This window comes from Lissotriton helveticus, chromosome 5_1, assembly GCF_964261635.1.
Source record: "Lissotriton helveticus chromosome 5_1, aLisHel1.1, whole genome shotgun sequence".
Lineage (NCBI taxonomy): Eukaryota > Metazoa > Chordata > Amphibia > Caudata > Salamandridae > Lissotriton > Lissotriton helveticus.
This window is the reverse complement of record NC_136065.1, coordinates 876,267,169-876,411,347: the sequence shown is the minus strand read 5'-3', so window position 1 is coordinate 876,411,347 and position 144,179 is coordinate 876,267,169.

Genomic DNA, 144,179 nt, shown 5'->3' with positions numbered 1-144,179 from the left:
AGAGGAACATCAAAGAAGATATTGATAAAGGAGTGTATGCTGTAATTGGAAGTGAGGGATGTCTGGTCAAGCAAAGAAAATGCCAATTGGTAAATCATTGGAAATTGAGTGGTGAATCTCCTGAAAGAAAAGAGTTTTTCTATTTAGCTCTTTTGCAACTTTTCAAGCCTTGGCGTGCAGAAGAGGAACTGCTTGGAGATTTCCTCTGTTACGAAGACTCTTTCAATGCCGCCAAGGAGACCATAGAATATCCTGTCTTTCCCAAATATCTAGAAATGTTGAATGCGGAAATCGAGCAGGAAGCAACGATTGCAGCCGAGATTGCTAGAGACAGTTCTCAGGACAGTCAGAGTTCTGTTTCATTGAGTCAGGATCCACTAGGAGGACCAGTTATCGAAAATGAAGCTGCCACTGCTATGATTGAAGTGGAAAGAGCCATGGCACATGCTCAGGAGGATGCGGTTAACTTAGAAGACTTGGAAAGACAACTCAACGTTGAGCAGAGGAAAATATATGACGAAGTTACCAACCAAATTGATCATGGATTAAGTCATGAGAAGAAAGAGTGCTCATGTACGTCGTTGAAGCCTGTCCGACTGTACGTGAGTGGAGAAGCGGGAACTGGAAAAAGTTTCCTCATTAAAGCAATTTCATGTTATTTGCAGAAAAGGACTGAGTCATCGCTGTCTTGTGTTGTCACCGCTCCAACTGGACTGGCAGCACATAACATTAAAGGTATTACTTTGCATCGTCTACTGATGCTGCCAGTGGAGCATGATAACAAATTACAATACCACAAGTTATCTGGAGATGCTTGTTGTGAAGTTTCAAGAGTCTTGAGGAAAATGAAACTTCTTATCATTGACGAAGTAAGCATGGTTTCCAATGTCATGCTTGCCTTTGTGCATTTGAGAATGCAAGAAGTTCTCAAAACAGAGTATGATGTGTTATTTGGTGGCAAACACATCATTGTTTTTGGTGATCTTCTGCAGCTGACACCAGTGAAAGGACAACCTGTGTTCAAAATGCTCACGCATGAAGATACCAGGAAGTGCCTAGGGAGCATTGGCAACGTCAATATATGGTTAAACTTCAATTATGCTGAACTGCGTGAAAATATGCGTCAAGCGAAGGATGAAGATTATAAGAATATTCTACAAGATGTTAGAATTGGAAAAGTGACCCAGCATGGGAAAGAAGCTTTACATGCACGATTACTGTCAAATTTGTATCCAGAAGAAGACGTTGTGCCTGAGAATATTTTTCGGAAAATTACTGAGAAGAAATCTGGAATATGTTTGATGCCAACTCTTGCAGAATGTGCCATCTTCAACAACAAAATGTTGCATTTAGAAAACCAAGAGATTGTGAAACTGGAAGCTATTGACAGAGTAGAGCATATGGGAGCAACAATTATTTTGTCTGAGAATTTGAAATCAAAATTGGATTCATTAGAGAAGACTATTGGTCAGAACTTTATCGGGATTGTACTTGATTGAGTGTGATGTCACAAACATTTGTGCGGATCTAGATTGTGTTAAGGAATACAATAGGTTAAGAAGAGAGTATGCGGAGGAGGAGCTACGCTCGCAACCAAGATGGCCGCATAAGCTCCCGGCTCCGTCGACCTCCGCCAGGGGTTCATAAATCCTGCAGATAATTCTGACTTCCCGCCGGACTCCCGTATTGGTGAACTGCGCCTGATTCAAAAGGTGCAACCCCGAAAGTTCTGGCGGCCCGGACGGCGAAGATCTGCCGTTCGTTCTTCTTGGCCTGTCCCTGCTTTGACGCCGGGGCCTCGAGTTTCGCTTTGGCCGGGTCGGAGTCGAACAACATCGGCTGTGAGTAGTGGGTGGATCCGGTCTCTCGCAGTGGTCTCCACTTTTTTTTTTTTCTCCCTAACTGGAGGGTGCTTATCCTGCAACTACGGTGGCCTGTTGGTATCGACCATTTGCTCGGGGAGCCGTCCCCCGGAGGCCTCCGTTGAGCTCCCGGCGGTTTTCTGGGCTCGGTTCCTCGCAGGCGGCGACGGTGCATTTGAGAATGCAAGAAGTTCTCAAAACAGAGTATGATGTGTTATTTGGTGGCAAACACATCATTGTTTTTGGTGATCTTCTGCAGCTGACACCAGTGAAAGGACAACCTGTGTTCAAAATGCTCACGCATGAAGATACCAGGAAGTGCCTAGGGAGCATTGGCAACGTCAATATATGGTTAAACTTCAATTATGCTGAACTGCGTGAAAATATGCGTCAAGCGAAGGATGAAGATTATAAGAATATTCTACAAGATGTTAGAATTGGAAAAGTGACCCAGCATGGGAAAGAAGCTTTACATGCACGATTACTGTCAAATTTGTATCCAGAAGAAGACGTTGTGCCTGAGAATATTTTTCGGAAAATTACTGAGAAGAAATCTGGAATATGTTTGATGCCAACTCTTGCAGAATGTGCCATCTTCAACAACAAAATGTTGCATTTAGAAAACCAAGAGATTGTGAAACTGGAAGCTATTGACAGAGTAGAGCATATGGGAGCAACAATTATTTTGTCTGAGAATTTGAAATCAAAATTGGATTCATTAGAGAAGACTATATCTAAAACTGCAGGTTTTGAAAAGACTCTGAATGTGTGCTTAAATTGTCGTATAATTTTAAGAAGGAATTTACATGTTGAAAGAGGTCTGGTAAATGGATCAATGGGTAATGTTGTTGATTTTCAGAAATACAGAAATAGAGATGGAATTGATTTTTTCAAAATTAAATTTGATGGCATTGAGGAAGTACAGCTAATTGGTCGCTGCTCTGCTAGGTTTTTGCTTGTAAAAGACTTATATGTTCGCCGTAAGCAGTTTCCTGTTTGCTTGGCATATGCGGTGACAATCCATAAATCGCAAGGTTTAAGTGTAGACAGTCCATTGGTGAATATTGGCAGTTCTGTGTTCAAGGAGGGTATGGCATATGTGGCATTGTCACGAGTCAGAACTTTATCGGGATTGTACTTGATTGAGTGTGATGTCACAAACATTTGTGCGGATCTAGATTGTGTTAAGGAATACAATAGGTTAAGAAGAGAGTATGCGGAGGAGGAGCTACGCTCACAACCAAGATGGCCGCATAAGCTCCCGGCTCCGTCGACCTCCGCCAGGGGTTCATAAATCCTGCAGATAATTCTGACTTCCCGCCGGACTCCCGTATTGGTGAACTGCGCCTGATTCAAAAGGTGCAACCCCGAAAGTTCTGGCGGCCCGGACGGCGAAGATCTGCCGTGCGTTCTTCTTGGCCTGTCCCTGCTTTGACGCCGGGGCCTCGAGTTTCGCTTTGGCCGGGTCGGAGTCGAACAACATCGGCTGTGAGTAGTGGGTGGATCCGGTCTCTCGCAGTGGTCTCCACTTTTTTTTCTTTCTCCCTAACTGGAGGGTGCTTATCCTGCAACTACGGTGGCCTGTTGGTATCGACCATTTGCTCGGGGAGCCGTCCCCCGGAGGCCTCCGTTGAGCTCCCGGCGGTTTTCTGGGCTCGGTTCCTCGCAGGCGGCGACGGTGCACCTATCGTGCTGTGACGCGTCCTACAGTGTTTTTTACATTGACTTTGACTTCGCCCTGTGCCCCGGAGAAGTCGACCTCTGGGGTTCGGATACCCACCCGGTCGCTCATTGAGGGGCGATGGAGCGGGCTGAAACCACACCGTCGCTACGCACTGTAATGGCCGCCATTTTGCAGCTCCACGAGCGATTCGCCACCAACATCCAGGGATTGATCGCAATTGCAGACCGCGTTAGTCTGAGACCGGATTCCGACTCCTTGTTGCCAGAAAGCCGAGCGACTCCACCCACGGATACCGTCTTGCTTGACACCGAGGACCCTGCGCAGGTCATTGTTTTGGAGCCTCCCAGCTACCCTAAGATGGTGGCGATCGGAGCAGAAAGTCTTGGATGTGTGGCTCGCCCTATATCGACATCGCCCATCTTGGATGTGTCTACCCTTCTGGGACCCTGTGCCTTCTCCTGTGACTGGCGTTCTCGCCAATTGTATCTTTCTGGGAACGATCGACATTTCTTGGACGCTCTCTTGCTATTGGGAATTGGACTTGCTCTGACTCTCAATCTCTGTGAACGATTCTCCTGCTTTCTCTCTCCTCGTTTTCACTTTGACACTTTCCTGTTTTTGGACATTCTTGTTATGAAGGCGGTCCGGATGGGTGTATTCAACGTAGAGAATTGTGGCGATCTGTTTGTACCGGAAAGGCTTTTCGTTATGGACCGTGAGGGTTTGGGCTGAACACTATTAAGCTCCGATGCGATGTTTTTCTTTTGTTTTTGCTGGGCGGTGTCTATGGGAGAGGGGCTGGCTGTTTCCTTGATCAGCCTGGGCACAGTTTTCCTAACATATCTGGCGGGGTTTGCTCTCTCTGTTGAGTCGGGGTCGGGCGGGATGTTCTCTTTCCTCTCTATTGTGCGGCTCCCCTACAGGCTATTTCTTGATTTGCTATTCTTTGCTACTTTGATGTTAGGGGGTGTCTGCCTCTGGCGGGGGGATGGGAGTCCGGGAGCTCGTATCGTATCGTACTGTACTGTTCTCCTCCTCCACCTTTTTCCCTTCCTTGGGGTCCAGTTATGGGGCGACAGGCACACTGCTAGTGGGGTTGGGTCGTAGCCATCGGCAGGGGTGTTGGGTGGAGGGTAGTGGGGGGGTTTCTTATTTTGCCTTTTTATTTTCTATGACCTTTCTATTCCCTTTTCCTTCTTCTCGCAAGAGCTGTGGCGTATTCTCCTGTATTTCTCATCATATCTGGGTGTCACTTATATGCATCGTGAATCCTGTTTTTCTGGTGGATGGGTGGTGCCGGGGACGGCCTGCGGTCACTGTTGTTTAACTGCTTTGCCCCAGCCCTCTGCTGGAACTGATTTTCTTGATATTCGTGACTGTCTGGTGTTTTTGTGCTTCACCTGCCCACCCGCAGCTGTGCTGTGTTTCGTTTACTGACGCCTGATTTGTATATTTCTTCTCTTGTGTTATAATAATAAAAATAAATATAAAAAAAAAAAAAGAAGAGAGTATGCGCCACATTTGCCTCAATATCCTTTGTTTGAGAAACGTGTGGTAGGCCGGAAACGAAGAAATGTGACCAATAGTAGGGAGGTTGTAGCAAAAAGACGAAAAGTCGATGAACCTGAAATTATAAGCAGAAAGAAAAAGGATTCTGTTGAAGATGTTGTTGGTTTTCAATTTGAAAATAGTTCTGGTGTCAACTGCTATGCTAATGTAGTCGTTAATGTTGTCTTTTCTCTAGAAACTTTAAAAGAACAGATTGTGATCAATTTGGATCAAAATTTTTGCTGCTTGCTGAATTCTGTGTTAGAGAAATGTAGCACTGATAGAACAAAAATAGAAAGTGTGTCTGAAATTCGAAATCTGTTAGACAAATGTTCAGGTCAAACGCAATTCTCTCAAAATATTCAGCAAGATTGTCAGGAGTTTTTAATGTATATGCTTGATGTATTGCAAGATGAAGGTGTAGATGTAGATCATCTGTTTGGCCTTTCTTATCAATGGCAGCATGACTGCGAGAACTGTAGGATATCAAGTACTAGTAGTGTAGACTCAGAAAGATTTATATATTTAACTTTGCCAGACAGTAAATCAGTGTCCTTTAATAAGCTAGTAAAATCAGCCGATCAAAACATGGAGTGTAGCCAATGTAAGTCAGCAATGCTGTCCACATTATTTATACGAACATATGGCCAGTATGTCATTTTAATGTTCCAACGATGTAGGCCTGATGGAACAAAATTGACAACTTTAATTAAAAATGTTGTGGCTTCGCAGTTGTCAATATCACGAAGGACTTTTGTAACTGCAGCAATTATATATCATGACGGTCCTTCAACAACATCAGGACATTACACAGCTTATTTAAAGTCTAGAAATGGCTGGTCATTCTGCAATGATTCTGTTTTAACTTTAAAAAAAAAATTGCCTTTTGACCTTTAAAATTCTTACCTGGTGTTTTTAAAAGCAAAATTTTAGGGAAAGAATCTCGGGATGTGCTCTGAGGAATTTCAAGAGGTTCTAATGGCTCCTACACTATTTGGCGTTGAGGATAAGTGTAGTACAGAATCAAAAGTTAAATGTGGAAATGTGGAACATGAGTGAGCAAGAAGGGTGAGATATTACTAGTACAGGATTGTGAAAGTGATCTTGAACGTTTTCTTTCTAAAAGTTGCGGAAAAAGAAAATGACGGGATATGCTTAGAAGAATTCCAAGAGTTATAAATGGCTCTTGCACGATTTGGCCTTGAGGAAATGTGCGGTAGAGAGCGAGAAGTCATTTATTGTATGTAAAATAGCAGCACAACAGAGTATAAGCTGTTCATAGGACATCCTTTGACCTCATGGAAAGTAAGTTACTTTTAAGGAGTTCTGATTTCTGATTGGTTATGTTATATGGGTTTTTTAAACACAATCATTTTGATTGTGGTTTTTTTCCCCGCTGTTATATGATGAATACCTTCAACTCACTGTTTTTAGTGAAATTTGATACATTCTGAGAACAGCAAAAATAAACCATTTAACATGTATAATTAATTCTGTACTTTTTGTATTTATGATATACATTGAGAACTGTGTAGGAGGCATGGAGAAACTGAGGCTTCTGTAAGTGTCAAGGGAGGTGAGTAATGTACATTGCTCTGTTGCATACAGTCCTCACCTTCTCCGTACTCTTGGATATGCTAGACTACATCTGCACAATGAGATACCTAAGCTGAGGGAATACAGGTGATGTGATTGTGGAATGAGCAAAAAAAATTGCATGTTTTTCAATTACATTACCTGTGTTTCCTAACATTACGAATCACATTGTGCAGATGAGGTTTAGGCTTGTCCAGGGACACAGAAGAGGTCTGGCCTTTGTTCAAGAGTGCAGTGGACATGACTCACTTCATTGGTAGGCCTGCACATGTATTATCTCCTCTGTACTCTTCAACAAGCCTAAATTTCATCTGCAACCCTGAGTGGGCCTCACCTCAAAAAAACTTCTGGATAAGCCACACCTTATCATCATCCTGAATCAATCATTTAAAATGTTAGGAGCAGATTCATGATGGCCGTGCGCCTCTTTTGCGCCACCGTTGCGTCACTTTTGTGACGTAGCAGCAGTGCAAAAGATGCACCATGTTGCAACATGGGCCTCACTTCATCTGCAACAAGATACCGTCAGTTTAAAATGTATATATTTAGGACTGTGTAGGGGGCATGGAGAAGCTGAGGCTTCTGTAAGTGTCAAAGTTGTTGCATACAGTGCTCACCTTTTGCGTAGTCTTTCATATGCTAGACTACTTCTGTACAATGAGATACCTAAGCAAAGGAAAAACACAAGTGATGTGATTGTGGAATGAGCAAAAAAAATTGCACGTTTTTCAATTACATTACCTGTGTTTCATAACATTACGAATCACATTGTGTAGATGAGATTTAGGCCTGTTCAAGGAGATAGAGGAGGTCTGACGTTTGTTCAAGAGTGCAGTGGACATGACTCCCTTCGTTGGTAGGCCTGCTCATGTATTATCTCCTCTGTATTCTTCAATAACTTAAATTTCATCTGTAACTCTGAGTAGGACTCACCTGAAACAAATCTGTGGATAGGCCACAACTTATCAGCATCTAGAAAAAATCATTTAAAATGTTAGGGGTAGATTTATGATGGCCGTGCGCCTCTTTTGCGCCGCTGTACCGTCACTTTTGTGACGCAGCAGCAGTGCAAAAGATGCACCATGTTGCAAGATAGGCCTCACTTCATCTTCAACAAGATACCGTCAGTTTAAAATGTATATATTTAGGACTGTGTAGGGGGCATGGAGAAGCGGAGGCCTCTAACTTTATTTCTTTGTAAAATTGGATGATTGTCAATCTTTTCCCTTGTCTTTTCTAATTTTTAAATACATGTTTTAATATTTTTTTTGTTCTTTCTTTCACAGATTGAAAGTATAAAAATAACAAGTGACTAAGTTAACGACAATTATAAGGTAAATGTTTTGTACTCTTTTCGTTACGTTTCTATCACATTTAACTTCTATTAGTTCCACTGCTTCATTTCTTTAACCCTCAGTTTTCTGCCTTTGCTACTTACCTCATTCCTTTCTCTATTACTTACTTACTCTACTCCTTCCACTCCTTTTCTCAGTCCCTCTGTTCTCATAGTTACTCACTCTTGTTCACTCACTCCGTCTCTATTACTCTCACTGTCTCTGACTGATCACTCTTTCACTACTTGTTCATTATGCTTTCTCCCTGTAGTTCAAGCATACTAAGGGTCATATTATCAACACAGGCAATAAAATTATCGCTGCTTTTCTCGGCAGAAAACTGCCGCAAAAGCAGCTTTAGCGGCAGTTTTCTACCGCAAAAGCGGCTTTAGCGGCAGATTTCTGCCGATAAAAGCAGCGATAATTTTATCGCCTATGTTGATAATATGCCCCTATGTTATTTACATTTCTTTGCTGTTTCAATCATTCCTTTTCTCTTACTTCTTCTTTTCTGCTTTCTGTTTTTTCTCTCTGTTATTCCACATGTTTTAATCTTATTTTGAACATTCACTCACATTCTCTAAGAAACTCTTGTTTATTATTCTTCTACTCTCCTTTTTTTCTTTCACTTCCTTCTCTATTTTGTTTTTCACAATTATACCCTCTTCCATCTTTTCTTTGGTAAATAGATCTATTAAACAGTATCTCTGTGTTACTCCCTACAGCTGTCTTTCTTTTAACATTACTCTCTGTTTCCTTCCCTTATACTTACTCTTCTTTTTAAAAAAAAAAAAAATTTTAGTTCGCTTCCGGTTCGCGTACCGGCGAGCGAACCGGGAAGCGAACCAAAAGAAATAGAGGTTGCCAGAGTGCTAAACATTCTAGCAATTTTTTATAAATGGGAGGTAGTTCTGAAAAGAACTTTTTTGTTATTGTTTTTGTTGTTTTATATTTTTTTTATTATTTTTCTGAACATTTTTTTTTTGTATTTTTGGAACAATTTAAAAAAAAAATTTTTTTTTTTTAGGGGGAATAACGAAAAACAGGCATTAGAAACGGCTCAACAGGAGAAAAAAAAATAATAATTTTTGGGGCGTTTAGAGCACTTGTGATTTTCATATGCCCTGTTCATTAAAATGACACTCATCTCCCCGTGGCAAAGTAGTCCCCCACAATAAATACACACCAGCTTGATGTGCTGAAAATTGCTTTGAATATTCAGGACCGTCTCCCTCGCCTCTGGTCCCGAAAAACCTTCCTGTGTTGAGGTGGTGGCTACAGGAGTTCGCGGGTTTTCACGCAAGTCACGCACCTCAGCCACGCTGTAATTTATTGGATGCCACCTTAGCATGTGGCGATGCGTTGTATAGTTCCCAAAGCTATATTTTTTATCTGTGCCTCGGGACAGAACCTCTTTACATATCAGGCATGTGACATGACTGGCATTGACTTTTTTTTGCCCTGCTGGAAAGGAAAAATTTGCCATATGAAATGGTTCTTATGGTGGGATTTCCGGGGCTGTTCAGGCAAGAATACTCTTTCCTCTTCCTCTTCTTCCTCCTCTTCCTCAGGGTTGGGAAGGAACTGGGTAGGTGGTCCTCTCTTCCTAGGAGGTGGTGGTGGTGGTGGGGATGCACCAGCTGAAGCTACAACACTTGCCATTGCTAAGTGATGAAAAAAGGTCTTCCTCTCACAAAGATGAAAGTCAGAATGAGGAAACAAGCAGGGGTTTTCATCATTTGGGAAAAAAAATAGTTCTAAACCAATGAAAAGTGTTATTTTTAGGTCACATTACCTAGCCTTACATCATTAGGAAACCAAAAGTGAAATGAACCAATGAAAAGTGCTATTTACAGGTCACATGACCTGTTACGCTTACGTTACGCGATCCGCGCCGCGTCCCGGATTGCTTCCGGGAAGCTGCGCTTCGCGCCTCGCTTCGCGCACCGGAGCGCTTCCGGGTGCGCTAACGCGGCGCGTCATATGACACATTACGCGACAACGCGATACGTCGCGCTTATGCGACACGTCACGATATTGTTTTCTAACGCGGCAGTTGCGCAAACGGAACGTTTACCGGTTCGCGGACCGAGGCGTGGCACCAAATTGAGCTAACGGGAAGCTGCCCATTTGAGATGTCATCAGTGATGTCATCAGTGATGTCACTGACCATGTCATGAATGATGTAATATGTGACATCATCAGCAGTGGATTGCGGGTGCGCGATATATAGTTAGTGCAACTAACTATATATGGAATTTCAATGGTTTTGTGTGAGTAAAATAAGGTTTTGTAAATGCTAATTCCTAACTATATATGGTCTATAACCTATGTTTTTTTCAGTGAATATATATATATATGTGTGTGTGTGTGTGTATGTGTATTTATATATATACATATACACATTATTATATATATATATATATATATTTATTCATTTTGCAATGAAATAAAACAAAGGTTACTAGTATTTTATAGTTGGGAATTAGGATTTAAAATACTTAGACAGGGCAGGCATGAGCCCCATAACGCCCCTCTGTCTCCCCTTTGTGAAAGTATATCTAGTACTTGGGTCCCCCAGAGACCCTGCCAGGGCCAAATATAATTTTGAAAACAGATTTGTGAAGCCCACGAACAAAAAACCTAATGTGGTCTCCTTCCTTTGTTTGTATTAGAGCCCCAGATGGGCCTGGTGCCAGGGGTTTGTTTTTATGTATAATATGCGGAGGGACGCATGTGGCCCCCCTCCAAATGGCAATCATGGCCAGTGGGACTGCCACATCCATGGGGAAGGCCAATACTTTTTTTTTACTGGAAGGGGGCCACACATCTTCTCTCCTGATGCCCTTAAGAGCCCTGGGGACCACCACCTCCCCGGAGTTATGAATACAATTTAAATGGGGAGAGGGCTGTGCAGCCCACCTCCTGGACCATAATCGGCCCTAGGTACCACCACCTCTACAGGGCTTGGCCAACTTGTATAAAAGGCAATAATGACCGGATTTCAATAATGATTTAGCTGGGTCCTTGGAATCCAGTAATGATTAAGTGGGGGTCCACAGAATTAAAAAGGTTAAGAACCACTGTCCTAGACCTTGAAGAGGCTTACAACACGTCTTGATGCAGGGCCATGCTGTTCCTTCCTCCTGTTGACACTAGCATCGCTATAATGTGTAGGTAGAAGGGACTTATTATTGAATTGACAAATGGGAGCCAGGATCACTGACTCCACCCTGCATGTAAGGCATGGGGAAGTTGGCAAAGTTCAGTAGTCGTGAATTTCTGTGTGAATGTGAACTTGCATGTGCATATATCAGCTTGTGCCTGTCTGCCACTTTGCGAACATTTGAATTTGTGTACGTATGTACTGATAAAGCTTTTTAACATTATCTCTAGTTCTTTCTGAGGCCGAATATACAGTGAGATGCAACTTTCCTGCTTTCTAAATCTGTTATGTGCCTGTAAATTGAGAGATAAAAGTGCCAAATAACCTTGTTTGATTTGACTTAGGCTGATGTTTATGGCCTGTGAATATGAAATTTGTACAACTTTTGATTTTCAAATCTGCTGTTGACAAGTAGTTCTGTGACATAAATATGAGACTGATAATCCACGTGCATGGAAAATTATAGGAAACGTGAAATAGCAAAGGCAGATTTGTTTCAATGGCTGTAATACCAACAAATATGTAGTTAATTTTTAGGGAGATTATGCTGAAAGTCAACTTAACTGGCTTAATTTTTTCACAGCTTTTTTGGTAAAGTTAAATGGCTAACGCCAAATACAAATATTTTAATATTTAATCATGATATTTTCCATTACATTTCAATTTTTAACCAATTTATTAAAGATTTTTGCAGCAAAATCCACCTTTCGCCCCAGTTTTCATCCCAAAAATAGAGCCCATCAGGTTTTATTCAACAGTGCGTAATTTTTAGAAATGAAAATAAAAAACGTCTCTGACTGAAAAACACACGATCCAATCACTGAGCTGCACTCAATACACCTCCTATCACGCTTGCTCCCTTCAGGCTGGGGGCTTATAAATGTGCTTATTTATGTGCCTGTGCACACTTACCATCCTCCTGCAAAAAACATTTGCCGGGCTGACGATCAAGTGGTTTGTGAGGTCATCAGCTCAGCAGAGCTAAAGGCTCCTGGCTGACCTCCACAACCTGATGACGTGGAGTAAAACTTAGCAGGCTCAAGCCCTGCTGTGCTAGCGGATTCACGTCTCTCAGGGAGTGGATATAATTGTTAACCCTCCCTTTGACAAAACGTCACAAGGTGGGGTGGAGTCCATGATCTTCAGGTACTCCTCTTCTCCCCACCCTGTGACTAGGGCAGAGGCTTCACAGGCACCACCCCACTCTGTGGCATGGGTCAGAAGTGCAACCCCCATAGGGCTAAAAGGCCATTAGCCACCCCACCTTTTGTGTGTCTCAGCCCGGGCTCCTGCAGCTTGAGCTACTGTGGGGTTGGCTGGGCAGTGTCTGGAGTCTTACCTCCAGCACACCAGTGATTTTCACAGGTCTTTTTAAAAACCATTTACATGCCTTTGTGAACTGGTTAATGAGGCTATATGTTTTTTCACTGGTTTCATTACCCCCTGCGTCCGCACTCAGCCTAATCTTATATTTGTATTTTATTTTTACTGCCGCAGTGGGAGCATGTATTTCATGAAAATGAATATGAACAGTAGGGATTCCACCTTTCAATGAGAAAATGACAGGCCATTTGTTGTTGTTTAAGGAATCTGCAAAGGCCTCACCTCGACACTAAAAATAAAATGGTCTGTATAAACTTGTGACATTACTCTTCTGTCTTTGTTTCCTGAAATTATTAGTCATGGATGATCAATGTAGCCCAGCCCTAGAACACATTTAAAACTGCTTTTGTATTTGCTGTTTGAAGTATGCACAAATAAGTTCTAAAACTACTGGGTTTACGTGATATTGCCTATTTTTGTACTGGCAGGGTGTGAGCGGGACCTCGGAGGCGCTTCCGATGCTGCCTGTGGTAAACCCCAAAGTGTGGTTTGGACTCCTTACCAATATGAGGAGGAAAACGCTCATGGACTGACCCAGCTAATGGGTGACTGTTCCCTCCCGCAGAATACAGTAAATTACCCGGAAGAACATCGCCACTCGGGAGGCGGAACACAATTCGCCAACAACTCACGAAACAGAAGCAAGAGCCCGGATTCGCAGAAAAAGGAGGAGGACACACCGGATGGCGCGTCAGCCAGGAGGATTCCGGAAAAAGATTGCCGAATCATCGGGGACGCCGCAAGGAGCAACAACTGAAGCGAGAGACCTCCCAAAGGCGGAGGACGCTAAAGGAGCGGAAGTGCTTGAAGAAGACAGACCCGAGACCTGGTCAGAGGACTGTTGGATCCCGGAGGACGCAAGAGCCGCCACAACTCAGGAGAGTTGTGGCCTCCAGCAGTACGTGTCAGAGAACGAACGGGACTTAGGGAGGGGGTGGGGAGTATCACGGGCGGTGGGTTGTAAGCAGATGGGTTGGGAGGTGGGAGACCGCTTCACACTGTTCTGCCCGACTCCTTAATATCTTTGTTTCTACCTTCGCTTGAAGGGGGGGAGAATAGGTGATATGAGGCCAACTCCATACCTCCGTCTGGCTGTATAAGCTAACCATCACGCCACCTTTAAATGCCCGAATACCCTCACGTTATCCCCACCCTTAACAAGACAACCCGCACTTGTTTCTTGGTTTTCTTCACTTGGTTTTGGGTGACGGTATCCCCTTTAAAAACAGAGCTGGTTCCTAACCGCTACTTTCTTTTTATTTTGAGCAGCTCCGGGAACCTGAACTCCTCAGAAACCCGTAATAGGTTTCATACCTCGGAAGGGATGACCCCAGCAAGCTGCCATCCTGCCAGAGAAGAATTTGATGCATTGTCCTTGGAACCAAACCTCTTGTATCCTGTTTTGGACTCACAAAACTGTTGTTTCTTCCACCCCACTTTACTTTTACCTAAATAAACCTCTCACTATTCAACCTATTTGGCCTCCTCGCTTCAGCTTCCGACCATCCCTCTGACACAGGGACAACAAAAAACCAGTGGTGCTGGTATACATCTGATCAGCTGGGAACCCTAATACGGAGACTGAAAGTTTGTTGCATAATCAACACATTATCTATTTCCTCCACCCTCTATCCCTGATTGATGACATAATAGCAACAGTTTAACTTATATCTGTAACCCTACACCTGTCGTCAATACAATGCTGAGTTACTGAACTCACAGCGACCATACAGCACTTATGCCCCTTACCATGCACTCATGCCGTTCTCCCTCCACATAACCTGTGGTCATAGGAGCAAACCACTCACCCTGCAGTCACAGTGATCACACGGCGTTCAACCAGTTATCATGCACTCACTCATGCTTTTCACCCTGCACTTGCACATGCCCACTATTCACCCTGCACTCATCTGACACTTCACTCACCTATCACTCTCACTGCACACTCTGCAATCTTACACAAAACAAGCACTTCACACACCATGCATTCAATCCTCCCAATCTCCACTTTCACCAGCACCCAAGCTCATATATCACATCACTCAACTGGCAGTCAACTCTTCTCACAGTGATCTCACACTGTCACACTGCTCACTGTGCAGTAACATAGGCACTCTTTTCACTCACATAACTCACCCTTAACTCACCTGTAAACAAGCACAGCATTCACACTGGTCACATCACTCACCCTACACTTCCTCCTCTCACCCTTGGCTCACACAGACAAACTTCTCAGCCTGCATTCATACATGCATTCTGTTCATTCGACTGCACACAGGGACAATAGTCGGTTAGAAATCATAGGTTTACACCACTCACTCTGCACTAACTCCTTTCACCATGCACTCACCAGTCACTCTCACTGTTCACCCATCACGTTTGCCACTCCCCCTGTACCACACACAGGCACACCACTCACTCTGCATTTACACCACTCACACCACTCTACACTCACTCCTCTCAATCTGCACACACTCCTTCAGCCCACACTCGCATGGGCCAACCTCTCACATCGCATTCATGCAGCTTACCTAACACTCGCATCAGCAAATTTTTCACCCTACATTTGTGCCACTCTCGCTGAAGTCACTCACACTATTCACCAGCACTTACATGAGCACACCTCTTACTCTGCACATATAAAATTACACAACACTTATGAATATAGACATATTTCTACAAAGGCACCCACAGAATTCCTGCTCTTTCCGGAGTTCTAGTTGCCTAATTAATTCAATCTGCAACAGGACTGGTGCAAGAGGGGAGAGTGGACTAAGAATGTGGGATGGCATGAGGAGGGAGACTAGAGCTGAGGCTTTCCGATATGGTGATGAATTGAGGATTGTGTGACACCTCCAGTTATTTCTTACTTTCCATTCACCACATTGCTTGGTTCCAGGACTTTTCAGGTTTTTTTTACATTGTAAGTCGGGACTCAAAAACCCCAAGTGGCAAAATGTTACTGGATAAAATCCATGGTTGCCGAAGAAGTCAAGCATTTCATAAGATCAGCTGGATGCTGTGATATTACGTGTTGAAATTCGGATCAGTTCTTTTCCAATGCTGTAACTGCTTGATCTACATGTCAAACCAAATATAAGCCCCGTACAACTATATTAAGGAAGTGCACTTTTCATTCACATCATACTCGTAGCAAACATTGACTAGGTAATATATTATTATTTTTTAATAGCGTTTAGAGAATATGTTTTTATTAAGCTTCACTAAATTAGAAGGCAGGTAAAGCAGAAGCAGTCGGGCAAGCTTTTCTAACACAGTAAAAGCAGATTGACTACTAGAAGTGTGGGTGGCAGTGTATCTATGTGTGAGTGTGACAGAGTACAAATGTACGAAAGAGTACAGGAGATATGGTGAGAATGTTTGTGAAAGAGAATGTGTGCGTGTTATGCGTGCAAGTGTGCTGCTGGCCTGTCATACTGGAGGTTGTTCTTGCCTTATGTGGGGTTTTAGGTTTAAACCTATAATAACTGATAAAACCCCACTGAAAGATAAATAGCCCTCCCCGGTGAAAACATATAAGCACTAAAAAAACACCTGCACAACCACAAACTAAATGCCATTCAAAGAAAGGAAAAAGAGAGTGAAAGAGTCATTTTATTCTTCCTGAAGGTGTCAATACAATGTAACTTTGTTATACAAGCTAGCAGTAAGGAAGACTGGCTAAAATCATTCTGCTCGAGTTTTGTTCTTTAGGGATGCCACTAAAATATGATTTCTTCTTCCTTTTACTTTTTTCAGTTTTGTGGCCTTTGGTCTAAAGATGCAGGGTTTAGTTTCATGTTTTAGGTCTAGTTTAATTATTTTAAAAACTATAGAGAATCAGAAAATATCAAACTCATATTTGATATTTTGGCTGCATTTGATTCTTTCACTGATAGGTGAAATGGCTGGTTTCGTAAAAATCTTTCCTAATATGTGTCATCACATTTACCCACAGGCAATGGGTAAAAATCCTTAATACATTAGACCATAGTTTCTAGTGGGTCAGTATTGGGTCAGTATTGATAGTAGGTGAATTGCCAACACCTCAGGCTTTAAACATTTAATGCAAGGTATAGTGACAAGTATATATATCACCAAGCATCTGGGATAGAGGTGAAAACGTGACACCAGACACTTGGAAAGCATTGAACTCAGTGTCACTTGTAATGCTCTGCAAAAAATGTACTTTCCAAGTTCAACAAAGATTGGAGTGATATTGTTTGCATTTGCAGTGATTCAGCCACATGTTAGAAGGTATGCTGAAAGCATCTTTACCATCTTCAGAGTTAATGAGGGATGCTATTGACTTTTTAGTCCATTCTGGTGCACTGTTTTCTTATGCACAGGAACTAAAACGCAAATATTTATCATTTCGTGCTTTATGTGGAATCAAGGAAAGAGTCATCCCAACTGTGTCCCTTAGCTGATGGTTCTCAGCCCAAGGGGCTATGAATGCTGAGAGGGGCTTTTCACGGAAGATTACATGGGAAGGAAAGAGCGAGCGCACATGCCCCAAAGACTCACTGAAGAAGTATTGTATGGTGTACTACAATAAGATTAATTTGCAAAAATCTATTTGGACCTCATATACACTATAAGTACACTGTCTATATACCATGTTCTTTAAGTGCAGAAAGCAAGCAATAATAAAAGCAAAACTTTCCATAAACTCCGGAAAAACACTGTTTCTGTTGTTTTCAGTGACGCGAAAATGTGTAATCACTGATAACAACTGTTTTTTAAGATATTGAAAACACTGAAAAAATAAACACCAGAATTTACCAAAAATAGAAACTGAAAACAGGAAAGCCTAATAGAATATGGACCCAGGGCAAACTGCAGGACCTGACTTGCTACTATGAAGACACCATCATTAGCTGTGGGGACTCAAACTGTTCAACTTAGCGATGTTTGCGTTGTAAGAGTCGGCATGCGTGGCTGCTCTGTCCAGGCCAGCCAGAAAGGAAAAGCAGAAGGACCTTGAGCCTGAAACAGTGGTTTAAGGCCTGCCAAGATAAAGGGCAAGGGAAGCCACCCATAAAGTTCCCACAGTCCAGGAGGAGGCTGACCTTTAGGGGAATGCCCTGGAACCTACAAGGGAATAAGTGGTTGAACAGGGAGACTTGTCTGATCTGACCCTTTGGAAGCAAGAAGGGGGTCCCCTGCTCACCCCCTTGGTAGCTTGCCACGTGCAGACAGGCTTATCTCAGAGGCAGTGTGTTAAGCATTTGTGAATATACACAGTAATACAGTGAAAATACTACAGATGGGCACAACATCGGTTTTATAAAAATAAGTATTCTTTATTTAGACTTAACCCTAGACCAAAAATGACAAAAATCCACAATACTACACTTAAGGTTACTTAAACAATGATTAAAGTCTCTAAGTTCAAGTTGTTGGTAAATGCGACAAAGTTCTCAACAAAGTACATTGATGCGTAACGCAAAGGGAACAAAAGGTTTGCAAATGGGGAGATACATCGGTTCCGTGACCCGGGGGAACGGTTGCGTCCTTCCTCAATGCTTGCAGAGATTAGGGGACTCATCGTGAGCCTTACCTGTGCGGAGGTGATGCGTAGATTCTCGGCCTGCGGGCCCGTTGCGGTGCGCAAGATGGCGCCTTGATGTGATGCGACGACCCGGTTGCGATGCGGGAAGATGGCGCCGTTGATGCGGCGATGCGATGACGATGCGATGACGCCCTGGCAGCCTTGCAACGACTCTGTACTATGGAGCTGCGACAGGCTCTGCAACATGCCTCCCCGGTGATGCGGTGGCGACTCTCTCGATGGCGTCATGCTTCTCCGGTGATGCGAAAGCAGGCAGCTTCGATGAACACACGCTTCCAGGGAGATGCGACGAAGGCTCGCTTCTCTGGCGTTGCGATGTTTTCAGCTGCGGCGGCGACACATTTCTTCTTGATGCGTCGTGCTTCCAGCTCCCCGCGGCACGCAAGTGTCTGGAGTCAGAATTCCCAGCAAGGAAATTCAGGAGGGAGCTGGAGGTGCTTTAGACCGTCGTGAGACAGGTTAGTTTTACCCTACTGATGATGTGTTGTTGCAATTTTGTCCCTGAGACTTCAGCAGGAGGCAAGCACAGTTCAAGCCCTTGGAGAATATTCTGTAGATGAAAGTCCTTACAAAGTTCCTTCTCCTTTCCCTTGGCAATGAAGCAACCACTGTAGGGCAACCCAGCAAACAGCACACTGGCAGAGGGGCAGTCCAAACTCCTGCAGCTTCCTTGGTTCTTCTCCTTGGCAGAAAGGTTTCTTGTTCCAGAAGTGATCTAATTTCTTGGGATCAGGATCCCAATATTTATACCCAAACATCCTTTGTTCTCTGAAGGCAGAGAGGCCCCTGCCTAGTCCAAACCAGTTCCTGAGCACTTTGTTTACATGACTCTCTTCTTCCTTTCACTGTGCAGGGCAGAGACATCAGCCGCCTCACAGGAGGTAGAGCCAGCACAGGGGAGGGAAGATACAGCTCTGGAGCACTCTGTTGACATGATTCCTCCTCTCCTTGCACAGTGCAGGGGAGAGTCATCGGACAAGCCACAGGGGGTGGAACCAGCATTGTAGAGGGAAGGCTCAGCCCTATTCAGGTCCCAGGTGAAACTCCTCCCTCCCATCTAGATACAGATCTCTTTATTCACAACTAGGCTGCCTCAGCTGTCCCCCTGGTCTTCCACATTTTCAAAGAGCTCCCAACACTGTGGTCGAGCCCACCCCAACTTATAGGCGTCGGGTGACCCGATGATGAAGCATGACAACACTAGGGTGTGTGAGGGTAAATAAACAAATGGGAATTGCTTCCCTGCTCACTGGTACAACCAGAATGTCACTCTGGTGGAGTTTAAACCTGACCAGGTTTTATGGGTCATAGCCTCAGCAGAGCCTTGTGCTCTGCATGACAAGTGGACTGGGCCTTTTGAGGTGGTGGAGCGCAAGAGTACTATCTCTACCTGGTGAACTTGCGGACTCCCAAGAACCCTTTGAGCTTCCTACATGTAAAGGGCCTCAAACCTCACGTTGATAGGTCTGAAGTGAGTATGCTGTTGGTGACAGATTTTGGGGTGGGAGCGGAGTGTGAACCGCTCCCTGAAGTCTTGTCTACCAAGGAGCACGATGGGTCAGTGGAAGGTGTGAACCTCTCCCCTACCCTGACCCCAGAGCAGGGGAGTAGTTGTCGCCAGCTGTTGGGGTAGTTTGCCATGCTGGTTTCCCTGACACCCGGTGTCATCCACTAGTGCTCCGATGATGGGACTGGGCAAAATCCTCCTGTGAACAGTCCTTGTGCCAGCCCAGTGGATCTTGGTCCCAAAGGCTGCTGCACCCGGTGCCACTCTTGAACTTTGGTTCTGCACGGATTACTGCAGGCTCAATGCCATCATCAGTTCTGATGCGCACCCCATCCCCAGAGCTGAGGAGCTCATCAATCGGTTGGGAGCTGCCAAGTTCTTCAGTATGTTTATTTTAATGTCTGGGATCTGCCAGATTGCCTTGACTGATGGGTCCACAGAAAGGTCTACATTCTCAATGCCAGAGGGGCACTACCAGTTCCTGGTGATACCCTTTTGGTGATAAAGAATACCCATGCCACCTTTCAGAGGTTGGTGTATCAGGTGTTGGCTGGGCTGGAGGATTTCAGTGCCGCCTACCTGGATGACATCGCAGTGTTCAGTTCCAGCTGGGAAGATCACTTGCACCACCTCTGGGAAGTGTTGAAGGCTCTACAGAAGGCAGACATCATGATCAAGGCCAAAAAGTGCCAGATTGGGCAGGTGTCTGTGGTGTACTTAGAGCACCAGGTAGGCAGCTGCCAGGTGGTGCCCCTACAGCCTAAAAGTTACACCATTCTGGCTTGGCAGCCCCCAAGACCCAGACAGAGGTGAGGGCCCTCCTAGGTGTCACCAGTTACTATAAGAGATTCTTCAAGGACTATGGCACCATTGTTCCCCCCTTGACTGAGATGACTTCCAGGAAGCAGCCCAGAAAGGTGATCTGGACTGATGGCTGCCAGACCACTTTTGATGTCCTGAAGACAGCCATGTGCATGGCACTCATTCATTAAGGTACCCGACTTCTTCAAGGAATTTGTCAATCAGACAGATGCTTCAGAGAGTCATGTGGTACGGTGCTCGCACAACTGAAAGAACAGGGCCTAGCACAGCCTGCAGTCTTCCTTAGTAGGAGACTCCTCCCCAGAAAACAGAGGTGGAGTGCAACTGAGCAAGAAGCTTTATTTTGTGGTCTGGGCACTGAAGATGCTAAGGGCCTTATGTATGTAGATAGCATTTTGCGATTCCCAAATTGCTAATCACAAGGATTTGCAATTAGGAAATCACAAAATGAAATGTATGAAGGGATAAAATACACCTTTTGCTATTTCTAGGGAGTCGCAAATGACCTACATCATGAATAGTAATAAGGTAGGTTGCAATTTACGACCCCCTAGGAATCACAAAAATCACGAGGATGGTGCCCTGCTAAGATCAGCAGACCACCATGTCTGTGATTGCTTTTCGATAGAGCAATCTTATTTTTTTGTAAGGCAGGCCTTTTTCCATAAAGGAAAACGAGATGATTTACAACATGAAACGTTTTCTTTTCATATTTTAAGAGCAGGAAGTGGTCCGTGGGACCACTGCCTGCTCTTAGAATTGGCTAAACCAGTTGGGTTTTACATTTAATTCAAGATAAGTTAAACGCCAATTTAACCAAAAAGTAAATCCAAGTAAGGACCGTACATTGGTTGAACAATAGTAGAGAGAATCGTGTGGCTCTCTTTCGATGAAATAAGCACAATCTAAGGTCTGGGAGGCACTGTTTTGTGGCAACTTAATATTGATTCCAATCTCACCAGTCAGTAACCGAATCACTCCCCATTAGGAGACCCTTGTGTGGTTAGACGCTGCAGGTGGGAAGCAGAAATACCTAGTCTATACATTGAGGGGCTTATTTACAAGACCATTGCGCCACTGGTGCGTCACTTTTTTGAACCAACAGTGTACCTGCTCAAATTTATAAGGCCACGTAAAGCCACATTTTGTGGCTTTTCATGGCCTTGTAAATATGGCCTCCTATCACGTATCACTTTGCGTGAAAGGGGCACTCCATGAGTGTTGCTGTGGGTGTTCCCACACAACATTCATGGAATCTGACACATTCCCAGATTTACAATGTTTCGTAAACCTGGGATATGTTAGATTCCTACGGAGGCATAAGAGAGGTGCAACAAGGAGAAATACCTTTATTTCTCCTCATTTTTCTTTTTTATGTGTGCTGCATTTCACAGCACACATAGAAAGAGGACAACGCCTCATGTAATCACATGAGGAAGGCCTATGTCCCTTCCTGCACAAAAACAATCACCTCCACAACACAGATACCCATACACCATGGCGCAAGAGTGCCCACGTTGGCGCATGGCAGCCCATTGTATGCCAGCGCAGGAGAAAAGGACAGGAATACGCCGTATTTCATAGATAGGGCGCTTTCCTGTCATTGTTTTCTTTGGTGCAGAGCAAGGTGCAAAATCCCTTGCAGCGATGCCCTAGCCAAAACCTCGTAAATGAGGCCCTATATCTTCACCAATTTTGTTGATACACTGCGCCGACTTGAGTTGCTCGCATCCCGCGCCTCATTTTGTTAGTCTCTATGATAGTGGAGTGGGAGACGCTGAGGAGAGTGTGCACCGCGGTTGCACGGGTCATTCTGTCCCAAGCATCTAGCGATTTTTGCTCAATGCCCTCCATTTAACCACGAGTGGACCAGGTAAGAAAAAATATGTTTATATTGTAAATTGATATTAAACTTATCATGCTTCTCTTTGTTCACAGAATGTTCTCGTCAGCTGTGCTGTTCTCTGAGCAGGGGCTGGATCCCTGGTCCGGCATAACCAGCCCCCCTGAAGTGAAATAATTCAGCAGGCAGACTGAGCAACATGAACCTTTTGTTAATTGCAGAGTGCTAATGAGGTCATTAGGAATCTCGTTTATAAACCAGCTGTTAAAACACCCTGCGAAAATAACTTTTGTGTCCGGCCAGGTAACCATGTAGATTGCTTCCACCTGTTTTATTCGAAAAACCCCTACCCTAGCGCCACCATTCCAGCACTAACCTAACTGTACAGCCTTTGAGCTTGCTTCTTATGATATAGAGACCAGAAGATCTGTTTGAGTTTTGTCATTTAAAGCAACTCTTTGGGTTAAAGTTTTTCTTGACCCGACCCGTCCCAATGCATTTTACATTTCATGACAAACTGCGACACCGCCTCCAGCTTTGAAGCCGAGCGTCTGAAATCACACTGTTTGTCAAATGTGCCAGAGCTCGAATCACAAACCGTAAGCCCGCTACTGTCCGCGTTCCTATCACAGAAACTGCAGCTTCAGTGATTTTTAGGGGACCATTTTAAAGTTTCGCTGTGAATTAGAAGATGCTATTTTGACACAGAAAAATGTGTCAATCATTCACTGTAAAATCAATTTCTCTAGGTTCACTATGTAGCGAGTAACGGGCACCACAGTGCGGAATCGGGTGGAATAACACCAACACTCAGCTATGCATTCCATGCAAAGACCGACAATAAATACATGTGTAAATTCATAATTAACAGCACTGAAACATTGTGCTTCCTCTACCAACATCCCCCACAGACCGCCTCGCAGCACTGTGCTAAATTGATTACCAATAGCCCTGTGGCCTAGTTTATTCTGTTTAGGCCTCTGGAAGATGAACTTCGGCTGCACACATTAGATTAAGAACACATGGTCTTGGACTGCCGGCCACCTCCCCCCTTAAAACACTGACTGAATTACCCAACTCAACCAGTCAACACATGGGGGTCTTTGGAAGTCAAGGGGGGGTACAGGGCCCCCCCCTGGCCGTATTTATTAAAATATAAAAACAAATCAAAAATTTTAATCAAATAAACATTTCTGACAATTATTAAAATGCACACTTTTCAGAAGATTAGATTGACATCCGTTTCGACATGGTATGATGGGCTAACCTTAACAAATAGCTAGTACAGCGTGTTTCCTAACGTAATCTAATCATCCTGAAAATTAAACTGCATTCTAATATTTTTAATAAAGTCCTACGGCAAGGTCGCCAACCGGTGTCAGATCCTTTTACAGCTGCGCTCTCACGTTGAAGATGCGCATGCGCAACCCAGGGCACGTTACACCCACGTGCGCTCCCTGAACTCCATTTAACCATAACAGGAGGGCCCAGACACTCGCGCACCTTAGTGACGTCATAGTGTTGTGAGGGGTGGCTACCAGCCTGAGGAAAGCGTAGACTCCCTCCCCCGCACCCTTTAAAACGGGATATCATATCCTGCCCCTGAAGTTCTGAGAGAGACCAATGGCCCCTCCCGCGGGCGGCCCCTTTCGTGAATGGGTCCGCCCCCCCGTAAGGACCTTAAAATGCTGCTCACCGATTAATGACCTTACCGCCAGACACACATAATAAATACGACATTGCTATTCTAAAAGGAAAAAGGCCTAAGGAGAAAATTGTTAATACACAGCAAAGCACAAAACATATACATATACAGATACTCCTGTAAGCGGGAAAAAAGGCCTAAGGAGAGAATTAGTTAAATATCACGGCACTGCACAAAATATTTACATCTGTTCTACCTTCCAGTAAACGGGAAATTCAAGGCCTACTGGATCAAACCCCCTAACCTATAGTCCGGCACATTGACAAACCTGATTCTTACCATTTGCCAGGCCCCAAGGTCTGCTAACAAGGGATGGAGGGTGGGGAAAATTACACGGCCCCACGGTGGGGCGAGGAGCGAGCCTGGGAGCGCGGGCACAAAGAGGCCGCTTCCCGCGCTCCCCAGGCTTTTAACCCTTTCGCCGCCGCGACCCCGCCCCCTCGCCCCGGAAGCACACAAGTACTTCCGGGGCGAGGGCGCGGGGCAAGCGGCCCCGAAAGGGACGGGGTGTGGGAGGGGCCGGGCCCCGCCATGCTTGCGTGGGGGCCTATTGGCCCCCCCTTGTATCATGGTCTTGGACTGCCGGCCACCTCCCCCCTTAAAACACTGACTGAATTACCCAACTCAACCAGTCAACACATGGGGGTCTTTGGAAGTCAAGGGGGGGTACAGGGCCCCCCCCTGGCCGTATTTATTAAAATATAAAAACAAATCAAAAATTTTAATCAAATAAACATTTCTGACAATTATTAAAATGCACACTTTTCAGAAGATTAGATTGACATCCGTTTCGACATGGTATGATGGGCTAACCTTAACAAATAGCTAGTACAGCGTGTTTCCTAACGTAATCTAATCATCCTGAAAATTAAACTGCATTCTAATATTTTTAATAAAGTCCTACGGCAAGGTCGCCAACCGGTGTCAGATCCTTTTACAGCTGCGCTCTCACGTTGAAGATGCGCATGCGCAACCCAGGGCACGTTACACCCACGTGCGCTCCCTGAACTCCATTTAACCATAACAGGAGGGCCCAGACACTCGCGCACCTTAGTGACGTCATAGTGTTGTGAGGGGTGGCTACCAGCCTGAGGAAAGCGTAGACTCCCTCCCCCGCACCCTTTAAAACGGGATATCATATCCTGCCCCTGAAGTTCTGAGAGAGACCAATGGCCCCTCCCGCGGGCGGCCCCTTTCGTGAATGGGTCCGCCCCCCCGTAAGGACCTTAAAATGCTGCTCACCGATTAATGACCTTACCGCCAGACACACATAATAAATACGACATTGCTATTCTAAAAGGAAAAAGGCCTAAGGAGAAAATTGTTAATACACAGCAAAGCACAAAACATATACATATACAGATACTCCTGTAAGCGGGAAAAAAGGCCTAAGGAGAGAATTAGTTAAATATCACGGCACTGCACAAAATATTTACATCTGTTCTACCTTCCAGTAAACGGGAAATTCAAGGCCTACTGGATCAAACCCCCTAACCTATAGTCCGGCACATTGACAAACCTGATTCTTACCATTTGCCAGGCCCCAAGGTCTGCTAACAAGGGATGGAGGGTGGGGAAAATTACACGGCCCCACGGTGGGGCGAGGAGCGAGCCTGGGAGCGCGGGCACAAAGAGGCCGCTTCCCGCGCTCCCCAGGCTTTTAACCCTTTCGCCGCCGCGACCCCGCCCCCTCGCCCCGGAAGCACACAAGTACTTCCGGGGCGAGGGCGCGGGGCAAGCGGCCCCGAAAGGGACGGGGTGTGGGAGGGGCCGGGCCCCGCCATGCTTGCGTGGGGGCCTATTGGCCCCCCCTTGTATCATGGTCTTGGACTGCCGGCCACCTCCCCCCTTAAAACACTGACTGAATTACCCAACTCAACCAGTCAACACATGGGGGTCTTTGGAAGTCAAGGGGGGGTACAGGGCCCCCCCCTGGCCGTATTTATTAAAATATAAAAACAAATCAAAAATTTTAATCAAATAAACATTTCTGACAATTATTAAAATGCACACTTTTCAGAAGATTAGATTGACATCCGTTTCGACATGGTATGATGGGCTAACCTTAACAAATAGCTAGTACAGCGTGTTTCCTAACGTAATCTAATCATCCTGAAAATTAAACTGCATTCTAATATTTTTAATAAAGTCCTACGGCAAGGTCGCCAACCGGTGTCAGATCCTTTTACAGCTGCGCTCTCACGTTGAAGATGCGCATGCGCAACCCAGGGCACGTTACACCCACGTGCGCTCCCTGAACTCCATTTAACCATAACAGGAGGGCCCAGACACTCGCGCACCTTAGTGACGTCATAGTGTTGTGAGGGGTGGCTACCAGCCTGAGGAAAGCGTAGACTCCCTCCCCCGCACCCTTTAAAATGGGATATCATATCCTGCCCCTGAAGTTCTGAGAGAGACCAATGGCCCCTCCCGCGGGCGGCCCCTTTCGTGAATGGGTCCGCCCCCCCGTAAGGACCTTAAAATGCTGCTCACCGATTAATGACCTTACCGCCACAGGCCAGGTAGTTTACCGACTATCTGCCCCCCCCCCAAACCGCCTACACTGAAAGGTCATAACTTCCTAATCCAAAAACCCTCTACCCCTGCTATTTAGTTCCCTATCCCTAGGGCATCCCCGACTCTGTCCACTGGACCCCCCACCCTGTGAGTAGAGCCTCTAATAAACGTCAACCCCTCATTATCAGCCGACTGTTAGTCTACTTGGTCCTGAGATGACCCCCTGTGGGATATTCTGCGATTAATGTGTATGAAATAGTTTCTCAAACCAAGTGTTGATCCTCTTTATCGAGTGATTCTTCACCGAGTGACTCCTTGCACTCGCCTAGTCCCCCCCCCCTTTTACGTGCAGCCTGGGGAAAACTGAGCCCCCCCCTCTATGGTGCAGTCTGGGTCCTATCATCGTTACCCCATGTCCTAAAAATGAATGAGGGTGTGGGGGCACGCCTCTCGAGGCTCCCTGCAGATGCTATGACCGGGGGTATCCTGGTACTACCATTCTACCCTTCCCACTGGCATACTGTACAGTCCGCTAACCATCCACACCTAGCCACTACGTTCTGGAAAGTGTCAAGTGTATGGTACTACTTTTACGATGGAAATCCCTACTTCCTGAACAGGGGAAATGAGGCGTTGCAGAGGCCTATCATTCCTGGGGTTTCCTAGGCCAGGAATGCACCCCCTTGTGTACTGTCCCATCTCTACCGTTGTCACTACCAATTGTTGACTATGCATATACCATGCTGACACTGGTGGCCCTGCGTGCACAGGCGCCGTTACTGGAGGTATACAATATCCTGTTAAGGCAAATACTGCCATTTTTGTGAAACAACATCCTGCTACATTACTGCCGCCAGCCCAATTAGGGGCTTACACACTGAAACAATCAACTCTGTGTTGGCACCTCCTGGGTCTTTTGATCGCTCGCCCATCACACTTGCGTTGTTGTTTGCCATCCTCTACCTGACGTAAGCATCCCTTGGGCTGTCCACCTGTAGCAGCTGTTGTGATGCGGAGCACTCCAGATATCCACCATGGACCCGGCCATACATAAATGAAAAAGATAGACACAAACCATTAGTGTTTCTGGCGATAACTGCTGTACACGTGCTAGTCTTACATTGCCATCACTTGCTACGTTTGAGATACAATTAGCGTCAGATGCATACTCCTAAACACTTCCGACTAAGTGTTGAGCATAACCTTAGTTTGTGTCCCCTGTAGCGTGACTGTATAAGTGTTACGAAGAGTGCCCTGTAAAAATGGCCTTCATTAACGAATACTACCCAGTGTGTAGTGCAGTGACACAAAGCATGGAGTCGCCAGTGCATACCATAGCGCCCTCATGACTCCTTAAGGATGATTAGGATATCAGTTTAAAAGGAACAGTCAGTTTGTATTGGCACCCACCCACCCAATCACAACTTGATGAGATATACGTATTCTAAGTATCGAACCCCTCGCGCCTGACTGTTGGCTACGACCGTGGCTGACAGTGGTAACGCGTAATATAACTAAGGGGCAACCATCACATATATGTATTATTCTTATGATACCAGACTGAGCATCATTCCCTTAACAAGTTGCAAGTAACAGGTGGCCCTCGAGCTGCCACACATGATTTTCCAATCAATTCATAGTATACCGCCACCTATTGAAAATCATGATGCAACATTAGTTTCACAGATCAGGGTTTAATGTGTTACCGTTCATTAACCCATTCTGCCTCGGCCCAGTTCAGGCCTGGTCATATGCAAATCTGTCCGACCCTCCTGCCCATATAAGAGCACCAGCAGTATCAAAGATGGGAGACTATGGTGAGTCCTTTGCGTGCTATATGTCCTCTGAGAAAATTGCCTGAAACTAACAGGCCTACTATGGCATGGCAATTCCCTGGCTGACATTTCGTGCGGCTGCCTTACTTAGGCAATCACATTTGGTACGGCTGCCTTACTTAGGCAATTGTACGGCTGCCTTACTTGGCAATCAAAACAGGGGGGGGAGAATTAAGTGCCACATGCCGATAAGTCAACCCGCAAATGCACACAGGAGACCCAGAAGTGCACACAGGAGACCCAGAACTAGCATTGTCAATATTCCCGATAGATATATCCCTTACCTGGCCACTTTACCATGTTACAGTTGGTAAGTAGCATTAACTTGTGCTACACATTTCCTAGATATGGCTCGGTCAATGTTTAAAGCATTTAGCACTATCTACAGAGCATCTCAATGAAAAGGAGTACCACTATAAACCAACTGTAAGTAATTCACCTTGTGTGGTACTACTTTAATTTCCTCACTCGTGGGAATTTTTAGACTGGTATACCAGCTGCTTTACCTCCCTAGCCGCCTGAGTCTGACGGCTGCTCTCCACAGCTACCACTAGGATAGCTTACTACTAAGGTTGTCTTTAACCTACCGTCAAAGGGTCGCCTAGACTGGTGCAGTGCGCCCCCTATACTGTCAGTCAACTCTCTCGCACTATGCTCACATAATCTGGCTCCCCTGATCTGGCTATATCAATGTTTAAGGCCTTCTGAACCATCTACAAATCCTCTCAAGGAAAAGGAGGAACACTACAAACAAAATCTAAGCAATGCAGACAACAAGAGTGGCAACACCCCAGATTCCCCTCAAGATTCACCAAAGAATGCACTTGCCAAGCCCTGGACGTCATAATCACCTGATATTCGTCGCATTCAGTAATGCATAAGGTTCAGAAGAGCAGAGTTGGATGTCCATGAGATAACCACAGGACGCCCCCACCTAGGAATGAGCCAGCTAACCACCTTTGAAAACCTTGTAGGTATGATGCTACTTGTTGTAGTAGCATATATCTGGATGCAATGGCAGAAACAGCAAAACACAATTTAAGGCAGCACACCATGCTGAGCCCGGATGTTTAGCTTACGTAATTTTAAAAACGTAACATCGAAGTTCCTGTTGTCCCTACAGTCTTGAAAAACAGGGCACCTGTGAATAGGGCTCAAAACAGAGTCCGCTAAAGGCCAGTTTAGACTGCCGGTGCCTAGACCCAGCCCGGCGCCTGCGACAATGATTCTCGGTGTGTCCTGCGCTCACCTCCCTCAATAAAATCTCCTTGCTATGTTTTCCATCTTTACCCATAGCCTAAATCTAAATGGTATTTTATCAAACCAACCGCTTAGAGTAATGCAAACACCATCATTAGTGCAGATTCTGGCATCCCCATGTGAAGAAAGCCCCCCTTAATCATGCTAGCTACCCCTCTATCTATCTCGTCGGACCATCATGAAATTACAAATGATTCCGCACTTTTAAACTGGACCACTAGATGGTATCGCAGGCAGCTAGATATTGCTTCATGCATGCCAAAACAGAAACCCTATTCCAGGCTTTCGTCCATGCAATCTTCATTTTTCCCCCCATACATGCACGCGTGCACACACAGATATACTACACATATGCATCTAGACATAAACACACACCCTGTCCCTAGTCCCCACTGGACATGCACACATGAAAAGAAAGAAAGGAGCTGACCAACCCTGGTGCAATGTTGTGCTCTGAGGTCACAAGTGGTGGTACGGCTACATACATACATATACACGGTGCCACTAAGCAATACACCGAGTTCACCAAAAGGCAATGAGAACCCACCCGTCCGGCTCCATAATGAGGTGCAACCGCACACACAGAGGAGCACATTCAGAAGCAGTCCACTGCTAAACCTGCATCCCATACCTACGCATTGGCGAAATCCTAGAAATACCTGTCCAGCCACTTACAATGCTGTAACCCTAATATGCACACAGATAACAGTGTCCCGCCTCCATATCTATGCAAAATGTTTTATGGAGCAGACGAGTAGTTCATGAATCTTGCAAAAGACAGTGCAAACTGTGCTGGGTTAAAAGTTATCCTTCCCCCCCTATGCGAGAAGAAAGAGGGAAGTCGCTTAATAAACAATATGCGGCTGTGAAACATTCCTGTATCTCATTAAACAAGAGAAAACAAAGTACACTCTGACGTATAATACTGCACAATGTGCTAAACACAAGAACAAGCGCCACGCAGGCCATGGTGGCATAAATTTTTTCCTCTGAAAAATGTCGCGCCCTATTATGGTCGCCCCTTTTAATAGAATACGAAACTGAGCTACATCCACTCTAATTTGAGGGTTTAATGGCATTAAATAAATAAATGGTGGCTACTACTTTGTTTTCAAATTAAATACGTACAGGTACTCGGAACCCAGTGGCCCATTTAAAGCACGGACTCGGCCCTCTGTATTATAGAATAGCTAATTAAAATTCAATTTGAAGCCAAAAAATTATTCGGTGTCACCGGTGTCACCTACCAGGTGTAATTTTGATTTGTCCTAACCCTGTAGGTTAGCTACCCCGCTGCCAAGAGTGCTTGATGATCTTAATTGGGCAGTTATCGGACTCAACATTATAAAATATGAAGTCTGGTACAGAATGTACACGAGCAATCAGAAATGCGACAACCTTTAAAGTAAACAAGAACGCCCTCAAAAAAGAACTCGGCGTCCTATTGGCTCTGAAAAGCTTTAGGAGTCCCCCTCATCCTATATGCGTCACTTGATCTGTTTAAACAATTCAGTGTAAAGTTTTTGCACTTGCTCCAGGTGCTTGTAACCGGCAAGAAACTTTGATTGCTCGTGTGAAATCGAGGGAGTAGGAACCTGCAGAACCCCAGAAGCATATGTCAGTGAGTGAATGAAGGAGAAGTCCTCTAGTGTTTAAATTATAAAATTACACGGCCCCACGGTGGGGCGAGGAGCGGGCCTGGGAGCGCGGGCACAAAGAGGCCGCTTCCCGCGCTCCCCAGGCTTTTAACCCTTTCGCCGCCGCGACCCCGCCCCCTCGCCCCGGAAGCACACAAGTACTTCCGGGGCGAGGGCGCGGGGCAAGCGGCCCCGAAAGGGACGGGGTGTGGGAGGGGCCGGGCCCCGCCATGCTTGCGTGGGGGCCTATTGGCCCCCCCTTGTATTTCCCAGCGTATTGTGCTTTTACGTGACAAAAAGCCTAGCAAAACTGACCTTCGTCATTGGAAAACCTGGCATTTGGAGTGCTTTGAAAGGGCAAAAAACTATCGCATTAGGCGCTGTTTAAACACACGTTATTCTTATTCAGCTGAACTATCACGGAGCATCAAGTCTACCCAAACTTTCTGACAGTGAAATTCCCAACCATTGGGCTTCATCGTAAAAACAGGCACGGAAACCGGTGATTTTCCTATCACCAACAACCATGCAGCACTGGTCTGTCTTGTAAAAGGCAGGATACATCCTTGGGCGGTCTTACTAGTAACATTCCTTTCCTCATGGAAATGAACTATTTCCCAATACAAATAGTACTACAGTAATGGATGTTCTCAAGAGCACAATATCATACACATCTCGAGAAAGACCAGTTCAGCACCATACTATGCCAGTTGGAACTATTTACCATCCTATTAAAAGTGGCCCTGGGTAATAAAGGACAACTTCAGTGTGAGTTGGGTCTTCAAGCCAGGAGCACTACCGGCACCATTGCACCACTGGAACACCACTTTTTTGTGGTTCCGGTGGCGCATTGTGCCACTGGCGTATTTATAAGGCCACTTTACCTGGCTTTTCATGGCCTTATAAATATGTGCCCCTTTCACAAGAAAACTTTGTGAACGGGTCGTTCCATAGGGGTTGCTGTGGGCGTTCCCAGCAACATCCATGGCTTTTTGACAATGCCCCAGATTTACGAAAAATCGTAATTCTGAGATAGAGCCAAAAAGTATGTCTCTCATGGGAGGCTTAAGGGAGGCACAAAGAGGAGAAATAGCTTTATTTTTCCTTGTTCTTCCTCTTTCTATGTGTGCTGCATTCTGCAAAGAGGAAAACGCCTTGTGTGAATGTTTTTGTGCAGGAAGGTTTCTCTTTCCTGCACAAAAATAATCATCCCCACAACGCAGGTTACCTTGCACCACAGTGCAAAGGGGCCTGCATTGGCGCAGGGCAGCCCATTGTGCGCCGGCGCATTGGTAAAGGAGAGGAATGCGCTGTATCTAATAGATACAGCACATACCTGTCCTTTTCTTTTTGCCATAGGGCAGTAACCAGTAAGGCCTGCTGCGCAGCCTTATAGCAAAAAAACCATAAATGAGGCCCCCTATTTTGTGGTTTGTACTTTAACTCTCCCCATTGTATGGGCTGGATTTCAAGTCCCAGAAGACAGCTTGTGTTAGCCACAAAGCCAGGATAGGCTGATGATGTCAAGTCTACTGGATGTGCGCTACTGTCTGTAAATGAGTGTACAATCTTACTTATTTTAATTGTCTTTACTTGCTACACAAGAATGGACATTGCACAATAATATACACCCCCTCCTGTGCACTACAGAGCAATGTAATATTAAATAGGTGAGTTTTGCCAAAGTCTTGTGTGATTTTACTTCAATTATTCTCAATTTCTCCTTTGTTTACTATTCAAGAGGGGATATACCTATCACAAACCCTCTTACATTCTGGATACTTCCCTATGGAGGAGGCCATACTTGATGGTAAAGCAAGATTTTCTCAAATATTTTTAATGTTCTTCTACAAAACTATTGCTTTTAGTCATTTCATTTAAAGATGACTGTGATGGAACGTTTACTGTGTCATTCCATTAAAAATATACATTCTTGGGGCCCCATTTTCCCCTCACCACAACAAGCATCACTACGTTCATACTTCACCAGCCGCCACTTGCTCGCCTACTTGATGCATTTGAACTGTGATGTATTCCTATAGGTTCTGTATCGATCCCCCTATTCCTGACCCTATTCTGGTTAACAAACTAACAAGTTAACTAGCAGCCATCCCATGAGGCAGAAAACCCCCATGATGCAGGAACCGTTATCTGATAAAGCCACACTACGGCACAGGAGCGTGTTATCTGATTAGGTCATAACGCTTGCCATCTAATTAGACAAGCGATATTCCTCCAGCCCCTGATAAGGCATACGGAGTTCTCATAACAAATCAAACCTATGACACCTTGGGAAAAACCCTGCGGCCATTGTTTTGATTTCACCGAGAACTTCAGCAAAAGAATGTGCTAACGACCTGGTCGTATGACATCCTTATTGACGTATCTATGTCCATCCTTACGTCAATCTCGGCACCTTAAAGGTATAAATATTACCGATATTGCCCTATGCAAACACACGCGGTGGTGACGAGATCGGAGCAGCCAGACTTGCCGAAGCCCAGAGCAGAGCAGACCCCGCTGGCGCAGCCCCGCCTTCCTGACGCGCTGAGAACGATAAGCCGTTTTTCTCCTGCCGAGAAATCCAGCTCCGGCGCTTCCGGGTAGCCCTCGCAGGCAGCCTGGAATATCGAGACCAGAGACGAGAGATACCATCCCTCATCCATCCTAGATTCCAGGTACAGAACTGAATAACCCCTCGCAGAGAATTCTTTAGTCAGTCACTTGGCAAAACAAACTTAACTTAAACTGTAACTTTCTATTCCCGCCCACGCATTAGACTTAGGTCAGGTACACGGGGTAGGCGTAGCTAGAAACACCAGTTGAGTACGATTAGTCAAATGTATATGTGTATGTAATATATTTTATTCATTTTAAACCTTCATATGGCTTAGAAACCATATCAATGTTTTTACAGTATTATTTTATACTTCTGCTTTTAATGTATGCACTTTACTTAACCATAAGTATTGCAATAATATCGATCCATTTCTCTTGTATGAGAAAAGAGACTGATCAATAAATAACATCTTTTATTGAACACGCCCGTCTCTTCCTTTTCTCTACAATCTGATGAGACTAAGAATGCACGTACTGACTGAGTAAAATAAATTGCCTTTTGTTCACACGACTCTCGAGATACACTCTTGATTAGGGGAGAGCAAAGTTGTCATGTTCTATGGTTGTCAGAAACTAAATCCCTTCTTGTCTATCCAGGGAGGTTCAACTCCTCCTTGCCTATTCGAGAAAGTTTCTAGTGAACTCTGAGCTAGCTGGCAAACCCAAAACTTTAAGTCTAATATCGACAGTAGTAGACCTAGTTAACGTCTGGTCTAGGCCTATACTATTGAAGGTATTATTCCAATGCGCAGAGCCTATTGGGATAATAGGAACTACACTACATGGCGCCCAACGCGTTTGGAAGGGCGATAAAACTAACGTAAGACATTTAGAGTAACTCAGTCGTGCTTTCTCACTCAGACCCCTTTTCCCATAATACTCCAAAGACGTCTGGAGTGGGCGAAAGGTAATATCCGCCAAACCTCGCAGGAGGAAACTCCTATGTATGGTACTTGGTTTAGTCAACGTTGAAGGATAAACAGTTCCAAAATATTGTGCATCTAATCTTTGTTTCCATAAGAAACCTGATCTGCAAACAAACAAAGTAACCATCCTGTCGGTAAAATGGGAGACAGTGATGATGAAAGAGAGGCAGTTAGATTAGCAACTGAACTCGCAGCAGCTGATGCTGCACTGCTAGACGCAGACCAGGATATAATACTCATCCCGGTCATTAAAAGGAAATCTATAACCTTAAAACTTATAGAAAATGGACTGACACCTAGAGGTGGTACAGTCATATTCGTAATTGAGGCACACGAATATCGGCAGACAGAGGTATACTATTCATGGATACATTTTCCAGCAGCAAATGCTGTAACAAAGTACTTCCACTATTACAAAACAGAGGAACCTCCTGGAGAGTACACTCCTTTCGAGGAGGTTGAAGTACCACTTAAATTTCAAGAGCATTTGCTCTTATTTAATGGCGCCCTAAAACATAATAATCACATCACCAGGCTCGGTCCTTTAGGTAGACCAGGAGCAACGTGGCCGGTCCTAGCCGGATACACACCACATCCAGACATCAATGGGATGTCTCAAGCAGAGCTTTTAACACAGCTAAAACAATTAATAAAATTACATAGACAATTAGTCCAATATGTGATGCGGACTTCAACAATTCAACCAGCAATTAAAATTCCACAACTGACCCCTCACCAGGGGAACACAAATAAAATTACACCACAGAACATACAATCCTGCCTAGGTAAAGTACCAGCTAAACGGGAACAAATACCATTCTGGTTAGCACAAAAAATCACCCAAATAGAGGTTTTGTTTCCAGACACCACCCCGTTAGAAAAACACAGGATTCTGACTATCTGTCTTCCAATGGGAATCGCACCACACATTGAGGACTGTGACACTTGGGGTACAGTCTTTGCTTCCATCTACACAAAAACGCACGGTGTTCCATCCATTTTTGTAATACCAGATGTGCTAAAACAAATTCAAGACGAATATGGTCCAGAGCCCGCTTTAACTCTTGGTATGAAATTACTAAAAGACTTCAAGCAGGTCTCGGCTATATTATTAGCCAACATAAAGGGAGAAGCAGCAAACGTGGCGATCCGCCAGAGGTTAAAAGAGACAGATATAGCAGACCAACCAGCTGAAATTGCCAGAATCATAGAAAAATCCTATGAGGAACTAGGTAGAGATAGTTTAGGTGGAATACCAGTAAAACCACAACTGATTGAAAGTCCTGAAAAAATATTTTTTAATAATAATTCAACATCACAGAAAAAGAACTGGGATGGAAACAAACAATCCAATCCTAAAGAAAAGAAATTCCAGTCCAGAGGAAGGTCTCCTCGGCGGAGAGAAAAATCTCCGAACCAAAGACACAGGTCACCCCAAAGTGACCCCTCTGGGAAAAGATATAACCTTAGAAATAGGGATAATATAAAGAAGCCTAATAGATATCAAGACATTGATACACGTCCCTCTCAATCTTTTCAGACTTCCTCGCAGAAATCGGAAAGAAGAGGACGATCAGAACAAAGAGAAGAGCACGCCAAGTCCAAAGACAAGGAACCTGCTCAGCTAAAAAAGAAATTACAATTTCCAAAAAAGAAGGTAGCTAGTATCAAGGTAGTCAACAATGCCGAGAATACTGAGGACACAACTGAAAAACGGAGAATGGGCTCAGACAATGCTAGACAGCGCAGCAGAAGTGAGCATAGCTCGCAAAGTCCTTATGAATCATCTGGAGACAGTGGACACGAATGCATATCTTCAAGTGGAAACTGCAGACACCAGAGTTAGCAAACCTCACAAAATATATGAAATAACTTTACGTATAGAGGGGGATAAGACTAGAAAAATAAGGGGACTATTTTGGGATAATCTCTCCAAGGGTTATGACATCCTTCTAGCTGAAAAAGACTGGCCACCAGAGTTTGTCAGGGAGTGCCCTCATGGCGAAGAAATAATTATGCCTGCCTTCTCAAATCACATCCCAATTCATAAAAAATACACACTTGCTAGAAAGTGGGCAGTAGCCCTAGCTCCTGCTTTATATAAAAATCATGTAGGATGGGATGAGGACTCTCCTCCTCACAAAATCCAGTTAAAATCTCAACCTACTGCACAAAGGCAGTACCCAATTAAGCAAGAAGCTAAAAAACAGGTAAAAGAAATCCTAGATCAGCTAGAATACCAGGGGGTGATTGAAACTTGCACCTCACAAATGAACAACCCTTTGTTTCCGGTCTCCAAACCAGACAATTCATATCGTCTAGTTTTGGATTACCGACACCTTAACTCATGTTGCAAAACTTTTGCAGTGCAAAACTCGCATAGTGCTGCACTAATGAATAACATAGTGCGCAAAAAATACAAAACAACATTAGACATCTCTAATGGATTCTTTTGTCAAAACATAGCACCAGAGAGCAGATATTTGTCTGCATTCTCAATAAATGGCACTCAGAAACAATTCTGTTGGTTAGCCCAGGGGTACAAGAACAGCCCGGGAGTATTCTCAGAGAGAGTAACAGAATTACTACAAACATATGACGACGAAGCATTATCATATGTCGACGACATATACTTAACAGATGATGACTTGGAGACTCACTTGAAGAGAGTGAACACCATAATACTTGGGTTCGCAGCAGAGGGTTACAAATTCAACTTTAAAAAATCCAGAATTGCCCATCTGACAGTCCTGTTCTTAGGATATGAATTATCAAGTGAAGGCAAAAGCCTGGCTGACAATTTCCTAGAGAAATGTGCCGTACTCCAAGCACCTAGAACACTAAAAAACCTACAGTCAATTCTAGGCTTCCTAAATTTCGGAAGAACATACATTGCAAATTACGCAGAAAGGGTCAAACCACTTTATGATCTAATAAAACCAGATTTTAAAAGAACCAATTGGACTCAAATACACACAGAAATTCTGGGATCCTTACAAACAGACATGCTAATTAAAACAAAATTAGAAACACGTGATAACACACGCAATCTTGTGATTCGAGTCATCCCAGGAAGATGCGGATTCACATACCTGACCTCTAATGAGGGAGAAAAGGTACCAATTGCATTCAAATCACACTTGTACACAGAGGCTGAAAAGAAATTCAGCATTAAAGAAAACATTGTTCATGCAGTTCAAAGCGCAATAGTTAGAGAAAAAGATCAAGCGGACGGTAGACATATCACAGTCAGAACAGCAGAATCAGCCTTTGAGGCATTAACAACCCCGGGTAATTTACCAACAACAACATTGAATCCGGAATGGATACAATGGGTGAATTTAATTACAACGGACAAAGTATACTACTACTTTGATCCAGAACTAAAGGAATTGAAAAATCTAGAATATGAAATAACATTCCCTCTGCCAATCGACATTCTGCCCTTACGACAATACGCTTGTGTAATCTATACAGACGGACATGCCCAACCCTCCGTTTGGGGAGAACAAGCATACAACCCCACATGTGAGATTACAAAAGAAGTGTGGCGCGGAGGTAAGCTAAGACCTCTATTAACAAAAACACACTCAGTAGAAACTAATTCAGAACAACAGACTGAAATAATAGCATTGAAAATGGCGCTAGATAATGCGGATCGCGAATTCCCGACTCTTATAGTGTCCGATTCATATTACTGCGTCAAATCATATAACAAGGATTTGCAGACATGGATTCAAAACGGTTACAAAGATGACACAGGTGCAACAATAAAGCAGAAACTGCTCTGGGAACAAATAGCTCTTTTACAAAAAGAACTACCAAAGACTCACGTGACACACTCACTGAGTCATCAGCGTGATGGCGTTCACGTTGCAGGGAATTCATTGTCTGAAACAGCCACAGCGGTAGCAAATAAATCGGCTTCCGTAGTTCGAAAAAAGCGTACAGTGAAGTATATTGACGGTGAAACAGTGCTGGCAGTGAAAACGTCATCAAAAGGCGACTGCTCAGCACTACCGATCAACTATCCACTCAATTATACATACATAATCGATGCAAACTCTGTCCCTTTTGCTCGAATCCCTGGAGTGGGGGATAGAGTGATTCCAAACATGGACAGGAGAAACTTGTTAATCGCAGACGCACATATGGGCGAGGGTCTCAGACACCTCAAACTAAAAGATTCTCTGGAAGAATTACAATCAAGGTACTGGTGGCCAGGCATGAGCCTGCATCACACCATGTTTGTAAAAAAGTGCCCAAACTGCAACAGGAATCGCAGTGGTGAGAGAAATGGTGTAATACCGTGTCGCTTCACTCCAGAAAAGATCAACAGTAAAAAGCAAAGCGTCCGATTAACATATACAGGCTAGTTTCCACTTATAATGTAGATCACCAGCACTCGGCTGACGTCTGGACTGTTATACAAAGATTTGCGAGTCTAAATGGCATATACGCTAAGAGCATGCTACGTTTGACCATTGTTTTCACTCGAGCCCTCCAGCCTGAGGGGAAACATGGCCAAATGAGCATAGCACAGCGGGAATCTTCTCACTTCCTTCCTGAGGGATACGGGATGGTGTAAAGAAAAAACCAAGGCATAAAGCAATCTATAATGGAAAGGATATTAGGTTCGGGAGCTGGGTGGGTCAAACATCTAATAAGTGTCCAACGTAGTCTAAATAACTTGCCAAGAAATTCTCTGAAGGGATTCAGTCCGTACGAATTATTATTTGGCACTAGGATGTTAATCTCTGACCTTGACAGTCAGACTTCAGTGGTAAAGGAAAAAAGCTTTGATATCAAAGATCGTTTGGCTATTTTACAGGACTTAAACGAAACAAGAAAAGACCTGAGCAACATAAAGTTGAAACAACAGCCAACAACCACTGAAGAACCACCACCTGTCCCAGCAAGACCTGTCTGGATTCCAAAAGTCGGGGATCTAGTCAGAGAAAAGATCGCGGTAAAGAAGGAATTTGGGCCTTCTTACAGAAAAGCAGTTCCTGTCTTGTCTATCAACGGGACAAGATCAGTTGTACTACCGCCGCTTGCTGGTAAAAAGGAGAACCGAGTTGTATCCATCGACCTGGTAAAACCACAATCATGTGGCCGATAACAAACAGTAGGCCAAGTGGACTCCCCATGAGTAGCAGAACACCAAGGTTTGCTACCAGTACAGAGGTCCTAACAAAGAGGCTAATCACATTCGAAACGCCTACAGAAGAACAACAAGGACTATGCAACAATGCAATGGAACTTAGACCTCTGAACACCCAAATAAAAACATTTAGCAGAGACACACCAACCTATAATGAAGTAACAAACGACTATGCAAGAAACAGTAATCCTGAAACAATTGGAAGAATAGACAGAACTGCATCCGGCTACTTCATAAACTTCGATGATTCCTCTGAAGGCTTCACTGAATCAAAGACACAGCCATCAACAAAAACCTTTAAAGATAAAGTTAAAGTACTTTTGAAACAACTGAAAGAAACATATCTAATTTCTCCATGGATTGAATTTTGGGTGGGTTTTGGTGCATTTATCCTCATACTTTGGCTCATCATGATACTAACATTGGGACGCTTCATTGAGGGAAAATATGCTAAAATGGACACAGCAAGTCAGAAAATCAACTTGATCCTCAAACCACACACATCTTCACACGTCGAGAAAAGAGAACTTTCTTCAGTCAACTTCACAGCCAATCCTATACCGGGTGGGGTAGCATGGGACAACACTGACTACAGAATCTATGGTCCGGTTGAAATCCTGAAATATCCACACCAAATTAAAATCTCATTGAGTGACTTCGTAAAACCAAGCACATTTGCTGATGATTGGGACTTTGAAAGCATAAAAATATGATGTCTGACTTAGTGATGTCTGCTAAATTTACCAAACATGATTATTTGCAGGGTTCGACAAATTATGATAGTATGTACTGTTATAACCACTATGGTAACCATTTTTAACATAGATCAGCACAACCTAGAAATGTTTTAAATTATAATCAATGGGAACATTGTGCAACCCCTCCAAAAGGAAGCTCAAGAACCATTTATGACAAATATTCATACTTTTCAGGTTTTAACACAAGTAATGCTGAAACATTTTATTTCAAATTGTCAAATAAGACAGGGACAAAGACCATGATAACCAACACAAAATTGATATATTCAGACTCATTCTTTGAACAAATGAATACTTTTGGTTTTGATTATTGGGACAAAAATGTTGAATTGAAAAGTGTTTGGGGCACAAAAGAATGGCAAGTACAGGGTATAGAATCTTTGTTTAGAGCCTGCATGATCCCAGAACAAATTATATTTTTAAATGACACTGTTCAACAAACTACCTGTCTTGGCCTAGCCAAAATCAAAGAGTTAAATAAACCGTCTATTCCAAAACCAACATTGAACAGCAATAGCTCCACAGATGAAGAGATAGACGTAAATTATGTATTAAACCAAAACAGAACACATCCTGATTGGAAACAGTGGTTGATCTGGCCCACAGATACTAATAACTGTCAAGACAGATTCCTGAACAAAACACAGGGGTTCAAAATGACCAGGCCAGACCCTAGATATTCCCAAAGACAACACCCAGGAATAATAACCACCTACAGTGTGGGCAAATTATGCCTTCAGTGGCTACAGACTTCCACACTGGCAGAAATTAAGCAACACCTTACTTTACTTACTGATGGTGCTGACTTGCGTGATTTCATTATTGGACCGCGCAAACAGCGTCAGAAACGTTTCATAGCAGCCTCTGTATATGCAGCATACAACGAGGCCTCGAAGGTTACTCAAATTGAGACAGCAGAAAAAATACGGGAAATTGACCGTATTAATTTGGAAAAATCACTTTCTGTAGTGGACAATGGGTTAATGACTCTGTCCTCCAGAATTTTTTCTTTGGACAGCATTGTGTCTTCAGCAATCGACATAATATCGCAAGACTTACTGTTGTTACAACACGGTCAGTCTCAATTGCGTTCTATTGTACAGCTTGGCTGGACGTTACAAAATCTGCGTTCAGGCTATGTGCCTTGGCGTTTAATCAACACAACGTCACTTTTCAATATCTTTAACCTTACTGATAAACAAATCAGTATGGCCCAGAAGGGTGCTGATTATACAATCCTGAGCATTGAGAAACTCGAAAGATTACCAGTGACAATGTCAGAACGACCTGTCAGTGAATGGATAATACATGGGATAATTAATATTCCAATCTCAACCTTCAGGTTTCAATACTGCCAGAAATATATACAGGCTGGCATGTACGAAAAATTGGGAAAGGGGTACATTAAAACAACATGGAACCTGCCCTATTCACATGCATGTGTCAGTAATAAAGGACAGAAAGTGTTTCTTAGTGGCAATAATTGTGCGATGTCACTAAGCGGTACACTTCTGTGTAACGGAATTAGTTTACATGGAGCCTGTGAAGAGAACTCAAATAACCTTTCATGTCACCAGCTAGGCACACCTGCTACAGAGATAGAACCATTCTTTCAAAGACTCTATAATGGGAGTTACATTCTAATTGTAGACCGCAGATGCTGTAGTCTTATGCCCGGGACTCCTTATCTCGTAACTACGACTGCGAAGGTCAAGTGCTGTGGACGCCTTTTGTTCCCCAGCTCCTTTCCAGACAGGGAGGCAAGGGCATGGCCCAACTTGAAAATTGCTTCTATTCGAATAGATACTTTAAGCAGAATGAAAACAGTGCTTCTTCAGACGCCGACCAGACTCACGTCATCAAAAGAAACGTATGATCTCCTAGTCGCAAGGACGACTGCAGAGATACATTCATTGTTATCGACTAATTCCCCCATACATTTCGCAGAAATCCTGAATGAAATCTTAAATATTTCTGATACCAGTGGAGTCTCAAAAGTATTTAAGACAGTATTTTCGATGGCATTAACACCATTCAAAGCCATACTGGGTATTTTTCCAGATTTCGTCCACTCGATTTTTGGCGGACTTCCCCTCATTTTGGGACTAATTGCAGGAATCCTATTCTTAGTCCTCATATTTCGTTATGGCAAACCATGTCACATACAAAACACCTGCGACAAGGGAAGAAACAATCCTAGCCATTGGATACCGGGACCGGATATCAAAAATCCTGGGACTATCCCGGCTTAGAGACCTGAACATGACTTGGTTTCTATCATTTCGACCAATGTGGCAACGATGTGTTTTACCTGTATTAAGGTGCCTGCTATGCGGAGAAGAATGCGTGTTAGACACCTGTCTAACGCTACAATCGGATGCGCCAATGGATGCAGAAACATTGTTGAGTCCAACAAAGGCTCATGCTTTGTGCTGCCCTCAACGGCTACCAATCCTGATGACGGCATTCGTGGAAGCTTCACCACTACGATTAAGGGGTAGTGAGGTTCAAAATGAAAGCAGCATCGATCAGGTACGACCTTCTGTCAGCAATCCAAATCAAAATGTCAATGGAGACAATCATGTGCACGAATGCATGGTTACACCTATTTCCGAGTTAGTGGAACTCTCCCAGGAAGCTGTTGACAACTTTTTCGAGAGTCTGAATGATATGATGTTCTCACCAGAGCAGAAATAGAGACTTTTGAGCAAGCTCGTACACGGCGTTCCCTGAATTTGACCTTCAACTAGAAAAGCAAAATACCATGAACAATTTTCCCTCCAGTTCACGGACAGCAATTTTTTTCAGCAGCCCCAAAATATTTTTGCATATTTTTCGGGACACTATCTTCTGCTTAAAGTAAGGACTATTCTTAGAGAACTAAGATTTCTACTTTTAGATAGCTTATAGACATTAGCTGCCCGCTGGTATGTTCGTAATTATTTTATTCTGTGATGGAATGGTCTCGAAACTTTTTTCTGTATAAAGAGCCATTTCATGTGTAAATTCTCATATACCATTTAGAAATAATGTATACAAATGCGTGATTACTTTAGCATTATTTCACAGCTTGAGTGCATACAATACATGTAAATGCTTTTTTTCCCGTATATTTGATAAATTCAAAATGCATTTATGTAATTTGGGGTGGTAAGGTATACACAATACTCTATAGTATGTTTTACTATGCATAGATTAGTAAATATGTCCATAGTTAGCGTGGAGTGGGTGTGATGTATTCCTATAGGTTCTGTATCGATCCCCCTATTCCTGACCCTATTCTGGTTAACAAACTAACAAGTTAACTAGTAGCCATCCCATGAGGCAGAAAACCCCCATGATGCAGGAACCGTTATCTGATAAAGCCACACTACGGCACAGGAGCGTGTTATCTGATTAGGTCATAACGCTTGCCATCTAATTAGACAAGCGATATTCCTCCAGCCCCTGATAAGGCATACGGAGTTCTCATAACAAATCAAACCTATGACACCTTGGGAAAAACCCTGCGGCCATTGTTTTGATTTCACCGAGAACTTCAGCAAAAGAATGTGCTAACGACCTGGTCGTATGACATCCTTATTGACGTATCTATGTCCATCCTTACGTCAATCTCGGCACCTTAAAGGTATAAATATTACCGATATTGCCCTATGCAAACACACGCGGTGGTGACGAGATCGGAGCAGCCAGACTTGCCGAAGCCCAGAGCAGAGCAGACCCCGCTGGCGCAGCCCCGCCTTCCTGACGCGCTGAGAACGAGAAGCCGTTTTTCTCCTGCCGAGAAATCCAGCTCCGGCGCTTCCGGGTAGCCCTCGCAGGCAGCCTGGAATATCGAGACCAGAGACGAGAGATACCATCCCTCATCCATCCTAGATTCCAGGTACAGAACTGAATAACCCCTCGCAGAGAATTCTTTAGTCAGTCACTTGGCAAAACAAACTTAACTTAAACTGTAACTTTCTATTCCCGCCCACGCATTAGACTTAGGTCAGGTACACGGGGTAGGCGTAGCTAGAAACACCAGTTGAGTACGAATAGTCAAATGTATATGTGTATGTAATATATTTTATTCATTTTAAACCTTCATATGGCTTAGAAACCATATCAATGTTTTTACAGTATTATTTTATACTTCTGCTTTTAATGTATGCACTTTACTTAACCATAAGTATTGCAATAATATCAATCCATTTCTCTTGTATGAGAAAAGAGACTGATCAATAAATAACATCTTTTATTGAACACGCCCGTCTCTTCCTTTTCTCTACAATCTGATGAGACTAAGAATGCACGTACTGACTGAGTAAAATAAATTGCCTTTTGTTCACACGACTCTCGAGATACACTCTTGAGTAGGGGAGAGCAAAGTTGTCATGTTCTATGGTTGTCAGAAACTAAATCCCTTCTTGTCTATCCAGGGAGGTTCAACTCCTCCTTGTCTATTCGAGAAAGTTTCTAGTGAACTCTGAGCTAGCTGGCAAACCCAAAACTTTAAGTCTAATATCGACAGTAGTAGACCTAGTTAACGTCTGGTCTAGGCCTATACTATTGAAGTTATTATTCCAATGCGCAGAGCCTATTGGGATAATAGGAACTACACTACAGAACCGCGTCACTTTCAAAGGTCATCAGACTGTACTTCTAGCATCACTTACTGCTTCCTGCCTCTTCCTACAAAACTCACTCTCGTGTGGCCTATACTAAAACTAAAACATATGCAAGTGGTTAACCACTTATATACATCTGAATATGCAACGCAACATGAAACAAGCTAGAGGCATTTCAATCCCAGAGGTTTGAATGATGTTCCCAAAATGTTGATTACTGATATCCTAGGCTACAGTAATCATAGTCTGGTGGTTACTCAAATGCATTTTACACTAGAGCTAGGGACTTTAAAATTTGAAGCGGATGCAAAAGACTTAGCATCACCAGGATTTAAGTCGTGTGCTTAGTCATAGGCACTGCCTGTTAGTATGATAGAGCTTCATAGAAGGTGGAATCAGTGAAATCACCATACACAAGAATATTTGAGTAATTGTAACTGCCTGTTTAGTCTGGGCTTCAGATACATTAAGTGGATCTTTTTCATTACATTGACTAAAGTTCCCTGTACAATGACTAAGAGTTGGGTGGTGGGGGTCACAGGGCAGATAAAGGCTACTGGGCCTCAACCATGGTGGTTGGGGTCATTTACCTCTTGTGTTCTGGGAACCATCCTGCTTTTGCTCTGCAACCTGGGTCAAGTACACTCCTTCAACACAAGCAGTCAAAAGCAATAGGATGAGGGGCAGAGACACCGAGCTCAACAGTGAATCAACATACACAGTAAATCACTGTGCAGACTAAGTCTGATCCTAGTTAAATGAAAGTACTTTAATATTATAGTAATACATAATTATGCTATTTGAAAGAGGTTCAGTTACAGAGTTCTATGATAAAACCAAAAGGCTCTAGTTAATCGCAGCACAATCCACAAAAATCACAGTGCCCTATCTGAATTCTAGTCTGCGCCCAAATATTGAAAAGGTCTTCTCAGGGATACACTTATATGTAAAGATTAGGCACAGGTGCAAGTTCACTTAGTGATTACCACATTAGATAATATGTAGGACAAATCAATCAGCTCTTGAGCCAAAGAGTTCACACTTTTAAATGTTAACTTCCTAATATCCTAATATCCTAATGACAGGTTTCTATCTGTGCATTGAAGTCACAGTCTCAGTTATTTGATTTCAGGCCTTGTGGTACCTGCTCAGGTGGGTGCAGTGCTACATGGCATGCTCCTCAGGATTACACCAGTACCATCTTTTTCAGGGTCATGAGACCACAGGAGGTGTCCTCGCTTGATGTAATCAGGATGAACAGTTTGGCAGGCCTGGTTGGTAAATGCTTATATATGTAACATGGGGCCTCCAGGCCATGGAACAGGCCCTCTTTTAGGACGTGATAACGGTTATGACAAGATATGCCATATGTCAGGTAGAGGTAGAACAAGTCCAGTGGTCACACTTTAAGGGCACCAGACAGCACACTGTTGTCCTGGCTTGTATTTTATTTCATGCAGCCCACCACATGAAATGCACAGGGAGCTTGGATCACCTCTCACAACTTGAGTCGCCACTGGCTTTGCTCTCAATGTCAGTCAGCTTTGTCTTGGTACTTCAAAAGTAAGGAACATAGCTGTCTTCTTCTTCTGGAAAGTTACTCTTTTTGTAGGTTAAGTCTATCATTCCTTCTCTGAGCAGGTTAACAGATTCTAGGAGCTAAGCAGATCCGAAGATTTTCTGCAAGTTGAGTAGACTTTAGGAGATGACCCCTCATCTCAGGGATACTGGCTGTCACACAAACACCAGCTGTGGATCACAGCAGCTCTTCAAGTATGCTATGTAGTTCTCCCTCCCTAGGCCAAGAACAACTTTTGACTGGAACCAAATGGTAGTTTGGATCCCACCATTATGCACATTTTTTTAACCAGGGGATGTGAAGTAATCTCCTAAGGTCCTAGAACCAGTTTACGATGGTTCCTTTTCAAATGTCCTTTCTGGATACAGTGAAAATATAGCCTTTGCACATGATGATTGCTCTCATAGCAGGTAGTGATAATGCACATGATGATGTGTGAATTCTCTGCATCTCTTATCATCAGTGTTCTTGATATAGCAGTCAGGGACTGGCAAAAGGGCAGGTACTCCTAGCAATTTCTCATGAATAATTATAGAACTTGCTGGTTCACCTCCCTCTCCCTTACAACCCACCAAACAAAAGTGCTAAGGAAGGACTAAACTACAATCATCTGCCAAACAGTCCTCACCGAATTTCTAAATCTAGCCAGTCCCTGTCCTCCCTCAGTTAAGTGTTGGGCCTCCAGCTTCAGCAATACAGGTAATACAGTTTCACTATTTGGGGAAGCTGTATCCACTCTCCATCTCAAACTGTGGGAAACAGCAGTGAAAGAAAAGAGCCTACAAGAAGATACCACTTGCTTATACCTTGTGCACCATATTCCAGAGTTCAGAGACCTGGAAAGGGGCTTCATCATCCTTGACGGTACAAATAGGCGTTCAAGCGGATGTGAGGAGGTGTTTCTTATCTCATGTGTAGAAAATTCAAAGAGCAAGAGACAACCCTTAAATTCAAAGTACAAATCCAAGAACTCTCAGTCATTGTCCTTTTTGATTATGGAACTGCAGTCAATGTAATTGAAAAGACCCACTATATGCATCTGAAACCCATTCTGAAACTGACACCTGCAAAGACTCAAATATTTGTGTGCAGAGGGTTGATTCTGATTCACCTAGCCAGAACATTCAACACAACAGTCACTCATCAGATTGCCAAGAGAGATGCAAACATCTTCAAAACAGGGAATGTATCAGACACAATAATCAACTGTGCCACCGCAGAGAACTTGGGACAGATATTTTTCGTTCACAGTGACAGTGAGTGAAACACCTATAACTTAGTGCAAGAGTTCTCCAATCTGTTGGGAACCCTTGTCTGCCTAAAATCCTATACAGTTAAACTGGAGGAAGATCGAACCATCAATCCAACAGCCCTGCAACACAGAAGAGTTCCCTTCCACATATGGCAACTGGTAGAGCAAGAACTAGAAACATTGGAATAAAAAAAGTTCTCTAGCCCCATCCATGGGTCCCCCCCCGCCCCCTCCCCCCCCCACTAATCACTTCAAACCCTTAACAGCCTGGTTCTGTTAGAATCTGTAGAGACAATAGAGCTGCCCAACAAAGCAATAAAAAGACAGCAGCATATTGTGCCAAAAAGTGATGATATACAAGCAGACTTTAATGGCGCCCAATAGTTATCAGAATTCTTATTAAACTCAGGGTATGAGTAGCTGCTCCACAAAAATACAAATTGGTATATAATTACCTTATCCAGTCATGTTGGGCTCAGGAGGTATAAAAGACAATGTTGGCAAGCGATCTGCTATTTCAGGGCTACATCGTGTCATTAACATTAGTGACAATACCCTGATAATCACCAAAATCATTGCGAAACACCAGAAGAGACTGTAGGTCACTCTGGAGAGACTGACAGAATGTGACCTCAGACCACCCTGCTCCAACTGTGAGTTTCTCAAAGACAAAGTCGAATTCTTTGAATGTGTATTTTCGAAGCACTTTTTCCAAAAAGCCTGAAAATACACAGAGTGCAGCAGGTCCGCATAACATCTGAAAAGTCTGCAGCTCCCTTGAGATGGCAAACTACTGCAACTTTATTCGAAACCTATCAATCTCTAATGAACCACTCTGCACGCTCACCAATGCATAGTCGTTATGGGAGTGGCTAGACAACACACCAGTCCGCATAGTGAGGGAGTCAAAGACGTGATATCGTGAGACAACATTACAAAGTATTTTGACCTATGAAAGAAAACAGCACTGGTGGCCACCGTAATTCCTGTTGGGATAGGTATAGGTCTGCTTTAAGAACAAGAGCAAAACCTGTGAGCCCTTGATGTCTTCACGAATAGAGCTCTTATGAAACAAAGACAAGATTTTTGCAAATTGAAAGAGTCCCGGGCAATTAAATGGGGCTAGGCGTACTTTAACTTTTATTTTTCACTTTTACTTGTACCTCTATAAGCACGGATTAAAAGGGATGCCCCTTGTTCACCTCTTTCTAGGCATGTCGCTTTACGCTCCACTGTGCATACACAGGCACTACAACTACAGAAGTATTGCCTCACAGTAGTGTAATGACCCGGCATTGATAACCCCAGGAAAATGCCTGTCTAGACACTCTGTAGCTAGCCAACAGCAGGAAGAGGACCTACAGTTCTGTAGAATTGAAGAATATGTCAAGTTTTGTGGCCCACACGTTAACAACAATGGTTTCACCTCTTTCTTCTGGAAACTTGATATATATACACAACCCAATTGTACTGTAAAAGTAAGTCAGGGTGCACATAAGTATTGGAGACCTGTATTATATTCGCACTAGTGCAAATGTGACATGGTGAAGCAATGATGCGGTGAATAAAAAAGTGTTCAGTGCAAAACCAAGTGGTATGGTGAAAGTGCCACATAAAGCATTACACAATAATTTGACCCATATAAATAAATATACAAGTGGTGGCAAAATTCTACCCAAGAAGAATTAGTTTGGAGGGGGTTAATATATACAGTCTGATTAACCACTTTTATGTGGTCAATCATTCAACCCCCGGGCAAGACTGCTGAGGTCATCATCAGGGATGGGGAAGTTTATTGCATCTTGGGGAATTGTAATTAGTGCAGATGACTCATATTCATGGGACACCCGTTTGGTTGCAGTCACCTACCGGGGCCTTAGGACTACACCACCCACAGTTCCTTGTGGCCGGGTGCAGCCACATATGCCCTGTATGTGCCAGGAGGCGCTTTAAAGGAAGTTGGGGTTCCCGCTCCGCGGGACGCTCCTTTGGTTGCAGTCACCAACCGGGGGCTTAGCACTACACCGCCAACAGTTCCTTGTGGCCGGGTGCCGCCACCTACGCCTTGTACGTGCAAGGAGGTGCTTTAAATGAAGTCGAAGCGCTCGCTCCGTGGAACGCGCCCAGGCACAGGCCCATCCACGGCCTTCAGAGCCCAGAAGAGGCTGCCCCCCCCTTTTAAACAGCTGGAACTTTGAGAGGCCTGCTCTTCTTCGGGTGAGTTTCCTCTACTTCCCTTGGTGTAAATAATGCTTTTAGCCTGCCCTTGCCTCTGACACTCCTTAATTTTAGGCCCAGGACTAATTTGTATTCTCCTTTTGCAATAGAGACAGGAAGTGGAGTCACGGTTGCAGCAGTTTTTGGTAGGCCCAAGGAGGTGTTGGGTTGAGTTGCTCCTCTACTGCTTGTTCTCCCTCCTCTATCCCCAAATAGAAGCTATATATCCAGGCTGAGTGCTAGCACCTGACCTGACACTCTGAGGTGGCTGGACTTTTCATTCCATCAACTCCTCTCCACTGACAGTGGCTTAAAGAGAATTTGAGTCTCTGACATCAGCGCTTCCATCTATGCGTTTGTTCAGTTAATTTTTTAATTTTAGCTGTTTTAAATTGTAGCAATTAGATCTAATTGTAAGGCTTTGTAGCACATTGCTGATTTACATCTTTTTTACCCACAATTTTGTTAACATTTTTGTTCTTGTAATCGCTAACACATTGGTCATTGACATGGAGAATGGAAAATTGTCCACCTGTGTAGGAGGGGGCGGGTCGGATGCATCCCATTCTAATCCGAGTAGTAGTAAGCTGGCTCGAAAGACAGCACCTTACAACTGAGTCCTTGATCGTATTGACTACTTAATAGTGGAATGCCATGCAAGGGTATTTTAATTTCTGACAACAGCAAAGCTCCAACTGAAAACTCTCTTCCCTCTGCTGAGCCACCCCATTCCCCCCGCACTAAATCCAATTTCGTAAAGTACATTCCCACAATGTTCACCAAGCATAACACACGGAGTCATAAACCTCTCCTTCCATGTACTGCTGCCACTATACCTTCCACTGGTAGCATTGGTAACTTGGAGGCAGGTACATCTCCACTTCCTACCACCGTTGAAGCAACATTCATTGTAGTGACTGACAATGACACTGAATCCATTACTAACATTGTCCTGTCAAATAGGTTTTTACCACTCCAAGATCTGACCAGTATTCGGCAGGGGGAAGTGCAGGCATTGGAGACAGACTTTATCATGCCGCGGGCCGTTATTGAGCTTCCAGAGAAAGATCCAAATGAGCGAAGGTCGGGGTGCCCTCCTGGGGAGCCTACCTCGCCTTGCAAGGAAACAGCTAGGATAATTTTAGATCTGAGGCCGGAATTAAGCTCCTTAAAATCACTAGTTTTAGCACTTAATGACCAAGTCAAACTCTTGTTTAACAAAGGCTCTCTAGAAGAACACCCACCAGAGCGTACAACGAGTTAAATACAGGAACCATCCCTTCCTTTGACAAGCATAGTACCTCTAATGTCTATTCACACCTTCCCTCCCACAACCTTGACTGATATGAGCAGGTCCATAGTGACGCAAAACGGTGTCCGCACGTAAAGAGGCTTTGATTGCCAAATTAGCAATAGGAATGATCAGGCTCAAAGTTTTGCAAGGTTTATCTTTTTGACAAATGTGCCCAAAAATCCTCCTCAGTTGATGCGTGAGGCCAAAAATTCCATGACAACCAAAGACATTTATTCGATTCGCAAGGTGAGGGGTTGCAGATCGGTCATCAGGGAGGACATTCTATGGTCTAAGAGGCTATCACACTACACCTCCCCAACTGACTTCAAAGAAATATACCTTAGGGATGAGAACTTAGTTCACAACCTCACAGCCCTGGAAGCTAGATCATGCCCACCGACTCAAACGGGGTGATTGACTTCTGTGGCATGGAGAGCACGGAACCCACATCTAGGCATACCCGTCCCACTCAGCTCAAATGAGCATTAGATTAAAATATAACCCTTTCAGCATTCCACAGATCCCAGCAACCAAAAAACAAGGCATCCTCCTGGGTTCTGATTCTTCCTTACCTAGCAATGATTGACTGGGATGCCAAGCTGGGCCAGTCTACCCGCCATTGCTCTCCATAGGAAAGGCTGTGCACTTAGGAACCACATTGAGGCACTACGCTGGTTCCTTACACTCAGCTCCAAAGCCCACTAATTTTAGGCCTCCTGAAACGCAACAGCTCACCAGCATCTGCATGCAGCAAGGGGGCTCTAATTGGGTCAGACCGTTCAGTTGATCAAGAACTAGAACATGTATTGAATGAGATTCGACCCAACTCCATAGTTCCTGGAGGAATACCTCCCAATGTGCATATACTATCGTGGAATGTAGCTGGAGTGAGGCCTAGGTTGGTGTTTCCACACTGGATCCAATACATAGAGCAATTCGATATTTATCTCTTGCAGGAAACATGGTCTCTTACTACTATCTGCATCCCTGGATATCTCACTTATTGCTGTCCAGCAGAAGCCAGTAGGTCAGGATTACCCTGTGAGGGGCTGCTGATTAGGATTACAATCAGTCTCCAATGTAACATCAGAGAATTTAAGACCAAAAGTCCTGACATTCTAGCCATTAATACCAGGGGTAGGAATGGCATTGGATTCGATCTCTTCAATGTTTATGCCCGGGGTTCTAAGGCAGGGTGTAGATTTCCTACTATTCTTGAATTGGAAAATTGTCTAGAAGAGAGGGACCCTCAGTCGCCTGTTATAGTGGCTGTGGACTTCAACACCACCTTCGAGCCCTTGGACTCTCAAGACATAACTGATAGTGACAGGGTGGACAAGATGTGGCTTGTTCCCCCTTTACAATTGCCACCTATTAAAAAATTGTCACGTACAGCAATACAGCTTAACGCATTACCTCTTGAGTTTGGGCTCAGGGTGACCAACGGCCTGACTGCGTCCGTTAAGATAGGGGCTAACTCCTTCAATCGAACCTCAAATCTGAGCCGTATCAATTACATCTTACTGGATCTCAGATTATGGCACAGGGTGATGGACATGAATGTCGGGTCATCCATAGCTAGCGACCACAACCCCCTCAAGCTCGACATGGCACCTATGTGAGACAACAATTATGGTTGCATACATACAAGACTTACAACAAAGGAGGTGCGCTCGACTAACAATAAGAGACAAATCAAGTGGGCATGTGAAGCCACCGATACCACAAAACTAGGAGCCATTAAGGGCAAACTGTTAGAAAGTACACATGAGCTTCTTAGCCTACTTGAGCAGCATGACGGGCTCTCCAAAAGCACGCCAAAACATAACAATTTTTTAAGCAGTTAGCATCATTATTCAGTGTACCCACCAGGCCTAAGAGCAATCCCAAACTGGCCAGACAACCTTCCTCATGGTTCATCCAAGAATGTAGGAATTCAAGACTCCAGTTGGCTGCTGCCATTAGAGAAAACAATGTGATAGATTTAAAAGAAGAGAGGAGATCCTAGAAGAGAGCTCAGGCTAAAGCAAAAAAGGACAGGGAGCAGAATAGATGGCTTCAGATTAAGGATGCCTGTCAAAACAGGGACTCTCAACAATACTGGCTTCTGGTGACCAGGGGAGACACTGATAGACCTATACCCCCTACTAATAACATCGCAGTTTCCATTTGGCACAACCATTTTCTGCAGTATACACTGGAACAGGAGCCTCGGCCACTGAAGGCCAGTTTGTCATTCCTAACAACTCCCTGAACCCTGAACTTTTTACTTTAGAGGAAATCTTACAAAGCATGAACTCAGTGGTCAGGAACAAGGCTTCAGGGCCTGACGGTATCCCCGGTGATGTCTTTCTTTATGATGCAGCTAACAGGTCCAAGTACATCTGGGCACTTGCGGATGGCATTGCTGTCGGGGCTGCAATACCACCCTCATGGAAAGAAGCAGAGGTTATCCCGGTATTTAAAAAGGGCGACCGATCACAACCATCAAACTGTAGGTTGATTAGCCTGATCAACTGTGCACAAAAGGTCTTCTCCTGTGCCCTTCTCACAAAAATCACGGATTGGATGGAGGATGCCAATATCCTATCCCCCTTCCAAGCGGGGTTTAGGAAAAAAGTCAGCAACATCGACCAGGTCTTACAATTTTTACTATTGGCCTGGAAAACAGTCACCTTAGAAAGGGGTAGACTCTACGTAGCATTTATCGACTTGAAGTTGGCCTTCGATCTCATCCCCAGATATAAACTATGGCAAGTGCTGCAAGAGCTGGGTCTTCCTTCACAGTTCCTCAAGCTGGTCATTCTCCTCCACAAGGATAATTCCTCGAGGGTCCGCTGGGAAGATCAAGGGCAGTTGACAGACCCAGTTAGAGTTGACTGAGGGGTTAGACAGGGCTGTATGCTGGCTCCTGCCCTGTTCTCACTTTTCATCTATGGGGTGGTAAATTACCAGACAGAAGTTCCAGGAGATGCCCCCTCTTTGGGGAGTGACAAAGTAACTTCTTTATTATTTGCAGATGATACGCTGCTGGTCTCAAAGACCGCCAGTGGACTCCGACTGTTGTTAGACCGCTTCAATACTTTTTGTGGGCTAAGAGGCCTGGAAGTCAACACGTCAAAAACAAAACTTCTATTGATGAACCCCCACAAATCATTTAAAGGAAAACTATCACTTGGATGGCTTACTCTTGAGAGAGTAAGAACATTTGACTACTTTGGGCGTAACTCTCTTTGATTAAATGGTCTGGAAGCACCACATAACAAACCAGATTCTCCAGCAGAAGCAGTCAACTGGGGCTCTGTTGAGGGAGCATAGACGGTCCCAAGCTAGACCAATAGCATCACCTCTGCACACCTATGATCACAAAGTAGTGGGCTCTGCTTTGTATGGGTCTGAACTCTGGGGATATGAAAACTTAGAGGGTCTACTTACCACCAAGAACAAATTACCAAGATCTATCTGTTCTCTTGCACAAAGCACTACACTGCTTCCCTTAAGATTTGACATGGGCAGACAATCCATTATTGATGAATCAAGACTTCGCCCCTTGCTGTTTCGGTTACAACTAAAACTGACCCGGAGCTTTCCCATTATGCTGCTTCAGTCGATGATGTTTTCAAACTTCATCACTTTAACAAAATTGGGTGGTTTACCAAAATCAAATCTCTACTTTCAGCAATAGGTCTAGGAAGTTCATGAGATGTTAAAGATCCCTGTTTTCTACCTAGCAAGGGGCCGATTAAGTCGCAGTACTGGCACTGTGTTGCCCAGTTCATTGTATCAGACCCACTAGGCGGCAGCCTCACATCAGAATTCCTGGATTTTAAAATCCAAAGCGCACATGAGCAATATATGGAGTTCATCACGATTCCTCAGGATAGAAAGTTCTATATCCAATTTAGATTTGGATCTCTTCCTATTAATTCCTTCATATCTGCCTGGCAATGGCATACATTTGTGCAGCTGCATTGCCCCGGCTGCCCCAGCTCCGCTGAGTCTATTGCACACATCTTCTTCGTTTGCCTGCTGTATAGCTCTCCGAGGCGCAAATGGATGGCACCCATTTGCAGGTTGTTGGGAACATGATGCCACCAATAAGCGCTGCGAATCTTAAGATCTGATTTGAGACCATCAATTGGGTGTGCAGTAGCCAAGTTTCTTGGGAAAATGTAGATAATTAGAAGGCACACACTAAAGATGTGAACTGGTACCCCTACGGTTTCCACTCCACTTTTCCAAACCCCCTAAGAGAACTATGCAGTACCACTAGTCATTTGCAAAGTAGCGCAAATTTACTACCTTTTCAATGTGATTTTAGTGGGATTTTAAATGTATTACATTAGGGTTCTCCCCATTTTCATGAAACTTTTTATCCTTTTTAACTGATCTGTTTTAACTGGTTTAGTCTTGATTGTTATATCTCTTCCATCACCTTATTGCAATTGTATCTAAGGAACGTTTGTTATGTACTCAAACTTGAAGCTCCGTCCTGTATGCACATAACATATTCATTGTAATGCTGCAATGTTTTCATCCTTGTAATCATTTACTGTTAGCATTAGCACTATTTCATCGTCGGAACGACCAAATAAAGTTTGATTGAGGGAGACTCATATTCGTTAATTGAATGGGATCCATGGGAATGGAGGAGTAACATTTTATAATCCGAGGGTAATCTGTAATTCTCAAAGGGCAGATTCCATACTATGAAGTGGAGGAAACCCAGATCGAGAAATACCCAGAATCATATTTTCTTATATGTAAGTTGAGAGCTTTAGATTCAATACTTCCTCGAGTATTTTTTCCAGGTAAGGGAGAAATGATATGTGCCTAAAGCTGGACAGTACACTGCAGTGAGTTTTTTCAGTAGTGATGCTACTTGAGCAGATTTCCAGAGTTTAGGAACATTTTAGAGAAAAGTTTAAGATGTCTGTAAAAAGTGAGTATACTCTGCTTTCCAGCAAGTTTAGGAATCAAGGGAGGAATATGGTCATTGGGGGAGCCTGAATTAACGAATGCCATATGTCTTTGAACTTGCTCCTGGTCAAGTAGAATACATTCTTCTAGAACAATATGGAGTAGTTACTGGGTACAGAATTGACCAGGAAATCGGGGTCAAAATTTAAATAGATGTTAGAGATGTTTTCTGAGAATTAATTCAGTGGAGAGTGTTTTGCATAATTCTTGAGAGTGTGCGATGGTGTTAGACCCTGATTTAGGATATAGTAAGGTCTTGACAATACCAAGCATCTTGCAGGCTAAAAATTCAGCTTTGCTATTTTGGAGGCACTATAGGCTGTAGAAAGGGATTCTTAAAGAGATTTGCATTTAACAAGCTCAGCCCTGTATAATACTGTAACAGTTAAGTTGTATTATTTTCACTATTGGTGTCCAAGGCGTTTGCATACTTGTTTAGCCTCTGATAATTGCTTGTTATACCATGGTACCCAAGGTGTATTGCTCAGTCACTCCCATCTGATCTGGAAACCACTTCCACGAGTATTCCCTTGTAGATATGTTTGCACTGGAATTTGGATAACTAGTGGTACATGTCACTTGAAGTATTTCTAAAGTATTAACATTTCATTAACAGGATGAATAACAAACACTGGCAAAGCCAACGGGTCTGGATTTTATGATTTAAGCTATTGGCTTTGCCAATTTTTGATGGCACCAGTATGCCAAAACATGCATCAAGACGTATGGGCACGCAATGGCTGCCAATGTTGCAGTGCATTTTCTATTAATGGAAACCCATTCCAAGATAGCCAGAGACGCCTAAGCAAGCACACACATTGAGATTCATGCATATGTGTCGTGATAAGTGCATAGTGGCACATGTGTGCACCCTGAAGTGTGCATGCAAATGATGCCTGGTGGACATTTTTAATTTACTGATCCGACATGGTGGGGAACAATCTCAGAACTGTAAAATAATATGTGAAGACAGAGAAAGAAATGTGCAGGAAGTGCAAGAAAGAAAGCTAGCTGCCTAGCAGCACTTTTTAGCTGCTGGGCATTGAAAATCTCACACCAAACGGTATAAAGGTGGGATGGTGAGCAAGGGAGCATAAGGTTTGTGGTTGTTTTGGAGAGTATCTTTAGAGAGTATCTTATGGCACTAGGGGGGCATTTGACATCTTTTTCACATTAATCACAGTGCACAAAGCCACTTATAAACCCAGACTTGATCTGTTCTGTCTGCTTTTCACTTTCTGCATGTACAGAACACCATGCTTAATTTTTTGGCATATTGGGGCATCACCACTATGATGTTTCAAGCACAGTATTGTTGAGATAAAACTCCTCCGTGAGTTCATTAAATAAGAAGTGACTTTATCTGTTTGTTCACAGATGTGCCTCTGACAAAGGGACCACGAGGCCCCGAAATGCATTGGGTTGATTCCCTACAAATCTGCTAAACGCTTTCAAAAATAGATTTTATGTTCACAACATTCACTGTGAAGTGTTTTTGTAAATTTTGAAAATATAGGTGGAGACTACATCCACTTAAAATGTGTATGAACTAATTACTTATATTTAAAGCTTATGTTTATATGTTTTGCTTAATGCTGCAAGGTCATTGCAATTATAAGGAAAGAAATTTTACTGGTCAATTTCCGTTTATTAAGATTTCTTTAAATATATTTCTTTAATAATCTAGGCATTTGTGCCATGGGAACAGTGCTACCCACACAGGGATTCATCCCTGTTTTCTCAACAGTTTTAGAGACCAGCCAGCAGGTAAAAGTAGATGTGCCAAATAGTGCACATTTGTAGATGATGGTCAATTTAGAGAGCCACTGGTTATTCAGGGCCTGATTCCCAAAGGGCCTCCATACTTGTGGCATAGGCCTTGAATCCATGGTGAAGTCTCCGTATTTCCGTCAGAATTTCCACAATAAGAATACTCATTGTGGAGATTTCGGTACGAGTGCAGAGACTCCCCCATGACTCAGGGTGCTCCGCTTCAAGTGCAGAAGCCCTTTGTGAATCAGGCCCTCAATGTTTCATGTGCATCCATCAAAGGATCTGCAGGAGCAAATAGAACCTACTAAAGGCAAGCAATCAGCTGCTGTTTTCTTCATAATACAGTCCTCAACGGACACTTCAAAATGCTGCATTAGCAATAATAACCTCTGTCACCCGAACACCTGGATCCTATTATGTAAAGAGCGCGCTTTCTCTGTTTGCACCTGGTGAACCTTAAAACAGGTGTGCCGGGAGCAAACAGGGAAAGTGTACCCTATTACATGGAATGCACTGCCCACTGGGGCAGCCGCGAACTTGCGCTGCAATGGGGCAGCGCATTTAGGTATAAAACTACAGAGAAGCTGCTTTGAAGCCGCTCCGTCTGTTTACTGTGCAGGCGGTACCCGCCTACACTTTGAAAGGGGATTAGAGATCCCCTTGCAGGCATATGCAGTGAGTGACTGCACACACTTGCAAGGGATATCTGGGGGTCCATGTGACCCCTTTCCACCCTCCAGAGGGCTGCTATCAGGGGGCACACTAACAGTGCCCCACCTTTAAGGTGGCGCACTGTCAGTGCACCTCCAGAGAGCTTCATTGTTTCTGCTCCTGCATCTGTAATAATTCACGGGCACAGAGGCAAAGGGATTCCCTCATGTGCATGGGGCACGCCTCCATGCAAATGATGGAATGCCCTCTGAAGATAGCGCTGGCGCTTTAAGTGTGCCAGCACTATCGGTATTCCAGAAGGGGACGCACAAGCATCTGCAGCCCCTTCTGTAATACCAAAGTGCCCCACGGGCGTGGGCGTGCAAAATGGGCGCAAATGCCCGTTGCACCCTCAGGGCTCTTTCATAAAATGGCCCCATATCTACTTAGACAATGGCTGCTCAGTAAACACAGTAAGACATGCATGCAGAAAGCCTGGGAACTAGACTCCTCAAACGGGAAAAAAGGTTATGCAGTTTAGTCTCCACTTTTCTATGGTCAAACACCCTCCACAAAGAATAATATATTACTTTTAGAAAACACACCTGTGTCGCGTCTAAATGTCTTAGAAAATTAATGCAAAAAGAACAATTGATAGACATAATGCAGAACAATGTCATAATTTCACCCCAGTACAGAGTTCTGAGCCTAAATACATCGATTTTTGCTCACCATGACAGGACCTGGCCAGGCAGTTTAGTGTGGACTGTTCCAATGGGGCCCAGGGTCAAGACTGATATGCATATGGCTGGGTACAAACTGGGGTAGTGTAGTGGGAAAAAGAACAATAGATTTAACCCAGATCTTTTGACTGAGGGAGAATGTTTGCATTGTCAGCATTCCGTCCATCATTTGTTTGCTGTAACACTTTTCACCCCAAGTGGGATGGGTTTGCCCAGACGTGGGTCCCTTGCTCACTGTACCACTGGATTCAAGGTAGCCTGGCTGAAGAAGGGTGACATACCCTGAAACCGGTCCCAGGATGCTTGTTTCCGGTCCAGGGAGGACCTGGCCTGGCAGTTCGGTCTGGACTGTTCCCATGGGACACAGTGTCAAGACTGATTTGCATATGGCTGGGTCCACATTGGGGTGGCATAGTGGGCAATAGAACAATGGATTTAACCTAGATCTTATGACTGGGGGAGAATGTTTGCATTGTCAGCATTCCGTCCATAATGTGTTTGCTGTAACACTTAGAAAATTAATGAGCCTCCTACGCAAGAGAAAAAGGAAACTGAGAACAAAAATATCTTCACATCAATCAGGCTTGTGGAGTGGATTGTGAAGACAGCAGGTCAAGAAGCTTCGAAAATTCTTCAAACTCTTCCAAACCTGACTTTCTTATCTGTTATATGAAGTGTTTAAGGTCAACAACAAATGATTTTCCCCAGTCAATGAAACAATAACAATTAATTGTTATACTCAAAGGGCCTGATTTACAACGGTAAACTTACAGTTTTGTGTAAGTTTACACTTTTTTGGGTGTTCACAAACTCGTGGCAGGTATTCTTCACATTTATCGTTCGGCCTGTCCTATCTTTTTATGTGCGGAGTTTTCCTTCCCGACTGTGAAGTCTCTGCAGTCATAAAATTACTATTAATAAATTAAACGCATAGATCCTGAACATCAAAAAAACTGTAAATATGCACACAATGGTAAGTTTACCTTTGTGAATCAGACCTGAAGATGCTAAAATTGTCCTTTGTGATAAAAAAAATTACATGTAGGCCTGGGTGAAATTTCTATTATAGAAGCAAAGTAGGTTCATGTATGAATAAAGTCAGACGAGATTGCCGCAGACCACATTTTACTGCAAACGCTTAGCTTTTCATAAATTTCATGGAATTTCATGAACGTTTTTCAAAAAACAGATCCCTGTTTATAGGTCAATCTCACTGTTGAATTAGAGTGTGGGCAGAAATATTGCAATTTCTAGTTACAAAATTGGATGATGGACATCAACCAGGTTGTTTCTGAGGCATGAATAGCCATAAAACATATGCTAGCTAAATGGCATCATGCAACTCTGTAACTCCCATCATTGGCCATATATACTGCTGAGCTTGGATGAGCACGTGGCCTTTGATCGTGTCAACTGGAGATATCTTTTTACGAACTTACATAGACAACCTTGGAGCCACTTTCTAGATACTCTTTAAGCTCTCTGCCAAGGCTCATTTTCGGTCATTGTCCCCAATGGAATAACATCTGTGCTAATGGCATTGACCAAGTACTTTCTTCTCATCTCTCTAATTGTCCAGGAACTAGAAACGTTAGCAATTGCAATGAAGCAGAGAGAGGTCATTCAGGGTGTCAAAACTGGGGAGCAGATCCCCAAAGTTTCTTTTTTCCAGACCGTAGCCTAGTGACTCTTTTCTCCCAAAATCTACCTACTACCCCTCATCCCTTTGGTCAACAACTTTGATTTATTTTTCCCTTTCGATGACTTCACTGTGCAAAAAAAAAATTCACGTTGTGAAAGTCTTTTTTGAAAATAAAACCCTTCTAGTGAAAAAAGGATTTTCTCACACAGTGGTTTGGATGAACAGATTACATCCACCTGACTGTGAATGCAGTGGGGTGGGTGTGAACAGTTTATCTACTGCACTTAAGGGGTTAAAAAAAGGTTCCGTTTAGGAATCATAAGAAAAGAATAAGTGATGGGGTTTGGCCAACCGTGGCAGGTTGGACTCAGGGCCTGCCCTGAGGACAGTGTCTTTGGCCAACCCGTCCTGTGCATAAATGAATTCAGTTTACAGTGCAGATTTAAAGAAAACACATTTAAAACGCAGTTATGTTACTAAGGGCCATATGTATCAAGGAACTATTTTGCGATTCTGTAATAGCGATTTTTAAGAACTCGCTATTTCAGAATCGCGAAATGCTATGTATTAAGAAAAATGCAATATTTTATCGATTTCTTGATATTCCTTAATTGCGAATTCGCAAATTGCGAATTCGCAATTAAGGAATACTTTCCCATTCATTTCCATGGGCCAGGCGGCCCATAGGAAGGAATGGGAATTTTCTCTCAATTTGCGATTCGCAATTTGCTAATCGCAAATTGAAAATAATTTCAAGGGTGCAGGGATGTCCAAAGGACACCCTGTTGCACCCCTCAAATAAGCATAGGTGCACATGTGGTGCACATACATGCCCTAAGGGCATGTATGTGCGTGACATGGCACTTTGAAAAAAGCAAAGATTTGCATTTTTCAAGGAATTCGCAACTTACCACCAACTAGAAGTTGGTGGTAATTTGTGATTCCTTAAGGCCATTTAGCACATTTTTTTGCCTTTTTACATTGCATTTAATCAATCGCAAAATTTGCGATTCCCTAAATGCAATCGCAAAATAAGGAATTGCAAATTTTGCATTTCCTTTTTTTGCATCAGGATTTCCTTCATACATATCATTTTGCGAATTCGCATTCGCAAAGGCCGAAATTCTGCGAATTTCAGCCTTTGCGAATGCGGATTTCAATGATACATATGGCCCTAAATCCATACTTAAAAGTAACTGAAATTCACCCGTTATGGTTAAGTAAACGGACCATTGTTTGTGCTCCCATCATTCACTGCTTATGACTCTACATAGGGCATCACTCATGACATGTTACATTACCTCACTGATGACATCATTGAATACATCTCAAACTACTTAAATGTTGGCATCACTGTTTACAGTTTCACAGGTACCGATACTTTACTTTTTGCTGTGTGGAGTGGGAGTTAGCCGCTGGACCCGACCCTCTGCCCACCCTTCTGTCAGGGACCAACCCACACTGCACCTTGCCTTCAGCTGTGAGCAGTGGGGGTTGCCGATGGCCATGACCTACGGCCAACCCTCAGCATGTGGCCACCCCCACTGCACTTGATGTACAGGAAGGTTAGCCCCCCAGGCCATACAACTAAGAAGCCACACTGAGCATAACCTTTGAGTGTTTGCATTGGTGGTTCGCTGCCGGACCTGGCCTTCAGTCAGGATTTGAAATCAAACATTGGTGAGCATCCAACCTCTGCTGCAAACAGACAGGTGGTTGTTTCTGTGATGACAAATTAGCAAACCCACAATTGGCTTTGTGAATCTGCAATGGAAGATGGAAAAAACGTTACCTAGTCCAATGTTGCGCCTTTTATTTTTTTACTTGGATTAACAAATCGTATTCGGTTTTGTGGCTCCACCACAGATCCACGGATAAATAGTCCAAATATATCTAAGCTATAAAGTTTTATTGCCCGGACAGAAAAACCTCTTAGATGCTAATTTTTCAAAAACGACTGTGTTTCCTATCTCTCTTCCCCTATCCCCGGTATCCTCCCCAGGGGCACTCTCAATTACTTCCAAGCTTGTGTCCAATGTTCCCACCCCCATTACCCTGCATGTGTCCCGCTCAATGTGTGTATGTGTCACTTTCATCACCCATTCCCAAGCTCACTGATGCGTCCTCATCTGCTGCTCCCTGTCCCTCTTCAAATATTTAATTTCCTTTGGTTTTGTGTTTTGTCCTCAATAGAAAAACCATACCAAGATTGGCAGCTATGTATTGTCATACATCTTGAAACTTATGAATGCTTGCAATTGTAAAACAGGCATTGGTAAGGTGCATTTCTAAAGCGAGACATATTAGCCAATGTGCTTTTAGGTCTCGGCTAGACAGAGAATGTGCTGCCTCGAGGAAACGTGGTGTGTTTCTGTGGGCTTACAAGTGACGCATATCCTTCCATTCTTAAGCTGCAGCATCGCTCTCATTTTCTTTGATGCCATTGTAATGGTTCTCAGGCAGGTTCCACAGGAGCGCCAAGGATCCGATGAATATTCCACAGCCTTCCCCTACGGCCTTCCGACTCTATCAAGCACTAGAGTACCGAGAGGCTCGCCAGGGGAAAACAGGGAGACAAAACAAGGAAAGGCGGGGAAAAAATATTCTTCTTGGTTGTAGACTTCTGAGTGGATGGACATGCACCTGGCCTGGACCTCTGATGGGTGTAGGGGCTAAAACCAAAACAGGAATTACTAAACTTCAATATCATACACAAAATAACAACAGTAACCTCTACAAGCTATGTGTACCACATACCAAGAGTAATTATACTGTGCTGGCATATAACTGTGGATACTTGACAGGGGTTTGGTTGAGCTAAGGTGGAGGTACAAACAAGAAACACAATAGTGATTACTCAAGGTGTACTGTGCAATTGTATAACACTGTTCAAGATTATGTTAGTCTTACTTGATGACATGTAGAAGACTCTTAAACCAACATCTGTATCGCAGTAGAGCACCCCAGAATCAGAACATTCACGTAGAACTAACTGTTTGAGATGCAAAACAAACATACATTAAGTTCAAGAATGGCCTTAGAGATAATAACATAAGAATAGCGCACTGCGCTGTTACCGTGCTTCTGAGAGATGTGGAGATGTATCTTTAGCGAGTCCACGCAAGTGCAGTACCCACACACAGAGTATGGCCAGGAACTCAGGAGGTAAGGGAAGATGATAGGACCAAGAAGAAAACAAATGGCGGGTAAAGGGAACCACCGGATGGCGGAGACTAAGCCCGGCCGCCGGGTGGAGGGATGAATTAATACGGCTAAATACCTAAAGCATCCACTGCAAGGCAGCGGGGAAAACAAGCCCGGCTGTAATGCGGAGCAGGTAAGGGAAATGAAGGGGAAGCAGCAGCCCGGCCAGACGGCGGAGTATAAACCCGGCCGTCGGGCGGAGCCAAGGGAAAAGAGGAGAGGTCAGAACACTGCCCGGCCAGACGACGGAGCAAGACCCGGCCGTCGGGCGGAGCCAGCAAGACCAAGGGGGACACTGACACTCTGCCCGGCCAGACGACGGAGGAAAACCCGGCCGACGGGCGGAGCAGTCTGTAAACAAACGAGGCTCAAGGAATAAGTTCCAGAATACGGAACCACAGCAGGAACAAGGAGAACGCCTCAATGCAAAGGAACCGAGTCGAGCCAGTTCACAACTAGAAAAACCGAAAATCAGGAAACAGGACAGGAAACGCAGAAACGGGAGCTTGACGCAAGGACGTAAAGCGTCGCTCCAAGGGCTCTAACTGCTTATGTAGGGGTTTCTTAAAGGGACCGCCCGTCTGCGGACCTCGAGGCATGACAGCCATTCGTCATGGCATGCAGGCATCATGCCCTCTTCTTGGGTTTGACCCTCCCATAGCGCATGAATCAAGTACATGTCTCCTTACACTGCATCCGGTTGCAGGGCTATTTTTTCTTTGTTTTCAAGCTCTCCATAGGATTACGTGTGTTTTCAGGCCATATCCCTTGCACACACACCACTAATATGCATGTGTGTACATGAACAAATGCATTTCTTAAAAAGTTGTTACAACGCAAACAGCACTCATATAATTTTCTTGCACGATCCGATGCTATTGGAGTGCTCACTCTGTCGTCCATCTTGCCACAGCGCAAACACATGGCATTGGAGCGCTATAAGTACTCATCAGTTACATTACACAGTAGCACATTCATATTTGTTGCTGATCCTGCTTCAAATAAGGTTTTATTCCCCACCTTTGCTTGCCCATTTCCCCTTCCCCTCCTCCTTCCCTGCTTGACCCCTCCCACCCACTACCTCCCTCATCACTGCAGTGTTTTTATGTGCATGATCCAATAGTATTGGAGCACTTGTTCTAGCCTCCATCTTGCCATGGTGCTAAAACCAGCTGATGATATTGGAGTGCTTTCAGTGCACAATGACACATTCATTGTCGTTGCCAGGGGCAAGCGTAAGCAATTGCCCAGAATCACAAATTGTTCAGTCAAACCTGAAATGCGGACCTGGTTCCCCAGTTCCCCTGTCGGCAGCTCTGGTAATTACACCACGTCTTTGCTTCACTTCAATGCTCCTCAACTGTTTCTCAATATCACTTCCACATTTGTTCAGCAAGACCCCGTCAACACCGAACAATCATTGGCAAAGTGGGTGCCTGCCACAGGGTACAGGGATTCACACAAACTCCCATTTACAGCCGTAGAACAAGCTCCCATAGAGAGATGGGCTATGGGAGTTTGCGACCGCACAGTGCGGTCGGGACTGCCGAACGGAGGTTGGTTGGTTCCGTTTCCGCGATGGTGTCGGTCAGAGGCACTTCGAACGACATCGTAATGAGGCCCTAAGTATTGCAATGCTGCTTCAGCGCAACAGTCATGTATACCTTTAGCCCAACATAAAGTTGATCGAAGCTTTTTATTGCGCACCTTTCTTTTGCTTAGCATTCCTTTGAGTCTCACAACCTTCCGATGTAAAATGTCCTACATTTAGGCCCTAGAGTAGAAGAAAGCCAGTCTCATTACAGGACGCTAACTAACATCTGAACTTTCCATTTTATTACATTTCACAAGGAAAATCTCCATGGAAGACTCACAACTAACTATGGAGAAAACTCAGACATGGGAATATTAAGCTTTAGACAATTTTGAAGTGTGCATTCTAACCTAAAGTGTAGGCATTTCCCCAAGAAATCAACAGTAAACAGTGCCACACAGTGGAAGGTCCTTTGCAAAGCAGTGCAAGTCACCTTTCTGTTGCTTAGTGCTATATTTGGGGGTTAAATGGGTACGAATGAGGTGCAGCCACTGTCCAGACAGTGTTACCAAGTTTAAAAACAAGCATTTGCAATGCAATAGGTCTTGCATTTGGGACAGCTTAAGCTATTGGCATTGTAAATGACGTTGCCTTCTATTTAACAGTTTTAAAAAACAACACATAAATAAAAGGCATTGTCATTTACAATGCCAATAGCTGAAACCCTTGCAAATGTGAGACCTATTGCATTGCAAATGCTTATTATTGTATGGCAGACGCAGTTTTCACCAAAAGCTGAGAGATATGAGAGGCCTATAGAGATTGCATTACTATACCAACCACTCTTTGGCATTCTTGGCCTAAATGCAAACATCAACAATAAAAACCAAGCATCAACAGAAACGTTTTTAGCAAAGTGTGATCGGGTACTTCAGGCTTCATGATTAAATTTTGGATGCTGTTAAGTGCTCTGGGTCATAGATGTGATAAAAAATAATGACATTATACAGATCACTTTTCATCTAACCACATGTACAAGCACATTGTTTTTAAAGGAGAGCCATTTCCGAATCTTAATATTGTGATTCAAAGTGCCAAAGTTTATAATTGGAGGAAGGAAGTAGGCTTGCAAACACTCTTTCCCAGGTAAATGTGCAACTGTTTATTTGCCTTTTAATGCAAATAAGTCTCATATGAAACTAGGATATCCTTGAAATATGTTTGTTTGCACATTAGCGCACCCTTATTACAGTTAGTTACACCTGCAGGCACGTTTAAACAATAGCACATAACTGAGTTTCCTTATGGTATTCCTCTAAATACCTTATTTTATCCCTCTGAAGTTTACAGTGTATGTTCTTTGAAGATGCCAGCAGAGACAGCACAATCCATCCCTAAAGAGACAAGCGGAATGCACTTCATTTGAAAAACAAACCACAATGGAATATATTAATATATAATGTGGATGCACCATTGTGTAGTGAACTCTCGTGTGAATAAGAAACATTTGCACAGTTTAAAATATGTGTAATTCCTTATATTAATTAGTATGGAAATAGTGAAGCCTGACCAAGAGTAGATATTCACACCTTAAGCTCTGCCTGCGGCTGAACCTCTAACTCTTGATTCCCAGACAACACTCATACTCCATCACATTCCACACAGGCCTGGAGGTCCACAGTGAGATAAAGAGTGAAACACACAAAGCACAGGAGTCCACTCATTCTTCCCCTGACAAAACAACAGAGACAAACCATTCACCTGAACAAACCAAATAAAACAAGCCAACTTCTCAAAATCATTTTCACAACGTCAATCTCACACAGATGTCAGGACCAACCCGAAAGTGAACTACACATAGTGCATAGAGCACAATAGACTACCCATTACCTACTTCTCCTCGTCGCTTGGCTTCTTTACATTGTGAGGCCTACCCCGACATCACTTTTCCCAAATCATTTCAGCAAGGCAATCTATGGTGCACTCCCGCTAATATAGTGAAAAGTACAAGCACGGAATGGGTGCGCTTTTAAAAAGAATTTCTTCGTTCATGTAAATACGGCAAGCCCATAAATAAAGGCCTGTGTATGACAAAGTAAAAGCGTGGCATGGGTGCCGTTAAAAAACACAAAATAAGCATTTGCAATGCAATAGGATTCTCATTTATGCAAGACCTATTTCATTGCAAACGGGAGAGTGGGTGGGCGGGGGCAGGGGGCGAGACGGCACGAACAACGGGAGTGTGGGGCCGGCGAGAAGGCATGAACTGCAGGAGGGGGGAGAAGGCATGGGCAACCTTATTAACCCCTTCAGTGCTAATGACAAGGTCAACTCGTCATGGGTTTTACCTGCCCTGTGCTTATGACGAGTTGACCTTGTCATGAACAATGGGAAAACGGAGGATTCAGCGCCCAGCGGGAAAACCCCCTAGCAGCCAAGGTGTTAAAGAAAATAGTGCTCACAATCTATATAACACACACTGTACAACACTCGAAGTAAAGGGGGCAGTAGCCATGGAAGGATACAATGATGACATGGCCATAATAAGGAGGGACTAACAAGCCTCATAATCAGTCAGAAGGCAGCATTTACGAAAGACAATGACACAAGACAATTAAAAACATAGGCGGAGACAGGGCGGAGCTTCCACTCCATACTCACAATCTATATAACATATATTGTGCAATACTCGAAGTAAAGGGGCCAATAGCCATGGAAGGATACAATGACGACATGGCCCCATAATAAGGAGGGACTACCAAGCCTCATAATCAGTCAGAAGGCAGAATTTACGAAATACAATGACATGAGCCAATTAAAAACATGGGCGGATACTGGGCGGAGCTTCCACTCCATTACTGCATGCCTTGCAGAGCGAGCTATAGGCTCGACCTAATGAGGAAATAATAACAATGAAGTAATACTATTGCAAAATGTGCTGCATTATGTTGATTAAATTCAATTTTCTTGCCGCATAATTTACTCAAACTTGCTGCATAATTTATCCCTCCCCTGCAGCATAATCCCAGTGGCCCTGATAAATATAAATACTCTCCCTGAATGGTCTAACCATAGGAAACCTAAACCGCAGGAATATTACTGTATTATAATCTGGCATGTATGACTCACTGCTTGGTTTGCTCGGAGCATAAACATCCTTCTGAATGATATTTTGACTTTTCCTTTGAAAGAGACGTGAATGCGTTGCGAATATTTCCTGATAACTAGCCACACAAGACTAGAACGAATTTTTGATAATGTTCACATTGGTTGCATTCATTTTCAGATTCTATTATGAAGTATGAACACTCTGTTGCCCTGAATGCTACCGCATCGGCTACAACGCTTTGAAACAAAACATTCAATCGCAGCATCATCTAGACTGACATGTTCATTTTGTGAGCTCTTCACACACTCTAGGCCTCTTTTAGAGTTTAGTGGACGAGTTTCTTCGTCTTAAACCGGACGAACATTTTCTCCACTCTATTAAAAGTGTATTCAGATACGATTATTATTGATTATGGAAATAAGTTTTCACAATGGCGGTTATGTTTTCACAATAATTCATTAGAAAATGTTGCATTCTACAACAGTTCATCAATGTTTTTTCTTCTGAGTTTGTGCTTCAGGGATGCGTCATCTCGTTTTTGCTTCATGATAAAAGGCATTCTCGAAATACAGTGGGGCCTTCAGTTCACACACTTTGATGAAATACATCACGTGATGAATTAATTCAAGAAACAAAGGGGCATATTATCAAGGGATTTATCTCCGCTTTTTTGGCTTTCAAAGCCAAGAAAGCGGAGATAAAATTATCTACCTATTACCTAGCTGTCGCTAACACCAGTTAGCGACAGCTAGTAGGAGATAGCGACCATCTTGGGCCCCGCTTTGCATGTCAGAGATATTTATCACTAATGACATGCAAAGTGGGCGTGCCATGATGTTAGCGACTGGAAACAGTCGCTAACATCGCTATCTCCTATTACCAACTTTTGGAGATATTCGCGCTAAGTGCGAATATCTTCAAAAGCTAACACCTGCCCTGAGCAGTTCTTAGCCATGTTATCCAATGGGAGGTGGATAACATGGCTAAGAGCATTAGCTCGGTAATGCATGAATATTGCTGACTTTACAGCGATAGTCATGCATTTCGGCCGATTTTTATCGCTTAGGAGATGAACCTTGATAATAGCAAGGCTCCTAAGCGATAAAAATTGCCGCAACACGGCGATACAATTATTGCCGCTAAGCCAACATAGCGATAATTATCGCTAGTTGTTGGTAATATGCCCCAAAGATTCGTTTTATAGTTTTGATTACCCATTTGCGTTGATTCAGCGAAGAAGCAGAACTGGGGTAATGATTCGAATAAAGATGTTAAATATTGTTTTCACTTCCTTGGGTGTTTGAAAAGTTCTGGAAGTGAGACTGAGACGCATTGACTGATATTGTGTGGTTCTTGTAGTCAATGTATGTGAATTTGACCAGTGACTGCTATGCTTTGGTGTCTACATCAGGCTGGAACTGTACAGTATGTATGTATGAATTCTATGTGTGCTTTTTATGCAAGGAATTCTAAGGACGGCAAGAGCGGGAGCAAGATTGGAATGACATAATATTGAAATTTAGGGCCTTTTCTGACTGAAAGCAGAGTGCACATTTGTGTGCGGTGTGGTTGTGTGTGTGCAGGTGAGTGCGTGTCGACTGTGTGTGTGTTTGTGGGGGGGGGGGATTAAGTTCCATAGAAGCCATTATGAACTGTCCACTCAAGTCTCCCGAGGAGCTTTCTTTCTTGTATTTCCAGTGTAGTATTTTTTAATTTAAAAATTACACTGGTTATTTATGAGAGAGGACCCAGGCTCCTGAACTATTGACGTGGTTCGATTGAGCCAACCTTATATTAATGCAGTGCTGTGAGGTGAGAGATGGGCGCTGCAATCACAGGATTACACGTGACCAGTTAAATAATTTAAGTGACATTCATTCAAAGTTCTCACAAGATACTGGCAATAGATAGGTTAAGTGGTAGAATCTGAGGGGCATATTTACAAGGAAGTGGCTCTGCCACTTCTGAAATGCAGGGCTGCACCATATTTCAAAGAATAAGGTGCAGCCTTGCGTTCCCCCTCCCCCGCGCTGGCACTAATTTAGCAGCCTAGTGCAAATGCAGGCACCCTTGCACCATAGTGCAAGGGTGCCTGCGTCAAGGGGAATTATTGATTATGTACAGGAAGGTGTCCCTTCCTGCACATTAACAATTTGAAATGGCGTATTGAAATTTATGTGGCAGCTTAATGCAGCACACATGTAAGTTGCTTGACGTCATTTTTTTTTAATGATTGTTTATGTGCAAGAAGGGACACCTTCCTGCACATAAACAATTAATGGCATTTTGCTGTTTCCATGTGTGCTGCACAATGCAGCACACATGTAAACAGTAAAAACGAGGAGAAATTAAACATTTTTCCTCGTGGCACAGTGGTAAGACCATGTATTCCCTGGTCTTAATTTGGTGCTGCCCATATTTACGCTGCCCTTGTAAATATGGGGCAGCATCAAAATATATTGGTGTTGCGTTGGAATGCCCACTCTCAACACCCATTGCCCAACCCTTTCACGCTAAGAATAGTATGAAAGTGTGCCTTATTTACAAGGCAAAGTTAAGCCACATTCAGTGGCTTAACATCGCCTTGTGAATAAGGCGAAGCACCTATCGCCACCACAACGTCGTGAAAAGTGATGTTGTGGTAGCGATAGGGGCTTGTAAATCAGCCCCTGAGTGCTGTAAACTTCCCTTAGAAAGTCTGGGGTAATTGCTTGAATTAAGCTGAATAAATGTCTTGAACCACAGGAGCTGTTGCGGTCTTCTTCTAGACTTGTGACTTAATGTTTGAATAATCTTCTGTATCAATAAGTAACTCACTGGTACCACATGTGGCAGCAGGTCTCAAGCAACTCCCTTACCCCTCTTTTGATCAAGTTGTCCTCATTTTGTTGTACTCTATTTCCACAGTTTGGCCTCGGCTATACCATGTCTGAAATACCTAAAGACTGGTCAATGGTAAGACTCTAGGGCACTGTTATGTCCTCTCTACAGACACTGTCATGAGTCTTCTCTCAGTATCCTGTTGAATAACTCACTTGTTTTTACGGTACTGTACTGGATATTGCAGCACTTGACAGCAACTATACATAGTATATATGCAGTGTTCATGTTGTATGATTAAAATGAGAAAATGTCAATAAAAAAGTATTCAAATAAAAAAGAAATAAGTAACTCACTGGTTCCATTGTCGTTATGCCAATTCTACAGGTCTTAGTGGACTGACATCCTTCAGTTAGTTCTGTTTCATATGCTTGGCTGTCACTTCACTTGTGTTTGCCATCTCCACAAAGATTATGTTATTTGAGATTTTAATGGAAAAATAATGTGACTACCAATGTGAGAAAACCTGCGATACTGGTCTAGCAATGTGGATTACAGGATCACTTATAGTTTACAGGATGTGATACTGAGCAGAAGTGCACTGGTATGGTACGGGGCTGTATGTATGCAGAATGCCAACAATGCAAATAACGTCCTAGAAAATATCCTAGTCAGTCCTATTCGACTATCAGAATATTGTGAAGCTAAATATAACTTGATAAGCACAGATTTACGATTTTCAATTCCTCATCTACTTAACTTGAATATATATATATATATATATATATACATTAATACAGAGGTAAGAATAGTATATCTATACATGCATATAAATAATTACCGTCACGATATTTCTGTAGTCAGTATTTTGGATGATACAATATTTTTGGAGGAAGAAATGTAAATTTAATATTATTATTGTCCACAATGCTATTGTGCCATGCTAAGTGATGTGATGAATTTAACAGAACTTAATTATACGTTGCTCTTCAGGTCTAAAATAAATAAAATTATATATACCCAAGACGTGGTATGGATGGTTATGAATGTAAATTGCTATGTATTTGCTATTTGTTATGTGTTAATCTGTCTATTTCACACAACACTTAAGAGACCCAACAAGCTAGAGGATACGGAGGAATAAGGCATATTAAATATGAGTTGGGGTTATTTACAGTTTTCCAGAATATTCAGAGGCAATTGCAATTCACTTCTAAAAGAATTCATTTCAACTTAGCCTTGTAAGTTCAGGAGAGTGAGGGGGCCAACAACCCTAATACTAAAAGCAGTTCAAAATGGCAATGTACCATATTAATAAGACAATAGGTGTCTAGATGCAACACAGATATACATACAAGGCACACACAGCAAGACAGAGCAGGACGGCTGTACTCTTCCTTTTGTTCTGAAATTTTGGGACGTGTTATGCTATTTCCTCCAAGAAACTGATGACATCTGTGGAGATTTGAAATTGCAGGTAGATGTCAAAAATATCAATTGGGCTTTGATGCACATCTTCAGATTGACGTTTTGTACATGACTCTTGAAGTCATTTCTAGTTTGACCTTCACTCTCGGGGATCAATTGTTATTTTTTGTAGTGGTGTAATTCTCCTTCTGCTAGTGTTATTTTAGTGCTAGGCCACCAAGCTCTTACACCATCCCATAGTTTCAGGCAGACACTGTAGTGTATTGCTATTATGAGTGCTAGGATCCTTGCGGTTCTGGGCGAACTCCAAACAGGAATTATGTAATCTGTTGGGAGGTGTTAAAGTGTGGGTATAAAAGTTATGAGGCAATGCGTGCAAAGAGTGCTTGTATGTTGAAGAATAATGATGTTTATTGCAGGGCTCTGTGTGCGGTCTATTTGATTTGCATGCTCCCGGACTGGGAAGGACACTATGGCCCACATGCATCAAGCATTTTTGTAGTCGCAAACGGTGCGATTCCTTAAAATCGGCCGTTTGCAAATGCAAAAGTGCTTTTTGGGATGCATGAAGCAATTTTAGAATTCGTAACATTTTTGTGAGTTCTAAAATTGCGGGTGCTTTTAAGAAGTCGCAGATGTGCGATTTCTTAAAAGCAATGCATCATTACTTTTAGAAGTGCAAATTCGCAATTAGGGTGCCAAATTTACCGAGTGGTTGAACCACTCGGTACATTTGGAAAAAGTGTTTAAAATGCTGAAAATGTTTTTTTTTCAACATTCATGTTTCACACACACATGTCTTTAGGACATGTGTGTGTGAAACATGATGCGAAAAATACATTTCAGGGGTGCATGGGGGGGTCCTTTGGACCCCCCCTGCACCCATGAAATTTTCAAAGTGCCACTCGCAATTTGCTGATGCCTTCCCATTCACTCCTATGGGCCTTTTGGCCCATAGGAATCAATGGGAATTGCGAAAATTAACTTAAGAATTCGGTATTCATTTGGGATTCGGTAAAAATTGCGATTTTTACCGAATCACAAATGAATACCGAAAATAATGATGCATAGCATTTTGCACTTCTTAATTTGCGATTCCTTATTTTTCGCAAATTAGGAAGTGCAAAATGTAACAATGATGCATGTGGGCCTATATCTGGCCACGAGGGTGGAATGCGTGCCCGAAGACTCAAGACAGCTCCCCCTGAGAGTTTGCAAAGGGACAGCAATCTGCTTATGTGTGCCAGGTGTGCCCCAAATCGAAGCAAAGCAAACTGCAGTTGGCGGATGTGGGGTCGAAGCTCAGTTCCAGCCCATATACAGCCATCTAAGAAATAGAAGGCCCTGTAAAGGAGCACATTCGAAAAGCCCGCCAGAATTCGCTGGTATGGCCAAAAGAAAAGATACTGAGCTGCGCTATAATACAGAGCCATCATCTATACAAAGCAAACGCTGAAGGCGAATACAACAAGGTACAAATGAAATAAAACATACTTACCGGCACAAGCAAGTGAAGTGCTATACGACCTCAAAATCAGATGAGACAACCAGGCCCAAACAACAGAGATGATGAGTAGAGAAGCTGCCGGTATGCTGTGTGTCAAAAGCGCTGCCTGAGCAGCATGTGCTCTTCATGGTGTCTGAAGGGAGAGCAAGATATGATGCAGCTACACTCCAGAAGCCACCAACTTTGTTTGGCATGGCATGGCAAAGAAACAGAACATCTGTGCCAGGTGGACTGTATTGATCAAAACGTTCAATTACTTCATAGATACAGTAGAAAAAATAGGTGATTAAAAAAAATCATTAAATATGAAAGAAGTGCTAAAGGAAGTCTCACAAACAGATACAATGTTGTACAAAAAGACAAAAGAAGCATTGGAAGCCAAGTTTAATCTGACGCTGAATGTCAATTATGAAAGGTACATCTACAACCAAGCAAAACAACATGCTGGCGAAACGATGGATGAGTTTGTTGAGAGACTTGACACACTTATCAAGCACTGTAAGTTCTCTGATTTCAATAATGAAGAAGCCATGCACCTCAGAGTCAACGTTGTCTCTCTGCCCTTTCAGAAGACGCATGTTGAGAGAGACACTCAGTTTAGAGAAAATGGTAATGGCTGCAAGGCCAGAAGAATGAGCAGATCAATAAGCTGCTGATCTGGAAGTAGGAGCAGAGTGAAACGAACCAGTGCTGATCGTGAAAAGTAAGCATAAACACAGAACAGAGGCGCATAAGTCGACGTCTTCAAAGAAAGATAGGTATACTTCTGATATGGGTTTTCATTTCCCCATAAAGGTAAACGGCCAGCTATGAAACGGACATGCAATGGTTTCAGGAAATAAACCCACTTTGTAACAGTCTGCCAAGTGAAAGAGAAACCAAATGCGTCACAGTGAGAAGAGAAAATGGGTGCCAGAAGGTTCCAGAAGCATTCTCGCCATGCCCACAAGGCAAAAACGCAACATCAGTTATGACAAGTAAAAACAAAACAAAGTCGATCATCATCTAAATCTTTATACAAAGGTTCTTCAACGTCACTATACAGCACCAGTGAAGAAGACAGATGTGAATTGATGATATCTACCTAGGAATGACATGCACATGTAGAATTAGCTTCTTGCAAAAAAGATCAAAAATTAAATGAGAAGCACCAAACAGAGTGAAAAGTTTCATTTGGACACTGTACTAAAATTACACTAAAGGTGAATGGCTGCCACATAATCTTCATTATAGACAGTTGTGCTTCAATTAATATAATTACTCCAAAAACAGAGAGTTACCTTAATTAAGCCAAGAAGGGACTGGGTAGTTAGACAAACTAACAAACAAAGGATACCTTATGTGCTATTTATTGCTAGTTCACCTATGAGCAAACAGAGTGCACTGAACAAAAAATGTATCAAAGAATGTATAAATCTAAATCTGACAAACAAACAAATTACTGTTTCCTCAATGTATAAACATATTTTAATATAAATTTATGTTTTACTGCATTCATAAAATACATTTTTAATATTGATCCATGATAAAATGGAATTTCATAAGTTCCACAATTATTTATACATGTCCTAATTGGCTAAAATATAAATATACACAACATACCTTAATAAAATCAATTCACATGACACACATTGAAAAAATGTACCTTTATTTATAGAACTATACCACTACAATCTAAAATTTCTATTTAAAGTTACTCATACACTGGTTGTAATTGAACTAATGTCGACACAGAGTTTCAGCGGATTATCTGGTCAATCTCCACCTTCTTCATGACAAATTCAAAACACAAGGTGTTTCTTAAAACACATTTAAAAAACAGTGGTTTGGTCTAGGACACAGAAACAAATAAAAACCTCATTAGATACTTATCCTGGCTATATCTATTAGTTTGTTCAGTGCACACTATTGACATAGTGGGTGTGTACTCAACGTATAGGTTATATAGTATATGCATTTAGGACAGAGGTTCCCAGAATAAAGAATCCTCTAGATACATGTATCATGCGCCAATATTAACTTATTATGGCTCACCAACTGGGCCTGGATCACTTTAGCTTGCGACCACTTAGAGTAATTTGTGTTTATGCTTCTCCTGTACTCAGGGGTTTGTTTAGATGGTGCTGCATTTTGGTAGTCTCCACCTATGAATTATATGAGACCATCATTCTAACGGACCATTGAAGTCTACATTGTCCATATATCTTACCCGTCCCCATTTTAGGCCATGTAAGACAATTACTTAGTTGAGAACTGTACAGGTTCAAATGACGAGCTTTTCAATATAGCTTTGTTCCATGGTTCTTTTATTTATCACCTATTAGAAAGCCACATGTAATACAATTACTATACCAATATGGTCAATATCCCAATATACAGAGCATAATTCCTGCTGGAATTTTCAACAGGGTATATTCTTGCACTTAACCTTAACGTCTATAGTGAATTTTAATCATTCTATGGTGTCAAGTGGTTCTATGATCCAGGATTACCTGCATGAATTATATAATAGATTATTTATTAGGCATCATTTTATGTACTACGTTCTAATTGCTGTCTATATATGGTCACATCTGGAACCTAAATATTCCAATCATAGTGGTATAATTTACATATATTTTGACCACTATTATTTGTAATCATTGGTGAACTACCAATAAATAGCACATAAGGGATCCTTTGTTTTTGAGTTCGATTAATATCATGCCAGTAGAGACATTTAACAGCTTATCTCCTATGGCATGCTCTACTCTGTCTAGCACGAAGGTATACACATGGGCTGCATCCAAACCATTGCAGAGTCAAGGGTTATTTACAGCAACAATGAGATATAAAACAATGTTAGTGCAAGTGCCGATTCAGGTTGTTCAGGGTACTTCATCGAGAACCTGACTACTTAGCTTTGCCACTGCTACTGACATGGTACTGATATCTCTCAATGACAACGTCCATGCTCAGTCAGAAATTGTGTGGCAGTTCCTGTCCTTGCTCCATAACCTAGAAAGGATCAAAACAATGAAAGTGCAACTTCAAATTAATGAGGACATTCACCCTGTTTTCCAACGGCACGGCAGAGTTGCTTTCCACTTAGAAGAAGCCATTGAGAAAGAACTAGAAACATGTTGAATCATGACATCATTGAACGCTCCACCTGTCCTACACTGGGGGTTACGCCCATAGTTGTGGTGCCAAAAGAGGACAATGTAGCTGAGTTGCACATTTGCATTGACTTGCGCCAGGCCTACAAAGCAATCGAGAGAGAAAGACATCCTTGTCCCCACATCATTGACATGATCATGCAGCTGAATGGAGCCAGTCTTCTCCTGTCTTGACCTGAGCAAAGGATACCATCAACTCAAGCTGGAAGTGACCTGTAGGTACATTACTACTTTTTTGACTCATGTTGGTTTGTTTGGGTACAAAAGATTGAGTTTTGAAGTATCATCGGCTGCGGACAAATTTCATTATGTAATGCGCTGAGTAATTCAGTGCTGTCACACATAGATACAATTACAGTGATGCATTCTGGTTTTGTGGGACAACACAAAAGCAGCATTAAAAGGCCCTTGCACAAGTGTGCCAGTTGCTTTCTGATGCAGGTCTCACTTTGAAAGTTGCAAAGCATGATTTTCAGAAAACCAAACTTAAATTTGTTGGGCTTGTTTTGTCTTATGGGGGAATGACACCTGATCTGGATAAAGTGCAAGCATTGTCATCTGCTTGCCCTCACAAGATTTAACCATGCTGCCAACCTTCTTAAGCATGGCTAGTGTTGGAAATGGACCTTTCTAGAGAGGTTTTCCTCAATTTTTATTTTTTTTCTCCTTTCCAGTTTTCCGTTGATCTGGATGCTAGACTTAGGACTTTGAGCGTATTTCACACCGCTAAGCAGTGCTGCGCTCGTCATATACATACCGGTGATAGGTGTATATAGGATTGGCTGATTCGAGTTAGCTGTAAATCACTTGTGAAGGGGGAAGACATATACCCTGGGCATGTGTTTCGAATACTCCTCCGTGGACCTGCTGAACTGGTTGTGCCATCCATGAAGGTAGTTCATCGATTATGCCACAGGTTTGGCCTGGTGGGGCCTGTGTGCACGGGTCATGGTTACCCGACTTGGCAATTAAAAAGCTACATGCCAATGATCTGCATGTCTCTTGATATATTGGAGTTCTCCCTGGGGAGAGGGTGCAGTTTTGGGATGAGGTAGAGCTAGTACATGTGTGCGTTACATGCAGGGGTCTTGAAGGGCACCGGGTGGTGTGTTCTGTACGACAGAGCCTGCTTCTAATATTGGATTAGCGTGGGGGATGTAGGGAAAGGCTATCACGAAGTATTCCCTAGGTGCAGAATAGTAGCAGTGTAGTGTTTGGTATCGTTTTGTAATGGTGAATCCTCTCCGATAGTACAGAAGAGTTGGGCATTACGATGATGGAAATGTCACTTTGAGAAAGTGGGCATTTCAATGCTTGTAGCTCTGTGTGCATGTCGGTGTGGCTCCTAATTCTCAACTGGGCACTAGGGGGAGAGCTACATCTGTGCTTCCTGATAGAAGGCCATAAACTAGAGGCTCAAGGGAAACTGCAGACCTCTGAATCAGGGGCCTTCTAGGACGGTTATGTGGGGGTGAAATCGGCACCCACATTTCAAGGTTCAGGTTTATGACCACACTAAAAACAGTGATCAAACCTACTGGGATAGGATGGCAGACAGGACAAATTTTAGAGAGGGCCTGTGCATTTCAAAGGTGTACTTTTGAACTGACTGTATCTTCAAAGGCCAATGTGGGTAAAACTCCTTGGGTTCTGGCCTCCAAAAGTAGAGACACTTTTGGAACAATACTACACTGGTTAGATGCTGGCACATTGGCACAAGGAATCATTAAGGCAGGAGGGACTGCAACTGGACTATCTGCAGACTTGTGATGGCCTGGAGCTTGTTGTGTTCCAGGAAGGGGACTGTGAAGAAGTACATCTCAAATATATGGTGAATAAAAGGTTTCTTTATTCTTATCACAAGAAGAAAAGGATCTCATCCACTGGAGACACAGGCAGGCAGCAACTGACAGAGTCCTGCCCTCAATTAGAATCATTACATCAATACATCATAACATTCTACGAATAACATTCTATAACCAGCAATTCACACACATACCTAACACATAGAAAGATACCACACACCTTCCCCTGAAACACAAAAATTGCTATTTTAAAATATATTCTTTAAGAATTGCAGGAGCATGAGTTAAACGTGTACTTTTCCTGACAGGAACATCAGACTTAGCATGAACTTCCTTGTTAATCAAATTGTTATTTGATAAAGTCTTACCAGAAGAACCTGAAAAAGAAGCAATTCGATTCAAATACCAAATCCGTCCATCATTTAACTTTACAGCATTACGAAAGAGTTTTGTGACATAAAAGGAGAAGAAAACTTTGGCCCTGAAGATCTAAGAGGAAGACGAACTCTCACCCGATCCCCAACACATACTTCGGTATGAGCAACTGCATGTCTGTTATCAAAGATCTTCTTCCTCAGATTAGACTTCATCTCCTGCTTTAATGAACTTAAGTCCTTGCTATGATTCCCTGTTTCCACCCCTAAATTTCTCATTCAACTTTGAAACAAAGAAGTGTTTGGAGTGCGACCTCGGAAAAGCACAAAAGGGATTTCACCTGTGGTGGAATGTGGTGTAACTCTATAAACCATTACTCTTTCCATCAGGTTATTTTCCCAATCCGAGCTCTGATCTTTAGAAATCTGAATAGATTCCTTAAGTACGCGGTTGAACCTCTCTATCATTCCGTTACATTCCGGATGATAAAGTGAACAACGCTTGTGCTTAATACCTTTACTTGCCAAGAAATCTTCCATTTCCTTTGATACTAGCTGTACACCATTATCTGTAAGGATAGTTTCAGGGAACCCTTCCCTGCTAAAACATCTCCTAAAAATTTGACTACGTCCTTTGTCTCAATGCTTTGGGTTATTTTTATCTCTGGCCATCGTGAGAACATATCCATCATGACCAACACGTACCGTTGACTGTTCCCAGAAGAAATGGGACCTAAAATGTCTAAGGCTACATCCTGCCAACAACGTACCGGCACTTCCCTAATAACCATTGGTTGTGTCCTTGTCTTACACACCTTGTCAGAAGAGTTACATTCAATGCAATCACGAATCATTCGTTCAACAAGAAGATCGATACCTGGCCACCAGAAATGTAACCGTATCCTCTCTTTTGTCTTGGATATGCCTTGGTGTCCTTGGTGAGCTAAGAGAAGAATTTTTTCCCTAATCAGAGAAGGTGGGACAAGTCTAGTGCCTCTCCATAACAACCCATCCTTTAAAGACAATTCATCCTTGACATTCCAGTACCTCTTGGCAGTAACACTCAAATTCATAAGACATGGCCAACCTTTACCTACCAAATCGCAAACTTCCTGTAACTCAGAGTCTGTACACATAGCGTCTCTCCAATCACACTCCTGAACAATTCCTTCAACAATCTCACACACCTTGAATTCATCTACCTCCCAAGAATCTTCAGTAGATAAGGAATTTAGGTCATCCTGTTCCACTACTAACCTAGAGAGACAATCCGCAACCTTATTATTCACCCCTGGTAAATATCTCACATCAAATTCAAACTCTTGAAGAGCGATAACCCATTTACAAATCCGTGAAGAAATGGCAACCAAACCTTTTTTATAAAAAACATCCTTCAATGGTTTATGATCAGTGTGAACCACAAACGAATTACCCCATAGAAATTTCTTCAACTTCCTAATTGCCCAATAAATACAAAGAGCCTCCTTTTCAATCACAGAATATGACAAATCTGGGCCAACCAAAGATCTAGACAGAAACAAAATGGTAATCTCTTTCCCATCTCTCATTTGTTTGAGGACTGCCCCTAACCCTCGGGAACTAGCATCTGTGACCAAAATTGAATCATTATTTACATCAAAACTCTGTAAAGAAGGAGCTAGACTTAAATCTTGTTTAACCAGTTCATACTCCTTTTGACACACCTGAGACCAAGAAAACTTAACACCCTTTTTTAACAACGCTCTCATGCTAGCAGTTTTATTCGCAAAATGAGGCACAAATTTGTTATAATATTCCGCCATACCTAAAAAGGTAACCAACTCTTCTCTAGACTTTGGCGTAGGCAAATTTTGTATAGTTTTCACCAACTTATCCTTTGGTTTCACACCCTCAGGAGTCAAACAGTGACCTAAATAGTCAATCTCAGTCAAATTGAACCTGCACTTATTCTCCCTAAAGTCAGTCCTCTGTCCTCAAAACGCTCCAGAGCAGATCTAACTCTAAGATCATGTTCACTTTGTGATGAACCAAAAACAAGTACGTCGTCTTGATAAATTTTGACGCCAGTGATACCCTTCAATACATCCTCCATCACTCTCTGAAAAACAGAGGCTGCAGAGATTAAACCAAAAGGTAAGCGAGTAAACTTATACGTGCCAAAGGGTGTGATGAAGGTTGTAAGACCCATGGACGTCTCATCAATCCTCACTTGATGGTATGCAGCCTGCAGATCCAGAGTGGAGAACATGCAAGCATCCCCAAGTTGAGTTAGCATAGTATTAATATTGGGAAGAGGGTATCTATCAGCCACAACTTCTCTGTTAAGACCCTAAGGTCAACACAAAAACGAATCTCGCCAGAGGGTTTACGTGCTAAAACAACAGGCGAAACCCATTCACTTGCCTCAGATTTCACAATAATTCCATCACTCAAGAATTTTTCTAATTCCAACCGCATAGGTTCCTGCATAGCTAAAGGAACACTACGCACTTTAAATGTCACAGGAACTGCATCTGTCTTCAAAATAATATTATGAATATAACCAGAAAGACAACCTAGTTTATCACTAAAAACATTTTCAAATAAACTTCGCCAATCAGGATATGCCACCTCATCTTTACTCAGATTAGAGACCTCTTGTACACTTACCACATTACAGCCAGATGTACAAGGAGATAGGACAGGAATATTTTCCCCAGAGTGAGATACTATGTGTCTTAGAACAATGCAGGGATTCTCACCAGGAAGTAAAGCGAGACGTAAGTCTGCCTGATGAAACCAACTTAAAATGCTGTCCCCCCTGCAGGAGATGTAAATTTTACCTGCTGTAAGTCGTCCCTTGTAATTAATTTGACCATTGAAATAACCCACAAGTTTAATAGGTTTTCTCTCATAGGCCAGTGGTCTTATATCAGGTTTAAAAACTTTTACCTTTCCAAAAAGTTTCTTTTCAAAGAAAACTTCTGGTATTAAAGTAATTTTTGCCCCAGAGTCAAATAGCATTTTGACTTCACAATTATCAATGCGTACAACATCAACAGCACCTTTACATTTTTTCCCATCATATAAGGAAATTTCAGCACAATGTAACTCATCTGAATCAGAATTAAAGGCTTCATCAAATAAGGAAATCTCACCACAATGTAGATCAACTGAATCAGAATCAGAGTCTTCATCAATCATCACTTCTTTCACTTGTTTTTTTTTTTTATTAGTCTGAGACCTGCAAGCTTTCGAATAATGCCCTACTTTACCGCAGTTGTTACATTTAGAAGATAAAGCAGGGCATGACCTATCATTAGCCAGATGGTCAGAGGCATTACAACAAAAGCATTTTAGTTTTGAATTAGTGGAGGTTCTGGAAAAATTATAAGAAGAAGAAGCAGAGTTGGACATCTTCTTAGCAGTCTTATTTGTAGCTCTCAAACCTGCTTTCTCTAGGGACTTTTTATTAACAACTAGAACTTTTTCCTCAGACGTTTCTTTTTCTTTCTTAAAAACCTTTACACACGCATCAGAATGTTCTAGTCTTTTGGCTATTGTGATGACCTCATCTAAATTAGGATCATCTTTTTGCCACAGTTCGTCTTTGACTTTTTCTAAGCAACAACCTAACATGAATTGATCACGTATTCTTTCCTCTAAAGTACCTTCAAATTTACAAGTGGCAGCTAATTTGCACAAAGCCGTGATATAAGTCTCTATAGACTCCTCATCTTTTTGCATACGCCTGCCAAAGTGGTACCTTTCTAAAATGGTACTCACTTTTGGCAAGTAATGTTTATCTAGTTTTTTAATGTTGACCTCAAATTCATTTAAATTGTTCGCTTCTTCAGTAGTCAATTCAGGCAAATGTTCAAAGACTTCTTGTCCCTCAGAGCCTAAGCAGTGCATTAAAAGTGCAGATTTCCTTTCTGCAGAAAGAGAAGTACCACACACCCTTGCATAATTTAGAAACACCTTTTTTCCATTTGGACCAGCGAATAGGTGGATCTCCTGGTTTCGAAAGGAAAAAAGGCGCAGCAGTGACGTTCTGCATAAGTGAACAGTAAAATAAACACACAAAAGGTGAAAGCAGTACGTCAAAGAATCTGTAAGGAAGTAAAAGTAAGTTAAAATACACGAGGTTATTAGCAAAACCTGTGAAAAGGAAAAAAAAAAATTTTATAAAAAATACAGTATGAGTATGACAAATAGACTCTAATAAAGCTGAATGTGTCAGCGTAGAAAAGTATAGAAAACCATACACCTTACTAAAGTAAATACACACTAATAAAGCTGAGTGTGTCAGCATAGGTAAAGTATTTTAAAGTATACACACTACTAAAGCTGAGTGTGTCAGCGTAGAAAAGGGCCTTATTCCATGAAGTTGTTATCGTAGAAAAGGTCTTTAAATTCTATGAAGTATCGCCAGAATCAGGTTTTACTGTCGTGAAGAAATGTACCGATGTTAGTTCTTCAACACCTTCCACCAAGGATTATTGAGGGAGAAGTGCCGCTGCGAAGCACCGCAGCGTTGTTAGGGAAGCCAAGCGTTGCCAAGGGCGTTGTTCAGAGTGTTGCCAAGAGCCAAAGCCAAGCGTTGTTAAGAGCATTGCCAAGAGTGTTGCCAAGAGCCAAAGAATGTTTGTCACAGTTTAAGTGTGACGCAAGTGGAACGCCTCGTAGAGAGGCTTGAAGCGCAACGTGAGGAGCGTCATGTGCGTATTGTGTGAACAAAGAGCTTGGAGCGAGGTTGAAGATGAAGGTAATTGCTTACTTACAAATTATCTTCGTTATGGCCTCGCGGTCGTTCAAAGCTTGAATGTACACAAGTCAATGTTTTTTTTTTTTTAGTAGATAATGGCCCAGGAACAAGAAGTAAACTCGGCAAGTAAAACTCAGCAGGCAGTCACATAAACTCGGAAGGCAAAGCTCGGCAGGCAGTCATTAAAGCCAGTAAATAAATTAACGTTCTCCGTGAGAAAGGCTGTAACTTTCCAAATCCTTAAGGGTTGTAAGTATTTCAAAGTCAGCAGGTGAAGATAAAATAAAAGGAAAGCCAGGGAAATCTGCCGGTTTTAAATAAGGAATGAGTGAGCAGATACATTCATTAAACTTAAACGGAAAGTAGTGGCAGCAAAATAAAAGGAAGAAAATGTTTAAATTAATGTAGAATTTTCCTTTCCTCAATTTCCAAAGCTGAACAGAAAGCGAAATTAGGATAAAGTACCTTAAGATGAGGTTTGGTGTTGAGATCCTTTTGAGAATTTCTTAAGGAGAAAAAAAATATCCTTCTTTTCCAATGAATGTTTGAGGTTGAAAGTGAAGTCTTCATCCCGTCCTCGTCGCCAATGTGAAGAAGTACATCTCAAATATATGGTGAATAAAAGGTTTCTTTACTCTTGTCACAAGAAGAAAAGGATCTCATCCACTGGAGACACAGGCAGGCAGCAACTGACAGAGTCCTGCCCTCAATTAGAATCATTACATCAATACATCATAACATTCTACGAATAACATTCTATAACCAGCAATTCACACACATACCTAACACATAGAAAGATACCACAGGGACTATCACTTGGTGGATTTTACTGGACGTTTCTAGCCTGCAGCTAAGTGCCAACTGTCAGGCCTGGGTCCCTAAGTACTCTCTAAGGGACACAAAAGATCTCACCATCTTCACAAGATCATAAGGGCTGGACCGCACCGGGTGCAGTGGAGATGAGTGGAAGTGATCATGGTTGGAGAAGTACCATCCTGACATACACCATCATCACATTGTGCAGAGAAGTGTGCCCGTAAAGTTCAACAGCCACATGAGGTGCTGGAATGTGAGGAATTTGAGGAGTGTGGGAGAAGCTTACAGAGTCCAAGGAACCCTTGCTTGCAACCAAGGGACCTGTGCTAAGGTTGTGCTCCAGAATGTGTGGTGTCAGAAGGGTGTTGGGGGAACTTGAGCCGGAATTTGAGACTGTCTTTGGCCTCCAGATTGGGAGGACGACAGTGCCTGACATTGCGGCCTCTGTCCGAGGTCGTTTTCTTCCTCTCCCATGACCCACACCACAAGGTGTTTTGGTGTGGAAAACACTGTGACCAGGCCCAAGTGGTTTTGTGTGCCTTGTGGGCACCTGCTGCTGGATATCGGGGCTACAGCAGGTCACACCTCTACTTGAGGGAAAAGCATTTCTCCAGACTTGGAAGCATGCCAGCTTTCTAGGTCACAACCTTTTGGTTATGGGGGGATTGCGATCCCACACTCGTGTAGGTGCTGTCAGGCATCTGGAGGTTAAAGCCGGATGTACACATCTCAGTAACTGTTTCTTTCCATGTAGGTAGTTTGGACTGTCTAGTCAACGGGGTGCCAGCTGTAGCAATGCGTATCGTTGACTGGTGGAGTTGAATGAGGGGCTAGTCACATGGTGTACTCAAAGACCTGTGACTGTTTGACCTTTCTACTAATGGGAAAGTTCGACAATTGAATATAACTGTAAAGTGTATGTACAATGTGTGTTTTGTTTTGATTGCAATGGAGAAGTTTGACAATTGTGTATCTCATTTTGATTTTGGTGCGTGTGTAATACAAAGACAGGTGTTTTATACTTACAATGTGGATTTTTTTTGTGGTGTACACAGTGTGTTGCAAGGGTGGTGTTGTGCCAGTACTTTAAAGTAGCCCTGAGGATGAGCCTGACTGCTCAGTGCCAGGCTACTAGAGGGTGAGCACAGGGTAATGGACAAGTGTATTGTACTGCATCCCAGGCAGCCCACCACTGCTTTGTCTAACAGCTAGTAATTGCTGATGATATATTGTGAGTTTGCTACAGTGTATTCCCAATGGAGAGACTTAACAAAGCAAAATGTCCTATTCCAGTGGTCTCCTAAATGAGACCAAAGTTTCAATGACATAAAATATGTGTTAGAAATGGGTAGCTCTAGTTGGCAATGGGTTGAACCTTTGTCTAAATATGGGTCCTTCCTTCTAGTCAGGAAAAAGAGGGATACACTACTGAAATAGCCCCTGCTCACCCCCTTGGTAGCTTTGCACGAGCGGTCAGGCTTATCTCAGAGGCAGAGTGTAAAGCATTTGCACACAGCCAACAGTAATACAGTGAAAACACTATAAAAGGACACCACACCAGTTTTAGAAAAATAACCAACATTTATCTGTGCAATCATGACCCAAAAAACATAAAAGACCAACATACAGTAATCAAAAACAGGCCCTTTGCAAGTATGACTTAAAAATGTAGTTCCTTGAAGTCGGTAGCACAGTCCAGTGCTACAGCGGTGTTGAAAGCAACAGAATTCAACAGTTCCAGCCAACTGCGTCAATACGGACCGGTGTTTGTGTCAACAGACTCGTAAACAGTACCTTTGGTTTCGGCTGACTGCGTCGGTCGGGGCTGGTCGTGGCAACCATTGCGGTTGCGATGTGAAGCATAGTGGTGAAGTGTAGGGTGCCTTTAAGACGCAGTGCAGGAAGCGGCTCGGTGACGGTCATCCAGTGGTGTCAGTGAGACCAGGGATGCAGTGCAGAGGGAGGTGGTGCTTGTGGCGGTGCTGACAGGTCACAGTGCAAGAAACCGTGCCAGTTGATGGGGGTTGGCATTGATTGGCCTAGACTGTTGTGTGGGAAGGGGCAGTTCTATGTGAAACTTACAAGCGGTGCCCCCAAACCACGGAGCGGTCAAGGGTATCGCGTTCAGTGATGTCGTCAGTGAGACCAGTGCGGCGGAGTGAAGCTAAGCAGTGTGGATTGCGTTGCCCACAGGTCGTTGACCAAGCAGCAGCTCAGTGGCGGCGGCGGTCGTCGTTGTCTGTGAGACCAGGTTTGCAGTGCGGCGGTGCCCTCTGTGGTGCCTTCAGGAAATGGAGTCTGCAGAGGTGTCAGTGACGTTTCAGCTGCTTCCCCCCTCTGTGGCAACTGAAACCAGGGTTGTAGAGACGGTACCAAGAGGTAGCTGAAGTCTTTGCTGTCCCTGAGACTACGTGAACAGTAGGCAAGCTCTATTTCAAGCCCTTGGAGATACTCAGCAACAAGTAAAAGAAAGTTCAGTCCAGTCCTTTCATTGCTCAAGGTAGAATCAGCAACTGCAGGCCAACCCAGCAAATCAACAGCAAATGGGCAGTGCTCCTCCTGGCAGTTCTTCCAGCTCTTCTTCTTGATCCAAGTGAGTTCTAAAGTTCTGGGGTCTGGGCCCCCATATTTATACTGCATTTCTCTTTGTTCTCTTGGGCAGAGAGTGTCTGTGCTTAGTCCAAACAAGTTTGGTCCGCTCTGGCCCAGCTTCCTAGCAGGAGGTAGAGACAGCATTGTCCAAGGGGGACCAGGCCCATTCCTGTGCAAGGAAATCTCCTCCAACTACTCTAAATGCAGCCCAGGTCTATTCAGCCCCGCCCTAACTCATCCAGGAAAGGCGGACACACCTCAACCTCCTCCCCTCAGTGGCTGTCTGAAGAGAATACGAATCCCCAGCCTCTGTCACTCAAAAGCCAGAAAGTCAATCCACAACCCAGCAGAGGCACACAGGATGGCCAAGGAACAAAATACCTTCTTTCTAAAAGTGGTATTTTCAAACAGAGAATATACAAATCATCTTTACTAAAAGATGCATGTCTACATTCTGAGTTCAATCTGTGTTATCCCAGTGCACTCTAAGGTATGATGCTTACCAGAACAGTTTATCAAACACTTTGGTTGGCGCTACGTCTGTTGCACATCGTCAATCCGTGCCTTGAAACATCATAAACATAGAGTGAGAAGGACCACTTCTCACGAAGATGTGCGCTCTGTAGCAAGAGCAACCTCACGTTCCTTCAAGTTTCAAAATCAATAATAGTCAAACGATTAATATACCACTTTTCCGATGATTCAAATATTTATTTTGATTATTCACATGTTCATAATGTTCATCTTATGGTTTTATGATTCTTTCATCATTAATTGTAATTCCCAATCTTTCGTAAACCCAATGCATTTCGGGTCAAAATCAAAGGACCCTTCTTCAGGGGTCTGTAAAGGAAACATACAGGACCATGTGGTCCTTCTCACTCTATGTTTATATACATTCTGAGTTCAGGCATACTAAACTCCATTTCTCTTACTTGTCCCAATGAGAAGATATACTTGTAAGATGTTACAAAGTATTCCCCATATTATCCTATAGGACAGATAGCATTTCAGAAGTGAAAAATAAATTACACTGTATTTAATTATCATGACATGTTACACACACCAGGACATGTCATGCATCTCACATACACTGCACCCTGCCCATAGAGGTACCTTCGGCCTACCTTAGCGGTGACTCACTTGTAATGAAAGGGAGGTTTAGGGCTTGACAAGTGGATGTACGTAGAGGGCAAAAGAACGATGGATATAACCCAGATCTTTTGACTGGGGCAGAATGTTTGCATTCCGTCCAACATTGTTTGTCGTAAAACTTTTTGCCCTAAGTGGGATGGGTATGCCCAGACGTGGGTGCCTTGCTCACTGTGCCACTGGATTCAAGCTCGCCTGGCTGAAGAAGGGTGACATACCCTGAAACGGGTCCCAGGATGCTTGTTTCCTGTCCGGGGAGGACCTGGCCTGGCAGTTCTGTCTGGACTGTTCCCATAGGACACAGGGTCAAGACTGATTTGCATATGGCTGGGTCCAAACTGGGGTGGCGTAGTGGGCAAAAGAACAATGGATTTAACTCAGATCTTCTGACTGGGGGAGAATGTTTGCATTGTCAGCATTCGTCCATCATTAGTTTGTTATAACAATTTTCACCCTAAGTGGGATAGGTATGCCCAGACGTGGGTCCCTTGCTCACTGTGCCAGTGGATTCAAGCTAGCCTGGCTGAAGAAGGGTGACATACCCTGAAACCGGTCCCAGGATGCTTGTTTCCGGTCCAGGGAGGACCTGGCCTGGTAGTTCGGTGTGGACTGTTCCCATAGGGCACAGGGTCAAGACTGATTTGCACATGGCTGGGTCCAAACTGGGGTGGCGTAGTGGGCAAAAGAACAATGGATTTAACCCAGTTATTTTGACTGGGGGAGAATGTTTGCATTGACAGCATTCCGTCCATCATTTGTTGGCTGTAACACTGCAGGCCCACTAGCAGCATTTGATTTACAGGCCATGGCACTCTCAGTGCACGTATCTAGGGACTTACCAGTAAATCAAATATGCCAGTCATGGAAACACCAGTCCATAATACAATTTACACCAGGAGCACTTGCACTTTAACAATGAACAGCAATGAGAAAGTGCACTTAGACACTAAAAAAGCAAAGCAAGAGTCAAAAAGGGGCGGTCATAAAGTATAAAGACAGTGGAAACATGCCAAAAGATGATAGGCCTAAAAACATGTGATTGAGAATGCAACTGAAATGCCCTACTTTGACCCCAAGTTACATACTGAGATCACAGCTGTTGTGAGCCCATTGGGGCAAGGAGCAATCTGTCTGAAACAGAACATGCCTTGTCTCAGCCAGAGAAGGAGAGTCTGGCTGTAGTGTGGGCCTTTAAAACATTTTCAAGTGTTCTTATATGGGGAATGTTTCACTATCATCACAGATGACCTGGCATTGGTCACCATCATTGGAAACCCGAAAGCCAAGATGCCCCCTCTTATCGCGAGGTAGGGGTGATGTGACTGCAAGAGTACTACTATGTGACTATAACCAATATAAGACACATCTAAATCCCACTGACTACTTTTCACCAGTACCACTACCTCGTTAAAGTTCAACGTCTAAAGCGGCCAAATAGAGTCTCAACTTGATTGAAAGGTCTAGCAAGCCAGCCACTCTATCCATTGTGCAAATTATTGCTGCTGCAAATGCAGATAAAGACATGCTCATCCTCAAAAACATCATTGCAATGCAATCTTGGAAGAAAAGTGTTTGACCCTGCGCTAATGATGTTGAATTTAAAAAATTCAAAAATGTACAGGATGAGCTATCCTTCACCCGACAAGGTATCATACTGAGAGGCTCAAGAATTGTCATACCAGTGAGCTTGAGAGAGCAAATCATTGAACTTGCCCATGAAAGACATTGTGGCATTGTAGCCACTAAAAGAGCCCTAAGAGTCCAAGTGTTGTTCCCTCGCCTAGATGAAAAAAATCAAGAAAAATCTGAAAGCATGCCCCCTTTGTAACTGTTTATCCCCTAGTGTTATGCAGCGTCTGATCTTTCTGTGTATGACTCGGAGAGTTTTGCAGTTGATTCTTCGGGCCTCTAGGAAATGGACAGCATCTCATGGTAGTGACTGATGGAAATGTGCGTTTTCATTTGGTCGAGGACTTGTCATCATCAACCTATCACAAAGTCATTGAATGGCTTGACAACATCTTTGCAGCGTGGGCAGCCCCACTATTCTCAAATCTGACAATGGCCTGCCCTTCAATAGCAAAGAATTCAAGAAGTTTATTGTTCGACTCAATGTCATGTATCAAAAGAGTACACCTCTCTGTCCTGATGATATTCTGGTCGTGTGGAGGGGTACTTGTGAAGACTTATAACAATTTCATCAGTGGTTGAACACCAAGAATACCTTTTTGAGCTTCACAATTGAACATAATAAACATCAGCTGGCATTCCTTGACCTGTTGATAACAACTACACCGACAGGTCTGAGATCGGAGCTATTTAGGAAACCCATGGCACGAAATTCTTTGCTGCGGTACAACAGCTGTCACCTGAAGGCGCTCAGGAACAATCTGCCCTACGGACAGTTTTTGCGTATTCAACGCAATTGCTCAACTCGAGATACCTTTCGTCAACATGCGGAGGCACTAGAGAAACAACTATGCTCAAGGAAATACCCTAAGAAGCTAGTGCGCCAATCTATGAAGAGAAAAGAGGGTGGTGATGGACAGAGCATCTGAGTTAAACAGAACACTCATACCCAGTCAAAAGATCAGGGCTTGATCCATCACCGTTTTTTAGCACACTGCACCATCCCAGTTCAGAACCTGGCTACATGCAAATTAGTATGTCCCTGGCCCATGTCTGAGCATACCCTGCCACTCCTATAGTGGCCAAAACGATTCACCCCCCTTTTTGAATCATTTTGGCCACCACAAGTGTGTAAGGGTATGCTCAGATGTGAGTCCCTTGCTCACTGCACCATCAGGATTCAAGCAAGCCGGGCCGAAGACGGCTGTAATGCCAGAAACCGGTCCCCGGAAGCTTGTTTCCTTTCCAGTAAAGAATTGGCTTGGTAGTTTGGTCTGCCCTGTTCCCATGATGCACTGGGCCAGGGTTAGACTAATTTGCATGTAGCCAGGTTCTGAACTGGGATGGTGCAGTGAGCTAAAAAACGGTGATGGATCAAGCCCTGGTCTTTTGACTGGGTAGGAGTGTTCTGCTTAATTCAGATACTCTGTCCATCACCACCACCCTTTTTGAATCGTTTTGGCCACCACAAGTGTGGAAGGGTATGCTCAGATGTGAGTCCCTTGCTCACTGCACCATCAGGATTCAAGCAAGCCGGGCCGAAGACGGCTGTAATGCCAGAAACCTGTCCCCGGAAGCTTGTTTCCTTTCTAGTAAAGAATTGGCTTGGTAGTTTGGTCCGCCCTGTTCCCATGATGCACAGGGCCAGGGTCAGACTAATTTGCATGTAGCCAGGTTCTGAACTGGGATGGTGCAGTGAGCTAAAAAACGGTGATGGATCAAGCCCTGATCTTTTGACTGGGTAGGAGTGTTCTGCTTAATTCAGATACTCTGTCCATCACCACCCCCCTTTTTGAATCGTTTTGGCCACCACAAGTGTGGTAGGGTATGCTCAGATGTGAGTCCCTTGCTCACTGCACCCTCAGGATTCAAGCAAGCCGGGCCGAAGACGGCTGTAATGCCAGAAACCGGTCCTCAGAAGCTTGTTTCCTTTCCAGTAAATAATTGGCTTGGTAGTTTGGTCTGCCCTGTTCCCATGATGCACTGGGCCAGGGTCAGACTAATTTGCATGTAGCCAGGTTCTGAACTGGGATGGTGCAGTGAGCTAAAAAACGGTGATGGATCAAGCCCTGATCTTTTGACTGGGTAGGAGTGTTCTGCTTAATTCAGATACTCTGTCCATCACCACCCCCCTTTTTGAATCGTTTTGGCCACCACAAGTGTGGAAGGGTATGCTCAGATGTGAGTCCCTTGCTCACTGCACCATCAGGATTCAAGCAAGCCGGGCCGAAAACGGCTGTAATGCCAGAAACCGGTCCCCGGAAGCTTGTTTCCTTTCCAGTAAAGAATTGGCTTGGTAGTTTGGTCTGCCCTGTTCCCATGATGCACTGGGCCAGGGTCAGACTAATTTGCATGTAGCCAGGTTCTGAACTGGGATGGTGCAGTGAGCTAAAAAACGGTGATGGATCAAGCCCTGATCTTTTGACTGGGTAGGAGTGTTCTGCTTAATTCAGATACTCTGTCCATCACCACCCCCCTTTTTGAATCTATGAAGAGAGCAGCAAATAACAGCAGGGAGTCCCTGTTGGAACCCCCTACTCCCAAAGAAAAGAACCAAAGGATTACATGTGTTAACACCTTCAGTACCCAATCCAATAACATACAGAAAATAATAAGAAAACACTGGACCATTCTGAATACAGGCTCAGATAAACTACCACCTCCTCTCTTTGCCTTTAAACGGGGGCCTAATCTGAGAGATAAACTTGTGCACACCAGACCCAAGACCAGAATAGCACGTCCCATTGGAACTCTATGGGATATGCCAGCTGTCGAAGGACATCATCTCTGTGGCAGTTGTGGAGCGTGTCCTCAAACTTTCAAATCAACCAGTATTGACATTGGCAGTAATCGTCCTTGGCAGCAGAGGCGTTTTACCAATTGCAATAGCCAGAATCTAATCTATCTAATAACTTGCCCATGTCAGCTCAAATATATCGGCATGACTACCAGAAAAATCAGAGTATGAATATCTGAACATAAGAGCACCATTCGGTGCAAAAAACAAGCTACTCGCTTAACTAACCATTTTCTGGAAATTGGCCATGGACCCACTGATTTCACTTGGACAGTTATCGAGCAACCTCTGATTCCTGACCATATTGTAGATATCAGTAAATATCTCTCCAGTAAAGAACAAAAATGGGTCTATAAACTGAATACTGATAAGGCAGGCTTGAACGAGGACATCCCGTGGATGTCCCTATGATGAGACTCTTTTTCTTAAATGTTGCTTAGGTCACTCTGGATATATAGTTAGGTGGTGTAACACTATGACCACAGTGTCGTTCTTATTGTTTCCATAACAGTTAGTTTCATTCCTTACCTACACCAGACATAACTTATATTGGGTATCATCACCATGATAATGACGTAATCACGCACAAATCAAAGACCGATAGGATGCAATGGACTGCATTCCCTATATGCCGTGCGACAACTAGTGCGGTAGTTTGTGCATTACGGATGATACACTGTCACCCACACTAGACATAACTTATAGTGGGTACCATCACTATAGTAATGAAAAATTGGTGCACCATTAAAAGAGCAATAAGATGCACAAGGACTGCAATTCCCCGGATGCCGTGCGACAATTAGCGCGGTATTTTGTGTATTTTGTGCATCATAAATAAGGAATGGATGGATTTTGCACGATTAAAGAGCAATAGGATGCATTGGGACTGCATTTTCCTACATGCCGTGCGATAACTAGTGCGGGAATTATAAATGATAAAATGACATACTGTGAACCACACTAGACATAACTCATATTGGGTACCTTCACTATAGTAATGAAAGAATGGGTTTAGGAAAAGTTGGTGCACCATTAAATAACAAGATGCACAAGGACTGCCATTCCCTACATGCCGTACGACATCTAGCGCGGTATTTGGTGCATTACAAATGAGGACTACAATTCCCTAGATACCGTGCGATAACCAGCGCGGCATCTTGGCACACTGCAAATGACACTTTCTCAAAAATAACTCAAATATTTTAGGAAGATCGAGAATTATAATTATTGCAGATTCAAGCATATTATGGTTTGTTCGGCGTCCCCCGCAGTTTTATTTTGTACTACGGACTGCGGGACGCAGCAGAACTACTCTTCCCATGATGCTTTGGGGCTTCAGGCTCCACGCAGCGTCATGCGCTGCGAAGGTATGGTAGCCGAATACAAAGATGGCGCCTTCCACCGCCGAGGTACCTCCCCGAGAAAGGCCCAGAGGGACGCCCGGAGTACCGACGGATAGGTGAGACTGCCAGCCCCCTGTTATGCTTTGAGCGCATGGAGGCTCCGGTGTATTGTTACCAGTAAGCCTCATTTTGGTAATACGTATAATTGCCAATTCGGGTTGGGGATTAGTAACATTTTCCATTAAAGACTTTGACCGCTTCAGATAACAACGAGCAGTCGAATGCATCGCGGTCTAAACCCGGTCTTCGGAAAAAGTTGTTGTTTGGCTTCTTGACCGGCTTTTTAGCGAGTGTTCTCCACCGTATGAAATCTACTGAGGTGGTATTACCCGCTAAAATTACCGGCACTTTCACTGTATTTAGTGATACAGTACCATAATTGTTCTCATGTAGATGAAGGGAGAATGAGTTTCACCTTTTCTAGATTAGTATACCATCAATAATCTACATTCGAGGGCCTGAGCATCTCTGGGATAACGTCAAGCATAATCATAGATCAAAGTATCCTTTCCTCAATAGATATTATCAGGCATATTGGTGGAAGTAATAACTTTGACACCAGTTCGACGCCTGATTATTTTCTTCATTACTTTTAATACCTGTGCTAATGCCATTTAAGACCAGGTGTATTTCTTTCCAGTATAGACCATCAGTTACATTGGTGGCTGTAATTATTATTCTGTTATCATGGAGCGTTTAACCCTTCCCTCTTGTTTATGTGTTTTTTGTCACTATTAGAGCGGTGCTCTACCTACCTGAGCCGCAGCCAGGTGAGGCGTAGTGCCATCCTCCTACCTACCAGGTAAGCGGGTGATGGGCTTTAGTTTGAGCCCCAGATGTACATGGCATGACATCGTTTGGGATATGCAACATTCATACCTCTACTTAATTTCTTTGTTTGTCTTTTGTTGTCTGTGTCTGATTTTACAACTCTCTTTAGTACAAAGGAGGACCAGTACCTATCAAGGGACGTCCTGGTTACTTGAATATCACGTAAAGTAAAAACTTTTTACTCACTTTTTTGATTCAAAGCAGTAGCGAGATGTGGTCCTGATGAAAACAGCAGAACACCTGGTTGGGTCCATAGACTGCAGAAACACGTCGGCCGTTAAGTTCTAAATAGTAGTTATTTGTTCTAACCTACTATGTCCCTGCACTGATTTTTAAACATTGGAAACATAGGAGGTACCTAATAAATTATTTTCCTCCTAGTTCTCCAATTTTATATTCCTCACCTTATTCACACACTTACTACTTTTTCTTTTTACGCACTGCTTTTTCAGTTATCATTTCACGGTTACCTGCCGTACACCTTCAACACACTGGGGCATCCACTTTACAATTTTCAAGTGATTGCAAGAATGCTCTCCTTGGTGTGAGGAGGCCCAGATGATGACAAGAGCGGTACCGGACAATAACTGATGGGTACTTTCACAACATAGAGGTATCTTGCTGTGCTTGAATCACATTGGTTATGATTTACAGATACATTTAGTTACAAGTTGTTTGTCAGACACTGTTCAACGGTTAGCGCGTGCAGACCCACAGTTACCCTTTGGGTTTTTCACTGTATGTTTATGGGGAACGTACCTGTGCATGGTCGTTACATTTTCCCTTGGACCCACTCTCTACCGGTGATTTCATCGGTTGCAGTAAGTGCCTCTTGTAGCTTGCTGTATCCCTATAGCTTGAACAGGAGGTGAGCCTTATGACACTTGGAGTCCACTTCTTTGTCCTGGGTATAAGAGGGGGCAAGTCCAGTCCTTCGTGGCTTCTCTCAGGTCACAGGCAGCAGGTTCAGCCCTATTTTTTTCTTCCTCAGGTCCAGAAGTGATCTGAAGTAGATGCCTGCAGGTTTCACAATTATGCATGACACAATCTAGTGGGTGGGAATGCCTGGGCAGGTCTTAACCAATGGAGTAAATGTTGCTGGGGCTAACCCTACAACCTTTGGGCATTTTCAAGATGGCAAATGTTGTCAGTCACACTCAACATAGGAGCTGAGAGTATGTGTGGAGAGTGTCCTATGTTAATATTAGTGTCTGCCCAAATCTAAGACCAAAATCCAATTTGAACTAGCAAGTGAACCCAGATAAACCCAGAGACAGAAGTCTGGTAGGACAAAGCAGGGTTTATTAGCAACCAGGCAGTTGATCCACAATAATTGAACTTCTTCAGCTCTAGGCCCTTGTACCATATACTAGGGACTGAAAGGTAAGTTAAACATACCAATTTGGAGTATGCCAATTCAACCATGTTTAAAGGTGGAGTGCAGGCACTTTACCTCTGGTTAGCAAGGGTAAAGTCTGCAGAGCTCTAAAATCAGCAAAAAGATAGGGTTGAGCAAGAGATGAAAAATCCCGGGTGCCAACACAGAAAAAGTGGATTTTCTTCAAACCTCAAATCACCTTCCAGGGTAATAATTTGACTGCTTTCCCACATGTACCATAGAGAGTTGAGTACTAAAGATTTGTACTTCAGCTTGCAGAGCCATACTAGATAAGGCTCCCAAATAGCAGTGCTACACACCCATATCCTTTACAGCTGCAGATTAGAAGCCCCGGTATGTCTGGGACCCAAAAATTGAGTCTGACAAGTGTCGTGGCCTGCACAACTTTAACATGTCTTGTCTAGCGTTCTATTATAGTAGATATGGATTTATCATTCCACAATCAGAAAACGGATTTGGAAATTCTACCCAATTATGTTTTTATGCTTCTGATCCATGGATAAATATCAGTCATTTTATTATCCCTTCTCGATTTCATGTGCTTGTTTGATGATCCTGTGTATATTTTTCTTCACTTGTCTTTGGCAACTACTTATTCATTATAGCTCCTTCCTGCAATTGCATAAGTTCACGAAATCCTTGCAAGTTGGATGTAATTGACACCTGTCAGATATCCAAATACCCCGATGACCATGCTTACTAATGGTTTTATTTTTTCATTGTGTACTCGGAATTATATTCAGATATATAGCTATTGTTTCCTTACAACTGGGACAGATCAGTATTTGAGCTTTAGCCCATATTTGCCTTGCCTGTTGTTAACTCAAGAAACATGCTATCAAAGATGTTGAGAAAATGCTTACTTACAAGAGCTCTCTTTGCATTTTCAAGGTTGGTCTGAAGTTAATTTTGAAACAGCTGTCGCTGTCATTGTTCAGATTTGTCTTTGTCTTTCCTCATTTGACTCCTCACATCCCTTATCTTCTCCGTCAATAGCCTGATCTGCAACTGTATATCTATTTGAACTCTGGATTTTCTTGCATACCCTACTTGACAACTTTATTTTAACTAAGATTCTTTTTCCCTATGCTCTTTACTTAAGCTTGTCCTTCTCTCACATCTGTATTATTCCAGACAAACTTCCCACCCTCTATCCTCCTTGCATTGAAAGCATGACATGTTTTGACCCGTCTGTTTTTTTTAATGCATCTTCCTTGTTGTTTGTTCTTCCTAGCTCCAACTTCATATTCTTTATCAAATTCACATGTTCATCCCCTTTAAAGCTACAAAAATCCTCATCTCTTCAGCCTATGTGACACTTGGAACCAGAGGTAGCAAGGACAGCGGTATCAAGGTATAGGTCAGAGGTAGCAGCTGCTACCTTTGGCAACCACCACTTGCAGTCCATGGGACTATCAATAAAGGCTTAGGCTTGAACGAGGAAGGTGGCACATGTAAATGAAGTTAAATGAAGTGTGGATAAGGAAAACTGGAGCATGACCCTACAGCGGTGGCATCAAAAAGGGACTACATATGTTCTGTTGTGTTATGTTATGGTTTGTTATGTTATGTTATAACAGTTTATATAGCAAGTGCGACTGACTCCCAAAGGAGCATTTTGGCTCTAGATGGACGAAAAAGGAAAGGCAAATATTCAGAGAAGCCAGGTTTTTAAGCAGCTTTTGAAACTTCCAAGATTTGGAACAATATTGAATATGGTGAGGAAGTCTGTTACAATGATAAGGTGGTAGGTAGAAAAACGAACAACCTCCAAACCTGGAAGTGTGGATGAGACAAGGATTTAACAAGTCTATCCTTGGACCTCAGATTTCTACTCATACAATGCCGAATGAGCTTGGCCATTCCCCATCAAGAATTTGTGTGTAAGACATAGGAGCTGAAACAAATGGCACTGTCTGTCCATAAACCAGTGTAATGTTCTTAGGGTGGTTACAGAAGGGGAGCCAGGAGGAAGTTTACTGAGAAGATGAGCCGCCATATTTTGTATCTCTTGTAATTTGTAAAGAAGGGTCTCATTGGCCGCTTCCAGAAGACCATTTCCATAAACCAGGTGACTCATAATGAAGGCCTGGATAAACGTTCTCCTAGAAATCATCGGAAGCCAATGCAACACTTTTTTAAGCAACTGCAAAGTGCTAAAATAAGTATTATAAATAGAGGTAACCTGTTCTTCCACAAACAATTTGTTATCCACCAAAAAGATTTTTAACTACACTCTTGAGGCACAAAACTGGAACTAATTCAACTGGCCACCAGTCCTCTTACCAAAGTGTATTTTCCAAATAGCAGGATTTCATTCTAATACCCATTCAATTGTAAATTATTGATTCATCCAACTGGCAACCTTCCTCATAACACTCGATGAATCTCACTTTGGAAATCTCCAGATCTCACCCAAAAGAGATTATTAATTGGGTGTCATCCGCATAAGATATTCTTTCAAAGCTGCAGGCTTTGACACTCTTGGCAAGCGGGCCACATAAATATTAAAGATTGTGGGACCCAGGCAAGAACCCCTTGGTACCCCTTTATCTGTGGTCATAGTTCGAGATTTAAATGGGTGTAATGAGACCATTTGGGCTTTGTCTCCCAGAAAGGCTTTGAAGCATTCCAAAGACTTTCCATGAGTGCCTAACTCATACAGTCTCTGTATTCATTTAAATCATCTAAAAACACTTGAGTGTTTTTTAGAGCGTTTGGAAACCTGTCTATTTCCTACCAGCTGTGATTTGTCCATTTTCCATTTTATACGGTCTCAGTGACATGACACACTCTATATGTCACGGTGCTCCATGCCAACAACAAAGCATAGCATAATCCTACCTTTGAATTTAACATATGCTCCATATTTTCCTGGTTGTTCTGTTACAGCCAAACCTCTTGCATATTTTAGACTTTTTTACATTCTTTTTCTTTTACAACTGACGACAATTCCCTTTTCTGCATTCTTCAAAATAACGATTGCAATTTCCCTACTGAGCAGTGTGGATTTCAGTACAAAGACTTTACATTCTCTAACTGTTAAAGCAAGATGCATAGCTCACATTGATCTGAAATATTTAAGATGTTTCCAAGGTATTCCCATTGAGGGAATGAGAACTTGTAACATTTAAACATGTCTGCCTCTTGGATAATAGCAATACATTTTAAGGTTAGCCTTCCTATTGCAAGGGACAAGATAAGCCTGCTGACATTTACTGAATGAATGACTCTGACAGTGTGAATAAAACTTTTTCTTTTATTATTGAATATTGTCCATGGCATCTTTTGTGAATGTGTTCTTGTGAAGAAAGCGGTTTATTATAAGATGTGGTTATGCAGTCTCACTGTGTAATCAACTCAAAAACCCATCTTGGGTGCATTTGATCTTGTTTGCTAAACATTAGCTCAAACCTGGGTAGCTGTGGCTTCGGGTAGTCAGGCTTTGTGAAGGAACAAGTGCAAAGCATTTAGGAGTACCAAAACAGTTAAACAAGAAAGAAACATGACACAATAGAAATCGGACAGCATTTTATAAAAAATAGCTCTCATTTTATTTTATACATTTTCATACACAAACACAGGCAAGATTCGCCAGAGGGTTCCGGGAACATAAATTACTAAGGCAAATATGAAATCACTGCTTTTCATTCAAATCACAAACAAACATTGGCAACCGGTTAATGGCAGCCAGCAAGTTCGCATTGAATGATGTAGACTAAGAAAGAGACAATCTCCTTATTTTGTGATGACATTTAAAGAACAGAGAAGACTCCCAAAAATAATTCTATTAGTTACTGCAGCAAGTGTAGTACTTGATTTGCAGAAATGATATGAACTTTCTTACTAATTCAAAAGTAAGGTGTTAGCGGTACCCTGATGCCCTTGGCAGTACTCTAATGCCCTACGAGTCATGCAGAGTTACCACTCTGCCTAAAGGTTTACTGGCCCAGTGTTTCTGCACCAAGTTTTTTCAGGTGCGGGAACATCAATACGATTTTAATAGACAGTAATTTCTGCATGTAAAGTTTCAAGACACTGTTCATTGACACAGCAACCAAGCCTCTCTCCTCGTCCTTGCTGGAGCATTTTTTTCCAAAAGGTGAGCCCATGTAATGCTCCCTAATGTCTGAGCACCCTTTTCACCTTCCTTCAATTAATCTTCCAACTGGTATTGCTATAACCGCACCCACCACGTTTTCCCACAGCTCACATTTACCACCTACTCAGATCAGATGGTAAATATGACCAATAATTGCAGTGGAACATGAAAAACCATAGGAAATCACCCGATAAAACCCTGTCTGCAAAGTTATTCCCTGTTCCAGGGGAATGAACACATAATTGAATTGTACTAGCTCAGTGTTACCACATGCTGACATTCATTTTTTTTGCAGTGTTTGCACCCTGCATTACCATGTAAATCGCGATGAGTGTCGAACACTCTGGTGCATATTCTCAAGGATTTATCGCTGAGTTATTGGCACTTTATCACAGCCAAAGTGGTGATAAATGTATCGCCCCATTCACAAGCTGGTGCTAACAACCGATATCACCAGTTTTCCCCCGATAGCAGCCGGCAAAAACATCGCCACAGATGACCCCGGCAATCATCGCTAATCAGATGCAGAGTAGGCGTTCCCGTGCAAAAAGCCGCAACAACACCACTCTGCAACATTCCCAATGACCAGCCAGTTCGGCGATAAGGTCACAAAACAGGTGATAAGATGCGTTAGCAGCAGGAATTTAAAACCTGCTCTGACCTGGTGTAAAGTCGGATGACAACCTGCACCAGAAAAGGGAGCCCAGTCTAGAGCCACACCTGAAGGACAGATGCCATGGAGCTACTGAAAATGTAGCCCGGAGCCCCAAGAGGGCCACAACAGCTTCCGCCACCACCCCCAGGCACTCCCCCCCCGGGACATACCCCGGGCACCTCCCACCCCCCCGGACAAAGATATGTTACATCAACTCCACGAAATCATGCACAAAACAATTCACCCAAGGTGGCACAATTACAACAATCAACATGCATGTATGTTCAGAAAAAGGAGAATCCATCATTCATATTTGAATCACCAAACAAAACTCAAAACAACTATTATGAAGAGTCATGGCGGGTCTTCTCAGGACAATCTGTAGGTCTCAGCATGCAATTCTGTGAGCATGCGTAATTGCTTGTTGCGTCCGTTCGTGATGCACTTTCCCTGTTCAGGAACACTCTTTACGTGCTGGCGGGGAAATATCTTGCGATCTTGCCCATGTGGTTGCCAATGGGCACAGCTATCTTGTTTTTAACTTGTCCCGCCTGTTCGCAATGCTAATTTCTGTTCCACATCACGTACTGCGTGCTCCCGCCCATTCGCAATGAGTATCTCATGTTCGGGAATGTGTATTACCTGTTTGCGGCATTTTTTGCGTGCTCCAGGGGAAATATCGCGCAAACTTGCCTATGCAGTCGCAACGGGCACGGCCATCTTGTTTTTCACTCTATTGCTATGGTTCTGGGCCAGCTTTCATATCCTCCCTCTATCTTTGCAATCCTTTGTTTCTGTACACTTTTTTTCATCTATTTGACTTATTATCTATATCTCTATTTTCCTGAGTTTATATTTTGAGCCTTTTTTACTTAGTTGAGCCTTTTTCTACTACTTTTTCCCTCTTATACTATAACTTGCTTTTTTCATTTCTTTTCCTCAATTTTCTAATTCCTCCCTTTTCTTTTCCGCCCCCCAACTCCCAGAACCATGCTCAAGGGAGAGAACAAGGGAACAAGGGGAGGGCAGGGCTGCCCGTAGCCGCAGCCCCGACCGCCTTCCCTGCAGAAAAGGGTGTCCACAAGGGGTGCAGGCTCTGGACATCTTTTGCTAGGTGGAAGTGGCCGCACATGTTTTGTTTGTGCAGCGCCACCTCCCCTTAACCCTAGAAGCTGGACCTGCTAGGAGTGGAGGTCCTGGGGCTTGGTGAGTAGCTATTTAATATTACTACTTTGTGTTCTTCTGCTCTGTGTTATATATTGCAAATATTTTTTTTTCCGAATAGCAAGAATAGCAAGAATGCTGCTGCTTACATTGCAGGTAAATTACGTTTAAAAATCTTCTGTGATTGTTATGTTGGTGCTGCTCGGCGCTACTAATCTTGCAACTTTGCGCTCACTTGGCCTGATTATGTAAGAGTTTACTTTAGAGAACTTAAGTTAGGTAATGCTAGAGAGACTCTAGACCTTCCTTTGTCCTCCTGCCACTAAGAAGAGATAGTGGTGGATTGATCTGTTTAGTTACTTATTAGTATTAGTTGGTAATTTTTTAGTGGTCTGCGTGACACATCCTCTGTCACGTCACGTGCTGCTGAGTGCTGCTTACCCCAGTCCTTTATACTTTGTTTAGTGAGTGAGTGGTAATAGGCTTATCACTAGCAGAACACCAGCAGCAAGCAACCAACGATTTGGTGTATGCAAAAATGTATGCATGTGTCCTCCATCTATGCATTTTTGAGAGCTAAAATAAATGGAAATGCAGACTTAGTGAACAATTGGCCCGTCTGGAATAGGTGGGCTAGGTCAGGTGGTACTTAGGCTTAGTTAGTATTCTGGAATCAGAATGTAACACTGGATTACTGTTCATAAATAATAAGTAGACGGTCCTTGAATCCCGCAATACTACTAGTCGATCAGATTAGATAGGTCCATTTTATTGCAATTGTTGTTTCCTAAAATGTTTTTTGAGTGTTTTTTAAAATATGGTATTTGTTTCACACCAATCATTAATGTTTGTCTCTTCCTTTATTATGTCTTACATGATCAGTGCCCAGGGGCAAGAAGACGAGGTTAGAGTCGGCGGGACAACAAGAACAAGATGCCTCCCAGGGCCAGGACCGTTCCTCTACCGAGGGCTCTGCTCCTGGCCTCTGTAAGTCCTCCAGTGGTTTATATTAATAATTATATTTCCCAAACTTTTACTGCACCTTATTTTTTCTGAACTATTATTTTGGTTTCCTAATCCTATTTTTTACAACATCTTCTTCAATCTAGACTATCTGTTTCTAAATTCTTGTTATCCCTGCCTCTAACTGCCTCTGCTATGACTCTCTGTACTACTACTATTAGTATGTCTGTAGCTAAGCTTGCCCAGTTGGCCACTCTTTATTTAATAGGTTTTAAATAAAACTCAGATTCACCAATAGCTCTAGCCACTGAGTCCAGTCTTTTGGGTTGTCCTCTTCTAGTCTTCTTAATCTTGAGGCTTTTTGACAATTCCCTATTTTGGATAGGGTAAGGATAGTACACACTACTACTGTTGTGGGAATTCTGCACATACAGAACTATACACAAGATAGGACGTTGGTGATGGGAGGTTGGACCTTCTTCACACCTCAGTCAGAACCCACAATCCCCTGACCGACTAGCTATAGTGTCTCATTAGCTCCGCAAACCCCCCAAAGATATCCAATGATTATACAACCCAGAACATAACACTCTCGACCTCTCAGAGTCGCGGAAGCAATGCGCACCCTTTTGCTCACTCATGTAAGTCCACACCAAATACCACAGAGTATATGTAAGTTCAAAAGGTTTATTTTCAACTAACAAGCTCTGTACGTTTTTCTATAATGCAGTATACAAGCCAGCTCCAATAGCAAAATGCATAAGATTAAAACAATAAACATTGATACAACTACAAGTCCATAGAAGACAAAAGATCTCTGAGTGAATTCTGGGGGACCCCGGCCTCACCTTAGAACCTAGAAGTACTGGCACATCATAAGCTCTGCAAAGTTCTGGTTCGTAGAAGGGAATTTTCCGCCTGTTATGAGAAAAATTGTGCGCGTTAGTAATGCAAGCATTTCCCACTCATGCTAAAAAGTGTTGCATGTTATGGCTTAGCAATACGGACTGACAGGATCCATAATAAAGTGGCTTGTTTTTCAACCTTGTACGCAACGCTCAGACAGTAGCAGTATGAGCTCATGTGGGCACAAAGGTGGCCTACACAACAATCTACGAGGTAACGTGCGCAAAAGACACAAAGCTAAAATGGTTGCATGGCTCAGGCTAACTTAGCAAAGACTAGAATTACCCTAGGGACCATGTAACACTACTAGTGTCTACTGTACTCTAGTACCCGATTTGTACTAGTGCTGAATATGTATGTATGAATTTTTTTTCCAATCTTGCTTGTAAAGAAAAAAAATAAATAGGGAGAGGTGTATATGGCATCTAAAAAATTTGTAAGGTTTTTATAGGTGTACTACCGACCGCCAGTGCCGGGGCCAGCAGCGATGGTGACACGGCCATTTCGGAAGAAGCAGAAAAGGCAGCACCTGCAGGAGCTACAGGGGGCCTCATGGTTTTAGAGTGGATATGCTTTTACAACGTATGCCTTTACCACTCATTTAAGGTAAGTTCATGTGTGTGGAGGGTGCCCACGCAAATACAGTGTATATATATTAATAAATATATATATAAACAATGAGTGGTAAAGGCACATGCTGTAAAAGCATATGCGTTCTAAAAAACATATGGGGTGAAAAATGTGGGGCAATGGCATACAGAGTATTTCCCTGCGTTGTTCAGTCATTCACCCAGACAGAATGCCGTATCAGGGTTCTCTTGAGCTCTTTTCTTCTTTTTTGCTCCATGCATTATACTGTTTTGGGCTGCTACCAAAAGGTTGTTTCAATGCAAATTTGCACGTGGAGAAAAGGGGCTCAGAATGACCCAGTAGTGTAGTAAGGGTTCCACTTACAATAAACTCCCCCTTGGTTGCTGGTTGGGTTGTAAAATAAATCTTTACTCAGGGCTCAGTGGGCCCCTTGTGCCTTTGGGCCCCAGTACCACGGCACCAGCTGCACCAGCTGCACCACTGATAACTATGCTTCTGACATCACCTTACAGCCCATACTAGGCTTGTGCTCAGAGGCACAACTAGAGCCACATTTCGGGGGGGGGCTAATAGAAATTTCAGGGGGGGGGTCTAATTTTTCTAACAATAGGCATAGTGGAGATGCCGGGGCTCCAAGAAGGGGTAAAAAAAAACAAAGCCTCGTTAACAAATAAATGTTTTTTTAGAGACCTGTTAAGTCCTCGGTGTGGCAGCAATAAGACAGACGACAGACCTGCCAGCGAGCCTACAGCAGCTCATAAACTGTCTGTGTGTGTGCCCGGGAAGCTGTCTCAGCCCGGGAGGACACACACGACGGGGGAGGGGATTGAAGCCCTTTGAGCCCTATGGGCATTGCACCTCTGCCTGTGCTGTTGAAAGAATTGTGAATTGTTACTGTAAAATCAGAACTCGAGCCTTGGCATTAGATGGATGCTGTCTGTTCTCCATTTAAAAAATTCAAGCTCTTTCAAAAAATTTTTTACAGTAGGAACTGTATGAGGGGCACATACTGGGATCTGTATATGAGCTTCTCATCACTGATGCTGCACCCTGAATCTGAAATGACACCCCTATATCCAATAAGAAGGAAACAACCTTGCTCCCAATGTCCCAAAGAACAGAAAACACACCCCTAGAAAGAACATGAAGTAAACAGGAAGTAACAGCCTTCTTCCGCTTCAAACCCTAGCTACCCCTCCAATCGCTTGTTCACTGAATCCTTTCCTTTTGCCTTGTACAGCGCTCCACTGCCTTTCAACTATGTTTGCACTATACTAATATCACAGTCATACCCGCATACATATTGCCATCGTGGTGGCTAAGCGGGTATCTGCTCGGCTTACTGAAACACAGCCAACCTGGTCAAACAAACAGGCAACGCAGTGACGTTGCAAGGGAACCATGGGCTTTAGTGCAAGCACGTAAAATGAACCACCATAACACTACGTAAAACAAACGTAAAAACTCCAACAACTGAGGTCTGATGGGTCTCTCGCAGCTCTGGACCCCGTTGCCAATACACCTGCTGTACTTGCATGGCTCGTCCCCTTTCATTTTTTTTATTTTTTTGTGTTATAATTTTTTATTAGCATTTCATAAATACAGTACAAGAAATGTATGGTAAAATTGCACATTCTAAAACATTTTGTAAGAGAAATATTGATTAATACAGCTATGAATAAAAACAATCAAAATCTATAAATAACAGAAAAGGAAATGGCTAGAGATTGAATACATTATAGCACGTAAAATTAATACAGCCACCATCAACTAATAAATATTGGATATGAAATACTGAACTGTTACTCCTATGTATTGGTCCCTTTTAATTTTCAACGATTTGGAAACGGGCAACAAAGTTGCCAGCAGAGCAAGGTACAACAAAATCTTATACTTTAACAAAAAAATGTCACGGTCTCTTCAGATGTAATTACATCCATCGCTCAGCGCTTGCTTACAGTACGGAGGCCTTTAGGAAGCAAATGCTCAACAAAGGAGGTCGGGGCAGTGATAGTTGAAATGTTCTTTGGGACTAATAAAAGATACAGGGAAGCTACTGAAAGTAAGTAACAGGGAAAGTAAAACCAGCCTAAGAGTTTTGATGAAACAAATTCATCACATTGCATTAGGTCGTAGGCTGTCCATCTGTAGTGGCATTTTATAGCACTCGGAGTTGTGAACGTGACCTCGAACTGACATTGTACGACTCTGCCAATCTTTTGTTCCCTTTTCCGTGAGAGTAACCGCATCACTCAACCCGTTTCACTCTATTGATTGTCTCTTTACTCCTGGACCGTTTGATCAGTCAGTTCATGCCGGGACAGAAAAATGGTTTAATATTTCCTCCAGTTTTGGCGTGCAGCTTGACAAACTGTACACAAGCAGATTGCAAATCATGGTCTCCATCTGAGGAGCCATCTATCCCCGAAATGTACGACACGGCGCGTCAGTAAGCTATGCTCCCAGGGACCAGGAGCTACCCTCTTTAAAATATGAAAGGGCAGCGGTATAAATTGTAAGACAGGAAAAAACAGTAAATTTGACTGATTCGCACACGGTGAACCGCAAGTGCCATGCATGTCTCCATGGCAGCAAGCCTTCCCATGCTACCCCTTGCCTCGATGTTGCCTGATGCATCGGATAAGTGACATTTTCAGAGCAGCTTTGATGATATATTTTGCAATATAATTCTAGATTTTTTTTAACTCATTTGTGGATTTGTGTACATTGTGTAGCATCCTGTCTTTTACATTATTACAGTTTCTTACTTTTTTTTGCCTCGTTTTAGGCATACTGTATCAGGAGATGTTATGAAATGGCAAACAGCAAAATAATGCAAGTATGAAGAGAAAAACCGTTTCCCACAGAGAGGTTATGAACATAGCATTCACCCCTTAGAGACATGTTCTATAAGTTGCAAAACATGTCTGTTGACCCATGAGACTGGCCATGTGCTGTAAGACTGAATAGTGAAGCCAAAACTAACAGTCGCTTTCTTTGACTTCACGATCAAGGTCAAGCGACAAGATTAGAATGATTTCTACTGGATCTTATTATGTGACGTCTCTGGAGCGTCATTACTGAACATATTTCGATTTTCTATGCTCCTTCAATGGACGAACTGTATTTTTGAAGATACACAGAGTATATTATGTTCTTATGATCAGGTTAATAAATTCATGATGACCCACCATTGCCTCAACAACGGTAATATATAGCATATTTTACTCTGTGCATATGGTTAATGTTATGACATTTTTTCAAGGATTCAACCAAACCCAGCATTAGTTTTTCTGAAATAACCTAATAATTGATAACTTTTTAAGTTTAATTTAACAACATTGACTCAATCCGGGCGTTTTTGTGAAGCACCTTAATGATGAGGTCAAAAGTTATAGGGGCATATTCACTCTATCACCGAATTAACATCACTTTATCGCAGCCAAAGCCGTGATAAATTCACCCCACCATTCACAACCTGGTGCTAACAGCCCACAGCACCAGAGTTCCCGCGATAGCATCCACAAAAAACATAGCCACAGAGGACCCCTGCAACTATCGCTAAAGAGATGCAGAGTAGGCGATCCCGTGCAAAAAGCTGCGACAACACCACACCTCAACATTCACAACGACCAGCCAGATCGGTGATAGGAACACTGACCACGCGATAAGGCGCGTTAGCAGCAGGAAATTAACACCTGCTCTGACCTGGTGTAAAGTCGGACCACAGCCTGCATCACAAAAGGGAGCACAAAAGGGAGCACAGCCCACAGCCACACCTGAAGACAAACAAATGCCATGGAGCAACTGAACATGCAGCACGGACACCCAAGAGGACCACAACACCCACCGACACAACTCCCAGGACCACCCCTTCCTGGCACCCCCGACCAAAGACATGCCACATCAGCTACACTGAAACATGTACGAAACAATCCACCTGATGTCGCACAAACACAACTGGTGACATGCATGTGTGGTCACAGAAATGAGCATCACACATTAACTTTTGAAGTAAGCAATAAAACTTTATTGAAATTAACAAATAAATTAAATGAAGACACATGGCGGCTCCCCTCGGCACAATCCGTCGGTCACAGACTGCAAGACCAAAAACATGATGAGAAGGAGTGTCCTGCGCACATCAAAGGACAGAGAGAGAGCGAAGGAGAGAGAGAGAAGAAGAGAGTGGGTGAGAGAGGGAGAGAGAGAGAGAGAAGAAGAGAGGTGGAGAGAGAGAAGAAGAGGGGGGAGAGAGAGAAAGAGAGAAGAGAGGAGGAGATAGAGAGAAGAAGAGAAGGAGAGAGAGAGAGAAGAGGAGAGGGAGAGAGAGAGAGAAGAAGAGAGGGAGAGAGAGAAGAGGAGAGGGGGAGAGAGAGAGAGAGAGAAGAAGAGAGGGGGAGAGAGAGAAGAAGAGAGGGAGAGAGAGAGAAGAGGAGAGGGGTAGAGAGAGAGAGAGAGAGAGAAGAAGAAGAGAGGGGGAGAGAGAGAAGAAGAGAGGGGGAGAGAGAGAGAGAGAGAGAGAGAAGAAGAGAGGGGGAGAGAGAGAAGAAGAGAGGGAGAGAGAGAGAGAGAGAGCCGACCCTGCGCACCCAGGACCCAGGACACACTTCTCACCTGCTGCCACCGGTGTGTCTCCAACCACTTGCCAGTACATATAGCAGTACAAAAAGTGACACATCTGAGACAGAGTTGTCATCTGAAACAGAGTTCAGAGACATGACTGTCACAGTACACACACTTGCACAAGACAACATTGCCCGCCCATGTACAGCCATGCAGAGGCATCCCAGCCCTTCCCGCCCCCCATCGAAGCATGCACGCCCATGCCCACCCGGACCTCAATGCTCATCTTCTGCCACCTGCGTGTAGACTGCAGATATCACCACACACCGCCACAAGCTTGGGCCCGCAGATATAGCACCCTCCAGACCATGCATCCACACTGAGCTGGCCACCAGGTCTCACGTCTGGTGTTAGGACTTGATTACACCATGGCATAGGACAAACCAGGGCACCCGGCAACATTGCAGCCTGCACAACGGCTCAGCAGAATGGGTGCCACTAACTCTGTGATCCCGGAAGTGAGGCCACGTGGCGGTAGGCCCTCGCAGGCTGCTGGCACGGCCTAAACTGCGGTCCAGCAAGGCACACAAATACTGAGCAGTCCGGACCGCCGGGACGGGGCATCATCGCAGGCTGCACACCCGCTCAGCAGCTCAAGGTGCCAATGACTCAGTCCACCCAAAGTCACCGTCCCATGGCTGGGTGCCTGCGACGGCCGCAATTCAGTGTGTGCCACAAACCCTGTCCAACCCCATTCAGCGCCACATGGTGGTAGGCCTGTGCCGGCCTCAAGGCCTCTGGTCCCTCTTCCAGTAACCACCGGCAGAGGGGTATGTGACATCGTCGGCTCCTTATATTTGTGGAATCACTGACAGAATATCGACCTAGAAAATATCCACCTACAGAAATATTGATGCAGGAATATCGAAAGCAAGAATATCAACATCATATCTACAGCATGGTAAGTAAAAAAATATCGTAAAAAATATCGATGTTAAAAATGCCGTAATTAAAAATATCGTTTTTTTCAGTTAAAAAAATGTGTAAAATAAAGTAAATAATACATATAAATAAAATAAACATAGTTAAAAATATTGCATAATGTTTCAAATTAATAAATAATACACGTATAAAAATAAAACATTAATTAAACATATACATACAATATATAATATACTTACTTAATAATAAGTTGTATTAATTATTTTAATAACGTATACATTATTAAAAATAGTATAAATTGCAAATACATCTACACACATAGAACAATAACAAATACAAAGTAAATAATTATGTTTAATTAATTAAAAAAATTAAATATACTTTCAATATTTTTAAAATTAATGATATGCTACATTATCTAAAACAAGACAAACATTATTAAATAGCTAAAGAAATAAAACTAATATTCCAAGTTAAAAAAAAATACAGTAATGAAAATGTTGGATAGCGTAGGGCTTAAAATTACTATTCCTACTCCAGAAAATGCAACAGAAGGGAAAGTGTTGGATAGTGTAGGGGTAAAAATTACAATTCCAACTCCAAAGAGTGCACAGTAGGGAAAGCTTTGGATAGCGTAGGGGAAAAAATTACTATTCCCACTCCAGAAAGTGCAACAGTAGGGAAAGCGTTGGATAGAGTAGGGGTAAAAATTACTATTCCCACTCCAGAAAGTGAAACAGTAGGGAAAACGCTGGATAGCATAAGGGTAAAATTTACTATTCCCACTCCAGAAAGTGTAACAGTAGGGAAAGCGTTGGATAGCGTAGGGGTAAAAATTACCATTCCCACTCCAGAGAGTGCAACAGTAGGGAAAGCGTTGGATAGCGTTGGGGTAAAAATTACTATTCCCACTCCAGAGAGTGCAACAGTAGGGAAAGCGTTGGATAGCGTAGGGGTACAAAATTACTATTCTAACTCCAGAGAGTGCAACAGTAGAGAAAGTGTTGGATAGCGTAAAAGTTAAATATAACATTTGTATAAATAATTTTTGTATTTAAAATAATGATTCATTTAATTTTTAAATAACTCTACATCATATACAAATACCCATTAATAATTATTAAAAACATAATTACAATTGAATAATTAATTAACAATAAATTAACAATAAATACCAATAAATATTAATTAATTAATATTAATGACCAAATAATAAATATTGAACAATAACATATTTCCCATAACAGAAACATATTAATTATTAAAAATTGATTAACAATTTAAAAGTATTAAACAATAAAACGATTTTTTATACCAAAACATAGTTTTTATTAAATATTAATTACCATTTAATAAAAAATATGTTCCAATTATTAAAAAATTATTACCAATTAAAAATATTAATTGCCAATTAAAAAATTATTTACCAATTAAAAAAATAATTGGCAATTAAAAAATGAATTGCCAATTTAAAACGTTAATAACCAATTAAAAAAATTATTTACAAATTTAAAAAAAATGACTGATTAATAATTAATTACAAAAAATTGTTTATCAATACCAATAAATAAAAATAATTCATTACATAATTACAATTAAATTACTTCCCACCCAATTCCCCTATAAACCCACAACCCGTTACAGAACTTAAATGCAAAAATTAATTGAAATACATTTATAATTCCTAAAAATTAATAATTAACTTAGTATAATTAAATGACCTCCCACCCTATTCCCCTATAAAACCACAACCCGCTCCAGTACTAAAACTCAAAATTGACTTAAAAATAACATTATTAACATATAAAAATAGTATCCATACAATTTAAAACCAGTAGAATACTGAACAAAAAACATATAACACATAAATATTAAATACATAAAAAATACATAACAATAATACAAATATCGATATTAGTAACATCGATATATTTGATGTCAATATTACTAACTTCGATATTACTTATATCGATATAATAAAATTTGATATTACTTACCTTAGGGTCGATATTCTGTCCGATGATATTCTTGGCCTCGATATTCTTTACCTTCGATATTTCCAACTCGATATTTCTGTGGGTCAATATTTGGGAATCGATATTTAGACTGTGCACCATATTTGTGGGGTGACATGGCCTGTGACGCCTGTGCCGGGTGGGTGTGGTGTGCATGCAAACCTGCCCTCAGGGAGAGGCTGTGACTTGCTGACAACTAGACCAGTGACCTGTACACCACCAGCGAGTACCCCCACAACAGGTAGCAATGAGCCCCCCCGAAGCGTATGCGGAGTGCTCTAGCCTGCCGTATGCCGTAACAGCGCAGGGCTTGCAAAAATTACTCATGGGCACTGGGCGTGGTTCAGTCCATGTCCCGACCAGAAAGCGGCTCATGCGTGTGTTCCTGTTGTGATGTCCATGGGACCCATGACACAAAATGCCATGTAGCACCCTCTAACTGGCATTCCACAGGATGAGCATCATTGACGCAAGGGAAATCACTGTCCCTACTTTTATCCATACATACATGAATGATGAAAGACATGACACAGCAGTGTGTCACTGGATGTTTATTGCACATCCAGGGCAGTTCGCAGCTGGAGCGTACAGGGCACTGCTGAATACACTACACTGTGGGTCCTATTCCGATGTCGGACTGACCTAAGTCCGTCCGACATCAGGCAGGAGCTGTAGCCGACCCACCTGCTGTTGTCGGTTACAGCCATGGTAGTACAATGCGACCGAACAGGGTTCGGTCGCATTCATATAACTTACAATGCAAGCATGCTTCCGACCGGAAAGCATGCTTGCTTTTCTGAAAGTAGGGGTGCACTTTATCCCTGCACCTTATGGCCAGCACCCCAAGGTGCCTGCCACCGGGTGTGGGGATCAATGGAGGGGCACCATAGGTGCCCCCCAGGCCGCTATCCGGCGGCCTCATACCCATGGAGGCCCTGCTGGGGGCCCCCAGAGACAGCTTCCGACTGCCTTTTCGTGCCGGACAGAACGACACAAAAAGGCAGTGAAAATCTGCCATCGAACTCCTTCGGTCACACAGATGCGACCGGGGGAGTACTGGAGGATTTCCGGATGGCGGACGGGCTCTCTGAGCCTGTCGTATGCAATCCGGAATTCCGAGTCGGATTCCTTTCTGACCGAGCCCATCGGAATGGCCTGGTCGGAAAGGAATCCGGCCGGGACTGACCAATCCGTTTGGAAGGGCACCGAACATGGTTCGGAGCCCTTCTGGCCGAAATCAGAATGATCCCCTTAATGGGCCCATGGAGGGCCAGCCAGAGTCCATCTGTGGAAGACAAGTACTGCGGAAGAGGAGAGGTGCAGTTCGCAGTCTGGTCGCCATGTCATTGGTCATCAAACAGGATGTGGTGGTCCATGTCATTGTCCAAGGTAAGTGCATCTGAGTGAATCGGGGGTCAGTTGAAGGTCACAAGGCCATGTGCGGGACCAAACCAGGAACAGGCCAGGTGGCGGAAATGAATGCTACTGATGCCTTCTGATCACATGCCCATCCACGTCCTCGTATGTGTGCCCCATCTGTGGGTGTTGCTGTACCAGCTGCGGCACTGTGTGCCACTGACACATCAGGTGCCGGAGGTGGATTGTCGGCCACACTGTGTACCACTGACACATCAGGTGCCGGAGGTGGATTGTCATCTGCACTGTGTGCCACTAACTCATCAGGTGCCGGAATGGTTAGGCCTGCCACACAGGGAGGCATAGACACACCAGGGGGCAGAGATGTAGAAGGTGTGGGGGCAACAGCATTTAACATCGCCATGCCTTGTGGCAGCAATGCCATGATGAGGATCTGCAGGGCATGGTAGATCCCAGCTACATTCCTGTGATGTGCAGCTGAGGCTGCTATCCTTTCTGCCTCCATCGCACCATGTCCCCCATGAGCCTCCGTATGTGTGGCAGATCACGGCTGGTATCGCTGGAGCCACTCTGAGCGGACAGGTGTTCTTCTATCCGCGTCATGACTCCAGCGATGTCCGTCAAGGCTCTTTGGAGACCATGGAGCGGTGCTACACACCCAAAGATGATGTCAAGTTTGGTTGCCATGTTGCCAAAGCCAAACCTCACCTGCTCTGCGGTCTCCATCTGGCACTCCAGCACACAGCGTTGGAAGGCCATGTGTTGTTCCTGGTGGTCTTGTGGGAGTGCCAGGGCTGTGGGTGCCTCCTGCTGGGTGCTTTGGGTAGTGGGTGGCGTCTCCTCGATGTAGCTGGGATTCCTTGATCCTGGAGGTGAGTGGCGGATGGGGTCAATGATGTCATGGATGGCTTGGGTGTCGAGGCTGGTGTTGTCCTCCTCGTCATCAGTGAAGAGTAGCTGGGAGTGCTCTCCAGGAGGTGTTGAGGGTGCCCCTGCGATGTGAAGGGGAGATGGTGTATTACAATGTGTACACATGGTACATGTTGACATTCAGATAGCATGGCATTGTACATTGTGACAGTCTGTAGATCTGGGCGAGGACCCAGAGTCGTAGTGGGTGTGCACTGTGCTTTACTTGATTGTGCAAGTGTGCCAATGTGCCCATCTCTACCCATCCCCCCAGTACCTGGTGGTCACCCAGCCTGTTGCGGTTGTGTTGTGTCCTGTCGAGCAGTGTCCGATCCTCGACTCTGGCCACAGTCTCCAAACTGATGATTGTCAACACCAGCTCCTCCATATCATCCAGCTGTGGCGCTGGGCCTCCACCTCCAGTCTGCGTTGCTGTCTTCTGGTTGGCACAGAGTTTCTCCTTGGTCCGCCGCTTGATGTCATTCCATCGCCTCTTGACCTCGTCCATTGTCCTCTTGTGCTCCCCAACGGCATTCACCTTGTCCAGGATGTCCCGCCATATTCCCTTTTTGGTGCCCAATGACACATTGGAGGTTACAAACAGTTGTTGATGGTGTACCATCACCTCCTTGACTATGATCCAGCTTGCCTGTGGACTGAACTTCATCTTCCTTCTGCCTCCATGGTGCTTGGGTGTTGGTTAGTTTGTGTTATGGTTGTTCTTTCTACTTCTATGGTAATTTTTCCCGCCTGACAGGTGTGGGTTGCAGGCCTGGCACTGCTTATCGGTGGTTTCCTCATCGTGTTTTGGCCCATCGCAGATTTTTTGGGTTGTGGTTTGAGTTTTTGTCTCCATCGAAGTGGTTGTATCGCAGACATTGTCCGCGGTTTCGGCAGACTATCGCATGCTACCACCGTGTTGTGAATTCCACGTTGACACAGAGTTATTTTCCCGCGATAGGCTGGGATGTTGGAAGTTGCGTTACGCTACTCTTGCGGTAGTTATCACACGTTCTTGTGAATATACCCCATAGTGTATAATAAAAGGTGCAGAACACAATATTATTTTCACAAGACGAAAATTGCCATATAAGCAGCAAAATAAGATGGGCAGATTTTCAGCAAACGTGGATAGGGTTAAACTGCCTGGTCTAATTTGAATAAATTTTTTCGAGAAAATCTATTCTGCAATGTTAGCAGAAAATCACCTGATATGTAGATATCTTGCCAGCTGAGCTGGCATCTTCCATTTGCTGAGTCTATCAATTAGTTTTTGATTAAGGCTCCTAGTTTTTCTGATTTTTACAGATAAATACAATGGGTTTCCTCTCTGTATTTATTTTTAAAAGTGGAAAAATACTGAAAATTGTGCTTCTTGTGAATAACTCGCCATGCTTTTTTTCGTGAACTCCTGGCCAACAGCTGAGGGGATAAATAGCAGGGGGAGGTAAAAAACAGGATGAGATTTCTTTGAAAACAAGCATATGTTAATGTATATGTGAAGTATAATGGTAATATTTGCCTGACGGAGTAATGTTTTGTTGTATTTTGCATCTTAATGTGCTATAACGCAACAGGCATCATAGTATGAGTGCATGTTCATCCTTAATGTAGACATGTACCATTTTACGACTCCATTCATACTCAAAACACAAAATAAATATAGATAAATACCAATCAGATAGATACAAGATGAATATGGATAAATACAGAGAGAAATGTAAAAAAAATAAATACCATAAAACCGGGAGCCCTAATTCCAATACATGAACTAATGTTGTTTGGCTGAGTGAATTATTTTCCCTGGGTTAATGCAGAATCGGACCAGGATTTGTCGGAGGCTACTCACAATTGCTCTGGGAGTAATAAGGGGTACACCAGCTTTCGTATTTTGTGATGGGTAATGGTAGGATTTCTCTCCAATAAAAAGGTTTTCATGCACAGCATAATAGTCGATTAACAGTATCTAGTCAATAATGCTAACCCTTGCACTGTGGCTTGTCCTCTCTGCGATTAAACTACTATTGTAGTAGAAGGACTGCTAGTATGGGCGTTGCTATCTATTGTGAAGCAGGAATAAATGTCTACAAGTTTTGTATCGCACAATTGATACCCAACACGTTCTGAATTGACTTAAATTCACCGCTATTAAATACTACTAGAACTGTTGGCTGTTCTAAATTGAATACCTTACCTATTTTAAAGTTGTCGTCTTTTAAACATACCACAAGAGAATATGCACAAGCTCTTGCCCTGTCCACTTCGTTGGTTGCTCGTTCTATGATAAAGAGGAGCTAGAGACACCTAGTAACCTTGAGAGGAACCACACAGGTTAGCGCTCCAGTTAATCAGGCTCGCCTAATAATGGTGGCAGCGGCAAGAACGCGCAGCTGAGAAGGGGCACTTGCGTGTCAATTCTCTCAGAGGAGGTATCTTATTTCACCCTGCATTTGTTAAATGAAATAGAGCTACTTTGTACAACATTCCTACTGTATTGAATTTGAATGCTTACGGCCCGAGAAGTGTACTGTTCTGAATTGATTACCTTCTTGTTTTAAATTCACAAGTTTTAAATACTACTAGAACTGTTGGCTGTTCTAAATTGAATACCTTACCTTTTTTAAAGTCACCGTCTTTTAAACATAGCACAATAGTATATGCACAAGCTCTTGCCCTGCCCAAAACGTTGGTTGCTTGCTCTATGATAGAGAGGATGCGAGACACGCCTAGTGACCATAGAGATGAACCCCGCAGGTTAGCGCTCTAGTTAATCAGTCTCGCCTATTAATGACGGCAGCTGCGAGGACGCACAGCAGATTCGCGCAGTGGGCGCGTCAAAGGCGTGCCTAAGGCCAGCCTCTCTGCACCCGTCCATGCCCGAATGGGGCTGGGGGCCAGGCATTCTGCCCAAATTCCTACAGCCCCCAAAAGCCATATATAACTTACTGAGGAGGAACTCAGGCAGCTCAGACCTGAGGTGTCCCCACTTTGCGCACACATTCTAGAGCCGGCTAATCATTTGGAAAGCAGATGCTGTGCCAACATTGCAATTTCTCTACGGGCAGGATCCTGTTTAACCACTACAGTAAACAAGGTACCCATGACAACAATGCCCTCTTAAAAATGGGATCGATAAACTGCAGATCCCTACCAGGACATAAGACAGAAATTGGGATGATTATAGAGGAAGATGCCCTAGATTGTCTGTTTATCACGGAAACCTGGCTCGAAGAGAGCTCGGCGCCAGATGCTAATTTGACACCCCCCGGATATGGCATCAGCAGACAGGACAGGGTGGGAAAAACAGGAGGCGAGGTGGCTATTATTCATAAATTACAGTTAAATTGTTCTATCACTCCATTGTCACTAGTCAACTGTGATGCCATGCAATTTAGATTATCACTGGCCCCCACTCTCTCCTTCTCTGGAATTCTGGTATATAGGCCCCATGGGTCAAGTAGCACTTTCCTGCAGGCTTTTCCCGACCTCCTGGCTAGTCTCATTGTAGGAAAGGGTGCTATCACAGCGCTTGGTGATCTTAATTTGCATCTGAACAATTCCAACAATTATCCAGCTAATAGACTCTTATCTGACTTGGAGGCCCTGCAACTCTCTCAGTTAGTGGGCTCAACCACACATGAAAAAGGGCACACCCTTGATCCAATTTTTTCAAACGACCCTAGACTGCAGGATCTTACCCCAAATTCAAGTTCCATGGTTTGACCATTTTTAATTCCCCTTTTGTTTGCAACTCCGTCCACTCAAGCACCTCCAGCAGATAAACCCAACTTAGGCAAGAACTGTCCCAGGTCTACACCAGCAAACTGGATCAAATGTCTTGAGTCCCCCACCCCTGTGTTAACAAAATATATTTATGAAGCACATAAACAATGGGCAGACTGGATCAACCAATCAGTAGACAGGTGCTTCCAGAAACCAAAAAAGACAGCACAAAGCAACCCTAAGAGAGCAGCTTGCTTTAACAACCAATTAGTTACTAAAAAGAAAATTTTAATAAATTTGGAAGAAAATGGAGGAAAACATTCACCCCCGACCTCAAGATGGCATACGAAAAGGCCATCAGACAATATCATGACAACGTTAAACTTGCACAGGCACATTTTACGAGGAAAGGATAAATATTGCCACCAGTTCACCCAAAGAACTCTTGAAAATCGTGAAATCACTTACTACAACTGAACAAGGCACACACGCGACACAATCCTCCAAAGAGATAGGCAAGGAGCTAGCCACTTCTTCAGTAAGAAAGTAGAAAATATAATCAACTCACTACACCGGAACATTACAGATAGCTCTGAAGTAAGGCAAGCAAATCTGGAAAACCCACCACCCAGCCTGCCTCTTCCCCCAATATTGAGTACTTTCCCAACACTGAACATAGAACAAACAAGATTAATTCTGAATAAAATTAAGTCGGGCTCTCCACTAGACCCGCTGCTCCCCACATACTACTACAGGGTGGGAGTCCACTCCTCTCCGCAATGGCAGCCCTCATCTCACTGTCACGATTACATGATTAAACAACTACTGCCTAAACCACGAATCCCTTAACCACGAAGGCTAAACAACGATCAATTGCAAACAATTACATTTTTTACAACGAGTTCCTAAACCATGAAAAACCCACCTCGTGCCTGGCCAATAGATGGCACTATTGTAATAACAATACTTCTATTTGTTAAGCCAAATGACCAACTGAGAAGAACTAATGAGAAGAGGGCAGCTGATGATAATCTTCCTGGAAGGACATGCAAGTTTTCATGGATGAATGAGAAAAAAGAGAAGAAAGTGAAGTCTGCCTGTAAGAACGTGTTAAAACGTATCCTGCATCAATAAAAACGTATCCTGCATCAATTACATATTCTGCATCAATCACATGGTTTAATAACTTTTATAAATCCTGGACTATCCACTCATCACAAAAGTTTTAAAACCAATGGCATATCTCAAGTTTGATCTGACCTGTCGATTCCTCTTAATCGTTTTATTTTTTAAAAAGTGCAAAATGTAATCAGCTAAACACATAAAATGCACTTTCAAAACCACAAAATCGTCTCAATACATTTTACGGCCATCGTAAGGTATTGTAATTACAATTCATGCGATGCCAGTGATGGAATGATTCATGGGAAATGTCTTGGCAGATACGTGCCACACATTACCTAGCTGGCAGGATGAAGGGGGCGAAGATCGTGTCAGGTCAGAAGGAGGGGAGGAGAGAGACTTGTGGTTAAGGAAAGTCGTGGTTAAGGAAAGTCATGGTTATGGAAAGTCGTGGTTCAGGATTCATTGTTCTGGTAAGTCGTTATAAAAAATTTGTTGTTAAGGATGTTTCCCCACTCTGACTAAGTACTGGAATTGTAGTGAAGACATAGAAACATGCCATTATGAAGCCTCTGCTCAAGAAACTGCAACTGGACACCTCAGGACCGGGGAACTTTCGTCCCATGTCACTACTAACCGTTTATAGTATCATTTCACAGGCCCTGGAAGAAAATAACATCTTACATTAGTTACAAATTGGGTTCCGCCCAGGACATAGCACAGAATCAGCCCTCCTAACTATCACAGACAAACTAAAATAGATTCTAGATCAAGGAGGATCGGTCGCCATTATTCTCTTTAATCTAAGTACGGCCTGTGATACTGTGGACCATAACATTCTCATTCAGAGGCTAGGCGACATCAGAATCCAGTTCCTTCTAATGCATGAAAGCAGACAACCTATCTGACTTTTTCCTGCCCCCCCTTGGAGCTCCTCAGGGCTTGAGCTTAGCCCAACCCTGTTCAACATCTACCTGAGTCCTCTAGCACAAATTGTACAGGAGTTCGGACTAACCATAGTGTCTTAAGCTGATGACACACATTGGTTGTATAAGTGTCAGAAGAGTTTAACTCTAATCATCTTCAGCTGATACCATGCCTGGAAAAAATAACCAAATGGATGACCAACTCCAATCTAAAACTGAATGGCGACAAAACAGACCTGATGATCCTGGGCAACTGCCCAGGGCCCTGGGCCAAAATGAGCTGGCCAGAGGATTGGAGTGCCCCCTCCTTACCAAAGCCTTCCATAAAAAAATTTGGGGATGTGGTTCGATCACAACCTGTCACTTGAAACTCAAGCCATAAAACTCTCAGCTGTCTGTTTCAGCATACTGTGCATGATTCATAAGATCATGGACCTCATCCCGGAACAGGCACAAAGAACGGAGGTCCAGGCCTCAATAACATCAAGATTAGACTATGGTAACTCCCTATACCTGGACTCTCCCAAATACATTATTGACAGTTTGCAAGTTGTACAGAACACGGCAGACAGTGTGGAATTTTAGTTCGTGAACTGAACATCATCTGCGCCATCTTGTCCATTCCTCAGACCCACGTATGAACATACACGATAACCATTTTAGGTACCATGGTCTCCCTGTTCACGATCGATCATCAGCGCACTTCCCTGACCCTGTAAGCCTCCCCCATGCACTCTGGCTGACCCCGCACCCACATGCGCAAGTCATGAACCCTCCTCTTCCACATGACTCTGTCTCTAGGAATCACACCTCGCGCCTGACCAACACCTCCTTTCCTTCCATGAATACCCCTCTTTTGATAAACCCTCCCTCTACGCTCGATTATCCACACTGATCCTTTCTTTCATGAATACCTCTCCTTTGATGACCCCTTCCTCTGAGCCCGATTGTCTGTACGAACCGCTGGTCATCCCTTGGCCTGAGGATACAGTTTATTGCCCACTACTGTATGCACTCGACCCTTTTCAAAGGAGCTACTATTGATCATGACCTCCCCACCCCTTGAGATTCGATCAGGCGCACACATTCCAAAGGAATCGGCGAAACACTCAGCTGCGTGATAGCCCCCTCCTGTTGTATGGGGGGTGAGGACCTCTACTGTAGCCACGTGTTGGAATGAGCCGGAACCGGGGGGGGGGGTACCTAAGATGTCATTTTTCACTACTTCACAATGTCTTTATTGTAATAAAGAGTGATCATATGTCATAAACCAGTCTATAAAAGGCCAGGCCTCAGAAAGGCTGTCAGAGAGCACCTCGAGACGATACCTTGTTGTCCGATCTGATGTGTTCTGCTCCGTCGGAATAAAAACGTGTTTCCTGTCTTCCTGTCTCAAGCGCCTGCCTCTTTATTTGATAAATCTTCATAAGGTATTAGAGGCGTTTAACGCCGGGCAAAATTACTTAAGAAACATCGACTAAATCGCCTGACCATTTTGCTGATCTTCATCAATTGGCGCCCAACGTGGGGCCCATCAGCGACACGTGGATCCGGTGGGAGAGGTCCCAACGACAGAGTGAAGACTGCAACGATCGGAAGAGCTCTTGTCCGATAGACCCTCGTCTGACAGCCGATCATCTGAACTTCACTGGTTCCGAGCAGACCTCTCCCCGAGTGATCTACGGTCCTGACTGGGAACCATCAGGAGTGCCGCGGTAGTAACAGAGAGTGGAGGACGATCGGGCGCTGGAATCGGAAGACAGGAAACTGTCCATACGGTCCGGGTAAGGTCGTGTAACACGACAAACTAAGAAATATTTGATTGTTTGATTGAAAATACTAGTATTACTCTCCGAATTGTTGGTTCTCTTGGAGATTCTCTGTCTGCAAACTGAGAGGGATAAAAGTATTCTCTCTTCCTTTGCATGCAGCGAAGGGTAGGTAACGCAGGTTTTTGCCCCCGTTGTAATCCGTCGTGCCTATCTTTTCTCCCCCACTGATTGATTGTTTGCCCGAACATTGTTTGTTCGAGGATTGTTTTTCTCGAGAATTCTCTGTCTACAAACGGGGAAGGGTAAAAAGTATTCTGTCCTCCTTTGCAGATAGTGAAGAATAGGTAACGCAGGCTTTTGCCCCCGTTGTAACCCGTCGTGCCTATTTCTTTCTCGCCACTGATTGTTTGATTGAACGAACATTAATTGTTCGATATTGGTTCTCTCTTTGGGTATTCCCTATTTGCGAATACTGTAGAATAGAAATATTCTGTCTAGTCTTCGCGAAGTAGTGAAGGATAGGTAGTGCAGACTTTTGTCCCCGTTGTAACCCGTCATGCCTATCTTCTCGCCATTGGTCAATAGTTGGATCAGCCCGGACCGCTTATTAGAGATGAACCATCCAGCTCCATTGGAAGGCACCCCTAATAAGGACATGTTCACTAAACAAGGACTAGTCGCTATAGCTTATAGTAAGTTATGGCATAAATATACGAAAAAGGACCCCGAAAGTCAGTGGCCACTGATAGGTTCCTTTGATGATCATAAAATAAAGGCGCTAGAAGCAGCTGTTAGAATAAATAAGGCAACACCCACTATGCTCGATAGTATCGGCATGTGGCGCAAAGAAGCAGAGCAACGAAGAAAAAGAGAAGAAACAAAAATAGGGAAGGAATTACGAAAGGCAGCCCACCTGGCAGCAAAGGAACTAGATGAAGAGATAAAAAGGAGAGAGGAAGTTAGACAAACGCAAGAATCAGGGTCGACAGGCCAATGCCCTGTTAGGACCCCCTCTACGCTCTACCCAGAGATGCCCTCCAAACAACGGGCAAACGACGAGTTACTGCTAGGTCCTCCGATCATCTACATGCCCCCTCCTTATGCCCCCTGCCAGCCACTGGCACAGCACCTACCAGTTCCGAGTGCGGGCGAGGGTGACCCTAGCGCTAGTGCCCCGGCCCTTACGGCCTTCGCACCGGCCACATCGGTAACAACATCAGATGAACTCGAGACTAGCAAGCAGCTAACGGCAAGACCAAATAGGTTGAGCAAAGATGAGCGGGATGGGATTGATAAGATAGCAAAGACACTGGTAGAACGGAAGGAGAGCGAAGAATATGCGATGGATATGTACAATTCACATGCCGGTAGCCACAGGCGGCATTTCATTTTACGGTTCAGCTTCCACACCCTGAACGCATATGAGGATAGGTATCAAACTAAGGGTCCTGCTAAGCTGACGGCTCTATATAGAAAGATCGATGTTGGAGATGGGACTGAGCATGATGTGACGGACCTCTTCATGCAAACGCTTGAGGTCTTCCGCCACCTCACTGAACAGAAACCAGAGGTCAAGATCACAGTCTCTGAAACGGCTGAGCCCCCATTAGAAGTAGCCAACACTATGATGCCTATCAGAGAAGCCGCCCCCTACTGGGTTCCCCCAAGAGGTCAGGGAACAAACGACGATATTAACCACGCAGATGCAAAAGGGAGGGTTGTGTACAACTGGGTTTATCAACCATGGGATCGACAAGATATTTTAACCTTTAGGCAAACCCTGCCCGATTTAAGAAAGAACCCGACAGCATTTTATACCGAACTAAGTACAGCCTTGGGCTCAACCATAATGACTCTAGCGGACATTGATTTGGTTTTTGGGTTGTGTCTGCCGGCTGACGTGTGGAAGCAAATCCGGAAGGCCAACCACACGGATCTGTTCGGACATACCTGGAATCAACTCAGTGAACTAGATAGGCAGCGAGAGCCCCGTAAGAAACCTGTAAAAGACATACTGGAACTCCCGGACAAAATAGTGCAGAAGCTAAAGACATTGATCCCAGAGAAAAAGGTAGACTGGTCGATAGTCACGGCTTGCCGTCAGAAACCCCAGGTAGACGTACCAGAATATTTCTCCCGATTTGAGACAGTGTTCTCCGACTACAGTGGCCAAGACATGAGCACCGCAACCGGACAACACCTATTCGTGCAAAACTACGTAAAGGGGCTATTACAAGAGGTCTCCCAGAAGTTACAGACAAGCGAGAGTAGTTGGGGGGCCTCCAAACCTGCAGCTATCCTTCAGATGGCTCAGTATTACGAACACCAAAAGAACGAGAACGAGAGGGCGACTGAGAGAAAGAAAAAGGACTTAAAAGAACGAGTGATGATTGCTCAATTACAGGGAGTGACTAGAGGAAGGGAGCAGTATAGGAGAAACTACCAGTCGAATGCCCCTAGAAATCCACCCCCTAGAGACCGCACACCCACACCCGGCGCTCCCCGAACAGACCTCGATGAGAACCAGTGTGCGTTTTGCAAAGGATTTGGCCACTGGAAGTCTCAATGCCCGGTCCTCCGAGAAACGATTAAGAATAACGAGACAAGGGACATGGCAAATGGCCCCAGGACAAGAGGGCAGGGACATGGGCACACCCACGACACCAACAGTAACCAACCTGGCAGACCGAACACATTTGACCACCCCCGACAGAATCAGTGCCAACAGTCCGGCTGCGACAATGCTCACAACTTTGCATAGGACTGCCAAGGGCGAGGGAGGGATCCAGTCGAGCTCTGTGTTGACCAGCAAGGTCCTTACGTCACCGCTAAGGTCCTGGGTACAAAGTCTCCATTTTTGGTAGACACTGGAGTGACACGTAGTGTATTATCAAAGCGACTGATTCCAAGGGCACCCTTGTCTGGCTCACACAATACATCGATAGGTTTCGATGGAACGCCCTCCACTAATCCCCTGCCTGTACCTATCTCCTTTGACCTAGGAAACAACCCCACGGACACAACATTTCTGCTCTCCTCCAACTCCCCTGACGCCATTATGGGTATTGATCTACTAAAACATTTCCAAGCTACTATTAGGTGTTCCCCAGATGGAGTCCGAGTCATCCTGTACGACAACCCGAGCATGTCCAGATCCTGCCCCGCACGACATATGTACTCTATCACTGATGCTGACCTAACCTTGCTCGACACCCTACCCCTGTACCTGTGGGCCAGAAACGACTCGGATGTAGGACGAATGATGATCGATCCTGTGCACATAACTGTTCGACCAGACGCCATACTCCCGAAACTCCCACAGTACCGGATATCGCCCGAAGGCGAGAAGGCATTGGTAGCGATTATTCAGTCCCTGGTAGATGCAGGAGTGGTAGAGGAAGTGGTTAGTAATGTTTGCAACAGCCCTATCCTACCCATTGTTAAGAAGCAAGGTGAGGGAGATGAGAAAGCGTACCGCTTCATCATCGACCTGCGAGAAGTCAACAAAGTGGTAGTGCCGCAGTACCCCGTAGTCTCAGACATCACCACCATTCTGACCCTCATCCCGTCCACTGCCACCACCTTCACAGTTATTGATCTCAAGAATGCATTTTTCTCTATCCCCATCCATCCAGACAGCCGTTACCTCTTCGGCTTCACCTTAAAAAACTGTTCGTACCGATTTTGTAGAGCTCCTCAGGGCTACACTGAAAGTCCCAGCATTTACAGCCAGGCCCTCAAAAGACAGCTGGACGCCGTCCAGCTACCAGATGGAGTGGTGTTGATCCAATATGTCGATGATATCCTTTTGGCGGCCGACACCACTCCACTTGCAATCACGGCCACTATCCCACTCTTGCACTTTCTTGCGGAGAATGGCCACAAAGTCTCCAAAAAGAAACTGCAGTTCTGTCAACCTCAAGTGACATACCTAGGCCATCTCCTGTCCAAAGAAGGGAGGAAACTTACACCCGACCGAATCCAAACCATCCTAGACACCCCCATCCCAAAAACACAGAAGCAAGTCCGTTCATTGGTGGGCCTTACCTCTTTTTGCCGACAATGGTTACCAAATTTCAGTCTCATCATAAAACCCCTACTTTCCTTGTTGGCCAAAGATGTTCCCTTCCCACTCCCTTGGACCCCCGTATGCCAAGCGTCCTTTAAGGAGTTGCCAGACGCCCTTTGCTCGGCACCCGTCCTAGGAACACCAGATTACTCCAAGCCCTTCTCTCTCTTCACTCACGAAAGGGAGGGATGCGCATTGTCTGTTCTAACTCAGCCCATCGGCTCCAAACAACGCCCTTGTGCCTACATCTCTGCCACTCTTGACCCCACGCCAGAGCTTTACCTGCCTGCCTTCGAGCAGTAGCCGCCGATGCTGTCTCTATCCGTCAGAGTGAGGAAATTGTACTTTCAAACTCTCTCACGGTGTTAGTACCCCACGCAGTTGACACCCTTTTGAACCAGACCAAGACTCAACACCTGACTAGTGCACGACTAACGGGATACGAATTGACTCTACTTGCACCCCATATCACTCTTAAGAGATGCACGACTTTGAATCCTGCTACACTGTTGCCCTTGCCTGAAAATGACCCCGATGTGCCCCATATACACGACTGTGTGACCCTCACGGACGAACAGACCAGGAGTAGAATTGACCTCCGAGACACTGCTTTTACAGACCCTGATGGAGAACTATGGGTAGACGGTTCTTGTATCAAACTCCCAGACGGCACCACCTCAGCTGCCTATGTGGTGACGACAGCCCGAACAGTAGCTGAAACAGCCCGTATCACGCAACGATCCGCACAGGCAGCAGAGCTAATTGCCCTCACACGAGCATGTATCATAGCAGCAGGAACCACAGCGAACATTTACACGGATAGCCAGTATGCCTTCGGGGTGGTTCATCATTTTGGGCTCTTGTGGAGGGAAAGGGGATTCCTGACGTCCCACGGCACACCCATTCTCCACGGAGATCTAGTCTCCGCCCTGATTGAAGCAGTTCTCCTCCCCGAACGATTAGCAGTGATCAAATGCCAGGCACACAAGAAGGTGACAAACTTAGTTGGACAGGGAAACGCACTGGCCGACATCACTGCCCGAACCACAGCTGAGAATAGGACGACGACACGCATGTATGTGACCAGGTCACAAGCAGAAAAATGGACTGACGCTAGGGAAACGATTAGGGACATCCAGTCGGCCAGCACACCTCACGTACTGACTGAGTGGGCACGGGTGGGTTTAAAGGACGACGAAGGCTGCTGGCGGACAAAAGACACAAACAAGTGGTTGCTGCCTGACTCATACTTGATCCCCATACTGACAATGGCACACTCCCCTGCACACATAGGTTCTGCCCCCATGAGTGAACTCATTTCCAAAGTCTGGCACAACAACAAAATCCCCGACTCAGCCAAACGCCTGGTCCAGCAGTGCCTTATCTGCCTACAACACAACCCCGGGAAAGGAACTGTGGTACCCCGGGGAGGGTTTGGGACCCCCGACCACCCCTTTGAAGTCCTTCATATGGATTACATCCAGCTGGAGAGATGCCAAGGCTTGAAGTATGTACTAGTCATTGTATGCGCCTTCAGCAAATGGGTGGAAGCCTATCCAACCCGTGATAACACTGCCATGACTACTGCCAAAGTACTACTGAAAGAGTTTTTCCCTCGCTACGGCCTTTGTCGAATTTTATGGAGCGACAATGGCCCCCACTTCATAGCTGAAGTTTTCCAACTAATCTTGAAGGGGCTGGGGGTAAAGCAAAGGTTCCATGCGGTCTTCCATCCCCAATCCGCTGGCCTAGTTGAGCGACACAATGCTACGCTGAAACTGAAACTGTCAAAGATAGTGGCCACCACAGGACTCAAGTGGCCAGATGCCCTCCCACTGGCATTGCTATCGATGCGCTCCACTCCCACTAAGCACCACTTGACCCCCTACGAGGTGGTGTTTGGGCGACCAATGAACCTCTGGACTGCCCCCAAACCAACCTCCATTCACGACGTCCCCAACGTCCTGCTGTCAGATTATTTGTGCAAATTAACTAAAACGTTGTCTGTCATTCATCAACAGGTGCAGCAGGCCATCCCCGATGCTTCCAGGGGCCCCGGTCACGATATCCAACCGGGAGATTATGTTCTAGTCCGGAACTTTCAACGGGCGAAGAGTCTGGAACCCCGGTGGACGGGCCCCTGGCAAGTACTGATCACCACTCAAACGGCTGTTCGAGTGGAGGGAAAAAGGCACTGGCTGCACGCCCACCATTGCAAGAAAGTCTCCTCGACCCTGGCCACGACAGAAAACGTCGACACCCAAGAAGAGCTCCTGAACAAAGACCGGCCATCACTAAACTTCTATCCTGATACCGAGGCACTTGAACTTGCAAAATTCTCTGATCCCACTGTTCCATCCCGGGAAGGGTATTTCCTGTGTCGAAAGGGGGGAGCTTCGGCTAAGTAGACCACGGACTAAGTTAAAATCTCAGAACGGTGGCCTAAAACAACCAAGGGTCACCCGGAGAGAAGCTAAACAAAGTCTGTGGTTCTGCCCACTACCGAGCACCTTGAAGATGATGGAAGCGCCAGACAAGAAGATGATGGAAGCGCCAGATAAGAAGATGATGGACGCAACCGGAAATACCCACTATAGGAACCCAAAGGCTGACAATTTGCACAGATCAAAGACAATCGCCTTCTTCATTGTCTTCCTCTTTTTCCTCCTCCTCATGACTTCCTTCTGGATCTTGGAGGACAGCACACCCGCTCATCAAATATTGCTGACCACTGCACAGCCAACCACCATGAAAGAGCATCACCTGATCTCCCTTTCGCCTCAGCTCCGAGAAAGGCGTAAGGAGTTCTGGAACAATTCCTTCGTGCAACTGTTGCACCAGCACAACCTTGCCGCCAACGCCACGAACTGCTGGATCTGCGGGTTTCTCCCGCATGCCACTGAACACTCCATACCTTTCATCGCTTCTCCTTTCTCAGTTCACGGCTCCTGCCTCGCCTGGTTGATCCTCTTGCAGGAGAGCCACAAGGACAAAGCCGCTTCTGGTCAGACAGTGTCACACTTCTACTATGGGTTCTGGCTGAACAAAACAGGAGGAACGTCTGCCCCCTTTTGTCCTGTGGCCTCAGGTTCCGCCTTCCTTATGAACACCCCTGCCAAAGAAAGAATCGAAATGCAAGTGCTCCACAATCCAGCCAGACCCACCTTCTCCCACCTGCAGAAGCAAACGGCTGCCACCCTGACCGTGGCCCTGTCTGTCATCAATGTCACAGGACTCGTGTGCCTCGAAGGCCAGGGAACACAACTGGTGGGTCACAGTTCCTGCCACATCACCAGAACATAGGTCTCAGTTGATCCCCCTTCCTTTGTTGCTTCTCTGAATATGTACTTTGTTTGTGGCACCAAAGCTTACACCTGGCTCCCGAAAGGTTGGAGGGGTACGTGCTACATCGCCTTCATTCTTCCTCCCACGTATGTGGCCTCAGCCTACCATCACCGGCAAAAGCGCGCCGGAGACGTTGGACAAGCCGACTCCACTGGAGCACAGTTCCTGGATGCAGCGAAGGGACTTGTTCCTCTGTGGGGACCAATGGCAAACACCCGCGCTATCTGACACCTGACTCAGGCAGTAGAAACAACCATTAACATCACGGCTGGCATCCTCGCTAACAACACGGCTGAGCTTCAGGCAGTCCGCCTGGTGGCTCTCCAAAACCGCCTTGTTCTAGATGTGATTCTGGCCGACCGTGGAGGTGCATGCCGCATCATCGGCTCCAGCTGTTGCACCTACGTGCCAGATAACTCGCCTTCAGTCTACAAAGCAATTGAACACCTCCACAGACTATCCTCAGAGGTTCACCAAGAGCAAGAAGGATGGTCGCTTGGAGGCTGGTTTTGGGACACTTTGAAGGACTGGGGATGGAGGTTGTTTACATTTATACTGATACCAGTCATGGTACTGTGTAGGTGTTGCTTAGGTATTCAATGTTTGCCACCTTTGTGTTCACTCATTTCTAATTGTATGTGCCCTAAGACTTTGGACTTTAGAACTGAGCACACAAGTCCCCTCTATGAGATAGAAATACATGGTCTTATGGGGATAGATCCGAATTGACAAGCTGGCGAGACATGTTAAAAGGGAGGACTGTGGAATTTTAGTTCGTGAACTGAACATCATCTGCGCCATCTTGTCCATTCCTCAGACCCACGTATGAACATACACGATAACCATTTTAGGTACCATGGTCTCCCTGTTCACGATCGATCATCAGTGCACTTCCCTGACCCTGCAAGCCTCCCCCATGCACTCTGGCTGACCCCGCACCCACATGCGCAAGTCATGAACCCTCCTCTTCCACATGACTCTGTCTCTAGGAATCACACCTCGCGCCTGACCAACACCTCCTTTCCTTCCATGAATACCCCTCTTTTGATAAACCCTCCCTCTACGCTCGATTATCCACACTGATCCTTTCTTTCATGAATACCTCTCCTTTGATGACCCCTTCCTCTGAGCCCGATTGTCTGTACGAACCGCTGGTCATCCCTTGGCCTGAGGATACAGTTTATTGCCCACTACTGTATGCACTTGACCCTTTTCAAAGGAGCTACTATTGATCATGACCTCCCCACCCCTTGAGATTCGATCAGGCGCACACATTCCAAAGGAATCGGCGAAACACTCAGCTGCGTGATAGCCCCCTCCTGTTGTATGGGGGGTGAGGACCTCTACTGTAGCCACGTGTTGGAATGAGCCGGAACCGGGGGGGGGGGGGTACCGAGGATGTCATTTTTCACTACTTCACAATGTCTTTATTGTAATAAAGAGTGATCATATGTCATAAACCAGTGTATAAAATGCCAGGCCTCAGAAAGGCTGTCAGAGAGCACCCCGAGACGATACCTTGTTGTCCGATCTGATGTGTTCTGCTCCGTCGGAATAAAAACGTGTTTCCTGTCTTCCTGTCTCCAGCGCCTGCCTCTTTATTTGATAAATCTTCATAAGGTATTAGAGGCGTTTAACGCCGGGCAAAATTACTTAAGAAACATCGACTAAATCCCCTGACCATTTTGCTGATCTTCATCAACAGGATGCTCCTAAAAATTCACAGACACCAGTCAGTTAGTTCCACGCTTAATAAACTGCACTGGGTCCCCATCCAGTCCAGGGTGAGGTTTAAAACTCTTTGCCTTGCTCATAGAGCCATGTACAATAGGGGTCCAAGCCTGCAAAAACGATGGTCACCCCCTATGTGCCTAATAGATCTCTCAGGTCCTCCTCTGACTAACTTATGAGGACGCAAAGGATAAAGAGATAGAAATGGGGAGGGAGATCTTTTACACACCTTGCCCCTAAGCTCTGGAATTCAATGACCAAGGAGCTGAGACTGATCAGAGATGAAGAAAGTTTCAGAAAAAAACCTCAAGATCTGGCTGTTCCCTTAATCTTCTTCTTCACATTCTGCTTCCTCTCCACAGAGCTGAGATCCCCTGGGCAGCCATGCACTTTATAAATCACATAAACATAAACAAGCCCCCTGGTGCTAAGGTTAGAATGAAAGTGTAGCATCGTTATGAGTGTTGGTAAAGAATGAAATACTAAATAGCCCGGTTTTATGGTTTTTCCAAAGGAGACTTTGGATTCTGAGAGGTGCAAATTCGCTAGAAAGCAAAATAATGTCCTCCCATTCTCGTGTGCCTTACCTCAGTGGGACAGATTATTCTGAAAGTTTGGTAGGGCTTAGTCAATTTTTTAATGTATGTGGGCCACTCATTGGATATTGCTTTAAAAACAAAGCCAATGGCTATAAACATTCAAGCTTCATGAACAGGGAGCCATTGTAGATCATTGAGATTACATCAATTAGTTTGATAGAGAGGTAGGTTGAGAATCTAGTGGGTTCCTGAATTTTGAACTACCCAAAGCCTATTTTTCCACAGGTCATTTGGACATCCTAAATAGAGTGAGTTGTTAGAATCAAGTCTAGCAGTGATGACTGCATATGCCACAATTTTCCTGGAAGAGCAGGTGTTAGGGTAAGAGCTTTCCAATGAGGTCTTAGCAGAGGAAAGCAAGTGGCTGCTACCAAGGGGCTTTGTTGTCAAATGCAACATTTTGATCAAAACAAATACCTATGTTCCAGGCATATGAGGATGGTTGACAGGTGGACCAGACTCTGCTAGCCATCAAATCTGTAATCAGACAGAAGGTTGTTACCTGTATATAAGAATTTCTGTCTTTCCACTATTTAGTTTAAGGCAGTTATTATTCATCCATATAGCCACCTTTTTAAGCAAGAACAAGAGTTGTCTTATCTATAGTTCCAATTATCTGAGATGGCCACAATTAAACTGAAAGCCTGAACAAAGGAGTCATATAAAAGTAAAAAATGAGTGGGGCTCATTGGAGTGCCTTGAGGGAAACCTTAATTGATAGGAACAGAATAGGAGGTAAAAAGCAGTAGCAAGGCTGATTTTGACCTGAAAGAAAAAACCTTAGCTCGATCATAGACCATTTGTAAATTCCTGAGATATGAAGGCAATGAATGGGGTGACAGTGTGAGATCGTATCAAATGCTGCAGAAGGATTACATTTTATCAAGGTACCTGGCTGACCTTGATCAAAAATGGATTTGAGATCTTCTGTAATGGCCAGCATGGCTGTTTTGGTGGTGTAATGGGGTCTACAACCCGACTGAGTATTGTCCAGTAGGTTGTTACTTTCAAGATAGTCCCAGAGTTGAGTGTTAACATGTTTTTCATGAAATGTGGATTTTACGATGAGAAGCAAGAGAGGGTTTTAGTTACTAAGAGAACAGGGGTCACTGATAGAATTTTGAACTGGTAGTAGAATATTGTTCTTCAACTACACCAGGGCCATTGGTAAGGTAGAAGAGTTTAAAAAGCTGATAAAGGCAGAGGTTATTTATTAAGCACATAGTGTTAAAATGTCTGGGGGCATCTTCTAGAGAGCCTGATTTACTAGAAGCTAAAGCTGCTTGTGTATTAGGAATGGAAACAGTGGTGTTGTGACACCCCCCCCCCCCCACACACACTTTGGCAGCTTAAGTGGGGGATAACTACTAAAAGTTTAAAGGTTTTACAATGGCCTCTGCAGGGCTTTAGACAAAATCAGGGCAGGGCTAAAAAGTGGGGGTGAATGCAGTGACATGTTTGGTAAATGAGACGAAAATAAATGTTAATAACAAAGAAAAAAATTACAAAGAGAGCAGTAGTGTTTTGGGAAGACATGTAAGACAAATGTAATATGAGAAAAGAAAGAATTGTGGTAATTAGAAACTGTAAAGGATAGACAGGAAATTGCAGAAGGTGAAAGTAATGCAAGGTGTTAAGAAGGAAGGAAATAGCAAAGTGAAAGGAATGGTTGTTGAAAAAAAAAATGAAGAGTGTGCGCAAGGATGGATGGTTGAAATGATGAATGGATGGATAAAAGGAAAAATGATAAGTTGGTGCAAGGATGGAAGAAAGAATGCCCTACTTTCCATGGTCGAACACCTGCGCTCCGTGCTGGACACTGGTCGGACTGCGGCTCTCCTGCTATTAGATCTGAGTGCCGCGTTCGACACGGTTTCGCACGGGATTTTACTTCAGCGACTCGAGGAAGTGGGAGTCAGGGGGTCTGCTCTGTGCTGGTTTCGGTCTTTCCTCACGGATAGATCGTTCCAGGTTGCTATTCCACCCGGCAAATCTAAATCATACCCGTTAACACTGGGGGTCCCACAGGGGTCATCACTGAGTCCCACTCTATTTAATCTGTACGTAAGACCGCTGGCTGCGGTCGTCAAGCGCTGGGGCCTGACAATGGTCTCGTATGCGGATGACACGCAGCTGGCGGTCACGTTGAGTGGGGACTCTGATGTGGAGGCCCTCAGGTTTTGCGACGGTGTTCGGGCTGTGGCTAATTGGATGAATTTGAACTGTCTCCAATTGAATACTAAGAAGACAGAGGTCATGGTGGTGGGAAAGCAGGTGGGGCTGTGGAATGACAATTGGTGGCCTTTGGAACTGGGGCTGACCCCTTCTCCTGTAATGGAGATAAAAAACCTTGGGGTCTGGCTTGACCCGGCACTCAGTTTCACTTGCCATACCAAGAGGGTGGCAGCTTCTTGCTATGGCATAATCAGAGGTCTTAGGCCAATACTTACATTTTTTAATGCTCCCACCAGACAGCTGGTGGTTCAGGCATTAGTGCTATCCCGGCTGGATTATGCCAGTTCGCTTTTGGCGGGGATCAATCAGGCCGAACTCTCTCGACTGCAGCGAGTGCAAAATGCTGCAGCCAGAGTGGTGGTAGGTTTGCCCAGGCGATGCCCGGTTTCTAAAACACTGCACTCGCTTCATTGGCTTCCTGTAAGCCAGAGGATTAAATTCAAGGTGCTCTGCTTGGCATTTAAAATCCTCAAAGGTACGTCTCCACAAATTCTGGCGAACCTCCTTACTCCTTATGTCCCTTCACGATCCTTGAGATCCTTGGGCCAGAACCTGACGGTGGTTCCACGCTTCAGGTTGAGTAGAACTGGCGGCCGCTCCTTTCGAGTGCTGGCCGCGAAGTGGTGGAACTCTCTTCCTACTGAGATCCGGGCAATAGATGATCTACTTCAGTTTAGGCGGGCCATTAAAACTTTTCTGTTTGTTTAACTCCCGATTGCTTCTTTTCTTTTATTGATGTTGTGTTGTGTTTACCTTCTCAGAGCGCCAGGACGCCCCTTCGCTGGGGCAGCTGTGCGCTGTACAAAAATAAATAACATAACATAACATAACATTCAGGACAGGGACATTCCCTGAAAACAGTTGAGAAAATGCGGTTTGGTTATTCGGCTGATTTTTAAGGAATATTTGTAGTTTTCAAAAGTCGACACCTAGAAACTTTTTGGGAGAAAAAGCATTTATTGTGCTGTGGAGTTCGTAATGACAAAATCCCAGCACCATGTACTCTTAATGGCAGCACTGTACTTACAGTGCCCAGGAATGGACCTGGGTACTGTAGTGGTACATGGCTCATGCACCTGTACCCTCACCACTGGCATAGGGCACCCAGCTAGATGGGTGACTGATGTATGCCAGGGCAGTGTTTTGTAGGTATGGCACACAGGGATGTGTGCAATGTCGCCCTTTGTTTTGTTCTTCACCAAGACACGCAGCCTGCAAAGGCAGTGTGTGTTTGTCAGGGCACAGAGCCTCTAAGGATGCCACAATAAGTGCTGCAGCCTTTAGGGGCCTACTCTGGCCATAGTGCCCTGGGTACCTATGGTAACATTTACCAGGGGCTGACATATGGCCAGAGATGCCAATTGGGTTTAGGCTTCAATGCAGGTTTAGGGAAGGAACACAGGCCCTGGGTACCTGATTGGCAGGACCCCAGGGCACACTCAGTCAAAGCACATCAGCAATTCAGCAAAACCAGTAAAGGCCATCTACATTGGCTGGGGCAGTCCCAGGTCTGTGTTCCACTTCAAAGTCCATTCCCTGTAGGAAGATGGACCACCTCAGTAGTTTTGGATTTTCTCCTTTCATTTGCATTAGCCATCTGAGAGGTCTGTGGTCAGTTTGAACCAGGAAGTGAGTACCAAACAAGTATGGCCTCAACTTCTTCAGGGACCTATCAACAACAAAGGCCTCACTCTCAATGGCACTCCAAGCCTTCTGCTTATAAAAGCAACAGGTTGGTCTTGGCCTTCATCATTGGTGTGGGATAGGACCACTCCTATCCCTAGCTCAGAGGCATCAATCTGCACTATGAACTGCTTGGCATAATCTGGAGCTTTTAGAATTGGTGCTGAGCACATTGCTTCTTTCAGGGTGTCAAAAACCTTTTGACAAGTAACTGTCCAGTTAACCTTCTTGGGCATTTTCGTGGAGGTGAGTTCTGTGGGGGGAGTCACAATGGATCCATATCCCTTCACAAAAGTGTTGTAGTACCTAGTCAAGTCAAGGAATGCCCTGACTTGGGTCTGGCTTGTTGGAGCTGCCCAGTCCAGGATGGCCTGGATCTTGGGCTGTAAGGGCTGTACCCGGCCTCCGCCAACAAGGTGGCCCAAGTACACCACAGTGTCCTGCCCTATCTGGCATTTGGATGCCTTGATAGTTAGGCCTGCAGTTTGCAGGGCGTTTAAAACCTTCCCAAGGTGGATCAGGTGATCCTGCCAGGTGGAACTAAAGACAGCCATATCATCAAGATAAGCTGCACTAAAGGACTCCAACCCAGAAAGGACTTGATTCACCAACCTCTGGAAGGTGGCAGGGGCATTCTTTAAACCTAAGGGCTTCTCAGTGAACTGATAGTGCCCATCAGGGATGGAGAATGCAGTTTTTTCTTTTGTTCCTGGGTCCACGCCAATCTGCCAGTACCCTGCAGATAAATCAAAGGTACTTAGAACTGTGGCGCCCCCAATTTGTCTATCAACTCATCTGCTCTTGGAATAGGGTGAGCATCTGTCTTGGTGACAGAGTTGAGCCCTCTATAGTCCACACAAAACCTCATTTCTCTCTTTCCACCCTGTGGATGAGGTTTGAGGACTAGAACCACTGGGCTGGGCCAGGGGCTCTCAGAGGGTTGAATAACCCTTAACTCCAGCAACTGGCTGACGTCAGCTTTAATGCTTTCCTTGACTTGGTCTGATTGGCGATAGATCTTGTTCTTGACAGGTGCACTGTTACCAGTGTCCACATCAGGGGTACACCAGTTTGTCAGACCAGGGGTCGGGGAAAAGAGACCAGCATACTGTTGCAAGACTTGCTTGCTGTCAGGTTGCCGTTGGGCAGAGAGGGTGTCTGAAAAGACAACTCCATCTACTGACCCATCTTTTGGGCTGTATGAGAGGAGATCAGGTAGAGGTTTAGACTCTGCTTCCTGTTCCTCATCAGTCACCATCAGCATGGTGATGTTAGCCCTGTCATTGTAGAGCTTGAGGCAGTTCACATAGATAACCCTTTTGGGTGTCCTGCTTGTGCCCAGGTCAACTAAGTAAGTGACCTACTGTTTTTCTCTAGGATAGGGTAAGGGCCACTCCATCTATCTTGGCGTGCTCTTGGTGCCACTGGCTCCAAAACCCACACCTGTTGCCCAGGTTGAAATTTAACCAGTGCAGCTTTTTGGTCATAACAGTGCTTCTGAAGCTGCTGGCTGGCCTCAAGATTCATGGATGCCTTTTCCATGTACTCAGCCATTCTGGACCTTAGGCCAAGCACATAGTCCACAATGTCTTGCTTGGGTTCTTGGAGAGGCCTCTCCCAACCCTCTTTCACAAGACAGAGTGTTCCCCTCACAGGATGACCAATCAGAAGTTCAAAGGAGGAAAACCCTACTCCCTTCTCTGGCACTTCTCTGTAAGCAAAAAGCAGGCATGGCAACAGGGCATCCCATCTCCTCTTGAGCTTTTCAGAGAGTCCCATGATCATGCCTTTCAATGTTTTGTTGAATCACTCAACAAGGCCATTGGTTTGTGGATGATATGGTGTAGTAAACTTGTACTGCACTGCACATTCTTCCACATGTGTTTCAGGTAAGCAGACATGAAGTTAGAACCTCTGTCTTAAACCACTTCATTAGGAAACCCTACCCTGGTGAAGACACCAATGAGGGCCTTGGCTACTGCAGGATCTGTAGTAGTCCTAAGTGGAATTTCTTCAGGGTACCTAGTAGCATGGTCCACTACCACTAGAATAATTTTGCTCCCTGAGGCTGTGGGAGGTTCAAATGGACCCACTATCTCCACACCTACTCTTTTAAAGGGAACCCCCACCACAGGCAGTGGTATCGGGGGGGGGGGCTTTGGGTGGCCACCTGTCTTGCCATTGGCTTGACAGGGAACACAGGAGCTGACAAAATCCTTTACCTTTTGGTGCATCTGGAGCCAGTAAAAGTGGATCACTAGGCTTTCCCAAGTTTTGTTTTGGCCCAGATGTCCAGCTAGGGGGATGTCATGAGCTAAAGTTAGGAGGAACTCCCTGTACATCTGTGGCACTACCACTCTACTGGTGGCTCCAGGATTGGGATTTCTTGCCTCAGTGTATAGTAATTCCTCTTCCCAATAAGCTCTGTGGGTGCTACTGACATCTCCCTTTGCTTCTGGAACAGCTTGCTGCCTCAGGCGTTCAAGAGTGGGATAGTCTTGCTCACCCTGGCACAGCTCTTCCATAGAGGGTCCCCCTGGGCCCAAGAGTTCAACCTGGTAAGGGTCAAGCTCCATAGGCTCAGTTTCCTCTGAGGTATCCAAGTCCTCTCCCTGAGGAGAGGGGTCCTTTTTTTTGCTGTACAGAAGCTGGTTCCCCAGTCTTCTTACCTTTTCTCTTGGTGGGTTGGGCCATACTTTCAGGCTCCAACTCTACTTTTTCACCCTGCCTTTTGCTCTGTGCTCTTGGATTTACACACTCCAATTCAGGGATATCTAGCATTGCTCCATGGGGTTTTAATTCAACCTCAGCCCAGGCAGAGGTTTCCAGGTCATTGCCAAGGAGACATGCAGCTGGTAGCTTTGGAGAGACCACTACCTGTTTCAGGCCAGCAACCCCCCTAGTCTAATGTCACCATAGCCATTGAATGATCAGTGGTAACACTGTCAGCATTGGTGACTGGGTAAGTACGCCCAATCAAATATTGCTCAAACCAGTGGGTCTTTCACCATAGTGACACTGGCACCTGTCTCCCTCAGAGCTTCTATCCTAATTCCATTGATCCAAGGGTACTCTAAGTATTTCTTTAAGTTGGGTGGCCACACAGCTACAGTGGTACATTTAACTTCCCCCTCTGAAGCTAGAACTGTTTCAGTGTGCATCCTGATTTGCTCTGGGCACACTGTTGATCCCATCTGTAGACTTGCTACTCTAGATGTAACTGTAGTTGCTGAACTAGGGGCCTTGTTGTGAGGGCAAGACTTGTCTACAGTTAAATGTCCCAACATCTTACAGTTGTTACAATAGGCCTTTGGGGGAACAAAGTTCTTTCCCCTATAGGGCTGCGGCATATAGGGAGTAGTTTGAGACCTACCCCCGTGAACAGGTTTTTGGGGCCCTTTGGAAGACTCAGACTTTTTATCTTGGGGTTTATTATTATTATTATTATTATTATTATTATTATTATTATTATTATTATTATTATTATTAATATTATTAAACTAGTTTTGTAATGCGCACAGCTACCCAAAAAGGGTTTCCCAGTGGCTAGCACACAAATTGCTAATAAAGGAGCAGTCAAGAACCATTTGTTACTAAGATAGACAAGTGTTAAGATTTATTCAAGGACACCGGTAGAGAATTCCAGATTTTGGGGCCAAAACAAGAAAAGGAACGGCCTCCCATTTTTGCAAGTTTAAATCTGGGAATCACGACGTCTCCGTGGGCTGTAGAGCGCAGGGGACGAGAGGGAATGTAAGGATGGATGAGCTCTTGCAGGTACGCTGGTGCCACACCTTGTTTGATTTTAAAGATGTAACACAGGGTTTTAAATTTAATTATTTGATCAATTCGAAGCCAGTGAAGGTCGCGTAAATACGGCGAGATGGAAGCCTGTCTAGGAACTTGACAAAGAAGGCGTACTGCAGAGTTCTGAACTACCTGTAGCTTTCTCAGTGCCATTTATCAGCTACCGAGATAGAGAACATTGCCGTAATCGAGGTGAGAGGTGATGAGTGCCTGGACTACCGTGCGTTGGGTTGAGGCAGGAAGCATCCAAATGATCTTAGGAAGCCACCTCAAGATCGTGAAACAGATGGCAGCAACACTCGCCACCTGTTGTCTCATAGAGAGACTATCATCAACAATGATGCCTAGATTACGGACATGGGTGACAGGTAGGGGAAAGGAACCCACTTCCTGAGGTCAATGGTGAGGGCCCCATAGGTCCTTGTGCTTGCCAAGGATAAGGACCTCAGTCTTATGCCCATTTAACTTCAAAAAGTTAAGGCGCATCCACTCTGTCACTTGCCGTGGGCCGCACTGAAGGGATTCTCATCACCTTTGCCCTGGGGTGCTTTTGTAGCCACTTCCTTCTGGTCACCCCCAGTGGTTGTCCTTGTCACCCTAGTCTTGACCCAGTGGTCTGCCTTCCTTCCCAGTTCTTAGGGAGAAATTAGACCTAGGTCTACCAAATGCTGATGTAGATTTTTATTTGTGCAACTACTTAGTATATGTTCCTTCATAAACAAATTGTAAAGTCCAGTGAAGTCATGCACATTGCTTCCAGTTAACCAACCATCCAGTGTCTTTACTGAGTAGTCTACAAAATCAATCGTGGACTGGTTCTGGGTTTTGTGAGCCCCCCTGAATCTAATTCTATACTCCTCAGTGGTGAGTCCAAATCCCTCAATCAGAGTCTTCCTCATGAGGTCATAGGACCCTGCATCTGACCCAGAGAGGGTCAGAAGCCTGTCTCTGCAGTTCCCAGACAATAGTTCCCACAGGAGTGCCCCCCAGAGAGGTTTCTTCACTTTTCTCATGTCACAAGCCTTCTGAAAGGCTGTGAACCATTTGGAGATGTCATCACCCTCCTCAAATTTAGGGACAATCCCTTTGGGGATTTTAGGATCATAAGATTGCTCTTTATCCTTATTTTCTGTATATCTGCCACCATTGATGGGTGCTAAACCCATCTCTTTCCTTTCTTTTCCAGAGCCAAGAGTCTGGACTCTAGTTCTAATCTTTTGGCCAGCCTTGCTAAAAACCTGTCCTTCTCATTGGGGTTATCCCCATTGTCCTCACTGAAGCCTAAGCCACCTGTGTGGCCTCTAGGTATCCAGGTGTTGATGATTGGAGTCAAGGGTATGGGGACCCTTACCTCCCTAGGGATGATTGGAGGGGGGTTACTATCCCCCTGACCTACCTCCCTTTCTTCCTCTGACTGGTCATCACCATGTTCAGAGGGGTGGGCCTGGGCATACTTAGCCAGGAGCTCCTGGAGCCCTTGTTTGGTGGATGCTGGCCAATCGGTATATTTCTAAGTTTACATAAGGACCTCATCTCCTTGAAAGACAAGTGTAGATAAGGGGTGAGATCGAGCTCCTCAACCAGGTCCTGCATGTTAGTATCACTTTCACTAGTAGCTGGGTTCTTTTGAGACATTGTAACAAAAAGTTCTAACCCCTCTACCCTTGACTACAGTGACTTTTATTTTTGTAAAACTCTAAAGGGACTTGAGCAAGGCCCTGACAAGACTTTTAGTAGTTTGAAAAAAAAATGCCAATTAAAAAAAATCTGAATTATAAAGGCAGTTTATGAGTACTGTTGTGTAATCAGGTGGTAACCAAGTAGTCCAACAAATGCAAGTTTGTATCCCGCCTTTGATCCACCAATGTAAAAAAACAGGCTCTATATTAGGGGTGGGCGGAATTTGCGTAATCGCGTTACGCAAATCTCTGCAAAACGGTGAAAAATCTCTGCGAACACGCTGAAATTCCGCGAACACGGAAAATTGCTTGTTCGCAATGCTTTTTTCCTGTTCGCAATTGCTGTTTGCGTGCTCGAGGGGGGAAATATCTTGCGAACACGAATTTTGAGAATGCAAACAAGCAAAAAATTTCGCCAAGTCGCGGAACAAAGAATTTTGGGCAATTTTGCGTACTCTGCGGAACGCGAAATTACACAAATTCCGTAAATTCTGCGAGCATAACGGAATTTACCGCCCAGGCCTACTCTATATATATTGCACCAAAGTGAGGTACAGTGTGTATAGAGTCCAAGGGTCTCCAGAGGTTTTGCAGAGTTGACAAAAATAGTGTTTATTAAAAAAAAAGAAACTGTCTGATTTTCTGATTTAAAACGATAAAATTCTAGCATAAATTTATCTAAATCCATCTAAATTTGATACACTAACCCGCAGATTATAACAAAATAATGGTCTATCAACACACTGGTGTAAGAAACTGGCTCTAAATATACTGCACCAAAGTGAGGTTCAGGGTGTATTGAGTCCAAGGGTCTCCAGAAGTTTAGCAGAGGCTAAAGTTAGATAGAACCTTACTCTCTAAAGTGGTAGCTTGGTCGAGCAATAAGGCTGTATCAGAGGACAGTGTAAAGCATTTGATGTACACACTCAAGAACTGAACTCTAGGCCAATTATTTTGTATAAAAAAATATACTGTTGTTTTATTTCTAGAACCAAGCAAGCCTGGTGCAGGAAAGCATAAAAATACTTTTCAGTAGTAAATTACTTGTATGAACAAAGTTCAAAATAGCAGTGTAACTTGTACTGGTTTTGGTTACAGTTTTAAGAAAGCAGTTTGCAACACATTGCAGGTATAGTACATTCAATTGAATTGGCTTTTCAAGTAAAATGCAGTTAATTACTATTTCAGATTACTTTTACTAAGACAGGACTGGATCCTAGATTCAGCCCTGGGACATTTCCGAAAAACAGGTGAGGAAATGCGTTTTGGTTAAAGGTATGATTTTTAAGGAATACTATTGCATTTCAAAAGTTGACACAGAAACTTTTTCACATAGAATCACCAATGTTTTCCTATGGGAGGAAATTCACTTAGCAGGTACGTTATGTTATCGTTACTTTTTCTTACTCAGTGCTGTATACTGGATTCAATGGTATCCTATGAGGAAAAATTAGTTATCGGTTTCAAAGTAAGTAATCGGTCTTTTGAGTTTGGGTTCTGGGGTTAGACTC